The 141,218-nt window shown below is 54.6% G+C and overlaps 1 protein-coding gene across 1 annotated transcript; it reads left to right on the top strand.

Moving 5' to 3' along the window:
* The first annotated feature begins 57,725 nt into the window (after nucleotides 1–57,725).
* Nucleotides 57,726–136,291, top strand: GFRA2 (GDNF family receptor alpha 2). Its single transcript, XM_084883801.1, has 9 exons — nucleotides 57,726–58,455; nucleotides 63,321–63,635; nucleotides 71,083–71,166; nucleotides 89,674–90,028; nucleotides 125,155–125,264; nucleotides 125,989–126,129; nucleotides 128,540–128,712; nucleotides 134,341–134,394; nucleotides 135,197–136,291. The coding sequence occupies exons 1-9, from the start codon at nucleotides 58,416–58,418 to the stop codon at nucleotides 135,317–135,319; spliced, it is 1,395 nt and encodes a 464-aa protein (XP_084739927.1). The 5' UTR covers nucleotides 57,726–58,415; the 3' UTR covers nucleotides 135,320–136,291.
* Nucleotides 136,292–141,218: the final 4,927 nt, after the last annotated feature.

Genomic DNA, 141,218 nt, shown 5'->3' with positions numbered 1-141,218 from the left:
CCCAGCTGCCCACAGGGGTGAGGAGTTCTGAGGCTCTTTTATGCTTCCTAAGGCTTGTTGATTCTGGCGCCCAGGGAGGAGGGGGGACCACAGATGGGGTGACCTCTCCAGGCTCTATATCTTTCCCAGACCTGGGCTCCTAGAAATGCTGGTTTCCGTTTTCTCCTCTTTCCCCATGTGTCTGAACCTGGCCCACACTGGGTATTTAAGAATTATTTTTGAACGCATACACGAATGAATGGCACATTGTAGACACTCAATACCCAAGTAGTAAATGGAACAAGGTGTCTTGGGGGTCCTGTTTAAGCATGCTACCCGGGTTTTGTCAACTGCAATGGATAAGTATAAAACTAACATTTCTCCAGAAGTTATCTGCTGAGAATAATGCTAATTTACCCCATAGTTTGGGGAGCAGAGGCAGGGAAGGGAAGCACTCCACGGATGTGTGAGCGCCTAGTGGTGTCCCCAGTGTAGTCAGCTCTCTGCTACATGCTCCTTAATGGCTCCTGTTTATTGAGCAACTACTATGTACCGGGCACCATGCTGGGTGCTGGGGGTAAAAGCGTGACCCAAACAGACCATTAATTATCCCACAGGACGGCATTATTATCTCATTTCATCTTTGGAACAGCTTTGCTGGGACCAGATGAAGCATTGCCCGGGAAAAGAGTTTATAAACTGTGGAGTGCTATAAAACGTCAGGGGCCGTTATAAAGATGATTAGTGCCCCCTTCCCCCCCCCCCCGCCGCAGCATGCCCAGCAGCCTCCAGGTGCAGCGCTGGCACCTACCTTGCCTGTCTCCTTCCTGGCTAATTGGGGAGGCTCTCCAGGCCTGATTTATGCGGACGTTCATGCACTCTCCCACCGAACATTATTCTAATCAGACACCTCATTATTGGAAGCTTGCCTCCTCGGGCTGGCTGGCCAGGGTTATTACAGGATATTATACAGACCATTTGCATGGCCACCTTTAGGTCATTTCCATCACTTTAAGCTACTTACAGGCCCATTTTCTTCCCCATAATATTTGCCTAATTCGATTACTACGCAGCCTCAGCTGGTTCAAAACGGAATCGGAATTTACACCTGGGAGCAGAGTCAACTGGATCCCGACACACCCTCTGTCCTCTGGGGCCTGCCTGGTCCCAGGGGCCCACTGTCACAACTCACAACCTTGTTTCCAGATCCCAGGGGGGACTTCTGAGCCTGGTGGGTTGGGAGATGTAGCTTGTTGGATGGGCCGGTGTTTGGTGTTTTATAGTTCGAGATGACACAAAAGAGCTGTTTCTACTTCCCCTCCCCCCATTCATGTTTTGTAAATTCATGCAGAGCTCTCTGTACTTTTCCATCATCACCCTGGACACACTCTATTGTCATCAATTGCGTAATTGGTATCTGTTTTCCTGCTGGAGAGCAAGCTATGTGAGGACAAGGCCTCTGCTTATCTTCTTGTTCTTTGTGTTCCCAACATGTGGCACAGTGCCCAGTGGACAGATCAATCTACATATATAAAAGGTTAAGTGATCAGCTGACTATCCAACCAGTAGCTATGATGTGCAATGACCACCAGGGGGCAGACACTCAATGCAGGAGCTGCTGAGCTGCAGTGACTTGGCAGTGGCTGTCCTCGGGTGATGCACCCTGGAACCAGAGAGGAAGGAGCCTGGTTCTGGGGTGCGTCACCCAAGAACCACCCTCTTGCAATCTGGGTTACCTTTGGGGATGTTGGAGAGCCGATTTGGTCTGATCCCCACAGGCCAGGCTAAGGGACCCCATCTGCTGGAGGGACTCCCACTCACTCCACAGACACCTTTTGAGCCATGACGTCACCCCTGGTGCAGCTGGCTGGGGAGGGACAGTGGGAGGTTGGCTCCAGGGTGTGTCTGGTCCATCGTGCCTGGTCACCTTCTAATTAATTTCCTTTCAATGAGTATGAATCTGTCCACTAGGGCACTAGTAAATACATATTTGTTGATTGGGTGGTTGAACGACTAATTGCTTGTAACCTCCTCTGCTAAGACTGTGTATCTGCGACTGCTCAAAGGTTAGTCCTAACGTGGGGTCAAAGCCCCTATTCCTTCTTATGCCCCCATGGCAGGTTATAAAGGGCCCAGACCAACACTGAGAGAGGAGAAGTTGGGGAGTACCAAACTCCAGAGCAGGGCTCTCAGGAGGTGTTAGGCAGTTTCTGGGGACCCTTATGGTTGTCATGACTGGGGGGACACTAATGGCATCCAGTGGCAGGTCCGGGATGCTGCCTACCAGCCTCCAGTGCCCAGGATAGCCCCTCAGCAAAAATGATTCCTTCCAAAATCCCGGTAGTGCCAAGGCAGAGAAACCTTGCCGAGGGCCCGTCCAACACGGTTACCAGAGGAGGGACATCAGGTTTCAGGTCAGCTGGACTCTGGTGGCATCTGAGGGGATCTTTATATGATACCTTCTCTTCCCTGTACAAATTCCGAGTCATGAATCAGGCAGAGTGAGGTGAAAATGCCTCCTTATTACTGAGCAAGCAGCTGGCGAACAGGGCATTGGTCTGCATCTGAGGAGCTAGCTAATTTGACATGTCTGCATTGCATTTATTCATCTCCCTTGGACACACAGGGCTTTGTATGGAGCCTGGCACAGCAGAGGGAAGAGGTGCCTGGTCCCTGCTCTCTCTCTCTCCGTCCCTGTTCTCTGCCCTCCCAACCCCCCACGTCCTCAGTGAACTCTTCTTTGCCTAAAATGGCAGCCAGTGCAGCCCAGACCCAGTTGAGGTGGAAGTGGAGGTCAGAACCCAAGTGACATCTGCAGGAGGATCTTTGAATTTTACTTGCCTCGTCTATAAAATGAGGAAGGTGACCGATACTGTTCAGTTTTGTTGTAAAAATCAGAAGAGCCATGATTTACAAAGTGTTTGCTTGTAATACGGGCAGGGCACGCCAAGCTCTACAGTGACCACAGCGGTGGGCGGGTGCTGTCTGTGGGCCTAGGGCAGCGATGGCACGTGGTCTAACAGAATCGTGCACATAACTAACGACAGCCCAAACGGAGGGAGCGGGGGCAAAGTCCACTCCCACGGGCCTCGGAGTAGAAAAGGCTCAGACATCAGCGGTGGGGAGCAGCCCGTGGGGAAAGTGGCTTTGGATCTGGGCCCGGAAGCATGGTAGGGCTTTTAAACGTGATTAACTTATTCTTTTTATAATGCAAAAGCAGTACATGTTCATTTTAGAAAACTGAAGGAATGTACAAAGAAAGCACAAGCTCTTATAATCCTGAGATAATCACTGGTGACATTTTTCAGTTGGGGGTAAGAACGGGGTCCCGTCCACCTGCCCCTTGTGTGAACCCAGCGCCTCACCCTCCTGAGGCCCTCGGGGTTTACTCAGACTAAAGGAGTCATTCAACCTGACCCAAAAGCCGGGTGACCCAGCCCTGCAAGGCTGCAGCATGGCCCTGGCCTGGGCTCCAGGGCTGCAGCTCTGAGCTCAGGCATTCACTTCGCTGTGGGGTCAGCCTGCTCACGCTGCCATAACAACACACCACACGCTGGGCTTCAACATCTGACATTTATGGTCTCACAGTTCTGGAGGCCGGCAGTCCAAGGCCCAGGTGGTGGCAGCGTTGGTTTCTCCTGAGGCTGCAGATGACTGCCCTCTGCTGTGTCCTCTCTGTGCATGCACATCCCCAGCACTCCTTCCTCTTCCTGTCAGGACCCCACTCCTATTGGATCAAGGCCCATCCATATGACTAATTTAACCTAAATTACTTCTTTAAAAAAAAAAAGATGTTAAAATCCTCTCTTGAAGATATGTTTGTATTGATTTTAGAGAGAGAAAGGGAGAGGGAAAGAGAGAAACATCATCAGTCCTCCCCCTACTGGAGATAGTGCCCACAACCCAGTCATGTGCCCTGACAGGGAATTGAACAGTGAATTCCTGGTTCAAAGGTCAACCAACGCTCAACCACTGAGCACCACCGGCCCAGCATAATGACCTCTTTAAAAGCCCTCTCTCCAAATGTAGTTCCATCAGGAGTTAGGGCTTCAACATGTGTATTTTGGGGAAACACACAGTTCAGTCCATATTCGCTGTGCTCCCCCAAATTCAACAAAGCAACAGGGTTGGCATCCAAAGGACTTCTATCCCTGTCTCATACGGTTTTTGGAAGCTGATGATGGGGCAGGGGCTGGGTGGGGAGGACACTCAACCCTGAAGGTGGCTTCCTGCAGTGGGGCTGGGGTGGCAGGTCACTGTCGGTCCCGAGGCCTGCATGGACTCACACTGGGCCTTGGGAGGTGACTGAAGCTCTCATTGGGTGGCTTCTAGATTCCAGGAGACAGAGCTAAGCCACACAACCTTGGGAGCCCTTTCTAAGTCTGGCATGGAGGGCATGGAGCCCAAGTTCTTCCAACCTGACCCTGCACTGACTGTCCCCCAGGCTTCTCTGCTGCTTGGGTTGGGGGAGGGGTCCTCTTCCTTTGGAGGAGTAGGGTCTTTCTCCTCATGTCTGTCTGTAGCACATCCTGTCAATTGCATCCTTACCATGTCTCATCCCCACCTCCACTTTTGAGGCCTTCTGTCCCCTTTCTAAGCTGCGTTGAGGGGCAGTTTTCTGGAACCTGGCGCAGTAGATGGATCAGCAGTCAGCACATGGAAGTGTATCTCCAGGCTGGAAGATAAGCAAAGCGTCATAAATGCTGAGCAGAGCCGCTCATTTCGGGGATGCATACATTGTGGCATAATTAAGAGGGAAGGCTTGTCCTTGGAGAAGATTTGCAAAAAGGGTTTATAATTGCAAGGACATAGAATTAGTTTGAAGGCTCCTTGACTTTTGTGATAATCTCCAGGGCTTCTTTATCAATTTGTGCCCAGAGGATGTTGCTCTCAAGTCATAAGCAATTGGCTTATCAGTTTTCTCTGGCCCCTGGTGGCTTAGCACAGCCTGGGTGGGGTTAGGTGAAGCGGCAGAAATGGTGGTTATGCTTATTAAAACACCATGGTGCAGACTCAGAGGCCCATAGTTGCCTCCTGCACACACCCCAATGGGGGCCAAGGATGGAGCCTGCAACTGAGATTCATGCTTTTGACCCCTCAGACCCCAGGCCGATGTTCTATCCAGTGAGTCAAACAGTCTAGGGTAGGGGTGTCGAACTCAATCAGAGAAGGGGCTAAAATCTAAAATCCAGCCTAAATCGCGGGCCGAATGGTTTACTGAACAGTCATAAACTGACAATGTCATAAACTGACAGCGGAGTGCAGTGATGACAGCGCGGTGCGGGCCACATTGCAAGGCCTGGCGGGCTGGATTTGGCCCGCGGGCCTTGTGTTTGACACATGTGGTCTAGGGCATTAGTTAACAAACTCATTAGTCAACAGAGCCAAATGTCAACAGTATGACGATTGAAATTTCTTTTGAGAGCCAAATTTTTTAAACTTAAACTTCTTCTAATGCCATTTCTTCAAAATAGACTGGCCCAGGCTGTGGTATTTTGTGGAAGAGCCACACTCAAGGGGCCAAAGAGTCGCATGTGACTTGTGAGCTGCAATTTGCCAACCACAGGGCTAGGGCCTCCTGGTGTTCTTAATGCATGGGAAAGTTCTAGGACAGCACATATCCTACATTTTAAGGTGCTTCATCTATTCCTCAATGAGTGACAATTATTTATTTCCATAGATTCCCTCTTGGTGGGCTTGGGCAAGGTCCATCAAGAAGGAGGAGTTCGTCCCCTGCTGGGCTAGTGTGCACATGTCCTACTAGAGACAATACCTCTATAGAGTCTATACCTCGATTGCAGGGCTCTCCAGTCTCACCAACCAGTAGGCACTAGAGGCAACAACATTCACCGAGCCCATGAAATGATTCCAGATCACCTGATGTAACCATGTCCCAGGCTTTGTCTTTTCAAAGGCAGTTTAACATCCTGTATTCCATATTTATGTGTCCATCAGACATGGTGGTGGTGCTGGGGATACGGCAAATACAAGCCAGCCATGGTCCCCCTCTCCTAGAGTGTACAGCCAAGTGGTGGAGACAGACAGGCCACGATAAACATGATGAGGCTGTGAAAGGTTTAGCAATGGGTGCCTGTTGCAAACTAGCCTTGGCTTGATGTTCCTCACACAGGCCTCTCTGCGGTTCTTTGAGGAAATCTGTTAGCGCTGGCCTCTGGGTGGGCTGTTCTAATGCAAACCTAGACCTCCAACTCCTTTTCAGGAAGTTTGGCCGCTTGGCTTCTCCCAGAGGGGGTTACACGGTGGCCTTTGAAGTTCCTGCGCCAATGGATGCACCTTCGTCCCTGCAGTTTGCAGTGAGCACCCTGGCCCTTGTTGGCTGGGCCCAGGGCGGTGGGGAGAGCTGGGGAGGGTGTGCTCACTGATTCTTGAGGGGCCCTGAGTCCAGCTGATGGCCATCTGAGGGTGCACCTCTGAGAAGCACAACCGGAAATTCTGCATAAGCTTGGCACGTGCACAGCTCTTGGCTCCCTGACCTGTGGTGGAGGCCACACCTGGAATGTCTATGGGATGGGCTGTCTACGAGGGAAGTACTTGTAGAGAGCACCGCCCCACACACCCGTTGCTTCCAGTGGTGAGGAAGAGGCTTATCTTTGGTCCTGACTCCCTAGCTGACTACAGGGCCAGGAATTATGATGCTAGAGCCATTTGCATAGCACTTCATAAAGCCTCCTCACAGCCATTATCTCACGTGACCCTGGGTCACTCTGTGGAGTAGGCAGGGCTGGGAGCACTGGCTCCCACTTTACAGAAAATGAAACCAAAGTTCAACAGGTTAAGTGACTTACTCAAGGTCACACCTCCACTGAAGAAGGGGAGTTGGAAGCAAGCTTCGTGGGGACCCTTTCCTGCAAGTGAGCCAGTTGGCAGCTGTTTCTCTCCCCTCCTCTGCTCTGCTCTCCTGGGAACGCCAGGCAGACGTTGCTCTAGGCTCCTTCTTCTAATGCCTGCCTTCTTCCTCCTCCTCTTCCATATGCATGACGTTATCCCCTCCCCCAGCTTCTCCCTGGTTCCTCTTCCTAGTCCTTTATCTTTCAGGCCCCATCCTCCTGTGTCTGATGCAGGCCTGGCTCCTTAGATAGAGAGGTATTAGTCCAAGGGAGCAATAGATTGGAATTTTAACATAGATAGGGTTTCATGTGTGCTGGGTTGTTTGCACACATGAATCCATACACTGGGGCTTAAGCTGCAAGCAGATTCCTGGGGTTGTGGGCGGGGGAGGGCCCCTTGGATGGGGCTCTAGGTGCCCCCCCCCCCCCTGGATTTGGGCACTTAGTTGTTTCTCCACTGCCTGCTTGGACACTCTCCATGGATGGGTCTCATTTTTCTCCTTTGCAGAATGGAGAGGGCTGCTCTCTGCCCCCTTAGCTTGGGGACTAATTCTACCAAAAAGGGGTTAAAAACTGTAGCTGAGCTTAATCCAGATAGAGGCCTGGTCTGCTCATTTGCATATAAGCATCTCCTTCACCCCAGCCTGGCAATTTGCATCTTATTATTCAGGTGTATCCTTGGTGATTTCCCCCTAGACTGGTCCTGCCCTGGCTCAGCTCTACCTCCTCTTTTGTCCTAAACCTTACTCCTTCCTATCTGAACCCAGGGGTGTCTGAGCCTCGACCTGCCTCTGCAATCCCAGCTGCACGCTGTTTCCCAGGCACTGGCCTTCCCTCTGCAGACAGTCTTCAGGATGCAGCCAGAAAATGGGGAGTCTGAACTGGGGCGAGTGTGTGTGTGTGTGTGTGTGTGTGTGTGTGTGTTTAGGGGGAGGGTGCTGGGATGGGAGAGCAGGTGGCTCCACCTGCCCATGTGAACATAAAAGGTCCAGTATATTTATGTACACACTTATATACACACTCTTGCACACATATACACACTCATTCACACACACACACACGCACACACACGCGCACACACACACACTCATGCACATGTACATACTTGGCATGTGTTTTACACATTCCCCTTGACCCCTCTATTCCTTTGCTTCCATCCCATGTCATCCTTTTATGCAACTTCTTTTTTGCTTTAAAAGAGCTTGAGCGCTGGCCAGGTGGCTCTGTTGGTGAGAATGTCATCCTGTGTACTAAAAGGTTGCGGGTTCAAATCCCAGTTGGGGCATGTATGGGAGGCAACTGACCAATGTTTCTCTCTCACATCAGTGTTTCCCTCTCTCTCTCTCTCTTCCTTCCTCTCTTATTAAAATAAATTAAAAATAAAAAGCCCGGGTCAGGGTGGCTCAGTTGGTTGGGCATCATTTCATGCACTGAAAGGTTGCCAGTTCAATTCCTGTCAGGGCACATGCCTGGGATGTGGGCTCTATCCCCTGTAGGGAGCACACAGGAGGCAGCTGGTCAATGTTACACTCTCACACCAATGCTTCTCTTTCTTCTTCTCCCTTCCTCTCTCTAAAAATCAATAACAAATCTTTAAAAAAATTTGTTTTTAAAGAGCTAGCCGATTTAACTCCGTGGATAGAGTATCAGCCTGCGGATTGAAGGGTCCCAGGTTTGATTCAGGTCATGGCCACAAGCCCGGGTTGAGGGCTCAGTCTCCAGTAAGGGGCATGCAGGAGGCAGCCAATCAATGATTCTCTCTCATCATTGATGTTTCTCTCTTTCCCTCTTCCTTCCTCTCTGAAATCAATAAAAATATATGTTAAAAAAGGGGAAAAAAGCTTGATGTGCATTTTATGTGATGTCACCCAAGCAAAAGGTTGTGGGGAGGGTAGGAGGACAGGGACAAGTGTTGTGTTTATCCCTCAGCCCTGTTCCCCAGGATAGCCTGCTCGTCTGAGCACTGTTATCTCCCTGGGGAAGCCAATACTACAGCTTGTCCTTCAGTCCTAACCCTGAAAGCCTGGGCAGTCGTCCTGGGCCAACCACAAACAGAGATGAACAGAAGACCCCAGGGAATGAGCGACTGCCTGGAGTAGGGAGAAGACCCCATGCGGAAGATAATCAGGGATTTGCCTGGAGCCAAAGTGGTTGGGCCTGACTCCCTCTGCTCAATGGTATCCCCTGCCTAGCTGCATCAGAGAGGGCTCTGCCACTGTGCAGAGCTGAGGAGAGGACCATTGAGCAGATGGGAAAGAGCTCCTGCACACTGATTGCAAAACAGCAACAGCATTGGGTGGTGCTGGGCAGCGACATTCCGTTTCATTCATTCATCCTGTGACAGCGTGTAGAGCCCCACCAGAGGGCCTCATGCTATGTTCATCTGTGGATACAATGATGAATAAGACAGACACGTAATCTCAGCAGGGAGCATGCAGCCTGGTGGCCACGTAGACAAGTAAACATGGCAGGGTCATCTACAGAGGAGAGGGAGCAGTGCTAGCCTTGGGATGGTTAATTCTTTGTCAACATGACGAGGTTAGGTACCCAGATATTGATCTATCACCAGCCTAGGTTTTACTGTGAAGGTGGTTTTAGATGAGAGTAACATTTAAATCAATGAACTTTGAGTAAAGCAGATTACCCTTCATAGTACGGTGGGCCTCAGCAAATCAGTTGAAGGCCTTAAGGGAAAACAGACCGAGTCCCTTGGAGAAGAGGAAATTCTGCCAGTAAGTAGCCTCCATTTTCAAGCTACACTTTTAGCTCCTCCCTGGGTTTCCCTCTGGCTCACCATGCAGAATTTGACTTGCCAGCCCCCACAACCACATGATCCAACCCCTCTCTTTCCCTGTCTTCAGGGAAAGAGGAGGGAAGGATGTATGGGGCAAGTGCATCAGGAGGGAAGGGATGGTGACTTGAATCATGTCTGTGGGCCCCGCTGGCTGAATATAGTGTATGTGCTATTACCAACGAACTCAGTGGCCTTGGGAAAGGCCTTTACTTCTCTGAAGCCCCATGACCTCCGCTGTGCAATGGTAATGATAGCCCCAAGGACCCGGAACATGCTGACTGCCTGGCTGACTTGCTGCAGGGACCCTCCAGGCCTCAGTGTTTCCATCTGTCAAATGGGGATTAAGAACCCCATAGGGTTTGTCTTGTTAATCAAATAAGATAATATGCTGACTGTCTATAGGTTGAAAATGGATAAAGTGCTAGAATGCAACACATGATTATTGTCAGTGGTTAGGAGCAGAAGGGAAAGGAATAGGATGGGCCAGGGCTGGGCCAAGCAAGCAATGCCCCTAGGGTGCAACATTCTAGACAGCTTTGACCCTCTTGGGTGTCATTCTGGGGGGGCCTTGCTCACCTCTTCCTACGGCGGGCCCTGGAGGTGAGAGCTGGCACCCCTTCACACAGGAGAGGCGGGTACTTGGTGGCCGGTTGGATTTTAATGTTCTTTGAAAGGCTTACTGCAGGTGACAATGTCACACTGACGGGGTGGCGAGCTCTCTCCTGCAGTGGTTCTCAGAGTGGGATCCGGACCTGCAGCATCAGAATCACCTGGGAACTTGCTAGAAATGCAAATTCTTGGCCTCACCTGGACCCCCTGAACCAGAAATGGGGGGTGGGGCCCAAAAAGTTGCCTTTTAAACAGCCTTTCTTCCAGAGGGTTCCAAGGCCACCAGCGTGTGAGGACCACTGTGCTGGAGCCTGGGCAAGGCAGGAGGGGAGGAGCCTTTGTGAGTTGACTGAGACCATTCACCTGTACAGAAAACAACTTCCTCCCCCACCACATTCACCTCTTTCTCTGTCTCTCCCCTCCATCCTCCCTCCCCACCCCCACATGAAATCAGAGGTGGCACCAAAGAGTCTCAGGTTGCCCAGTGTACATGGCTCAATGGTTGAGTGTTGACCTATGAACCAGGAGTGAAATATAGTGGCAACCATACTTTGGTAAAAACTGCTGTTTGAATTTTAAACCTGCTAAGGCAATTTTCCTGTGCCTGGGACCATAACCTTTGAAGATTAACTACTGAGTTCTGCTTCTGTAAGACAGGACCACATTCCAATGTCCAGCAGGATGTGACTGGGAACGACCTTGCGGGTTGACCCCAATTTTTAGAATATAGTCTTTAGGATTTAGAATTTAGAACAAAGGAAAATTCCTGTGGTTTGAACTGTTGCAGAGTTCCCGAGCAGCCAGACGGTGCAGGGGGAGAGTTTGGAGAGACTTGCTTTGTTCATCGTGCAATGGGCTTAGAGAGGATGAATTCAAATTCTAAGCAAGGTTACAGGCAGAACTTCCTTTTTTTTTTTAAATTAAAGAGCCAGCCCTATGTGCACTTAGTGGTTATCTTGATGCTGGCCTTGAAAACAATACAGTTCTATCCAATTGAAAAAGTTCACCTGGCATGGTATTGAGATTGTGGGCACATCTGGTCTCTGGCCTACAAGGTCAGACAACAACATTTTGTCTAGGAAGAACAGCAGAAAATTCCAAACAACAGTTTGTTGCAAAATAGGGGTTTTCCTTCTCATAACCTTTAAAAAGAACTACCTACCCCTGAAGCAGTGCAGTCGTGTGGAGTCCATCTGCGTGCGGTGCTCTTGTGGCTGTCCTGGCCAGATATTTCAATAAATCTTTGCCTGCTTTTCTAAAAATAAATCATCAGCCTCCGGTGGTCTTATTTTGAACCCAGGGTTCGACCCCACAACAAGGAGGTCACAGTTAGATTCTGGTCAGGGTACATGCTTAGGTTTTAGTCTCAATCCCCAGTGTGGGGTATTTGGGAAGCAGCTGATCAATGATTCTCTCTCATCATTTATGTTTCTATCTCCCTCTGCCTTCCTATTAAAAAAAAAAAAAGGATTTTAAGGTTTTTTGGCTTACCTTGGGGAATGCCAGCACATTTCTAACACTAAAACACACACACACACACACACACACACACACACACACACACACCAAAAGAATAACAAGCATCTGAAGAGAGGTTCAAAGGCTATGAAAGAGAAATGTAAATTTAAACAATTTACTCTCCTCTGAATGTCAAAATCAGAAAGATGGATCAAATAGAATCGGTGAGGACGTGTGTGTGTGTGTGTGTGTGTGTGTAGGTGAGGCCTCCCTTGAATCTCAGGTAGGCACGGAAAAGGTGTGCTTATTTGGAAAGCAATCTGGAAAATTTAGTGCTATTTATTTTCTTTAATTATTTTTATTGAACACACCTCACATACTGCTTACTGTGTTTATTTAGGATACTAGAAGCCTGTTGCATGAAGATTCGTGCAATAGGCCTTTTCTCTCCTGGCTGCCAGCACCGGTTTTCCTCCGGCACCCGGGACCCAGATCTTTGCTCCAGCTGCAGTGGAGAAGCCAAGCCTCGAGGCTAGGCTCCTCTGCTCTGGCCGCTGGAAGCCAAACCTCTTCGGTTTTCAGTCTTCAGTCTTTGCTTGGGCTAGAGCCTTCAGTCTTCACACCTGTGTATGCAAAATAACCCGCCATCTTTGTTGGGTTAATTTTGTGTACTCACTCCTGATTGAATGGTGGGCGTCATGGAGATATGGTCAATTTGCATATTTCTCTTTTGTTAGTGTAGATTTTTCCATTGTTTTTTTGTTAATCCCCACCTGAGGATATATTTTTCCCCATTGGTTTTTAGAGAGAGTGAAAGGGAGGGAGGCAAGAAGAGAGAGAGAAAGAGAGAGAGAGAGAGATCATTGTGCAAGAAACACATTAATTGGTTGCCTCCTACATGCATTCCAACCAGGCTGGGGATGGGGATGAAACCTGCAATCCAAGGTACTTACCCTTGACCAGGAATCAAACCCGAGAACCTTCATTGTGCAGGCCAACGCTCTAATCCCTGAGCCACATCAGCCAGGGCCTTACTGTGTTTAGACACTGTTTGAGGCAATTTACAAATACCAACTCACATCATGACTAACTTATTTGACTGAGTATGTGTTTGTCTTACGACCTAGTGACCCCACTGGCAGGGAGGGACCCAGAGTTGATAAAAGGGACACAGACAGAGTGTATTGTTTGTGGCAGAGGGAAGGCGGGGGCCCCTTGGTGTCTGTCAGTGGGAGATGGACACGAGGACTGTGATGGGTGATTACTGTGGGTCCTACGAAGTGTTGCAATCATCCAACCAGATACTTACAGCAGCAGGATACAGCTCATAAAAGCAGTGTTAGCTGAAAAAAGTAAAATGCAGAGAGTAACATTCATAACACAATACCATTAATGAAAATTCAAAACACATGCTCACAACAATGCCCTATAATTTACAGGAACATATGCTATTTAAGGACGTGCAGCAAACACATGGAAGTGGGTACTGACATGAAGGAGGAGGGTTTGGTGTGGGCTCTGGGAGGAGGGAAAGGGAAAACTGGACACAGTCTTCATAACGAGCTATGCCCCTGAGGAGTGAGGGGCCCCAGTGGCGGAACCTGTGCTCACAACAGAGAAGGATAAAGCGGCCGTGAAGGCCAGAGGAGAGCAGGCCTCAGGGCAGTGGCTGAGCATGAAGCTCAGGGGATGGAGTTTGGCCAGAATTTGACTCTAAAATCAGTCACTTAATCTCTGTAAACTGGGAATACTAATAACAATCTCTCTATATATAAAAGGCTAATATGCAAAGTGTCCTCGCAGGAATTCAACTGGGAGACCAGGAGTTCACTGGCTCACTATGCTGTGCACTGACCACCAGGGGGTGGGTGGAATGAAGGAAGGCCAGGGCTGGCAGCTGAAAGTCCCTGAATGGCCCTGATTTCCGGCCAGGCCTAAGGACTCTACCCATGCATGGATTTCATACACTGGGCCGCTTGTTGATGCTAGTAATTATAAAGGTAGTTTTGACAGTCATATCACATGTTCTAAAGTGACTGGCCCATAAGAGTGACCTGCTTTCACACACATGCAGAAGGAGAGAGAGTGGCATAATGACCCCCCTCATCCAGGTTCAGCAATTGCCAACATGTGACCAATTGGGAAATTTACTGATAGAAGGGACCTTAGATAAGAATAATAATGATGTCCTACATTTGTAAAGAACATTAAATCCTAAAACACCAACATCTTTTACATACAGTATGTCGTACAGTTTTGACAACAACCCATGACGTAGATATTGTTATCCCCACTTTAGAGATGAAAAGTCTGAGGCTTAGTGCAGTGAAATGACTTGTCTGAGATTGTCTGCCAGCCATAGTCTCTGGATGCCTGGCTTCCAGTCCAGCCTCTCCTTCTGCCCCATGCACTGAAGCACTGTGACAGAGCAGCGATGGCCAGTCCCACCCCGCCTCTCATTTAGTGGGGTGGTCTTGGAGGAGTCCCCCCACTGCTGAGCCTTGCCCTTAGCGGGTCCTCCTTGGCCTGGGGAATTGCCGTGCATACGCCTGGCCCCTCTGGCCCCTCTCGGAGCTCAGTGCCATCCCTCCCTGGTGTGCCCTACTTAAGGGGAAGTGGAGCAGTTCAGAAACAACCCAGAAAGCAGACATGCAGCCCACACCACCCTGCAGTCCCCACTCCAGGGCCCAGGTCTGGCTTGGGGCCACTGGCTGGAGAAGGGAGCCCCAGGAGGTGGCAGTGGTGGTGCGTGGGCTGGGAGAGAGGCCCCCGGACCCTGAGGGTTCTGCCTAGATAGAGCCGGGGAGAAACCCAGGAGGTTTGTTTCTGCAGCTCCCTCAGGTTACCCTCAGCTCCCAGTCAGCGCGGAGACCAGCTTCCAGAAAGATTCGGGTCTTTTTTTAACCGCCTTTCCCCCCCATGGTGACCCACTTTTGTAGCGGAGGCTCCAGGGCACTCCGGCCACCTCTGAGCCCTTTTTCTGAAGGACGGGCTCCCTAGCTCGTCCTCGCTCCTACATGGTGGTGGGGAGGCCTGAGTTGGGGTCACCCCATGTCTTCCCTAGTGGCGAGGCCCTCCCAGGGGGTAGGGTCATGGAATAAGTGCCCCCAGCTCCTGGAGTCACCCTTCCCTTCTGCAGTCTGGAGGCCTGGCTCAGTTTCAGAGACACAATGGGAACTTCTGCTCCTGCGGCTCAGCCACCGGGCATGGGCCTTCCATAGATGCCCACAAGGGAGAGGGAGCAATGGACAAGGAGATGGTAGCGGCAGCCAGAGACACACCGTCCAAGGGACATTCAGCATCTAAGCATGGACCACTCCCTCCATGCCCAGCTTGGAGCATGTGGGGGTGCTCGGGGAGCTGCAGGGGGAGCAGAGGGCTCTTTGGAGGGAGGGGAGGGAGTTTGGAGCATGCCATTGGGAGCAGATGAATTGTGACGGACATGGAAAGGGAATACTGACACTCAGCGGGAGCAGGGCCATGGCACTGCCCTCGGGGACTTACACTTTAGTTGTATACACGCTAATGCGCTGCACATAGACACGCCCACACACCTACACAGATCACACACACACACACACACACACACACACACACACACACACCCCGAGGCCATGAAGGACCACGGAGCTCTGGGGGCTGTAGACGGCAGGGAACTGTTCTGAGGAGTGTGGTCCAGTCGGCACAGATGAAGCAGGTTCACGGCAGGAGCAGCATCTGTGTTTGTGCTCTGCGTAGGGACGTGCAGGGCCGCATCCGGGCAGGAGCAGCCCGATGAAGGGTGGGGGCTCCCAGGAGCCTTGTTTGCTCAGAGGACCCTGCAGGAGACCCACCCTCCTGGGTGGCAGCATCCAGCGAAGTCCTCTAGAGGTGGCTGCAGAGTGCCCGGCTGGGGAGTGGGGATGGAGGAGGGGAGCAGGCAGAACAGCTGTTCCAGACCCGGGGAGCCTGGGAGACCCTGGGAGACACTGGACTGTGGATGTGGGCACACTGGCTAGTCGGAGTACGGGGGACGGTTCTGAACGCACTAGTCCAGCCCACAGGTGGGAGGGAGATAGGGCACTCTGGAGGCTTCTGTGGGGCCAGCGGGGCCTCTGTCCCCTGGGTAGCGTGACCCCAAACGCCTCTCCCAGCTCCCGTGCTTTTGGCTTCGTGGCCTTTTGCTCTGAACGGGGACAGTGACGCTGCACCTCTCACGGTTGTTGTGGAGATTACAGGAGGAGGGCACCTCCCTTCCTAACACAGGCCAGGCTTTCCCGGGGCACCTAGTGGCGAGAGCTCTTCTGCTACAGCTCCCTCCCCCGTCATCAGGCTCAAGCCTTTGCTCCCCTTACCCTCAGACCAGGCCTCTGGGCTCCGACCTGCCCTGGGTACACCTGTGACATAGCCTCAAGGTGAGGTGACACCCCGAGCACGAGGTCTCCTCACAGGAGCAGCGCCTACGGCTTGTTCATTCTCTTATCCCCAGCACCTTGCAGGAGTTTCTGAATGAATGAACGGAAGTGGGGAAATGCTTTGTAAATTGGTCAGAACTTAACAAAAGTTATCTACATGCTTCTCTAGAGAGCAAGCCTCAGGCAAACACAGATGAAGTAACAGCCTGATTCAAGGCCGAGGCCAGAGGGGAGCCTGGCCTGCAGGATGATTTGGGGCGGGGTGGGTGGGGCCACCCCTGCCAGCACCTTCTCCTCTGCAGCCCTTCGGCCAGCCCATGGCCAGGCCCTAGCACCACAGGAGACAGCCCTGAGCAGCAGCACCACCATCCTCTTTTCCCGGAAAATTTCACTTTGCAGTTCCGATGATAAAACCAATCATTGTAACTTCAAACAGTTAGGAAATACTTAACAGATTTAACCCAAAAAGTAAAAAAACAAAACAAAACCCCAAAACACAAAGAACAACAACATTTCTATCCCTCCCCGAGACCTGTGAGATAGCTGGGTATGTCCTTACAGCTGTTTATCTGGTTCACCCACTTCCTTTGTTTATGCTAGAAAAGCAGGGTCCTACTAAGCATAGTCCTGCTACTTCCTCTACCGCTTAGCAACATGTTGCGGACATTGTGGGCTGTTCTTTCTTCTGTGCTGCCTTCTTTTTTAGTGGCCATGGAATACTCTGTGATATGCAGGAGGCACTACTCATTTAACCAAAACTCCACCGATGGGCCTCTGACCGCTCTGAATGGAAATTGCATTTTGGAGGCGGCCTGAGTGGTGAGGCCCATGGTCCACAGATGAAGGCATGATGCTTTTCCCCCTTCGTCCATCTCTTCCTCCTGATATTGCCTGAACGAGGTGGCAAAACCACCTCTTGCCCCCTCTCCATCCTGTCCCCTGCAGCTCTCCCAGAGGGGTGCCCCCGCATGCCCTCACATGCATGCTCACTCACCTCTCTTGCTTTCTCAGCTTGGGCCTGGCTGTCTTCCCTCACTGGGGTCTGGCAGCCCACCTGTTTGCTTAGCTTGGGGTTCAGCATGGAGGGTCTGGGTACTCCCCTGGGCCTGGGGGGGTGGGGCAGGTTGCTGGGTCGGGGCAAACAGGGAGCTCTCCAGGGTGAGAGGAAGTGAGGAGGTGGTCGGTTTGCAGGAGTGATAGTCACTAGATGGGCAGGTCATCTCCCCAGAGAGGGGCAGCCAGGGAGGATGGAGGCTGCTGCTGGTTGTGGCTTTTCGGCCACATTGGACGATGCAAATGAGTCCTTTGGTGATGATGAATATTCATCAGGAGCGCTCCCTCCTGAACCACGGAAATTCATCCAGGCTTGCTAATGAACCTGGCAGGCAAAGAGAGAGAGGTCCTTCTTCTTCCTGCCTTTCCTCTCCTCAGCCTCCTCTCGCCCCTCCTGACCCGGGGAGTATGGCCGAGGCAGAGCCAGGGAGCAAGGCCCCGGGCTCTATGTTCTGTCCCCAATTTTGGGGGTTTGGTCTGACCCAGTGGTTGGCAAACTCATTAGTCAACAGAGCCAAATATCAACAGTACAAGGATCAAAATTTCTTTTTCTTTTTTTAAAACTATATTTTATTGATTTTTTTACAGAGAGGAAGGGAGAGGGATAGAGAGTTAGAAACATTGATGAGAGAGAATCATCGACCAGCTGCCTCCTGCACCCCGCCCCCCCCCCCCCCCACACACACACTGGGGATGTGCCTGCAACCAATGTACATGACCCTGACCGGAATTGAACCTGAGACCTTTCAGTCTGCAGACCGACGTTCTTTCCACTGAGCCAAACCGGTTTCGGCACGATCGAAATTTCTTTTGAGAGCTGAAAACCGACTTCTGCGCATGGGCCACGAAGTTTCAATTGCGCTGTACGTGCACGCCCACACGTGGTATTTTGTGGAAAAGCCACACTCAAAGACCAAAGAGCCGCATGTGGCCCACAAGCTGCAGGTTGCCAACCATTGGTCTGACCTGTCTGGGCTTTGAATTTCTTCCTGTCTTCTTCTCCTACGAAAATTGTGACCGAGGCCACCTCTGAGCCTGAGGCAGAAGCACCAGAGACTCACAGGGAACTGATGGAATCCTAGGCACTGCTTAAACAGATGGGGAAACGGGGGCTAAAACTGTAAATGGCTTGCCCAGGTCATAATGGCACTTAAGTGACAGAATCAGAGTTAAACCCAGGCACTGGGACTTGGAGTCTTGACATCTCACCCCCTCACTCACCTTGAAGCCAGATGGTTCCATTTGCTGAGCCCCACAACCAGTGAATCCCATCTTGGAATCTTTATGTATCTGAGTCTCATCCACTTCTCTCAGGAAGGCTGTCTGGTGTCCTGCAGCCCAGGGCACTATGCTTCCTGAGCCTCTTGCCACTTTACATGGCTAAAACCCTCTCTCTGCACTTGGCACAGATGTTCTGGCTGGGCTGTGCACCTTTTCAGAGGCACCTGGTTCCTGAACTTTGGGTGGGGCCATGTATTATACACCCAGAGGTGCAGGGGGACCTATCTTCTCAATCAAACCAGGGCATGAGCCCTGGTTACTATGGTCACCTTGTAGGGACCATGAGAAAGAATGGGTGAAATCAGGACTGTCCCGGTGAGAGTAGCCAACAGAAAACACGTGGGCATGGATTCTGTTCCAGGATGAGACAGAGAGGAATTGCAGAGGTCATCTGTAGGCCAATGGATTTAAGCCCCGCCCTCCCTTTTTTTACAGCCACCAAGACTTTTTTTCAAGTGAAATATTACTGCAGCTTTTTAAATAAAAGAGACCAAAGCAAGGTTGCCCAGGCGCAGGATGAGAGGAGAGGCCCAAGTCCCATTGCTAACTCCTTCTCTGGTCTCCTGAGCTCTCTCATCCTATATAATAGAAGGATAATATGCAAATAGACTGAACAGCAGAATAACCGAACAACCAATCAAAGTGTAATATGCTAATGATGCTAAGGCTGTTCAAATGCTTGCTATGGTGTGCACTAATCACCAGGGTGCAGATGCTCTGACTGGTACATTAGCTTGCTGTTGGGGTCTGGCTGATTGGGACTGAGTGAAATGGGCTGGACATGTCCTGGAATCCTCCTGCAGTCCCTCCCTGGCCTGACTGTGCTCCAGTGGGGACCCTCAACCTGGCCTACACCCTCTTGCAATCTGGGACCCCTCAGGGAAGTCAGAGAGCCAGTTTCAGCCTGATTCCACAGGCTATTCCCCTTGGGAGGGTGCCAGAAACAGAGCTCATGGCTGGTGAGCCCTGATGGGGTAGTGTGAGTCTCTCCCCATCAGGACTGATTGGGTGTGAGCCAGTGGCAGGCACAGTGGGGCCAGGATGAGTGGGAACAGCAGGTAGGAGCTGCAGGCGGTGCTGGACTGTGGGTTTCAGCCTGATCCCTGCAGGCCACCTAGAGGGACACCACCCGTGCACATGTGCACTGGGCTTCTAGTTACACAAATAAAGAAACGGAGGTCCTGAGAGGGCAGGATTTGCTGGAAGTCACACAGCTCAGTAATAGCTGAAACAGAATTAGAAATCCTGTTTCAGGTGCCTCTGTGGGACCCTGCCTACCAGACCCTGAGCTTTTGAGGTGCCTCTGGGCCAGCCAGGCAAGTGGGTCTCCATTCCCCTCTACAAACCCCTGTCAGCCAGGGCCTTTTGGATATAGAGGGCTGCAGCCCCCTGTCTTCGTTGACATTTGTAAGGTGCTGAGTGGAGCAGGGGGAGAATTTGATCTGGGTGACAGTGCTGCCCTCTGGATCTTATTTGGCTCAGGCTTAGGAAGGGGGGGGAGGGATGGAAGGGGAGTGGGGGAGGAGGACAGTACTGGTCCCTCCTCTCATTGAGGGAGGGGAAGAGGTGAGGGTTTTCACAGAGCCTCTGCAGACTTGACCGAGAGCGTTAGTGCAGCAGGAGGAAGGCCGGCCTGTCTGTAGTTCCTCATCAGTTCCCAGCAGGCGCCTTGGAACTTCCACAGGCCTGGTGGGCTCGCCCTGCTGTCCACGCTGAGCGCCTCTTCTTCCCACTCTGAGCTTCCAAGGCTCCTTCCCAGTTCGGGGCCCTTCCCTGCTGTCCTCCTTTCTTCCAGGGATTCAGGGGGAATTCCATTTGAAGCTCCTTGAGCACTCGGGATGAAAACTAGTAGATAGGAGAACGTGCAACTGGCACAAAAGGAAGGAAGGATACACATCTCCCTGGGAGGACTTACAGCTCCGCGCTGCCTCTGGGCTTGGCTGAGCCGTGGAAGGCAGGTGGGACTGGTCAGCTAGGACTGAGGAGGGCAGATGGGATTGGTCAGCTGGGATGAGGGGCAGACGGGATTGGTCAGCTGGGACGAGGGGTCTGGCTGTGCCTCCGTCTCCTGGCTTACCTGAGCGAATGCACAGTGCCACTCATGCCTTGGCCTCCTCACCAGGAACACAGGTGGTATTCTCATCTTTCTTTCCTGCCTTGGAAGGTGTTGGGAGGTGAGTTGTCATTTGCAGTTGTATCATGGAGGCCCAAACAGAGCACAACAAGTGTGTTTGGACCTACTGCCTGCACCTCCTGAAAGAAAGGGCAGAGCACAACACAGCCTGAAAGGGACTGAACCCACCCCTGGAGGAGTTGCCGAGACTGGACTGAGGGCTGTTCAGAGAAGTGGACAGCCTGTGGTTGCAGCAGGCTGAAAATGAAGGCAGGTGGAGTAGATCAAAGGTCCTTCCCAAACTGACATCACATGGGGCTGGCCATTCATGTAGCCTAAGTGGGCAGTACTGCCAAGCTGCCCTCAGCAAAGGGGGTGCAGCCCCTTCCAGTGCCCTGGGGCTTGTGGTGAGTAGCCCAGTGACCTTGCCATCCACTTTCCCATGGCCCTCACAGAGGTCTCCAAGCAGAGGCTCCTGTGCAGCAAGACACAGTATTAAATATCATCGAATGCATTTAAAGGACCACACACCTACACAAAGTCATTTTGTTTCTCTAGAAACTGAGTGTCTGGAATCACCCAGCTGTGTGACATTGCCTGTCATTGTCTCTCCCTGAACCTCAGTTTATTCATCTGTAAATTGGGAGGGTAGGAGTGATGCAAGGTGGGACCTCATTATCTCTTAGGAAATCCCAGTTCAAAGCCAATGTTTCAAGGTGGATAATCCTTGCCACTTGCTCAAGTGCCCCTGCTGCTCTGGTGGTATAGCAGCTCTCCACACTCTAGATTCTAAGGCAGCTCCACCTTTACCTTTTCCCAAGACTCTGCTGAGATGTTGCTGGTGGCCAAACATTATCCCTGAAGTGGTGCTCAAATCCCACTCTACAGTTCTGTATGGCCTTTCTAAGTCACTTCTTCCCTCTCAGGTGAAGATGCCATACTCTCTCATTATCCATCCATCCATCCATCTACCCACCTACTCATCCATCCATCCATCCATCCACTTATCCATCTACTCATCCATCCATCCATCCATCCATCCATCATCCATCCATCCATCCACCCATCCATCCATTCATTCATCCACCCATCCATCCACTCATCCATCCATCCAACCAGCCACCAATTTATCCTCCATTTATCCATCCACTCATTTATCCTCCATTTATCCATCCATTCATCCAACCATCCATCCTACTTATCATCCATCCATCCATCCATTATCCATCCACCCACCTACCCATCCTAAAAGTGATGATTTGGAGTGCCCGTTATGCACCAAGTACTCTTTCAGGTGCTAAACATACAGGAATAAGCATGCATAGCTCCTGCATCCAGACATTTCTATGTATTACCTATTCAGATCCAGGTGGTGAATAGGTAATACATAGAAACTATAATACCAAAGGGCAGGCTTTTGGAGTTAGCCTTAGATTTGATTTCTGCCACCACCACTCACTTACTGGTTGGCTGTGTAATTTTGGGTGGTGACTTAATTTTTCTGAATCTATTTCATCATTTGTAAAGTAGAGATAATAAGAATGGAAATATTGAAGGTAGGGACTGATCTCAATAAATAATATTCTTCTCTCTCCGTAAAAGAGGTATAAAAAAATGTGGTCTACCAAATAGGACAGGGAGAGCTCCCTGAAGCCTGACAGCCTCAAGGAAGGCTTCTCAGAATAACTGACTTTTGAGCCTGGCCGACATGGCTCAGTGGTTGAGAGTTGGCCTATGAACTAGGAGGTCAGGGTTTGATTCCTGGTCAGGGCACATGCCCAGGTTGTGGGCTCGATTCCCAGTGTGGGGCCTGCAGGAGGTAGCCAATCAATGATTCTCTCTCGTCATTGATGTTTCTCTCTCTCTCTCTCTCTCTCTCTCTCTCTCTCTCTCCCCCTCTCCCTTCCTCTCTGAAATCAGGTCCTTGGTGACTAAGCCATGAGCTTCCTCTTGGACCCACAAATCAGGATCTGATGATGAGATTGCCCTGGGAGGCCCCCATCCAGTGCTGGGACTCGCTGAGTGACCTTGGGTGAGTCCCTTACGGGTAAAGGCAGCGGCTTGGATAAAGCCATTCCTCCAGCTTTGAGTTCCTTCATTAGCAGCTTTTCTTCAGTCTCTTTCCTGCCTCTGTCTTCGACCTTTGCTCCTGCCCTCTGCTTCCCTCCCTGCCTTCTCGGCCAGCTGACATGCTCCCTGCCCCGCTGCACCCGAGCAGAGGGGACGGAGGGGTCACACCTCCTTCCTGGCGCTGTCCATCCCAGCTTTGCGGTTTGGAAACTACTGACCGTGAAGGTGACCCAGCTTTGCGCTGTCTGTGAGCTGCAATGGCTCTGCCCTCTGGGGCTGGGAAGGCACTGGGTGGGACAGGGGCCCTCCCCACACCCCATAGCCATCTGGTTGGGTCAGAGAGTGCCCAGCAACGAGGAGCTGGGGGTTACCCTGGCCCAAAGGCCCTCTGGACCCTGACAGGGCAGCCAGGGAGGACAGAGAAGCCCCTTCCCCCAGTGGGAGCTGTTGGCTGGTGTCTCCCACCGGAAGCAAAGCCCTGCTCCCGGGGAGGGCTGGTTGGTCTGGCAGGCAGAGCCTTCCCAGCTGGAGCCTCTGACTGGAAATCTCCCACGGCTGGGGGTGGGGGTGGGAGACAAGGAATGTGTGTCCTGATATCTTTTCTCCTCATCTGGACCGAGCAGGTCAGACAGACTAGCTTGCTGTGTGGGAGGAGCCTGGCCACGATGGGTTATTTAAGGTTACACGGAGCACTTCCTGTCCCCAATGTCTCTCCTATTGCACCCCGAGCCCCCCACTCACATCAGCTACTCCTGGTGGGCCCAGACCATAACATGACATCGGTCCGCCCTTTTGTGGAGAGCCAGCTGAGAGCTGCGGAGGTCTCAGGAGAAGGGATCAGGGACCCGGAAGAGCGGAGAAGACGGCCTCCTGACCACACTCCATGCCCGCAGCCGCCAGGAGGTCCTCTGCATCTGGCCAGCCTGGGAGGCAACGGACTCAGAGCGGATTCACCCGGGGCTGAACCCAGGCGAGGCCCCAGGAGTGTGGGAGTGAGGGGCCACGGAGCCAGGCCGCACCTGGGGTCATAACAGCTCCCTTACTTTCCAGCCGGGTTTAGGCAGGTCACCGCCCCTCTCCAACCTGTTTCTTCATCTGTAAGAGGGAGGGTTGTGAGGAATGAAGGAGAAAGCCTGGAGCACTTAAGAGAGTGACCGCCACACCGTGAATACACAAAAGGAATGAGGTATCTTGTACCAGCCACGGACGAGGCCCCAGCCCCAGGTCACACGAAGCTCCTATCTTCCCGCCCGTCTGTTTATTCCTTCTGACTTCCCATCAGCCTATCCTTACTAAGCTCCTTTTTATCGGCCCCTGCTCTTCCCCTCCATCGCTCAGCTCATCTCTCTATCTCTGGCTGCTGTCATGTCAGCCTATCTTGTTCCAATCTCCTGATCTCTGCCAGTCTCCATCCCTTCCGGGGCCCTCCATCCCCATCCTCCCTCCTGGATCTGGCTACCTCCTTGCCATCTGTTTGGCAGTCCTGGCAAACACTCGGTGTCTCCCGCCTATGCCCTCACTCTCTCCCCCCCAAACCCCCTCCATAGCCCTCCTCTGGGACCTCCCTGGCTGAGCATCCCTGACCCCAGCTCCCTCCTTCCCTCCAGTAGACCTTGCAGCCTGTCTTCCCGGCATTGGGCTCCCCCCGCCCCGGGGTAGGGTAGGGGACAGAGTGGAGCAATGCAGGCAGATGAGGGCAGAACACCGTCTCCCAGGCGAGGGCCAGCCTGCTAATTCCTCCGCTCAGGGTGGAGGATATGGAGGCCTCATTCAATTATGTCACATCCACTCAGCCGCTCCACCCCGATGATGCAGAGCAGGCCCCCGGCCCCTCCCTGCCAGGACCTAATGGAGAGAGATCTCCTCGGGTCTGGCTAACCACAGAGTCCTCCTGAACCCGGGATGGGCCAGGCCTGTCTGGCCTGGGGGGCTCTCGGGCCTGCTGTGAGTTGCTGTTCAACCTAATTACACCCAACAGTTGGCCTCTGGAGTTTGTTTCTCTCACCTTAATGGCTGTGGAATTGGATCTCAGTGCCTCTCATTCCATTACTGTCCCTCCCTCGTCCCCCCCCCCCCCATCCCCCTGCACTTGGGCCGCTGCCTGCAGAAGCCAGGCCAGCCCTGCCTCTCCTGTGAGGTGTGAGGCCCCCCCCCGGGGGGGGGGGGAGGCCAGGGAGGTGACAGGGAGTCACAGGGTCTGGGATCCAGGCCAGGCTGCTTCTCTAGTCTGAAGTAGGACAGACGGGTGTTGCTGTGGGGTCTATTCCAGGCCTTTACTGGCTAGGGCTATACTAGGTGCCGTGAGCAATCCCCCCAAAAGCCCCAACCCTGTCCCTTTCTTCACGAAGCATAACCCGAGGACGCGAGGCAACAGAATGAAATGATTAAGGGCGGTGCCGGCCATAAATAGAATTGGATGCAGAGAAGGAAAGATCAAATAACCAGAGAACGAACATTTTTTGGGAATTTACTGGGTGGCAGATTCTTTCATGTGGGCTGTGCCATTTGCCTTTCACCGACCCTCATGGAAGCATCTGTCTCCGTTTTCAGGTGGGGAAACTGAGGCTCAGAGGCATCGCGAGGCTTGTCTGATCTCCCGCAGCTGGTAAGGGAGCCAGGGCTCAGGGCCTCGGGGCCAAATCCTTCCTTTCCCACTGGCTCTCGGGGTCTGGGGTGGTTAGGGAAGGCTCTGAGGCAGGATCCAGTGGGAAGGGGGGGTCACTTCGGTGGGGGGACAGCTTGGGCAGAGTTCAGTAACGTGATTGAGGACACGGAGAGGGGAAAGTGAGAGGACCGAGATGATGCATGCGGAGAGGAACATGGGAAATGGGGGCCCTTGAATAACTCACAGGAGAGCCTGGACTTCAAAGTTTGGTAGAAGGGGGTCACCTTTAAGAAAAGACCAGCCCCGGCCAGTGTGGCTCAGGTGATTGGGTGTCAGCCCATGCACCAGAGCTTGCTGGTTCGATTCCTAGGCAGGGCACATGCAGGGGTTGTGGGCTCAGTCCCTGGTAGGGGCATGCAGGAGCAGCCAACTGATGGTTAGCTCTGTTTCATCGATGTCCAAGTCCCACAGCCCCCCTCCCCACATCTGGGAATGTGACCGTATTTAGAAATAGGTCTTTGCAGATGCAATGAAGGATCTCAAAATGAGATCATCCTGGATAGAGGAGGGGCCCTGAACCCAATGACTGGTGTCCTTATAAGAGAAAGACACAGAGATGAGACACAAGGTAAGGCAGGAAGGTAGAGGTGGAGACTGGAGTGATGCTGCCACAAGCTAAGGAATGCCAGGGGCCCCAGAAGCTGGGCAGGGGGGTGGGGGGTGGGGGGGGGAGACAAGGAAGGATTCGCCACTTGAGCCTTTTGGGGGAGCGTGGCCTTGCTGACACCCGGATCTTGGACTTGTGGCTCCAGGACTCTGAGGAAATAAATTTCCTTTGTCTTCTTCCACCAGGTGTGATGTAATGGGCTACAGCAGCCACAGAAAACTAACGTGGTCAGGAATTCATCTGAGCAGCACAGTGACAGTGACAAGCCAGGAGGCTGCTGGGAGCTGCTTCCCCAAGGGCCGTTGGGGCCCACCACATGCCCCATGGGAGACCCCTGGATCCCACGGGGTTCCCCCCACCCCCACCTCCCACGGCTCAGGGCAGCAGGACTGACCAGAGATTTTGGTCTCTTGCTCCTCATCTTTGTCCGGAAGATGTGCTGAGGCCCCAGGGAGCCTTGGGGGGAGGGGCAAGGAGGGAGGACAGTTTTAGAGCAAACAGGGAGCAGTCACCACCCCTTGAGAGGGACTTGCTGGAAATGTAAGCAGGCCCCTGATATCTCACTCACTTGGGGGGTGATGGGTCCATGAGGTGATACTAGAGGATGTTCAGGATGATTGGGAAGGGAAATGATCACCCCCAGTACACTCCCTCCCCCCCACCAGAAGTCACCCCTCCAGGCATGCCTGAGCCGGACCAGCAGGCTTCACCTCAGACAGCAGATTCTCGTACCGGATACAGCAGTAAGTCCAAAGCAGTTGTTTTGTGAGAACGGTTTTTAAATTTTTATTTATTTTCCATCCCCACTTCCCCTGGGCCCAGACGGGTGCATGGACGGGACTCGTGTCTACAAAACTGGTCTCCCCTGTGGCTGCTGGATTCCACCGCACGGAGCTTAGATTCAACAAGACAGGCTTGGGTTTCGCTTCCAGAGAAGTTTGTGATGAGCTGAGACATCTCCATGGGGATCACTGTGGAGAGCGAGGCCTGGAGTGTGTCTGAGAGTTAAGCGAACATATCTTCAAATGCTGTTTTGTAATATAGGAATTGTATTAGATAAGAATGCAGAGATCTGGGGCCTGAGCTACCCCCGAGGGTGCCTCCTTTCGGAGGTTGGCAAATGGAAACACACACCAAGCCAGGCGAGGCGATGCGGCTGCTGGGCCATTTATTTGACCACAGGCCTCAGTGCCCAGCATGTTCCGCTCTCTGCTCTCCGCGGATGGCAGCGCTGTGTGGTTCTGGCTCTTTCCTCTGTGAGGGGTGAGGTCTTTTCCAGCCTGCCCTCCACCTGAATCACCCCCTCCCCCTCCCTCCCTGCCAATCAGTGAAACTGAGACCTAGACTTCCGTCAGCATCCGAGGCCTCCGACCTGCTTCTAGTTTATCTTTTAAGGGCTGCCTCCGTTTCTCTGTAAAACGGGGAAAGTGATAGAGCTTTGTGCGGGGCCCTCTCTGGAGCACCATCTTCTCGAGGCTCCCCTTCTTCCCTCCTCAGCCTGGAAGGCACATTCAAGGTGGCACACACCATCCACGCATGCATGTATGTGTGTGTGCATCTGTGCGATCATGCTAAGCACACCCTCTGTGGGTGCCCCGTTGGCAAGGCCCTGTCCTTTCTCCTTGCAGACACCCTTATCAAGCTTTCAGAGCAAACGAGCCACAGCCAGGGTTTCTGGGCTGCGTCCAGCCAGCATTCCTTGCTCCCAGCCCTCCCACCACATCTGTCAGTCCCAGTAAGGCCCACACGGGTTCCCTCCCAGAGCATTACTGCTTGGAGGGCCTGGCCCAGGCCGGGCGCTTCAGATGAGGAGAGCCGAGGCGGATAGGGACGCAGCTGTCCAAGGTCACACCTAGTGCTCGGCGGAGCGGGAGCCGGGGCCTGGACCTGTCAGAACCTGCACCCATCCTTGTATGGGGCCCTTCAGACAGGCTTTCTGAAACGTGCCCCACATGTTCAGGGGGCTTGGAATTGGTGCCCAAGAGGAACACCGTAGGGTCCCTGTGCAAGCCCTGTCCATTTTAGCAGAAGTGGGGGTCCAGTTCGTAACAAAGCCGTGTGCAGAGACCCAAGTTACTGGGCACCATTTTACTTCTCTGTCTCACTGGTGTTCTGTGTCCTTTACAGATTCCTGCCCAGCTGGCCTGCCCCGTGAGGCAGCCTGGTGGCAGGAGAGCCCAGGCCCCTGACCCTCCTCGCCAGTGCTCCTTCCATAAGCCCAGCATCTCACTTAGGGCCCCGGGACACTATGCCCAGGGATTCTGTCCCTGGGAGCTGTCACATGACCCCGTGCCCTCTCTAAGCTCCTCTCCTAGTCCCTATCACCCCCCTTTCCTCCTCTTCTTGCTGCTTCTCTTAGATTCTTCCTCTCTCCTCTGACACCTACCTCTTAGCGCTCTCTAGCCTAGAATCCTCCACTACTCCCACCCCCATTTGTACTCTCTAAGGCTCATTCCCCAGACCTTCTCGTTCCCCCAGTGAAGACAGCTACATCCATAGTCCCCGCTGCATTTCCTGATCCGTGTGAATGACGGTCTGAAAGTCTCTGATGAGAGACACATTTCTTTGGCTTCAGTGCAGATAATCTTGGGAGTGGCCGCACATGAAGCCATGGCTAGTGTCGGTGCCTTGAGGATACGAAGGGCTTTATCTGTGAAAGGAGAGGGCGTCTAAGTTTCACTCGGAACTCAGGTCCAGTAAAAAGAAAATGAGCACAGTGCTGGGAATCCGTAGCACGGTGTTGGGGGACCTGTAGCAGGGTGTTGGGGGATCTGTACACGGTGTTGGGGGACCTGTAGCAGGGTGTTGGGGGATCTGTAGCACAGTGTTGGGGGACCTGTAGCAGGGTGTTGGGGGACCTGTAGCACGGTGTTGGGGGACCTGCAGCAGGGTGTTGGGGGACCTGTAGCACGGTGTTGGGGGACCTGCAGCAGGGTGTTGGGGACCTATAGCACGGTGTTGGGGGACCTGCAGCAGGGTGTTGGGGGACCTGTAGCACGGTGTTGGGGATCTGTAGCACAGTGTTGGGGATCTGTAGCACGGTGTTGGGGACCTGTACACAGTGTTAGGGGACCTGTAGCAGGGTGTTGGGAATCTGTAGCACGGTGTTAGGGGACCTGTAGCAGGGTGTTGGGAATCTGTAGCACGGTGTTGGGGGATCTGTACACGGTGTTGGGGGATCTGTACACGGTGTTGGGGGATCTGTACACGGTGTTGGGGGATCTGTACACGGTGTTGGGGGACCTGTCGCATGGTGTTGGGGATCTGTAGCACGGTGTTGGGGGATCTGTAGCACGGTGTTGGGGGACCTGTAGCACGGTGTTGGGGATCTGTAGCATGGTGTTGGGGACCTGTACACAGTGTTAGGGGACCTGTAGCAGGGTGTTGGGAATCTGTAGCACGGTGTTGGGGGATCTGTAGCACGGTGTTGGGAATCTGTAGCACGGTGTTGGGGGATCTGTACACAGTGTTGGGGGATCTGTACACAGTGCTGGGGACCTGTAGCACGGTGTTGGGGGATCTGTACACAGTGTTGGGGGATCTGTACACAGTGTTGGGGGATCTGTACACGGTGTTGGGGGATCTGTACTCGGTGTTGGGAACCTGTAGCAGGGTGTTGGGGGATCTGTGACACGGTGTTGGGAATCTGTAGCACGGTGTTGGGGAATCTGTGATCGTCCAGCACAGGGTTGGCAGGCATTTTCTGAGAAGGGCTGGAGAGCAAATAGCCCGTAGTAGGTGAGAGTCTGTCTCTTATGGTGGTTGTGAACAGGAGGCTCTGTGGCAGCTGCAGCACAGGGAACATGGGCTGGATTGTGTCCCCGAATCCATATGTTGAAGTCCTAACCCTGGCACTCAGAATGGGACTGGGTTTGAAGATGGGATCATTAAAGAGGTGATTAAGGTGAAACGAGGCACTAGGTCGGGACCTCATCCAATATGACTTGTGGTCTCACAGGAAGAAGAGATTAGGATCCAGACACACATGTGAAGATAGAGGGAGACCTCCCTTTACAGCCAGGGGAGAGGCCTCAGGAGACACTGCCCTGCTGACACCTTAATGTTGGGCTCCCAGCCACAGACGGTGAGACGATAAACGACTGTGTGTAAGCCCCCGTCTGTGAGACCTGGTTCTGGCAGCCCTAGGAAACTGATCCAGGCAGCATGTAAACAAATGAATGTGTCTGGGTGCCAATAAAATGTTATTTATGAACATTGAAATTTTGTATGATTGTTCACATCATAAAATAGTATTCTTTTGATTTCTCTCCCCTCACCATTTAAAAAATATGAAAAACATTCCTAAGTTGTACAAAAACAGATGGTGAGCCCTGGCCAGTGCTGCTCCGTGGTTAGAGTGCCTGTCGATCCTTGCACCAAAGGGTCACAGGTTCAATTCCCAGTCAAGGGCATGTACCTGGGTTGCAGGTTCCATCCCCAGCCCAGTTGGGGTGTGTGAGGGAGGCAACCAATTGATGTGTCTCTCTCACATGGACGTTTCTCTCTCTGTCTCTGTCTCTCTACCCCCATCCCTTTCATTCTCTCTATAAAAACATCAATGGGGAAAATAGACTGTTGGGTGAGGGCTAAGAACAATAAAATACAGGTGGCGAGGTGTGTTGGCCTGCGGGGCCGCAGCTGGCTGACCGCTGGCTCGGCGCCTGATGTGGCAGGGGCAGAGAGGAGTGGGCTGAGGCTGGGGGCGTTAGCCAGGTCCACATTCGCAGGCTGGGCAGTGACAGAGGGCGCCAGGAACATGTGAAAGCTGGGTGGTGACGCGCCTCACACTGGCTCTTCAGAACAGAGCTTGTTGTCCTTGATGCAGAAGAAGGTAGGCGCGTACTGACTCCGCTTTCCTGCTGAAGCCGGAGCTGCTGGTGCAGCTGAGACAGTCACTGTGCTCTTTAGATTTCTCTCTCCTCTCCCCGCTGGAATAGTTAGCCATCACACGGGGGGAACCTTGTCTCCAGGAATTGCTGTCCATCCCTTTCAAGTGGTCTTCCCCTTAGGGTCTCTGGTTGCAGGACGGGAGGCCACCTTTTCTCTGACTGTGTGGATATTAGGCTTCCCACAGTCCCCACACAGCTCTCGGCACCACTGTTCGTTCTCCTTCTGGGCTGCTCTGAGCCCTGAGACGCCACGGCCACGGTCTTCTAAGCTCCTGTCCCTTCTGCGCCTGGTTTCTGTCATTGCCAGCGCTCAGTCATTTCCTCCTGGCGGGCCAGAAGTAAGTTGCTGCCTTTGTCGCCTTTGGAACCTTCGGGGCTGAAACTGTGAACAAGGTTATTCCAGAGGCTGTGCAGAGCTCTGCTTTGAGCAGAGGGAGATGATGCGTGTTTGAGTCGCTGCTAATGTGTCTTGATCCTGGGCTGCGCCTGTGATCTGTGTTTGGGAAGCACCATTTGTCCCGATATCTCCAAACCACAAAGAAGAGAGCATGATCCGGGGCCCAGGACGCTCCCTGTACCCAAACCTGGCCCGTGGTACCACTTGGTGTCGACCGGGTCCTGAAAGACAGGTTGGGGGAAGCGGGTATGTGCAGACCCTCCCCACGTCACAGAGGGAAGAGAATTTGGCTCAGAGAGGAGGCAGCTGCCCAGGCTGTGCAGCCAGTCCTGGCAGAGTCAGAAAGCAGCAGGATCTGTGTCTGCTGTGAGTGCCACACTCACCAGCCCCTAGGACCCCTGCAGCGTCTGCAGGATTCCAGATTCCGAGGAAGTCCAACTCCAGCTCTTATTAATGGGCATCGCCCACAGTTCGCGCCCACCGAGGGATGCCTTTGTTATTGCCCTATCAGTTTGGCTCAGTGGGTAGAGCGTCAGCCTGTGGACTCAAGAGTCCCAGGTTCGATTCCGGTCAAGGGCATGTACCATGGTTGCAGGCACATCCCCAGAAGGGGGTGTGCAGGAGGCAGCTGATGGATGTTTCTCTCTCATTGATGTTTCTAACTCTCTTTCCCTCTCCTTTCCTCTCTGTAAAAAAAAATCAATAAAATATATTGGGAAAAAAAAAAGGCATCACCCACCCAGCTCCCCACCCCCACATCCTGACCCTCCTCTCTAGGCAGAAAGGTGAGGTCACCTGCGCATGTGGTTGCCATGCTTTCCTTTTCCTCCAGCTTCTCGGGTCATATCAGCATGTGGGGGCCAGCCCCACCCTCTCCTCCATGGAGCTCTTCCCGCCCACCTGCCTCCCTCCCTCCAAGGCCTCTGTTGTCTGCAGCTCTCGCTGGCTCGAACTCCACATCATCTCCTTTCGTCTAGACACTCAGCAATTCATAGTTCCCTTGTTTCCACCGGAAGAGCAAGGGCAGGGATGGAGTCTTACAGGTTTTGGCATCCCAGACACATTCAGAGCAGCCTGGAATGTGGAGGCTGCTCAGTGGGTTCTGGGGGCAGCCAGGGAAGAAGGAAGGAGGGAGGGAGGGAGGCAGGAGAGAGGGAAGAAGGGAGGAAGAGAAGGACAGAGGGGGAGAAGGAAGAATGCTCAGCGCTAAAAACCCTCCTGCCTTTGGACAGGCCGAAGTGCTGTCCCGCCGAAACCGGTTTGGCTCAGTGGATAGAGCGTCTGCCTGTGGACTGAAGGGTCCCAGGTTTGATTCGGGTCAAGGGCATGTACCTTGGTTGCAGGCACATCCCCAGTAGGGGGTGTGCAAGAGGCAGCTAATGGATGATTCTCTGTCATCGATGTTTCTAACTCTCTATCCATCTCTCTTCCTCTCTGTAAAAAAAATCAATAAAATATATTAAAAAACAAAAACAGAACAAAACAAAACAACAACAACAACAACAAACAAAAAACAAAAGACAAAGTGCTGTCCCTTCCCTAGGAAAGGAAATGAGTAAGGGATTGGGGTGGGGGCTGAGGGTGGGTGGCAGCCAGGAGGGACATTGGCTCTAGATGGCGTGGAACCAGGCAAGACCAGCTCCGTTCTGGCAGTGTGTGGGGTGCAGGGAGGACAGGAGAGGAGGTCCCTTCCTCCACTCACTGCCTCTGTGGTATTTCTCCGGGTGGTGGTGGAGCTGGGCTGGGGTGCGGGGAGGGGGGGGGAGGGGGGGTGGGGTGGGGGTTGGGGGGTGGTGGTGGTGGAGGAGTGGGTGTTGACGCCTTTGGTGACAGGAGATAAATGAATCTATCCTAAAGGACGTCTCCTTTTCTAGAAATGCAGCAGCTCAGCTCTTGACTTCACTGCCTTGGGGTTTTAATTAAACGTCAAATATAATTTAGGGCTGGAGTGCTGATGGGTGTATGAACACGAGGTCCAAAGCCTCATCTTTATGGGTCTCCTTGGGACACACCTAATTTGGGGGGTTAATTGATCACTCTTTTTTTAATGCCACAGGAGAAAACACCTGATTTCCCTTCTCCCCTTGTTCTTGAAATAATCATTGGAAGAGTCAAACAAAACAAAAAACCCCTTGCGTCATGTTATCTAGAAAGAAAAAACCAGATTGGACCTGGTGATTTGAGACCTATAGATCAGCAGTTTTTCTTTCCTAAATGAGGCTTTGGGGGCGGGGCGGGGGGGGCGGGGGGGCGGGGTGGGGTGAACTCTAGAGCCATCTTCTCTGCTCAGCGCTTGGTGCCCGGGGCTTTGTGAAGCTGGTGCACCCACTTCCCTGCCTGTTTCATGGGAGGAAAGAGGAAGAAGCGCCAACACCCCTCCTGGTCGCTCCCTGCGGTCAGTCAGTCCCAGGATGAGTGTAGGAAGTGACCTGTGTACACACCGTCCTGTGCAGGTGAGTCCTGTGCAGGTGAGGATGCTGAAGCCCACAGAGCGAAGAGACGTGGCCACAAACCTGGGTGGCAGCGCCAGAAACACACCAAGACCTTCTGAAATCGCTTTAGGCATTGATCGAAGCTGTGTGAGTGTGTGTGTGAGATCTGAAAAAAGCTGGGGTAACTCCATTTCAATTCGATAAGTGTTAAATGGCAACTGTATTAGAGGCTACAGATTCTACAAAATCGTACTCGACACAACTTACAAATCATCTATGTTATAGGACATCTTTATATGATCCAGGCAATTATTTCCTCAAATAGGAATATGATCATCCCCCTCCCTCCTTTGACGTTCTGTGAGCTCTCTTTTGACCTTCTCTGCTTGGCAAAGAGGGCCTTTTATTATCTGTGCCTATCCATCCCTGCCAGCCTCTTCACCCCATTCTCCAGTGCACACTCCATCCTGCAGACACGGAGCCTCTCACAGCCCCGGCAGGACTCGCCCACTTGGCTGCTTGGGAGGGTGTTGGGCTGCAAGTAGCAGATATTGGAGTTGCCAGACACTGCTCAGCAATGCTGGCAGGCCCTTTTCTATTCCACTCTGCCATCTTTAGCTCACTGGCCTTTGTTTTTCTGCTCGACACTGGTGGTCGCAGGAAGGCCATAGTGGCTTCAGGCATCACGGTTGCAAGAAGAAAGGAGGGACAGCAACAAACCCACTTGCTCTCTTGCTCAGGAAAGTAAGTGCTGCTCCAGAGCCCTCCCCAGCAGAACTCCCTTCCCTCTCATGGGCCAGAGCCAAGCCACGTAACCACTGCTCCGAGCGAGAGAGGCTGGAGACCAACCATCTGGCCAGGGGGTGTGGATTCAGGACTGGCTTGTGGAATAGGTTGATAACTCTCTTGGTTCCTCAGCTCAGGGTCTGCTTCCAGGGTGAGCCACTGTCTTAGTTATCTCTGCATTTCCAGAGATCAGCACAGGGCTTGCTTTAGAGCAGAGTGGACCCCAGAGTTGTGTGGAATGAATGATTGGGCAGCCAGGGAGGAGAGGTATATATACAGAGTCAAGACAGTTAAGGAAAAAGTCCAAATGGCTCCTGAGTGCGGTGGTAGAGACAATCACTGCTCCCCAGTATTGTGTGCTTCTCTGTATCTCCCATCCTCTTGGCAGTTAGGTGGGGCCACATGAAAAGGTGTGGCTGACGACTGGGAGAGAGGTGACACATGTCACCATGGGCAGGCCTCTGACACTCTTTCTGGCTGTGATTACCTGGAATCCATGCATTGCTACAAGTAGGCAGAGTGACACGGTGAAAACAGCCTAAGTGTCTAAGCTCCTGCATGGAGCTGACCTAGAGTGGACCTTGCATGAGTGGGAAACAAGCACGTTAGGTGCCCTTTGTGTTACCCCAGGGTAATCTAACCTAGCCTGTGCCGTCCACTCACTAGCACTTTTGGATGCCTGCTGTCGGCTCTGCATGCTGGGGAGGAGGTAAGCGAAGAGCAGGGTTCCTGCTTGAGAACTCCCATCTCCTCACTCACACCAGGTGTGGGCAGGGCTGATTGTGCAGGCCAGGCCATGGAGTGGCTCCATCCTGGCCCCCACACCCTTTCTCCACGACTCACTCCTGGCCGAGTCTTCTGTTGGAGAAGTTGGGTAGATTATATATTTGTGGTCCTATTGAAGGTGGAAGGCACCGATATCCAGTGTTTAAAATAATTTTGTACTGAAACTCACAGTGAGACATATATTTTGCATGCATTAGCATGCAGCACACATATATGTGCACGTGCAGGGTATGTTGGGATCCACACTGACCACTGGCAATGAATTCTGGTACTTGTAGTCCATTCAGTTTTGTTAAAGACTACTCACTGTGAGCCACCGAATTGGTTTCCACGGCCTTCTAATGATACACAACCTGCAGTCTACACAATAGAGACTTTGGCGAACTAGAAAATGGTGGTAGACACAGTGGCTGCGGATGGCCCAGGAGGGCTTCCTGTAAGAATGGGCCTTTGACCAGGGTCCTGGAGGATTAGGAGTGGAAGTCATTCTGGGAGAGAAGACTGAGCAAGGCCCTAGATGTTTGGGGAATGGTGGCCCTACCTGAAGGGGAGTAGGCACAGGTGATGGGGATTGTGGGAACAGGGAGGGACGATGTTCTAAATAGCTAATACGTGGAACAGCTCTGACATCTGGGAAAACTTGGGTGTGACCAACCAGAACAGGAATGAGCTGTGAAACCTCCCTCCTCCCCTTTGTCTCCCTCGCAGACCACTTGTACCAGTGTAAGCCTGAGTGTCCTTCTGGGAACAGGACAATCAAGGAAAGGGGTTGTTGGGAATAGGAGTGCAGTGTGGGTGGAGCTGGGAAAGGCAGGATTGGATCCCAGAAGACCCAGCAAAATGGAAAACATCTCTGTACTGTGTCCTTTTAGCAGAGCAGGCTTATCAGCCTATCTAATAAAGAGGTAATATGCAAATTGACCCTCATGCCCTTGCACAAGATGGCCACCCCCACTTGATCAAAGATGGCCACCACAAGATGGCTGGCAGGGGAGTGTAGTTGCGGGGGGTCGGGGGGGACCAGGCTGGCAGGGAAGGGAAGTTAGGGTAAGGTGATCAGATCATAAAAGTGGGACGGTCCTGATTTTCAACAATTTTTCCCGTGTCCCGCAGCATTTAAAAAAAGTCCTAATTTTTGGAAAGAATCTTTCAAAAAATCAGGACTTTTTAAAAACACCGTGGGACTCGGGGAAAATTGTTGAAAATAGGGACTGTCCCACCAAAGCGGGACAATCTGGTCACCTTAAGTTAGGGGCAACTGGGCTGGCAAGGGAGAAGAGTTGGGGGGGGACTAGGCCTGCAGGGGAGGGCAGTTGGGGGTGACCAGGCCAGCAGGGGAAGGCAGTTGGGGGGGACTAGGCCTGCAAGGGAGGGCATTTGGGGGTTACTGGGGCAGCAGGGGAGGACAGTTGGGGGCAATTGGCTGACAGGGGAGCATTTAGGCATCGATCAGGCTGGCAGGGGAGTGGTTAGGGGATGATCAGGCTGGCAGGCAGGAGAGCCGTTGGGAGTCAGCAGTCCCGGATTGTGAGAGGAATGTCCTACTGATGGTTTAGGCCTGATCACATGGGGATTAGGCCTAATCTGGCAGTCAGACATCCCCTGAAGGATCCCAGATTGGAGAGGGTGTAGGCTGGGCTGAGGGACACCCCCCCCCCCCCCCGGCCTACTGCACGAATTTCATGCACTGGACCTCTAGTCTTTGCATAAGCTTCCAAACTTCTCAAAATTCTGAACATCTTGTTTCCAGGGGAGGATCCTATTGGCTGAAGCCTGGGAGAGATTCAGGACTCGGGGCAGGTCAGGGAAGGTCACAGTAGGGACCCCCGTGAGTGCTGGGCAGACAGGCAGGCAGCCTGCAGAGCTGCCTGGGCTCAGTGTTGCTGGACTGAGGGCTGGGAGAGGCATTGGGAACCTGGCTGTAGATCCAGACAGCTCACTGCCTTTACCTTGAGTTTCAGAACCTAATAAAAAGTATCACAACGTGTGCTGTGCTGACCTCGGAATTATTCTCTGAGCATATGACGAGGAGCAGCTAGAAATCACCTTGAAATGAAAAAGTGTTTTATGAGCTTAAGCACCACTTTGGGGTGGCAAAGAAAGCACTTTCCTCCCACCTTGCCCGAGAAGTAAAATTTTTTTGTTTAAATAACACAAATGTAATAGAACTGTCCAAAGTACATGATTTTGGCAATGAAATTTGTGAGACCCGACTCGTGGTTCCCACGGTTTTATAACACCGTAAAAATAATGCATTTTTCATCAAGATAGAAATAAAAACAAGAATAAAAACCTAAGTTATTGTGTGCTGATGAGGTGCCAGCAGGTACTTTGCATCTCATTTAATTCTCACAACCAACCCGTGCGGCGTATGCGATCGCCACCCTCATTTTGCGAGGAAAAACGATGAGAAGGTTGGTATAACTCCACTGACCGTGGCATGGCGGTTGTTCTGAGACTAAGAGAGTAGGGTCCTGCCTCCGCCAACATTTCAGCCGTGCTGTGCCCAAGTCCACCAAGGCCGGGGCCAAGTGGAGTAAACCAGGAGCTAGGAGATCCAAGCCATTATCTACGCTCTTGTGACTGGCTGAACTTCAACAAGTTACTTCTTCCTTCAGAGCTTCGGTTCCCTCGTCTGTGGAGTTAGCAGGTCTGGGTGGTCCTCGAGGTCTCTCCCAGTTCTGAGAGTGCCTCTGACAGGGTCCCCAGGCCTTCTAAGGCTTGGACAAAGCAGCCCACCGGGACTTGGCTGGCTACCAAGAGCTGCGTGGTCGGCCTCTCATTTGCGATGGAGGGAAGCTGGGCCTTGGCTGTCTGGGGCCTGGCTTGGAGAGGACAGAAGGGGCAGGAAGGAAAGAGGGAGGGCAGGTGGGAGGGGGGCAGAGTGGACTTGGAGTTGGAGCTCTGTTGCCAGCCCAGGTTAAGGGGGTGGGAGAGAGGGATGACTTCTGGCCTGCTGCTCTTTCTCGACTTTAATTTCTACAATCCTGAGAAGACTCAAGTCTAAGCCTTAGAATTCCTCCGCGGAAAACTGTCTTTGCAGCATCCGCAGACAAGGACGTTAGTGAACTGGCAGGCAGTGCTCCATCAGCTCCCCACGCAGGGAGGGCCACGCTGACAGATGGAGGTGTGTTTGCGGCAGGGGTCACAGCCTGCCAGGCACCTTTCGGCGTGCCTGTCTCCCCTTTCCCCGGGACCACATGGTGGGTGACTCAGCCATAGTCACAACTATAGAGCTAGGAAGACAGCTGCTGCCTCCGGTGCAGGGGAAAAAGGATAGAGTGATTCTGCATGAGGCAAAAGGAAGAAAAGATGGGGAAGAATCAGAGATGTTGGCTTTGGGTGTTTGGTGCTGGATGGTATGTCCATGTTGGAGGGGCTGCAGGGTCGTCTCAGTGTAGTCTGGGGGTGCCCTCTGTGTGTGCATGTATACATGTGTGTGCGTGTACATGGGTGCATGTGTGTGTGCGTGCATGTGATCATGATGGTGAGTGGTAGGACTCGGAGAAGCCTGGCTTCCACTTAAGGATCCTTCTCATTCATCAGCCCCAGGTAATCTACAACCTCCCCTTGTTCTGGAAATGATGATCTAGTCCTTTCACGGTTGACTCTTGGCAAAATTCCAGGACAGATGACTGAAACTGATGATTTTTGAGTTCTTAAAGAAGGTGATTGCTGGAAGCCAGCATGAGTTCGCTTTGAATAAAGCTGATCAGCCCGCCTTCTGTCCCCTTTGTGACAGCTGTGAGACTGACACCCAATGGGGCCTGGGGCTTCTGCTCGGCCGGGGAGGTGGGGCAAATGGACGAGAAGTTTCCCTCCTCCTGGCATTGCCCATGTGCAATGGGATTTGGGTGTTGTGGGGTGGCCTTGTGGCCTGTCCTTCTCTGTACAAAGGAACAGAAGGACCCCCACAGAGGCTGGGAACAGACCCCATGACCACACTGATGCATCGGTGGCTGCTGCCAAGGCGAGCAGCAGGAAGAACAGCATGGCTCCACAGATGGAAACTCACCAGCAGAGAAGGGGTGTCAGGCCTCCAGGACCCTCAGTGACAGCTCTCAAGAGGCCCAGGGCCAAATGAGGACTCTGGTTGGGCCTGGGAAAAGCGGCATACGTCCCATTGCAGGTGCACCACGAGGGTCCTGGGCAGGTGGTGTGTGCTCCCTCCCACCTTGGAGAGCCATGATGGCCTGCAGATCAGGCAGAGATCTCAGCCAGGTCAGCGAGCAGAGCTGGCTTTGGAGCCTGGGGGAGGGCTGACATTCAGAGAAGTGTACACAACCTGGGAAGATGTAGTTGGGGATCGGATCCTTGGTTCAGTGGCTGGGACTCAAAGCCATTTTAATTTGGGTAAGAAAGGAAACCCCTTTTATATGAAGAGGTTGGTGAGGCCTAGCTACGTGGGTTGGTCAGTTCTTGAGCTGGCAGTGAAACCCCTCATGGTAGCCTTTGAATTAATGAAAAAACAAAACAAAAAAACCCTGAAGAACAGTGGAAAGTGTATCTGGGTGGACGCCTAGCTGCTGGACAATTATCCCAAAGGGGGATTGTTGCTCAAATCTGAACTCTCAATCTAGAAGGGTGGGGGGTATCCTTGTATTGTGCCATAGGATTCGGTACTAAGTCATATTCTCAACAATTTCATCAATGACGTGGCTGAGGATACAGAGGCCAAGATTATTAAATTTTTGGATGACAGTTAGGAGGGATAATTGCGGTTTGAAGAGAGAGCTGAGGGTTTGAAAACATCCTGACAAGCTGAACTGATGCCCGAAACAAACCAGATGAAATTTAACAGGGACAGATAGCGAGCTCTATATTTAGGTAATAAAAATGAATTATGTAGGTACAGTACAGGAAGCATGACTTGGGAGAATTTCAAATCAAAATTCTGCGGTCCCCGGGAACTTTGAGCAGCAGACTGCCTGATGGGGGCAGCAGAGAGCAGCTGCTTCGTAGAGCTCACGTTGGGCGTGCACCACCTAGGTGAGGGACCCTGCCCAGCGCTGCTAGAGGAAAGGAGAGAGCATTGGACAGGAGTGATCAGGCAGGCCCAACACGGGCAGGTGGAGACTGGTTTGGGGCACAGAGGCTCCAGGTATGTGGGTTGTCTGAATCCAAGGAAGGCTGGGCTCCTGATGCCTTGGGCCACCTCTGTCCCAGGCCTACCTGCTCTTCTCAGTGGGGGTCTGCCCAATCTCTGGGGTGCTTTTGAATGACCACCAGCTCAGAGCGGGGAAAGACTGGAAAGGACACACTTATAGAGATGGAAACAGATTAATGATCGGCTGGGGATGGGGAGGGATGGAAGGGGAGAGGTGTTTGAGGCGGACCAGGGAGGTTTGTGGCAAAGGAGCAGGTCTGTTTCTTGATTGCAGAGGCAGTTACACCTGAGAGAAAACGGCATAGCACAGCACACTGTGCCTTGCCACTTTCCTGGCTTTGCTATTGTAGTCTAGTTATGTGAACTGTGACCGTGAGAAAATGGCACAGAACTATATACATGCTTTTGGACCTTGTCAGTTTCCTGGGGTTGGCTCTTGTAGTATGGTTATATCAATTGTAACCATTTGGGAAAACTGCATGAAGGGTCTATGAGACCAATCAGATTATTTTTTACAGCTTCCTGTGAATCTGTAATTATTATTTTTTTAAGTTTAAGAAAACAAAACAGAGCTAAGGCAGAGCCCTAGGATGGGGGGCGGTGGCATGCACATTCATTTCTGGAGGACAGTACTGTTAGGACAGCGGGTGGGGCCTGCCCTGCAGCCCATCCCTTTGGTGCTCTCTGCGTGCCAAGGTGCTGGCACCACGTGGCCTTAGATTTTGATCTATGTCTTCAGCAAACACCTGGGAAGAACTCGTCTGAAGGACTTGAGAAGATTGGAAACATCAGTATGAGACCAATAAGCAACTACACTAAGTGGCCAGATTATTATGATCTCTGAACGCATAATAATCTGGCCACTCAGTGTGTGTGTGTGTGTGTGTGTGTGTGTGTGTGTGTGTGTGTGTGTATTAGAGGTCCAGTGCATGAATTCCTGCATGGGTGGGGTCCAGCCAGCCTGAGCCAGGGGGAGGGAACATGGGTGGTTGTCCTGCCTGCCTGTTGGTTTAACTCCTGGTCGAGGGGACAATTTGCATATTATCCTTTTATTATATAGGATATACACTGAGTGGCCAGATTATTATGCCTTCAGAGATAATAATCTGGCTACTCAGTGTATAAGGCTCCAGACCACTTAGGGAAGGGGAGAGAGAGGGAGGCTCACCACACCCCAGCTAGAGACAGAAAAACCTGGGAAGGAGGGTGGGAAAGACTGTATGTCTTGGGCTGTTTCCACTCCCAGAATTCCGGGTTATGGACAACAGCAGGGGCCTGCTTGGGTACCTGTGTTCATTAGAGAAGAAAGCTGGCAGGGAGGGGTTGTGTCAGCTGCCATTTGGCCTGTATGGAACCAGTGGGGCTCACTAGCTCTCCTGGCTGAGCTGAGCTAAGGAGAGATCATGGCTTTTAATCCTCTGCCTATTTCACAGCAGGTGGGAAGGGAGGATAAATATGTGTCCACTTCCTTCCAGGATTGTCGGAGAAGCAGCATCTCGGGTTCAAGGCACCAGACCCCTACCTACTTCCACTGCAGGGTCTGTCTGACCTGGGCAGGGTCACATTGCTGGGTGAGGGGGGGTGGTGAGCTGGTTGCATTTGATGTCCCCTCACTCTCCTTCCTGAACCCCGTCTCCTACCTAAAGATCTCTCCCTGTAGGCAGCTGTTCACAGACCAAATGGGGTTGCAAGCTCAGAAGTTTTTAGCATCCATATGGCAACATAAACACGGCGGGATGATGGGTGACGGTTGGATGGACAACTGAGGCAGGCGTGTGTGGTAGGGCCTGTGGAGGACGCTACATGCAATTGAAATCACTCAGATACAAATTGTTCAAAAAGTGTGTGTTTGCCAGAGAAGGTAAATCTGCAGATAGAACCCGGCAACTGCTGATGCAGACCCTATTCTTTCCAACCTGCCCTCAGAAGGGCCCTCCCCTGGGGCCGTTCCTCAGGTTCCTCCCACACCAATCCAGTCACTCTCTCGGGAAGAGCATAGGTGTGAGTTAAGGCCAGGTCATTAACCTGCTCCTTGTATGACTTCGGGCAAATACTTGACCTCTCTCGGCCTTGCTTTACTCATCTGCCAAATGGGTATAATATCCTTACCCACCTTATCCAATGAGGCATTGTTCTGAGGGTGAAAATTTAAAAACCCATACCCTGCTCCAACCCATAATGGATTTGAGGCAGCTTCTAAAAATACCTGCGATACAAAGGGGTAAAAATAAACAATATGTGAAATCATCTTGCAATGTGTTGTAAACACATTTTCCTTGTTGTCATGAGGAGTAGTGAGAAAGTGATAATAGAAGTATTATTTCCCAGACTCATTTTCAACTTAACCTTGGCCTTCAGGGCTTTGACTGAAAAGCAGGAAAACCTCAGACACTGATGCCGGCCAGAGGCGGGCCCGGGGGCTGGTTTTGCCTCAGGGCACTTGGGCTTGGGGGCTGGGAGTGGTCCGTTCTGAGTCTCCAACCTCCTGCTGCTCTAGTCAAGGCTCCACTGCCAGCTCTATCACCATTAATTGCAAATCTCCCGGAGTATCCCTCCCATGCCTGGCCCGGGGCTGGGTGCTCAGACACAGAGAAGAAAATGGCCGGGTTCTGTCCTATAGGGGTGCCCCAGGAAGGGACCTGGGCATGAAAGTCACACACTCGGCTCAGCTTGATGTGGGAAAGTTGGTTCATTCCTTATTTCAATTCTTCATCCATAAGATGAACATCGACATCCTCCTCTTCCTCCCTCTCTGCAGCGCTGGGAGTTTAAACCGAGAATGTGCTCTGATAAGGAAAATTGCTATGCAAATGCAAAAGTCATCATCTCTATTCAGTGCTGCTCCACAGTGATTTCCAAAACAGCAGAGCTATTAGGATTTAGGAGCCTTAAACTATCTCCCTGCAAGGTTTCAGGGATCAGTGCAGGACTAACCCTAACCCTAACCCTAACCCAAACCCTAACCCTAACCCTAACCCTAACCCTAACCCTAACCCTAACCCTAACCCTAACACATGCCACACAGATGAGCCCTTACACAGGAGCACACACTGAATACTTAATGGGTGCCCAGCCCTGAGGTGTGCATGGTGAGGTGAGAGGCGGTCATGGGCTCAATTGTCCTCCCGGCTCTGATTCTTATGTTGAAGTTCTAACCCCAGTTCCTCAGAATGTGACTGCATTTGGAGACAAGGTCTTTAAAGGGGTGGTCCGGATCCAGCCTTGTGGGATGTCTTTATGAGAAAAGGGCATTTGGACACACAGAGTGACACCAGACATGCACACATGCAGGGAAGCCCATGCGAGGACACAGAGAGGACGCTGTCATCTGCCAGCCAGGGAGGGAGGCCTCCGGAGAAACCAACCTTGCTGGCACCTTGACCTTGAACCTCCAACCTCCAGCACCGTGAGAAAGTAAGTTTCTGTTGTGGAAGTCCCCCAATCTGTGGTCTTTGGTTCTGGCAGCCAAGCAGACACATGCAGATCTACACAGAAAACGTAAATCTTTAATACTTACTTCTCGAGCTGGGCACTCTGTGGTAGGGAGATACAGGGATGAGTAAGGAAGATGCGGCTTATGGTCTCAGGAAGCTTACAGTCCAGCTGGGAGACTGACGTGGCCTTCAGGACGGGGAGAGGAGCCCAGCACCTGGGGAAAATACGACAGCATACATGGATCTGTGTTTATGTGCTGTTGGAAGGGAGTTGTGTTGACCGAGTGGTGGAAGCTCAGTGAAAACAAAAGAAAAGACTGTGGGAAAAATAGTTATAAAGAACCATTGAACAGACTGTCAAACTATAGCAAGAAGGCAAGGGAGGTTGGGGAAGGGAGGGGCTGTAAGAGATCAACCGAAGGACTTGTATGCATGCATATAAACATAATCAATGGATACAAGACACGGGAGAGGGGCAGGTGAAGGCATATGGGGAGGGGTTAGGGGAGGCTGGAGGGAGGTCAACGGGGGGCGGGGGTAGGAAAGGAGACATATGTACTACTTTGTAATGCTTTAAACAATAAAAATAAATTTAAAAAATTTGTGGAGAGGGGGCTTGAAGGATTGGGGGGTGACAATCTGGCTGCTGTGGGCATCTCTGAAGAACTTAGAGGTCCAGCCCCAGGCGGCCCCTCCGTGCTGACATGCTGACATACCTGGGAGGTGTCACTCCCTGGCGACTCTTCAGGGACTGGCCGAGACAGGCCTCTCTCCTGAGAGCCATGCCACCTCCCTCTCAGCTGGAAGCGCCTGCTCCCCAGCAGCTGGGCCCTGGCTGGCCCTTCTGTGGTGATTTGCTGCCATTTCTCCAGGCAGATGGGGACTGCTGGCTGTTCATCAAGTTAGCAATTAACAAGAAATTCATTAGGTGCCTAATGAACAAGTTATTAACCTGGCCGGCCACGTCCAGCCTCTGACTCGGGGGAGAAATGGCTATTTATAAGGGCTTAGGGTGACCACTGCGGGTTAGTGGAGAAGGCGTGGCTGGGGGACAGAAGACGGGTTTTGGACAGTTAAGCCCAATCACTGTACCTCTCTCGGCCTTGGCATGGCTGCTTAGGGGGTAGGAGCGATAAAACCTGATTAGTGGGCAAATTAAATGTCAGAGGCAGTGTGGATAAGTGCAAAGCATTGGGTTATATGAACTCCAAGGCCCCTTCCTTCCACCTTCCCATGATTTCACCTCCCCAGGCCCATGGAGGGGATCCCAGGCTTGTCTCCGGAACCCTGGAACCGGTCAGCTCACTGACAACTTAATATGTGCCTGGAGCCCTAATATCACAGAGGGCGGGGCATGGCAGGGAGGCCATGTGATGTGTGTCTGCTCTCATGGCGCTTGCCGTGTGACTGAGGATATCAGACGTTCACACACAGCAAACTCACTGTGGAGAACAAAGCTCCAGCCTGCGACAGGCCGGGAGCTATATCGTGTCAGGGGAGAAAGACAGCTATAAGCTGGGGTGTGGGAGCCTTGCCCGAGGGCAGGGACGTGAAGCGTGACTTCATTGTGTTTTTCTGCTTATAAAAATGACACGTGCTTATCCCCCCCAAATCTCCAAATAGAGGAAATTGGAAAGGAGGCATTAATCTGTAATCTCATCGGCGGGCGATAACGGCTGTTGACATTTTTGTGTGTATCTGGGAGGATTTTGATGGGCAGAGGTGCTGGGAGGATATGCTAGGTGGGAGACGTGTGAGTGAAAGCTCTGGGTTTGGGGGAAGGTAGGAACCGTGGTGGGTTTCATGGGGGTGGACCAGGCCCTGGGTCCTGGAGCAGAATGGAATTGGAGGCTGGAGGACAGGAAAATGGCTGGAGAGGGCAGAGGGGAGCGTGAGAGAGAGAGAGAGAGAGAGAGAAAGAGAGAGAGCGCGAGCGCGCCTTGTGCATCCGACCAGAAGCCCCAGCCAGCATGCCCTGCTCTTCAATCACAAGCGTGACGCAACAAAACGTATTGATATAGCTGTCCCATGTAGAAGAAATACTGCAAAAACCTCTGCAGGAAAAATAAATGAATATAAAGCTATGGCATAGTTGCCAAAGGGAGTGTGGGACCAGAGGAAGCGGCCTGAAAGGCTCCATCTAGTCGGGCTGTTTCCCGTGTGTCAGCAAGACTCCTCGGGGGATAAGGGACCTGTCCCTGCTCTGCCCGCCAACAGCAGGCCCTCATTTCAGGCCCATGCCTCGTCCCTGGGGGACGTCGAATCCCTTTTTTTTTTTTTTTTGTCATGAGACAGCAGAAAAGTTTGTAGGTGATGAAACTCTTTTCTGTAAAATCATTACCAGATAATCATGAGATAATCATTTGATCCTTTCAACCATCCCATGGGATGGGTATTTCTGTTCCGTAGTGTGAGGAAGTGGAGGTTCAGAGAGGTGAAGTGACTTAGCCAAGGCCACATAGCTGGTGACAGAACCAGGCTGAGAATTGAGATCTTGGGACTGCAGGTGTGTGTGTGTGTGTGTGTGTGTGTGTGTGTGTGTGTTTAGTTCTAGTTTGGGAGATAGTATAGCTTGGTGGTAAAGTGAATGGTTTTTGGAGACACGATAGTTCTGCGTTCAATTTTCTGCTCCGTAATTTTTCTCACTGAAGAGTATGAAGAGTTTTGGACTTTTTATCTTCATAGATCAACTGGGGCTAGCAAAACAATTTATCTCCCTGGGTCATTGCAAGGCTTAAATGAAACAACACAGGCAATATAGACTTAGCATGTAGCAAGTGCTCAATACATGTTAACTCTGATTACTATGGTGTGAACTCTGGTTAATCCGAGTCACAGAAATAAGCTGGATCTTGTGGTTGTTCCTCAGCTCTCGCCACTGACAGTCACTTTGGAGTTAGGAAGGATGCGGGTTCAGTCCCATGCCTCACGGATTGCCAGGGCCTGAGGGGCCAGGCACAGAGTTGAACTCTCTGATTAGCCAAACACCAGGTTTTGCAGGATGTCCAATTTTTCTTTGGCCTCTGTGATAAAGACATGGATGTCCACCAGACAACCCATCTCTTGCCCCTCATCTACCAGCCCCAGTGCCGTTAGAAGACCATCTAATTGGTTCAGGCCAATGGGTGAAAGTGACACGTCTCCCGCTGGCCAGCTCCCTCTCCTCCAGCCTCAGATACGGAGGAGGTGGCTTTGTGAAGGAAGGTAATAGTGCACCAGTCGGCCTGGATCCTAAGTGACTGTGTGGAGCAGAGCCTCCTGCGAGCCTCCATGGAGCTTATTGCATGAAGATGAAATGAACCTCTGCCGTGTAACCCTGGGAGACTCTGCAGCTATGTTCCACGGTAGCTGAGCCTAGCTAACGAATAGGACGCATTTTGGTTGACGGAGAGCTGACATGTTACATTCATAGTAAATCTCATACCTTGCACTACATAGCTTTCCATAGTTTATTACAGAGCAGGTTCATACCTATCATCTTTCTTGATCCTCAGAACAATTACCTTTATGGGAATTCCTGCTGCTAAGAGCTCAATGTTATTTCTTTGTATAATGACTTCTCTAAAATCCCCATTTGTACACACACATGTCTTTCAATCAATCGCACCCCCTCCCCCAATACCCTAAGCCTTCCACTGTAGCATTGTCGTTGCACTCATTTGTTCACGCATCTGTCTCTCACTTCAGGCTGGAGCTCCTCGATACTATCTTATGCAAGACCGAGGCCCTATCTGTTGATTTTGTGTATTTATGTCTATTGCAGCAGGTGCTTTACTGATGGCTGAACAAAACACCACGTGTGTGAGGTGGGCAGGGCAGGCCTACGGTCCCCATGTTGAGGCAAATCACGAGGTTAGGACCAAGGTTGCACAGCTAGTAAGTGGCAGGGCCAGGAACGAGCCCCATCTTCATGGCCAACAATCCTAGCCTGTTGCTGCACAGGCAAGGTGGAGGATCAAGTGAGATTGTGTGGCCAGGGCACTGCGTGAGGCCTTCCTGCTACGTCTGCACCTCCTACTTCCAAAGGCCAGTAAGGGAGCCCCACGTGGCGGTGTCATAGTGGTTAGACTGAGGCGGCATATTGAGGGGAGGACTGTGAGGGACACTCCCTAGGGTAGGGCCTTGTCTGCCTTTCCCTCAGTAGCAGGAACGGGCCTGGAGCTTAGTAGGTCTCAATACAGTGCCCCCTGAACAAAAAGGAAGGAGGAAGCAGGCAAAGGAGGCAGGAAAGGTAGCTCTCATTTTAATTCTAAAGGCCTGGGTCTATGATGGGAGTGTGTAGGGTGGTGACCATACGCAGGCTCCCTCCCTGCCTGCCCTCTGGCTGCATCCCTGGGGCCACATGATGCCTGTCTCCTGCCCCTGTGGAAACGCAGGAGCTGGGTCGGCTCCACGGTGACACTGTGTGTGGCTGGCTCATTGTGGCACCTGTGTGCCCTGGTAAGCACTCACAGACGCTCATTAGCAAATGCCATATCAGCCCTGAGCCCTTCCCCACTCCTGACTCCTCATGGGGGAGGACCTGAGGGGAGGCCCCTTCTTGTCCTCTCATGGCCTGGGTCTGTCCAGGAGCAGAGGGTGGAGCATCCCGAGTGGTGGTCCAGCTGGGGCAGCGACACTCCTTCCGGAAGGCTGGCCCTTCTGTAGCAGAGACTTGTTCTCGTTGGCCATTAGGCTGCTCCTCTTCCCTGGCACAGTGGGTCTCCTTCTACAGACCTCTTTTGTTGTTGCTGCTAATCCTCAACCAAGAATATTTTCCCATTGATTTTTAGAGAGAGTGAAAGGGACGGGGAGAGGACAGAGAGACATGGATGTGAGAGAGACACATCGATTGGTGGCCTCCTAGACACACCCTGACCAGGATCAGAATGAAACTTGCAACCAAGGTACGTGCCCTTGACCAGAATTGAACCGGGGACTCTTCAGTCCACAGCACTGGCTAAGGCCAATAGACCGCTTTCTGTCCTCCTCCGGGGAGTGGGAAGGATTCTCTGTTTGGTAAAGCTTTTGGGCACCAACACTGGACACTCCTGGCCTGGCGGGGTAGCTCGAGGTCAGCACATAGTGCTATTTGAAGAGCAGCCTCTCTGTGGCCTCCCAGAACCCCAGACCTTAGAACTGGGGGGCACTCAGAAGTCATCTAGCCCGCACCTGCAAATGGGCTAGATGGATCTGCGTGCCCACCACAAGTGGCTGGCGGTGGCTGCCATCCGTTAACAGTACCTGCCAGGGTTGGGAGAGGGGAACGGAGTTTGAATGCCGCGGGTTCGCCATCTAAGATCTCATCAGAATCCCTTTCTCCTGGTGCCCAATTTCCACTATTAGAGAGTCATTACCTTGCATTAAGACCGTGCTTCTCTGTTCATATCTCTTTAAAATGCATGTGTATCAGAGAGGAGTACCAAGGAGATATCGAAGAATTCAATAATTGATTGTTTGGGATTGGCTGCAAGCAAAAAGACCATTATCAGAATTGCTAGTCCTGAAAATTGCAACACCTGGGCAATTCTTAAAATCCCAAGATGATCACTTGGCCTAGGACTGGTCTATCCGACTGCCTTTCCCAAGTGGTGGATGACTGAGAGGAAACGGAGAGCAGGCCAGTTTGGCGAAGGCAGGCTTGGAAACCAGAGGACACCCCTGAGGGCGCACCATGCAGTGGGGACACAGGGGGCTGAGCACCTGCCGGGGGCCTGAGGCCAGCTCTGCCCCTTTGTTCAGAAACGCTCTCTTGGGGAGCCTGTGTTCCGGGCATTGACACCCATTCTCTGAGGGCTGTGGCTCTGGCACCCGCTTCAGGGGGGTCCGTCTGGGGGAGAACCGAGGTTGCAGCTGCTTCGTTTCTTCAGACCAAAATTTTATTGGGGGTCACTGGGCCGGAGTACTGAGTGTGGGGGCTTATATGCTAACAAGTAGGACTGAAATAGTTCATCGTGCTGATCAAGAATTCTATCGAGTCCAACTGCTGTCAGTGTACTAAGTCTTTACAGAATTAGACTTTAAAGTGAAGGGCATAAGTCAATCTCCTTTGAATTAAAATAACTTAAATGGCAAATAGTAAAAAAAAACCCCAAAAAACCCAACCCTGGTCAGATTTATTAATTTTTCTTAAGGAGAACATAATGGTGGGAAAAAGAAGCTTCCAGTAACATGGGGTAGCTGCTTTGAACCAAGTCAGCAATCACAGCCAGATTCCCTGTGCTAACATATGTCAGGTAAGAGGCATCTTTCATTCATTCATTCATTCACTCAATAAACACTTATTGAGGCAGCCTCTAACGATATAGGAATGACGATGACATGGAACTGTCTACATGGAACGTTGAGTTGAATAAGGGTTACAGACCAGAAAGTGAGCATTTTCAGAGTTTGAAGCGTGTTGGGCTCTGGAGGCCTTGATTCTCTCATCCCTGGGAAGGGAACATCCCTCATCACCATGGAACTCAAGTCACTGGAGCAGCAAAAGCTATCCCAAGCCATGCGCTGGGTGGGTGCTGCGCGATCCTGAAGCAGAATCACCGTGGGGCATGGGAAGCCCCAAAAGGCATGGCTCCTTCTTTCCTTCCTTCCTTCCTTCCTTCCTTCCTTCCTTCCTTCCTTCCTTCCTTCCTTCCTTCCTTCCTCCTTTCAAGAAGGGAAAGCTATATGCACTATGTTATCCCAAGCAAGCCCAGGTCAAAGCTAGAACTTGAACCCTATCCAGGCCTCTTTCCACAATGCCACACTTGCAATTGGGGTGTTGCCTGAGAGCCAGGTGGCGTTTGATGGGGAGACGGGTCTACCCCAGGGCTGGTAAGACTGCAGAATCCTGAGGCTCCCATTGTTATCCACAGTGTAGACCCCCCAGCGCAGCCAGCCCCTCCCCTCCAGGGGGCAGACTTACCCATTTTGGTACCTGGACCTCTGAGAATGGTCTGCATTGTAGATGTGATGGTGTCTTCCTTGAGGTGCCTTGGGCTGGGGAGTCGGAGGTAGGCATGTGCCTGATGGCTTTGATGGGAGCAGTTCTGTCTGTTCTGCTAAAAGCCAACAGCATCCAGAACAGGCCTTTGGCCGGGGAGGTGCATGGCAGCTGGCTGTCCATGGGTGTGCAGTCTGAGGGACTCCTGGAGGGCTCCTCACCCTTCCCATCCCGTGGGCAGGGGAGTCCCAGGGAGGCTCAATCCCTCGTGGCACAAGGAAGAACTCCATTATCTCACCCGTCTGGGCCATGGGGGCCCGAGGGAGAAACAGGCAGTGTTTCTCTGACGTTGTCTTCATTTTTACTATTTACAACTAAAAAGTAATTTATTTTATTTTATTTTTCTGAAGTGGTTAAGCAAAGGCCGACTCACAAATAGAGATTTGAATCAGGACACCTGGGCTCAAGTCCCCAGTCAGCAACTCACTGACCATGTGATCACGGACAAGCCACTGGATGCCTTGATTTTAAGTTTTCTCATCTGAAATACGTCCACCTCAGAGGCTGTGTGGGAGGCCTAGGGAGACAGATTTATAGAAAAAAGCTTTGTCAGCTGTTGAGTGCTGTGTTCTCCCTGGCTGTTTATTATCCTTGTTCTGGAAGTTTTCTTCCAACCCCCCCCCCCCCCCCCCCCCCCCCCCGAGCCCGAGGGCCCAAAATGATTGAAATTCTACCATTAGGAATTCATTCCTTTGGGTTAAACATTGCCCCTCTCACTGGGAACAGCTTTGTTTCCTATTCTGGTAAAAAAAGACAAGGCAGCCGGAAAGCACCAGTGCCCGGGGACTGTGGGGGTAAGGACATTGTGGGTGATGGGAAAAGAAGTTCCCAGGACCTGGAGTCAGGGGGAGGGAGGTGGACACGCAGGTAAATTTGGCCAAACTTTGCATGGGCTCAGGGAAGGCAAGTCTGCTCAGAGAGGGACACTCCCGTCCCGATGTTTTGTCCAGAGCATCTTGTGAGCTGCCTTCTAGCCTCTGAAGACTAAGGAGACGGAGTTGGGCCCCTCAAATGATGGTCCATCTCAGACAAAGCTCCACCCACTTTGCTGGGCTGAGCTTCTGGGGCTGAGGGCTCTCTGGAGACTCCAGGCAGCGGGAGCTGGCTCCCCAGCGTTTGGCAGGACCAATCACAGCCCCTCTCCCCGGATTCTGCCTCTGACCTTTGGTAACCTGGCAGATGGCCAGTGCCTGGGAGCTGGGGGAGATGTGGGTGCTCAGGAGAGACGCTGTGGGTTGTTCTAGGCAGCTGGGTCTGCCAAGCACCATGCTGGCACCAAGACAACGCTGGGGCGTGGCCGGGACAGTGCCAACACAGGAGGAGCAGTGTAGTCAGGGCCAGGAGGGAGGAGGCTTGACAGGAAGCTGGGATTTCAGCTGGATAGTAGCTCCCCTAAAGGATGCTGACCAGCCCAGCTCCTGGGAGTTGTGAAGGGGCCAGGGGGCAGGGAGGGGAGGAGGGGACGGTGGGGCTCCACCATTTCCTTCGGGCATCTGTGACTTTTAGGACAAGGGGAGTTTAGAGAAACAGCCTTTCCTAGGCCCCTGCAGGCTGAAACAAAGTCAGTGCCCCCGAGTGCTGGGTGTGGTCTCCCTCTCCTCGTGAGCTCTTGGGAGAGAGAAAGCAGTGGTGACAGATGGATGCTGCGTTTCAGGTGGAGAGGAAAGGCCACTAGATCGAGGTGTGGGAGGACCTGCTCTGCCACTTGCTGGCTGTGTTGTGACTTTGATGGGTCTTCCGGCCTGAGTTGGTTCACTTGGAGAGGAAGGTCATTGTGCCCCGCCTGCCTCCCAGGGATGTGTGTGGACTCCAGACCTCCAGGAGGAGGTTGTGAAAACTGTGAGGCGCCCTAGCAGCTTCCATTTGCATTCCTGCCTCCTCCCCCTCTCATGGGCTACCCTGGGGCTGAGGGCTCCCTGGCACCTGTAAGGCTGCAGAGAGGTCTCTGAGGCCCCCCAGGGAGAGGCGAAGTAAAGCCAGAGTCCCACCTCCCGTGGTGCCTACCTCTACAGAGAATGACAAAGCAGGAGAACATCGACTGAAATCAATTAGAGGAATCAATGCCCTGAGTGCTAGGCATGCATTTCTTCCCTCCTCACCAGGCCAGTCCCACCCACCTTGCCCACAGCTCTGCTCACTCCTTGGGAATCAGATGGTTCAGTTAAATCACTGCAGGTGTCCACGCCAGCCAAGCTGGGCCTGGGGCATCTGGAGTGGCCACGGGAAGAGAGAATCAGCCCGCCATTGGGAGGGAGGCAGGGGCTGGCCCCGGACTGGGAAATGCCGTGGTGAGCTGGGTGCTGTGGACCTTGTGCCATGCCAGACAGGACCCTTTCTGGGCTCCAGACTTGACCTCCAGGGATTAGGCCCAATCAGGCCCACAGGACAGACAAAAAGAAATTTCAGTGCTCTTGATTTCTTTACAGGGCTGCTTTACAGGGGAGGGAGAGAGGATTTAAGGTATTCCGAACTGGGACATGAAAATTTATAGACCAGAGAGCCTTCGCGTTGCTTATTTATTCAGCCCAGGTGGGACCCTGGATCCCAACTGCCAGAGTTCGAATTCTGATTCAGCCACTTAAAATATGACCTCGGGCAACTTAAATCACTTTTCTTGCTTCAGCTTTCTCATTTGTAAGTAGGGCTATGAATAGTACCGACCCCATGGAGTTATTGTAAGAATTAAAGGAACATCAACATTTATCTTGCCATAAAGCTGGCCACTTTATTTTTTCCCATGACGAAGCCTGAGAGGTATGGGCTGGTTGCTGTGCCCTTGCCATCACCTCCCCCTCCCTGTCCTCAGTGTGGCATCTGTCACCAGCATCTTGCAGATCCATCGTTACAGTGCCCCTGACAACCACCTCTTTCGTCCGTGCCCAGCACGTCCTGTGTGGGGCCCTCATTGCCCTCGGCCAGGACCGGTACAATCGCCTCCTAACGGGTCCCTTGTCTCCATCCTTCACAGAGTTGTCAGATCGATCTTCCTGGAACACCATTCTTGTCATGTCACTTGCCCGCTCAAAAACCTTCAGTGGCTCCTAGGGGACCAAGCGCGAAGCCTGCAATGCTTGTCCTCCGCTGTACATCCCAGTTGGGCCTTCCAGACCCTCTCAGTCCAAGCCCCGCCCACCGGTGTGCTTGGCTCCTCCCAACTCAAACCTTTCTTACCCCTGTGCGCTTGTTTATGCTGCCTCCTTCCCAGACTGCACTCCTCGGTGCTCAGCTTGGTCCAGCTCGGATCTTGCCTCTCCCGCAAGCCCTCACGGAACCCAGTGGCACTAACTCTACCTTTCACTCAGCCCCAGTGTGCCCTGGGGTTGGTCACTCTTTTTTTCATGGGTACCTGACCCAGTTCTATCTGTTCATGCTTCCGTGGAGGGTGCATTCCCCACAGCCCTGGCACGGTGCTGGGGGCAGAGAAGGGGTCGATGAGTTCGTGTCTGTTAATTGACTTGGGAAGGGCCTGGGCCAGCTGCTGTCCTATGGCATCGCCGCTTGCCAGGTCCATGGTTCCCGACACGTCTTAGTTGGCACCTTCTTCTTTTTACTCCTGGTGGTTGTTGTTTTATTTTAGTCTCTAGATCCAAGGGAACCGTCAGCCCTCCCTCCACCAAAGAAAGGGAAGAGATGAGAAGTGCGGGAAGCAGCACAAGTCTGGTCAGTGAGCTCTGCAGCTAATGCATGCATGTGTGTGCAAACCGGGCCAGGCTCAGCCCTCTCTCCGATTAGTCCTTCTTCCATCTCTCCACTTCCCTACCGCTCTTGCTCTCCAGAGAGCCCAACCCACAAGATAAGATGGGTAGGCAGGCCTAGAGAGAGGAAGGAAAGGAAAGAAATGAAAGCCCCACCTGTCCTGTTCCTGCTCCTGCACATGACACTCCTGGAGCTGCAGTGGGGCAGGGCTGTCTTGGGTGGACTTGAGGCTCCCCTGCTGGCGAGCTCAGGAACAGCGGGGAAGGGCCTTGAACGGTGGTGTGAAGGACATAGTATCTGAGGGTCTGGAACGTGTGTCAGGGAGCCTAGCGCTTTTGTTCACACCTGCTGGCCCTCCTTTCTCCCATGACTCCCTCTTGCAAGGTCTCTTAGGCTTGATCCTCTACCAAGAAGTCTCCATTTCCCTCGAACTCCTATAGCTTTTTCCTCCCTGCCTCTTGGTGGTTGTCACTTAGGTTTTATGCCTTATCACGGGTTCCCAATTGTTTTGGATTCAGGGGAAAGAGGCGACGTTTCATGAGCAGCCACCTAGGAACCAGGTGTTTGATTAGTTGCTGTGTACCATATCTCATCTAATCTCTGCAAGGTTGGGTGTTTCTAAAATCCCCATTTTACAGCCTAGACAATGGAGTCAGCAAGATTAAGTTCCTTATGACTAGTAGGTGTTCATCTGTGATTCTTCTGCAGATCCTGGCACGGGGGTGGAGGTGGGGTAGGGGGTGGGATAGGAGCGGGATGGGGCTGGGGGAGGGGGCGCTTACACGTACCGGATGCTCAGAAAATATCTATGCGACATTTGGACTCTGCCATGTCTCAGGGCAGCTCAGGCTGAGGGGTGGGGTTGGTACAGGAGGGTAAAGTGGGAGGAGCTTGTGTGGACAGGAGGAAAGACAGGGCCCAAGGGCAGAGTGCCCCAGAGCCACAACAGGATGAATGTTGGTCTGCTTGGTGTTGCCCACAACAGGATGAATGTTGGTCTGCTTGGGATGCCTGGGTGACCCCGAGTCCCTGAAGGGCCTCAGCCAGTCACTGCCTGCTGCCAGCCTCTCTCCCACCAGGAGGAATTAGTGGGAGCCACCCCTGGGGTTTCCCTGTTGCTTCCTCAGCCTCTTCACCGGAAAGGGGTGGGAACAGGGCAAAGCTCCCGGGTGTCTCAGAGGGTTTTCCTTCTTATGCCCAGCGAGGGTTAAACGACATTTAAAAACGTTTTTGGAGGAGGGAGAGAGATATGCTGAGCAGTACCTTTGGACTAGGCCCCTAGAAGAGGGAAGAGCTGCCTGGGTTACAAAATGTGGGGGTGGTGGGGGACATCTGGGCCATCGGAAGGTCCCAGAAGCAGGGGAGGGGAGGGAGAAACTGCCTATAGGACAGGCTCCCAGCCTGGTCCACGACTATTCAGCAGTGTGATTCCTGCTGTGTGAATCCTTTAGCCCACACTTTCCTGAATTTTCTGAAGCCGGTTCCTTAGGTCACCTAATGTTTGGGAAGAAGCGGGGAGACCCTGGCAGATGTAAACTCATTTCCCAGAACCTGAGAGGAATAACAGGAGGGCAGCCCGAACGGGGCTCTCCCCAGCTCCACTCCCCAATCCTCTCTTGGCAGGTCCAACAGGAACAGGCTGGGACCGCGCCTCCAGGACACCTTTCAATGGCCCCGGACCAAGGAGAGCGAGGGCCGATGCCCCAGGGCGCGCCCAGCGGGAAGAGGCGCTCGGAGGGACCTGCGCCAGGAGCTCCCGGGGCCGGGGAAGCCGCGCTCCTGCCAATCCGCAAGATGGAAGTTGCTCCCTCTAGCTTTCCCACTAGCGGAGGCTGCTGGTTTTGTGAGCGACCCCTCCCTTCGCGGCCAGATCGATTTCTAGCACTTACTCTTGCTCATTTAAAAAATGCATCCTAAAAGGTACCGCCAAACTGCACCCTGGGTCGAGCTCAGATCCCATTTTGAGTAAGGCGGAAAGTTTACGAGGCACTGCGCGTACCCCACCGCCGCACACGGGGCGCGCGCGGGGCTGCACGGAGGCATGCGTGCGCCGGGGCCCAGGGGTGCAGGCGGCGCCCACCTCGCTGAGGATGTGTCCCGAGGGAGCGGGAAACGGGGTGCCCGGCGTGCGCCGCCGCGTGCCTCCGCCGCCTCGCCCTTCCTGCCGGAACGTGTCTGCAATCGCCCATCTCTCCTCCAGCCTTTTCCCAGCCCGACGCTTCCTTTTTGGTGTTTCTGCGCGTTTGTTGTAAATTCTGTGCCTAAAACACGCCGGTAAGCCCGGCCCATCCACAGATGGATCAATCGCACCCTTCCCGGCTCGGGGAAGGGAACCCCACCCGGAGCCTCGGAAGCGGGGAGCTGCCGGCTGCCTCGGGAGAGAGCTACCTACAACCTAGCCAGCCAGCCGCCGAGCGCGGGCAGCGAGCCTGGCGCCGAGTCCTGGCCGGGGCGGTCTCGGGGCGCTTCGGCCGGCAGGGGTGGGGTGCCAGTCCTCGCCTGACCTCCTCGGCGCGGTTCGGGCAGGTTCGTCGGCCTCGGAGGCCGGAGCGAGGGCGCCTGGGCGCAGCAGCCTTCCGCCCGCGCCGGGGAGGGGAGACACGGGGGAAGGGTCTCCAAGGGCTGCGGCGATGAGTGTGCGAGGGGCGAGCGCGCTGCGGGCAGGCGGGGAAAGTTCTCGAGCTCCGCGTGGGGATCACACGAGTGTGCGTGCGAGGGGCTAGATCGCGGTTGGCGCTCTGGGGGGGGGGGGGGAGGGGGGCTTCTTTTCCTCCCCGGCGCCTTCGGGGAGACGCCTGGTTTCGGTTCCCTGGCCAAGGACGCATCCGCCCGCCGAGGGCGCAGCCTCTTCCCCAGACCCAGGCCCCCAGGATGGGCTTTTCCTAGCGCCCCTCCCCCAGCCCCTGGGGGACTCGGGCGCCCTGGACTCAGCGCCCTCCTCCAGCCTACACTCTCCCTCCCCGCGCGTCCGGACCCGGTGGCCGAGTGGGCGGGGCAGGAGCCCCGGGGGTTGGAGGGCGAAGCCTGCCCCAGAGGAGTGGGGTGGGGCGCGCGGGGGGTCGGGCGCGGAGGTGGTGGTGGGGGTTTGCACCGCAGCCCGGACCGGCTCGGGTGGCACGTCAGTCCGAGGCAGGGCAGGGGGCCGAGCTCTCCTCTCGGCCCGCGTTCCCGGCGCCGCCGCCGCCGCCGCAGAGGGTGGCTGCTCCGCCGCGCGCCCGCGCCCCGCGCCGCCGGCCGCCCGGGAGCCCGAGCGCCGAGCCCGGGGCGGAGGAGAGGGGCGCGGGCGCGAGAGCCGCGGCGAGGGAGCCGCGAAGGGGGAAGGGGGCGGGCGGAGGGAGGAGCGGGAGAGAGGGGGAGGGGGGGAGGGAGGGAGAGGCGAGCGAGCGAGCGAGAGCCAGAGCCCGAGCGGAGCGGGAGGGAAAGGGAGGAAGGCGGGCGCACGCCGAGGCTCGGGCGCCGGCATTCCATTAGGAGAAAAGTGAGCCGGCCGAGGGCCAGCGGGAGAAGGTGGTTTTTTTGAACATTTCCCTCGTCTGGAGCTAAAGAAGCGACTCGGGTCTCTGCGTCCTCCAAGCTCCCGCTGGATCGCTCCCTGGCGCTTCCCCACGTCGGTGGATTGCTCTCCTGTTTGCGTTTTATTCTGACCCCCGCTCTCGTCGCTGCCTTCCCACCGCCCGCTCTCCCGCCGCTTCTCCCCCGCCTCCCCAAGCCCCTCCGGAGGAGCCCGGGCATCGGACCGCGGGGACCCGCGCCCCGGGCCGGCTGAGCGCAGGACCGCTGTCGGCTGGGGAGCGGCACCCACAGACACACCTGTGTGTCCATCCTAGCGGGCGAGGGGCGCCCGGAGGGCCCGCCGCCCCCCGTCTCCACCCCCTCCGGCCAGGGACAAGGATCGCAGGACTCCGGATCGCTCCACCGGGTGGACTCGCTGGGATCGCCGCCTTGGATTCGGGGCTGATGATCGCTGCTGGGCTATAGTATTGTCATTTTTATTTTATTATTTTTTTTACCCAAGGGAAAAAAGACAAAAACACAAAACTGTGGGATTTATCTAACATGATCTTGGCAAACGCCTTCTGCCTCCTCTTCTTTCTAGGTGAGTACCTGCGAGCGGCGAGGGCGGCGAGCGGGTCCGCGGAAGCCAGGGGGCCTCCCGGGTGGGCGGCGCGTTCGGGTGCCCGCGAGCAGCCGGGGACGCGGGGGACGTGCGGGGCGCCTGGCGGGGCGACCGGCGGGAGAGCGCGCCGCGGAGCGAGCTGGCCAGGCGCTGCCCGCCCAGCCGGGGCCCGGCGCGAGCCTTGGCTGTCTGGTTGGTTACGGCGGGGATTAAGAAGGAGACTTAGAACACCCAAGGCATCCCAGTGTGTTCTCTCTCTCTCTCTCTCTCTCTCTCTCTCTCTCTCTCTCTCTCTCTCTCTCTCTCTCTCTCTCTCTCTCTCCCTCCTCTCTCTCTCTCCCTTCACACAATGATGTACTCATTTCCCTCAAAATAATGGGTTCAAATTGCGGCAACTTCAGGAAAAAAAAAACCCAAACCCACACATTACCGGCCCCCCAACTCTTGATCTGGAAGAGAGGAAGGAGGAGAAAGGCTCACTATGGGGAGAGAAACCCAGGGTCCCCCCTTTCCAGGCTCCCAGAATGGATTGTGGGGGAGCCCATGGGTTTCTCCAGGAGCTCCTCATTGGACTTGTGTGGGTGGGGGGCCCTGCCAGTCAACCTCTGGAAAATGCACTCCATTTCCAGCACCCTGAACCCCTTTCCGCAGCTCTGATCCCTGGAAGACTTTTCAAGTTTCTGCCCACCCTTTGCCCTCCCTGTGGCCCAGGCCCGGCCCGATGGGTAGGCAAGAGTGGAGGGGCTGTGAGCCCTGCTCACTGCTTGCCTTCCTCACCCCTAGGGGCCAGGGACCCTGTAGCTAGCTGGTGGGAAGAAAGGGAAGGAGGCCAAAGTTTGCTTCCTTGGGCGATGGAGGAGAGAGGGGTGATGGCAAAACCAGATCTGAACTAAGACCACTACTCATCCTGTAAGCCCCTTTCCCCAGGGGCAGGGAGGGCGGGCTGCCTGGTAACTCTGACCCTAGGCAGCCTCATTCCCACCCAGAATTCCCAACTCTCACCCCCTTTCATGCTATGTGGCGCCTCGGCTGCCTGGGAGGTGAGGTGGGTGGAGAGAGAGCATTCTGGGAGTGGAGGTGAGGAAGAGAGGGTGTTTGCAAGTGCTGACTGGGAGTCCCAGGCAAGGCTGTCCAGAGCAGGTGCTCCAGGAGGGAGCTGGTGACGTGTGTGTGTGTGTGTGTGTGTGTGTGTGTGTGAGAGAGAGAGAGAGAGAGAGAGAGAGAGAGAGAGAGAGAGAGAGATCTGCTTCAGGGTGGTGTTATTCCTGCCATCCTGGCCTGCTGTGTGGCTGGTGGTGAGCCAGGCTGCCTGGCTGGGCCAGGAGTGCACCCTGTCCCTCCAGAAGGATGGCGAGGGGAGGCCTGGGATGTGGGTGCTGGTCTCGGAAAGATGTGGGTGGTCCAAGGGCCTCCTGACCAGGACAGGGGATTCCAGTCAAGACTGGCCCTGGGCCTTTTGTCCACCTGTCTTCTTCCCCTCCCCCAGTGTGGGTTTCCTAGGGGGCTTGGCCCTGCTCTAGGGTGTGGCCTTCCCCTTCCCATGGGCCCAAACCAGAGACAGCACTTCTCCAGGTAGGAGGGGCTGAGGGAGGAAGCTGGGTGGCTGCTCTGGGCTCACGGGAGGCCCTGCAGCCAGTCCTTGCTACCATCTGCAAGGGGATTCTCTTTCGGAAGAGGCTGTTCTAAGACCTGACCTTTCTCCCCACTGTTTTTGAAAAGCCAGCTTTCTGGGGCCAACAAGAAAAGAAAATTAGATTGCTCACACACCCCAGGCCCGCAGGACTCCCAGGCGTAGGCACTCTGAGGTCCGGAATGGAGCAGGGCAGATAGGACCCTCAGGCACCTCCAGGCCCAGACCCCATGTTGCAGGCAGGCCTTTCCCAGCGGAGAGGGCTGCGGAGGTGACTGTTCTCATGGTGTGTGTGTGTGTGGGGGTGTGGGTATGAGGGTGTGCTGGTCAGAGATGCCCACCCTAGTGCCTGCAACCCGGAGGCTCAGTGGTGAGAGGAGGGTGAGAGCCGTGAGAGCTGTATTTGGTCAGAGACAAAGTTCCTGTCCCCAGAGAAGCCCCTTTCCAGTGCTGGGCAAGGGGTTAACGGAGTGACCACAGAACATTGCAAAGGTCTGGGTGAGGCCAGTCAAGAAGGAAGGGACAGGTTGGTACTGGGAAAGGGGCCCTCAGCTAGGAGTTGGTTGGAAATTCCACCTGGGGGAGAGGTTTCCCTGGAGCTTTGGTTGGGAGCATGTTCCCAGGAGTGGGGCCTTCCGCGTGCCCTCCCAAGGTTCCGAGTGAGGTCTGGAGGTGGGGAGGCCTGGGGGTCCAGCCAACCTGCTCTCCTGTGCTGACACTCCCAGGGAGATGTGTGATGGGGAAAGCCACTTGGGGGACGGGGTCTGGTTGGAGGGCCAGCTTTACACTGACAGCTCCTGTCTGATGGGTACCAGATGCAGCAGAGTGCTGTAGCGCTGTCCCCTGTGCCTCTAGAAGCTCTTCCACACCTCTTCTCTTGACGGATCCGAGCTTCCTCCTGATCTAGAACTTGGGCACGACACCAGGATACCTTCTGACCGTTATTTTCCTAGAATTCTTGGCCCTGCGTTGCCATGATTTCCTTCTCTGGCTGGGCTTGATTGCTTCCGGGGGGTCATGACGTCAACGAGAGGAGTCAGGGACAGGTGACAGTCAGGCAGTTTGTGAAAGGGTCGCACCTGGCCCCTGCTGGGCATCTCCCACGCACCTGGGCACATGTGCTCGCTGGCGGGATTGGAAAGCCCTTGCTTTTGACACAGAGCCGGGATTCTGTAAGGATCATCCCTGGGGCTCAGGATCCCAATCGTAGGGCAGGCAGGGTCAGTGTCTTATTGCCCCGATCCCTTGGGCCTGTGTCCTGATCAGCACGCCTGTGGAGGTGCCCCTTTCTCCGTGCACTTCCGATACAGTCAAGGTGGGAGGGGAGGAACCTGCTGGGGCGCTGGGTTGACGATCAAAGTCAGTGGAAGGCCAAGGGCTGGGTTGGTCTTAAGGCTCCAGCTGGCTGGCTGGCTGGCTAGGTGGGGGCAGCAGGTGCAAGTGAGGCTGGGTCAGCTCAGCTGCTCCTGGGTGGCCCAGATGCACCGAGTCCTGCTCAGGGATCTAGGCATTTTGCTGAGGCCAGGAAATACAGCAGATGCCCCACTCTCTAGCCAGCACTCCATGCTGCTTTCTTCTCTCATCTGTCTCAGCCTTCAGCTCTTCCTGTCCTGAGGCACAAGTGTGGTCAGTGGGCGGAGGAAATGCCTATCATTCTTGCCCTAGAGGCCTTCTCCGCTGCAGGCCCACCCTCTGCTCTTCTTCCTGGGCTGGTGGGTAGGCCTGGTCCCTCCAGGAGTGGGTTCCTCTCCCTTCCGAGGCTCTGTCCGGAGGAACCGGCTCTCAGTGCAGCGCTCTGCCTCTAGGTGTCGCTGTCTCCCTGCGGTAGCTGCCCCCTGAGCCGGGCCTCCTGGGGGAGTGAGACCTGGCAGTTCTGGGTTAGAGATGGGGGATTCTTCCGGACATTGAGGAGGGGATTTCTGGCCAAGGATCATCTTATGTCTTGTGGCCGGATGGAATTGGAGGAAGCCTCCCAGATCACGGCTTGGAGCTTGGAAAAGGCAGTCTGGGCTCTGGGCCACGCTATGGGCTTTTTCTGGAGCAGGATCTGGAGTGCAGGGCTTAGGGAGGACAGGGAGACCAGCAGGATGTCTGTGGTAGATGGAGCCATGTTAGGCGCTGGATATTGAAGGTTCCTGCCCTTCACCTCCGAAATCTTCTTCCCTGACGCCCTCTCTCCCAAGGACTATGGGCGTGGACCCTCTGGGCTGTGGATAGAAGCGGGACCTCAGCTTCCTGCCTGTTCACTTTTGCAGAAGCTGGGCTCCACTTGTGAGGGACCTACCTCCCCTTTTGCATTTGGCTGATCATTTGGGTTTTTGAAAGAAAGGGGGAGAGGGTTTGAGAGGAAAGAGAAATAGAAGAAAGAGAGAGGAAATGATTTGCGTAGAGCATTTTTCGGAGGGGCTGGGGTGTAGATGGTCCTGGGAAGGCACCTTTTCGGGTCTTGGCAGCTGTGAAGTGGCCTGGGCGAGTGGAGGCTGGGCTGGAAAGGGAGGCACCTTAGAGCTCAGGATCAGTCCTGTTTCCCATTCTCTTTCTCTCTTCTTAAAATGCTTATTTATTTATTTATTTATTTTTGAAATTTTCAATTACAGAACTGAGAATGAATAGGCTGGGCGGGGTGGGGGTGGGGGGTGGGGAGTCCAAGAAGCCTTTTCAGCCTGTGTGTGACCCTCAGTTGTCATCTCCCTTTTCTGGGCCTCAGTTTCCCCAGGGTAACATCTGGGGGCTGGACTCCGTGGTGTCAGAGGTCCGAACAGGCTATGAACGTTAAATTGCTTTCTCTGCTTACACGGCGTAACCAGTGCTGTGGTGGGCCTCTGGCTGGAACTGAAGCTGGTAGGAGGCCTGGGGGTACAAATGGGATCCCCTCTGCACACCCCAGCAGGCCCTGCAGCCCCGGCTCTCTATCACGCTATTCGTTGGCCTTCTGGCTGGCCCAGTGCTGAGGGTGACCGGGTGGAGCCGGCAGAGGATCCTCCAGAGCCAGGGCAGAGGGCAGCTGAGTTCTCCATGGGGTTGGAGGAGGGATGTTGGTGACTTAGGACCAGCAGCCTCCGCTCTGTCGGGAGGTGGCGTTGAGCGGGCCTTGATGTGCTTCGGAGTCAGTGGGTGTGACTTCCAGAGGGGCCTGGCCGGCCCTCAGCCCTGCATCTTGTGTGGGAGACTGTGGTGGCCTCACTCATGCTTGTCTTCCCTCCCCACCACCCAGACGAGACCCTCCGCTCTTTGGCCAGCCCTTCCTCCCTGCAGGGCCCCGAGCTGCACGGCTGGCGCCCCCCGGTGGACTGTGTCCGGGCCAATGAGCTGTGTGCCGCCGAGTCCAACTGCAGCTCCCGCTACCGCACGCTTCGGCAGTGCCTGGCCGGCAGGGACCGCAACACCATGCTGGCCAACAAGGAGTGCCAGGCGGCCCTGGAGGTCCTGCAGGAGAGCCCGCTGTATGACTGCCGCTGCAAGCGGGGCATGAAGAAGGAGCTGCAGTGCCTGCAGATCTACTGGAGCATCCACCTGGGGCTGACCGAGGGTAAGCCTGGGAGTGGTGGGGGTGGTGAGGGGGCTGGGGGCCCAGGTCCAGGGGCAGGACCGGGTAATGGAGCCTGTAAGTGGCCAGCTCCTTAGCCCTCTTTGCTGGGGGAAACATGAACCCAGAAGTTGTAGCCTCCGGACCTGGGAGGGAGCTGGAGAGGAGAGAAGGCAGGGTGGTGGGCGGAGAACAAGGCTGGAGCAGGGGTAAAGGGATGGGGAACAAACCAGGGACAGAAGGACCTATGACAGTCTAAGGCACATGTGTCAAACACAAGGCCCGCGGATTTAGGCTGGATTTTAGATTTTGGCCCTTTCTCTGATTGAGTTCGACACCCCTAGTCTAAGGGGTCACTGGAGAAGGTGAGGTAAGAGTCTCAGGCAACGGAGGAGTGAGAACAGGACAGAGAGACGGACTGGCCGTGTGCTTACAGAGCTGAGCTGCGAGCACACCAGCTCCTGCCACTCCCGCTGCCCGGGCACCCAGTGAGGGCTGTCCGTTCCTGCTCTCCCTGCTCCTAGGAGTTCCATCTTCAGTGGCTCCTGACCCTGTGGCTGGCTTAGGCACCTTCTGCAGGGCTTGGAGCAGGTCCATATTTCTCAGTAGGCCTGCCCCCAAGTCCCCAGGTAGAACCTGTAACACCTCCCCTCCCCCAACAAGGTCTACCTCCCCCATGTCCTCCCCCTGCAGATGGAAGGGAGGCGGATTTGCATATATTGCAGGAGGGTGGGCACCTGGGTCAGTCGTTCATTTATTAATCTAACAACTGTTTTCTGAGAGCTTACCACCCGGTAGGCATTGTGGACGGGCAGGTGCAGAAAAGTGAGGGCTTTCTGTCATTTGGGGTGTGAGCGCTGTAGGAAGTCCCAGTCGCTGTGGGAGTACTGAGGAGGGGTAGCTAACCTTTTGCTACCAAACCTTGGAGAGCCTTCCTGGAGGAGGCAGCCTCGCAGCTGAGACTAAAGAGTGAGCTGCAGTTACAGAATGAAGATCTGTGGGAGAGCGTGGGAGGTGCCGCCGGGAGGGCTGGGCAAAGGTGGCATGGGAGGGAGCTGAAGGGCGTATGGACCCACAGGTGACAGTATGCGGAGGGGGCCGTGGGGAGTGGGTGGGGTGAGGAGAGGTGGAGGGTACCGTTCTGCTGGGCAGCAGGGCGCCTGGACTGTGCTGGCGAGACCACCCTTGCGCTCTGCGTCAGGACGACGCTCATGTGGTTTCATGAAGCGCAGACTGAGAGACTGCAAGGCGCTGTGTGACACAGGCCCGGGGTCATGGTGGCCGAGCGAGGACAGGGCAAGAAGGAGGAGCTAAGGGCTGTTCAGGAGGCCGAACCCACAAGGGTTCGGGGAGGGAGCGAAGAGTCAAGGAGGTCGCCCAGTTTCTGTCTTGGGAGACTAGTGGGTGGGGGGTCCGGTGGCAAGAAGAAGTGAAGGTGTTGAGTGGGGGGAGGGCAGGGAGATGATGGATATTTGGGGGCATGTGCCTCTCCGTGGCCATGCCCTGCGGACAGCTGGCTGTGCAGGGCCGGAGCTCAGGTGGCAGAGGTTTTGGAATCGCCATGAGCCTGTAGGTGGGAACCAGGCCAAGGGAGGGGGTGCCATCTCCATGGGAGGACCAGCAACATTTCAAGATGTGCGGGGAGGGAGGGGGGGCCGGCGAGGGTGATGGAGGAGGCGGGGGATGGGTGGTGGGAGGGGGATAGACAAGGGGCAGCAGAAGACCAGGGAGGAGCTCCCTCTCGGAAGGAGGACTGCACCAGCCTCCAGCACGTTAGGTCCAGCAGCCAGCAGGCGGGAAAGGGACCCCTGGGCCCTGGGGTGAGCTTCTTAGGTGGCTGCTGGGAGCACACGCCTGGTTAGGGAGTGAGTGGGAGCTGGGAGTTACGGGTGATGAATGTGGACCAGCACCTCCTAGACTTTTGGTGTGAAGAGGATAGAACAACAAAGGACGACTTATTTTTTTTTAAGATGCAAGAAGGTTGGGCAGTTTAAATTCTAAAGCAGGGCAGTATGAGGGAGACGCGAGGTGAAGGAGAGAGGGGAGCTCTGTGGACAGTGCCTGGGAAAGGGGAGGAGTGGGTCCAGGGCCTGGGAGGGGTTAGTGTTAGAGGAGCAATCCACGTCCAGGTGCTGGAAGGAAGAAGGAAACAGATCAGGCATGGAGGCCGGATATCGAGGGGTTCCTGACCAGTGGCCAAGGTAGTTCAACGCTGATAGCGGTAAGCTGTGCCTGTAATTATTAATAGCACCAGCACCACTCACCACAGAGCGATTCCTTGTGAATCAGGTGGCCATTCCTCCCTTTCTAGCAACCTTGAGTTCTAGAACTAGAAGTGGGGCCGACGCACTGTGCTCTCTGAGAGACAGGGGCTGTCTGTGCCCCAGGCGGACTCATGCCAGCACAGCCAAGGGTTCGGCAAGCCTGAGCAGGGGCGACGAAGGACGGAGAAATGATAGACAAAGAGAAAAAGCTGGGTCTGGGTGGGTCTTCTGTGCCAGACTGCCGGCTTCGGCTTCACTTATAATCAGGGACAAACAAGGTAATTTACAATGTTCTTATAAGTTTCACTTGTTTTGGCAGCACTTGCTGCCTCTCCCACAGCCCACTAGCTACCTAGGAGAGATCTAGGGAGCAGAACTGATCAAGCTTAATTATGCTTAGAGGTCTGTGCCCTCCAAGCTGGGACTTGTTTGTGACTTTGCCAGCAGGTCAGTCGAGGCTTAACCCCATAACCGCTTCCTACTCTAGCGCACAGAAGACCAAGGTCCCTGATTTGGTGAGCTGGGTCCTTTAGTTTCTTGTTTCATTTCCAGCGGCCTTCCAGTTCAACCCCAGGGAGACTGGCAGTGGGTCGGGCGGGTGCTGCAGGACGCACGGGGAAGGGGACAGAACTGCCCGCAGAAGAGCCAGGTGGGCTGCCCAAGGCCTTCCCAGCGAGGGGCTCCCTCTGGGAGGGCGCTGGGCCCTGAGGTGTCTGAGGTAACAGTAAGCATATTTGGGAGCGTGTGCCTCTCCGTGGCCATGCCCTGTGGACAGCTGGCTGTGCAGGGCCGGAGCTCAGGTGGCAGAGGTTTTGGAATCGCCAGTTCAACCCCAGGGAGACTGGCAGTGGGTCGGGCGGGTGCTGCAGGACCCATCTTTATATTGCAGACGGCCCTGTGGTCTTCCAGGTTCTTTTGACCCAGGAATGTCTGGCTGGAGACAGCTCGCTTCCAAATCTTGAGCTGCTGATGGTTTATTTATTCAGTGAACATCTGTTAAGCGCCTACTGTGTGCTTCAGAGGGTGACAGAAGCCACAGTCAGTCCCTGTGCCTGATCCCTATGCCAGCCAGCCAGCCTGCCAGCCGGCATAGGGGCTGAGAGACCCTTCCCCTGGGCCCACTCTAGAAAAGCAGACCCCATGCTTGTCTCATTCCTCAGAACCCAGCCCCCTCCAGCGCCTCCCTCCTCCCTCAGGATTCTATAATCTATCCCCTCTCCCCCGGGTCTTGGGGCCCAGAGGTAGTTTCTGCTGAGAGCTGACCATGGGAAGCCTGGAGGGCTTTCAAGGGCTGGTAATGTTCCTGTGAGTAAGAGGAATGAGAGGATCTAGCTGACAGTTAATTATTCATGGTGTGGGGGAAGTAGTCCCCTGAGTACCTCCTCCCTGTTGCTGATAACATTGACTAACCTGGCTGGGTTCCTGGGGTGGGTGGGCGGATTGGGAGGGAAGAGGCCTGTGCAGGTCTGGGTTCTTGTCTTCTCCTTGGCCCCTGCTGGGGGTGAGAGTTCCCTGGAGACTTGGTCCCTCCTTCTCCCTCTGCCGAGGCCCAGGTCCTCGGCCAGTGGTGGTGGCAGGAATGTGGCCTCTGCTGAGCTCCTAGAGCGGGGGTGGGGACCTTTTTCCTGCCAAGGGCCGGTGGGATATTTATAACATCATTCGCAGGCCATGCACATTATCAGCTCGTACATCAGCCTGCTATATTTGGTCAAACATTTAATCAACTCCCCCCTAAGGCCTTGGTGAGTTGATTGAATGTTTAAAACCAGGGCCAGCCCAAAGGGTTTCTCGGGTCTTCCACGGCCCATGGGCCAGACGTTCCCCACCCCTGTCTAGAGAGTTCCATCCCCAAGGGAGATTCAGCCCCACAACCGTTTTGGTGGGGAAGCTGATGTGCAGGGAGGAGAGGTGTACCCAGGGCACACAGCCAGCTAGAGGAGGGGCAGGCCTGACTCCTTATGCAGCCCCTTTGCAGTGCCCAGGAAGTCCTGTGGCCTTAGGTCTGTCCTCCTTCCCACCACCATCACCACCACCACCATCACCACCACCACCGCCATCAACACCAACACCATCACCACCACCACTACCACCACCACCACCATCACCACCACGATCACCACCACCACCACCACCACCACTGCCATCACCTCCACCACCACCATCACCACCACCACCACTGCCATCACCTCCACCACCACCACCACCACCACCACCACCACCACTACCACTGCCATTACCACCACCACCGCCATCACCACCACCATCACCACCACCACCATGACAACCACCGCCACCACTATTGTCACGACTGCCATCATCACCATCACCGCCATCACCACCAACACCCCTGCCATCACCTCCACCATCACCACCACCCCTGCCATCACCACCACCACCATGACCACCACCGCCACCACTACCATCACCACTGCCATCACCACCGCCATTACCATCACTACCACCACCACCACTGCCATCACCACTACCACCACCCCCCCTGCCATCACCTCCACCATCACCACCACCACTGCCATCACCACCACCACCATGACCACCACCGCCACCACTACCATCACCACTGCCATCACCACCGCCATTACCATCACTACCACCACCACCACTGCCATCACCACTACCACCACCACCACTGCCATCACCTCCACCATCACCACCACCACTGCCATCACCACCACCACCATGACCACCACCGCCACCACTACCATCACCACTGCCATCACCACCGCCATTACCATCACTACCACCACCACCACTGCCATCACCACTACCACCACCACCACTGCCATCACCTCCACCATCACCACCACCATCACTACCACTACCATCACCACCACCACCACGACCACCACCGCCACCACTACCATCACCACTGCCATCACCTCCACCATCACCACCACCACCACTGCCATTACCACCACCACCACTGCCATCACCACCACCATCACCATCATCACCACCACCACCACCACCACCGCCACCACCACAAACACCACCACCACCACCACCACCGCTGGTATTTACAGGGTAGAGCTGTTGCTGTTGGACTTCTTGCCCGTTTCAAAGGTGACAGTGAAGTTCAGGGCCACCCTGGTCCTTCAGATGTGAGCAGCAGAGGCCTCTTCCACGGTCCTCCCAGGCCACGCCCAGCAACCTAATGCCCTGATTCTGCTTCAGTCTGACTGCCAGGACTCGGGTTTTCACCAGTGAATTCTGTTGCCCTAGAACCATGGTTGGCAAACTGCAGCTCACCAGCCACCTGCGGCTCTTTGGTCCCTTGAGTGTGGCTCTTCCACAAAATACCACAGCCTAGGAGATTCTATTTTGAAGAAGTGGCGTTAGAAGATAAACGTTTAAGTTTAAAAAATTTGGCTCTCAAAAGAAATTTCAATCATTGTACTGTTGGTATTTGGCTCTGTTGACTAATGAGTTTGCCGACCCCTGGTCTGGAAGAATGGACTCCTCCGGCCAGTCCTGGGAATAGGCCGTTTCCTCCCCTCTTCCCCCCGGAGTCCCTCCCAGCCAATCCTCCTGGCCGAGCTGTGCCCAGGCATGGTGCTGCACCCCATGCAGCCATGAAGGACAGGCCCTGCTCCAGGCGAGCCGGCCAGCTGGCGGGAGATGGATCTCCTTTAAGAACAGCTTGGTTTCAATAACACTTCGTTTTTGGAGACAGCGTTCATAATGACTCAATACGTGGACCCTGTCACCAACTGCTTGGGTTTGAAGTTTGACTCTGCCACCTTGCAGCTGTGTGGTCTTGGGCAAGTTACTTACCATCTCTGTGCCCCAGTCCCTATCCTTTTACAACAGGGAGACTGACGATGCCTGCCCCACAGGTAAACTTAAGAGGATTGAATGAGTTAGCACAGCAACTTTCAGTAGGACTGGCAGATGGGAAGCACAGGGTAACACTAACGTCATTTTCCTTACAAAGCCCTTCCTACGCTCTTACTCTTACGTTATTTGGCCTCAGCAGCGAGCACTGGCTGGCAGCCCCCCCACAGGGAGCTTCTCCAGGGCTGGTGGGTAGAGGGGAGGGCACAGACCACGCAGGCCCAGGGGGAAGGTGCGGCTGGAGACAGGCCTGAGGGGACAAGTAACGGTTGTGTGCTGTAGGGCCTGAGGGGTGGGTGTCCCACGAGGTGAAGTGAAGGGTGGGGCCGTCCCTCCAGGGGGAACACACTTCCGGTGTTGTCCATGGTGGGCCCCCTTTTCTGGAGTCTGCAGTATAGCACACAGGAGGCTTTGTTCCTAGTCCTGACTACGCCCCTAGTCCTGACCTCAGGGTGACCTCATGGGCTGGATTCCCACGTTTGGATGGCAGGCACCTTCCTGCAGGAGGTCCCCATGGATGCCGCCCACACGGAGGTGCCTGTCCATAGCCCAGGGCTCTGGGTAGGTGGGAGCTCACTGTGCGAGGCTGTGGGTCATCACTGTCTCTCTGCCCCTCCACTCACAAGAACAGCCCCTGCCCTAGTGATTATTCATGGCTTTCTTCTCACCATAACGTCTCCAGAGGCTGTGTCCTTCCCGTCGGGGCAGTGGCAGAGGGGGTGGGGTCTGATGACGTGGTAGGGGGTCTTTAGGGGAGCCCTGTGCCCCTTATCTCCTGTCACTCCCTTGCCTTGCCTTTCGCTGAGCTTCTGATGCACCCGAAGGTCCGAGAAGCCAGCAGGTGGAGGGGGCGGGGGCGCAGATATGTAGGGAGCCTAGGAGGGGGTCAAGCCAACAGGAGCTGGGGCCAGGCCTCCCTGCAGCAGACCTTGGGCCCTCTAGCCAGGTTCTCGGGCGTCACGGTGGGAAGTAGAGGTGCGATGGGAGAGGACGCTGGTGGGGGGGCTGGGAGACGGCAGTGCAGCTGCTGCCAGGAGGAGCTGTGTGATGGCAGGCAGGTTGCCTCACCTCTCTGGGCCACCGCCACCTGGCCTTCCCCAGGCGGTCACGGTCCCAACTTCCCAGGCCTTCTTTCCAGAGCATTCAGAAGTCCTTAGAGGTGGGCAGGTCATGCCGGGGCACGAGGGAGAGTTAGGCAGCCTGACCTGCTCTGGGGGTGTCCCCTCTGGCTGGAGGAAATCCCTGGTCCCTGTGACATTCCAGCTTTCCACTCACGACCTCCCCTTCCCTGTCAGCGGGGCCCCTGTGCCTGACTGTGATGCTCTCTCTTCCAGGGGAGGAGTTCTACGAAGCCTCGCCCTACGAGCCGGTGACCTCCCGCCTCTCCGACATCTTCAGGCTCGCCTCCATCTTCTCAGGTGAGCAGCCGGCTAGTGCCGGGGCCTCCCGGCTCTCGTCTGGTCCAGGGGCGGCAGGTAGCGGCCTGGGCTGGCTCGGAGCCTTGGCCTGTAGCACCGGCGAGCCCCCGACGGGCTCTGAGCATCAGACAGATAGATCCTCCTCTGGGAACAGGAGGCAGCACGCCTGCCCCGGGCTGTGCGGCAGTAAAGCGCTTATGGGAACTGCCTTGCTCGAGCCGGCCAGGCAGCAGGCCTCAGATAGGAAACCTGCTGTCACTCTCCTCTTCCTCACCTGGGGTCCCTCTTTCCAGTTTCCCAGCTCCTTTGTTCTCACTGTTCAAGCTCTTTGTGCCTCTGCTTCCTCAGCTGGGCAATGGGGAGCTACTACTAACCTTGAAGACGGGTGCGAGGTCCGAAACAGCCAGTGGTAATTAAGGGCTCAGTGTGCCGCTGGGTGAGCCTTCAGGAAGCGTTGGCCGTGGTGGTTGGCATTGGTGTCACTGCTGTCCGTTCTGCTGTGGGTTTCCCTCCCCCATGAGGGCTCTGCTCCTTGCACCTCACTGAGCGGCCTCTGAGGAACTGCTCTGAGCCCCACGAGGGGGAAGGACCAGGTGAAACTCCAGCTTTGCTCCCACATAGTGAGCTCCCCCCGTCCCCCCAAGGACATGTGTAGGAACCTGATGAGCTCTTTGGTCCTTTCTTCTTCTTTTTAAAATACATTTTATTGATTTTTTACAGAGAGGAAGAGAGAGGGATAGAGAGTTAGAAACATCCATGAGAGAGAATCATCTATTAGCTGCCTCCTGCACACCCCAACTGGGGATGTGCCCGCAACCAAGGTATATGCCCTTGACCGGAATCGAACCTGGGACCTTTCAGTCCGTAGGCTGATGCTCTATCCACTGAGCCAAACCGGTCTCGGCTGGTCCTTTCTTCTTCTTGTTCCTTCTGCCATCTGGGGGCCCAGTGGGCCCGGACAGTCTGCCCCTGCTTGGGCACTGGAGGACGGGGGGGGGGGGGGTGTGTGTGGCTTCCCATCTTGGAACTGCTCTGTGGGGCTGGGGTGAGCTCTCCTGGAGTCTCCTGGTGCTAGAAGGTGGCTGGGTGGCTGGGCTCCCTGGGATCCTGTGCCCGAACCCCTGTTTCCCAGGTTCCAGGGCTGGTTTTGTGGCAGGATTTGAAGCCTTCCTGGGACACATGTGCTGCCAGTTGAAAGAAGCAGTGCTCTAAATGGTGACACCAAAGACTAGTGAGCCCCCAAGCCCTTCCTTTCACATTTAAAAGAAAATATTTTATTGATTTTACACAGAGAGGAATTGAGAGGGATAGAGAGTTAGAAATGTTGATGAGAGAGAAACACCAACCAGCTGCCTCCTGCACAACCCCCACTGGGGATGTGCCCGCAACCAAGGTACATGCCCTTGACCAGAATTGAACCCGGGACCTTTCAGTCCGCAGGCCGATGCTCTATCCACTGAGCCAAACCGGTCCCGGCCCAAGCCCTTCCTTTCAAATGGAGGACTCTCTAGGACAATGTTGCTCAAATGTTTTCTCCATTATTAACCCCCTACGGAGAAAAATTCATTCTCTCTAACTGGGGACATACTTAGTCTGCTTGGGCTGCCATCACAAAATAGTGTGGACTGAGCAGCTTTGACAATATGAATGTGTTATCTTAACAGCACTGGGGGCTGGAAGTTCAAGACCAAGGTTGGGCAGGGCTTGGTTTCTGGTGAGCGCTCTCTCTTTGACTTGTGATGGCCACCTTCTTACTGTGTCTCACAGGGTGGGGTGGGACAGGAGAGTTGTTGGGGTGAGAGGGAAAAAGGGGGGGGGGGAGAGGGGTAGATCTTGTTATAATCCTCTCAGATTATAACCCCACCTTGATAATCTCATTCAACCTTTACTGCCCAAAAGCCTTCTCTCCAACATAGTCACATTGGGGGTTACTGCTCTTTAAGGGGCACAATTTAGTCCATAGCAAGTGCCAACTCAGGCAGGGCTGAGTTTTGGAGGACCACAAACCACAGCAATGTCTGTTTTGTTTTTGCCAAACCAAGAACCAATTTTTTTGTTTCCGTGAGGGTGACCCCATCCTCTCCTGTTGGGAATGCATATGTCCGGGATGGAGACAGGACATTATGCATGTGCCTGGTGAGAGAAGCCATGACACCCGTGAGAAGGCAGGCACTGGCTAAAGAGTGACTGTTTGGACATGCCCCAGGGCCTGGCGTTGGTGAATGGCACGGAGGCTGCAAAGGTGGCTGTGCGTTGAGCTCCCTGGCTGGGCTGTCACCATCAAAGCCCGCGGTGGGGGAAGGGCAGAGGTGTGGGACTCAGCAGGTTGTCTGGCTGCCTGTGGCTGTGGGCACTGTGGTCAGCTACAGGCCTTGCCAGTCCACATGGCTGCCCTGGGTGAGGGCTTGACCTAGGTCTCTCCCAGCACACATTTTGATTCTTACGTTTTCTGGTTCATTTTGGGTAGAAATCCACCTTGGACCACTCCTCTGAGACAGTGCTCAGGGGCACAGTTGTAGACGGAAGATGTCGTTAGCTTGTGGATGCCCTGGTGGGGATGCTCTGTGGGAATGCCCTGGCATACCCACTCCCCTCCCTACAGTAGCTCAGGCACCAGCTGAGGACTGCACGTGGGTGGGAGCCATTGGGTCTCACTCCAGGAAAGAAGTAGCTTCGGCTTACTCCCTGGGGGTTGAAGGTCAGACGTCCTCCTTTCGGTCCAGCCCCTGCTGCGCCCCGGGCTCACATTAAGTATCTCCTTAGCAGAAAATCTTTACGTAATGGACTTGACACTCTGTGGGACAAGGATGGTGACAAGATAAATGAGGAAATGACTAGGTCTGCAGCTCCATGAATCAGCTGCCTTCGCCCGCTGCCCTGGATACCTGGGCTCTGGGGACTGCTCCCGGGAGCGGGGCAGGGCTCCAGGGTCTGGAACGGCTCCCTCCTCACCACCCCCGGGGTGACGCTGCTCTACCCACTGCAGCCCCAGGGCTGGTGCATGGGCAGCTCTGTGTGGGGAGTCTTGGATGCATCGCTGGGTGAGGTGGCCCTGGCCTGGCCAGCCAGAAACCAAGCGGGCCAGGGTGGGCTCCGCAGAGAGGAGGCTGCTGGGTGGCCCAGGGCATTCTCTGCCACAAATCAATGGAAGGGCTCAGGCAGGTCACTTCTGCTCCTGACCTTGCATTTTCTTTCTGGAGGAAGAAGGCGTGAACTTAAAGCAGTGCTCCCAGCCTTTCCCCACCGGGGCACTCAGATGATGGCAGTGTTGTTGGCATACTGGGATGAGCAGAGCAGCTTGGAACTCAGCGATGGCGAGCCCCCGACAGGCTGCCCTGCCAGCAGAGGGGTCTGCGTCTGGGCCCACCTGCCACCTGCCTGTAGCTCGCTGGTGGGGAGGCCTGTCCTGGCGATCCAAGATGCTGCACGCATGCTCTGGGATGATAAGGCGGCTGCGTTAGGGCTGGGTGGAGCCCCTCCCACTTCCACATGCGCATATTTGGCCGTATGCTGCCCCCCGTTGGGTGGCTCTCCTCTGCCTCTCCCCCCCCCCCCACTGCCCCCAGTGGGGGGGCCTCGGACTATGAGAAGGAGGCCGCTATATCCTCCTCACTGCCTGAGAATTCAGGGCCCTGATGCAGGGTGTCCTGGGATGTGTGTTCTCCTTCTCTCTCACCTTCTCTCTCTGTCGGGGTTCTTGGAAAGTCCTCTCTGGGATTCTGTTGGCAGAGAAAGCTGCCAGGATTACCCAACCCTCTCTGATGCCAGAGGCCCTGGGGGCAGGGCTAGCCCTTCCCTCCTCCCCGCCCAGGGCAGACACAGGCCTTGGGCTCAGTGACTGGATCCGGGATTCCCGGTGTCCAGTGAGTCCCAAGTCCAAGGCCAGGGGAAGGGCAGGCTGGCTCCATCCCGAACCAGGGTGACGGTGATGTTGAGGGCATCCAGTGTCCTGCCCCAGCTTTGTAGATGATCAAGGAGAGCCCACAGAGGAGGACTGAGGTTTGTCCTCTTTCTAGCAATTCCAACTGCCCTTGGAAACGTGAACTGGCGTGTTTACTGTGCCTGGTGCGTGGGAAGAGTGTGTGGGCCTCGAGCCACGCGGCGCTGGGTCTGAATCCTGATGCCTCCGCTGAGGGCTGTGAGGTCGTGGCCTCATGGTGGCCGTTCAGAGCTGGATTGCCTATGTTTGTCCAGTGGGAGGGTGGCACCTGCTCACAGGGTTGGTAAGGAGGATTCTGTTGAGAATGGATGCAGGGAGAGGGACGGTGAGTCATACTCTCTCTGCCGAGGATGTTCAGTCCAGGCCGGGTGCCTTCTGGAGAGGACTCAGGGGTGAAGGAGCTGAAGTTGGGAGTCCCTCTGTCCCTGAGTCCCTCTGTCTGTGACCTTGGGAGTACTGGATCACAGCTGGTTTCTTTCATCTGGGAGGCAGGAGAGGCTGGAATAAGGTGGGGAGGAGAAAAAGGCTTCTCAGGGAAAGAAGAGGTTGTCCAGGCAAAGAGAAGTCATGGAGGGGCCATGTGGGGAGTGAGGAGAGCAGAGATGCCCTGTCCACCCGGAGGCCTTCCCGGTGAGGATGAAGGGCTCGGGCAGGCCAGGCAGTGGTTTTCCTCCCAACCATGGCCATGCCTAAGGGACGGGAGGAGTGACAGGCAGGTGGCCGGCTGGGCTGTCAGCAGGCGCTGCCTCTGCATTCTTGGTGAGGGGCGGGCCTCTGCGTTGCATGTGAGCATTTCCAGATGCGTGGGCACGGAGCATGTTTATGCAAACATGTCCTTTCCTTTCTGTAGCTGGGAGGGAGCTCAGAGATCACGTAGGCTTACCCCTGCCCCTGACAGAAAAGGAAACTGAGGCCCCGAGAGAAGGTACAGAGATGGAGGTTCAAATCCTGGCTCTGCCCTGCCCGGCATGTACCTGCACAGGTGCCTCACCTCGAAGCCCCGTTTCCTCTTGCAGGACACGGGCAGGGAGGACAGCTTGCCCTCCAGGGTTTGTGAGACTAAGTGAGTACTCGGGGTGCTGGCCGGTGCCTGGAAACTGCACTGAGCTGCCCCGTGAAGACCCCCTGCAGAGGGATCTCCCAAGCCAGTGGTTGGCAAACTGCAGCTTGAGAGCCACATGCGGTTCTTTGGCTCCTTGAGTGTGGCTCTTCGGCAAAATACTACAGCCTGGGCGAGTGAAGAAGTGGTGTTAGAAGAAGTTTGAGTTTAAAAAATTTGGCTCTCAAAAGAAATTTCAATCGTTGTACTGTTGGTATTGGGCTCTGTTGACTAATGAGTTTGCCGACCACTGTCCCAGGCGGAAGGCAGGCAGGGCCGGGCCGGCCTGGAACGCAGTGTTAGGGAAACAAATGCTTGGTGATGGGTGGCTGCCTCCCACCTGTGAGAGCGCTGGCTGGGGCTGCAGTGGGAGGCCCTTGGGTGATTTTTGGAGACAGTGGGTCCCCAGGGCTCCCGCTGAGCTGCTGTGGCCTGTGTTGGCCACTGTGACCGGGTGAGGGCACATGAGGCTGGCGGGAGGCTGGGCTCAGGCACTCCTCTGGGCTGGAAGAGGAAGAGATGGGCGGTGTCTGCCTCAGTTGGCCAGCGAGCCTCCGGAGCGGCCCAGCTTGCTTGGCTGAGCCAGGAGGGGCCCAGAGCTGTTCTTGTTGTAGGCTCTGGTGGCCCTTTTCCGGGGCTCAGGACAGGAGGGAGCCCTACCCTGTCACAAAGTCCTGCAGATGGCCCCTGAGAGGCAAGCACCACCTGCCCCGTGGTGCCTCAGCCTTACCCCGCATCTCAGAGGTCGCTCTCGCTGTGGGGACGTGGGACTGCGGTGTGGGTCTCTCTGTCATTTCTGTGCCGGACTGCAGCTCGATGGGGCATCCTGGAACAGTGGTGGGCGTGGACCCCGAGGCCTGCTGTCCTAGCTGTGAATCCTGGGCTGGCCCTCCAAGCTGGGAGACCCCGGAGGGGGGGTGTCATGACCCCCTGCATTTCACTTGCTTACCTGCAAGAGTCTGCGCTGGGGCACAGGACCATCTAGTCGGTGGCCATGGTGGCATCGGGGGTTGCTGGGGGCCAGTGGTTCAGTGTGAGGGGTCACAGCTGCACAGGAGGAGTGACGAGGAGGCCCAGGCAAGTCTGAGGTGTCCTGCGAGCTGCGAGGGCTGCTTCACTGGAGCAGCTGAGGTTTAGAGCGGGGTCCCTGGCCAGGTGCTCCCACGGGAGAGGCTGTGTCTGGAGGTCCCTGTTTTGTGCAGTAAATGGCGAGTGCTCAGGGAGGTCCCCATAGGACACAGCTTTACAATGAGCCAGGCCCTGTCCTCACTCCTCATTGTCCACGGAGCTGGCAAACACCCACCTAGACACCCAATAGATGGTTTATTGGTGGTGGCATAGACAAAAGACTGCCCCCGGAGTCCAGGGGGCGCTGCAGTGGGCAGTGGCTGGGAAAGTCCTGGGAGAGGAAAGAGTGGGATCTGGTGGGACCAGGGCTAGGAGGCCTGGGCAAGCTCCTCCCAGGGGCAGGTGGGGAAGGCCTGGGTCCAGCCCAGCTCTGCTGGCTGCCTCAGGCCTTCCCTTCCCTGGCTTCCCTGAGGGGTGTCTGAGTCTTGGAGCCCCAGCCCTCCTGCCTTGGTGGCTGAGCAGATGGTGAGTGAAGGCTTCCTGGTTCAGTAGGCTCAGTAGGTGGGCTGGGGCCTCTGGGAGAGCCTGCTGAGGCAGCCCGGAGGAGGCGGGGGCTGGAGGTGGAGGGCAGGGAGGAAGTGAAGGAACGGCAGACAGCCTCCCTCCCTGCCCCCTGCACCGTGGCTCCCTCTGCGATAAACTGCTTATCCTCAGGTTGTCTCCCTGAGCCGAATGCAGAAGCGTGTTATTTAAATTTCAAAATCTCATTCTTCTCCTTACAGCTGTCAGAGGCTCTGAGCATCAACAAAAATTGGGCTTTCGCTGCAGCTCCGTCACCTCTTACCCCCCCCCCCCTTTCTGGGAAGACATCTGATGGCCAAGGGGAGGGCGTGGGGCGGGGGAGGACTCTGGGGACAAGGAGAAGTGAGGTGTCTGGTGGATGGGCCAGGGGACCGGGACTCTCGCCCTGCTGATCAGCAGTCAGGAACGAGTGGGAGGAGGCCAGCTTCCCCATCGTGGGGTGCCATGGTGTCTGGGGAACTGGGGGAGTCTGCAGTCCCCCCTCATCCCCTGCTCCCCCTCCCATCAATGGTGGGACCCCAGGCTCCTGTCAGTGCCTAGAGGAATTCGCTCCTGCTGAGGTGTGGGTGGGTGTTGGTGAGTCCATGTCTGGTTGCCTTTGTGTGTAAGGAAGAAATTGTGTGTAAGGAGGAAATTGTGTATAAGGAAGAAATTGCTGTGAAAAGAAAAGGGGGAGAACAAAACTTAACCCCAAACAAGGCTTTTTAACGGCAGAACCTCAGGTGTCATAGCTGGTATGAGGTTTTGCGGGGGAGGTATTTTTTGGTACCTTCCGACTGCATCTTCCAGGCAGCTGCTTGCTGGCTCCCCTGCAGGATACAGAACAGGCTGGGCCGGCAGGCGTGGGTGCTCGGAGCTGGCCTTCCTGCGCCGAGAGCCAGGAGCGCCTGGCCCAGCTCCGCAGGTCCTTTCCCAGAGTGTTTGCCCCTGACATAGCCTCGAGCTGCATTCACCTTGTTTGTCCGATAGGAGCAGGGCTTAGATAACAGACCCAGGAATGCCCCTCTTCCCAACCCCTCCTCCCAACTCCTCCCAATTGTCCTCTCAGACACAGTCTGGGCAGCACAGACTGTGTCTGAGAGGGCAGTGTGTGTATGTGTGTGCAGGGTGTAGGTGGAGAGTATAAGTGGGTTTGGTACATGCTCTGGTAGTGTGTGTGGTCGTGTGTGTGTGGTGGTGTGTGTGTGGTTTTGTGTGTGTCTATGGGATGGTATGTGTGTGTGGTGTGTGTGGGGTTGGGTGTGCTTATGTTTTTTTTCTTGTATTGGGGTGCTGGTGTGTGTGAGAGTTGGTGTGTGTGTGTGGTGGTATCTGTGGTTTTGTGTATGTGGGATGATGTGTGTATGTGTGTGATATGGGTGTGGTATGTGTATTGGGTATGTGTGTGGGGTTAGGGTCAGGGGTGTGTGTGTGTGTGTGTGTGTGTGTGAGAGAGAGAGAGAGAGAGAGAGAGAGAGAGAGAGAGAGAGAGAGACTGTCCCTTGTGTGCCATGTGCTGGCCTAGGTGAGGATACGTCCATGAACAAGACAGAGGAGTCTTGTTCTCTTAGAGCACATGTGTCAAACACAAGGCCCGCAGGCCAAATCCAGCCTGCCAGGCCTTGCAATGTGGCCCGCACCGCGCTGTCATCACTGCACTCCGCTGTCAGTTTATGACATTGTCAGTTTATGACTGTTCAGTAAACCATTCGGCCCGCGATTTAGGCTGGATTTTAGATTTTGGCCCCTTCTCTGATTGAGTTCGACACCCCTATCTTAGAGCTTAGGTTTGATTCGCCTGAGACAGATAAAAGCAGAAAACAACACAGGTGTAACCTAGTGATGAAAGCTAAACAGGGAAATAACATCAGGTGACAAAACAGGTGGTGGGTGCTCTGATTGGGAATGTCAGAATGTGCCTCCCAGCCGTGGGGAGGTGCGGGGACTGCAGAGGGAGCAGCTTGGCATGGAGGCGGGACTTCAGGCAGAGGGCGTGGCTGGGGACCAGGGAATGGGGTGGAGGCCTTGGTTTGGGAGGTGGGCAGGGAGGCGGACAGGGGCCGGCCTGTGGATCCTGGGCCAGATGCTGCAGGCGAGTGGCAGAGTTTGGATTTCACTCTAAGAGTGATGAGAGCCCCGTGGAGGGTGTAGACACTTGAGTAGCACAGTGCGAATTACGAATTTGCAGTTTGGTGGTGGGCTAGAGGCAGGAACCCCAGGGAGGAAAAAACGACACAGAGATGGCGGCGGGGAGAAAGCTCGCCATGAGGTGCCCCGTGGCCACTGCTTTTAAACTCAGTATGCTAAATGGCCAGCCACCAAGGTTACCAAGTTTATTGATTTACCAAAATTGGTTATTTTAGAAGCTTCTAGAAATTTACGTTGAATGGTGTTCATGGGCTTCTGCAGATTTTTCCAAGTGGTTTTCATCGCTAAATTTTAAGGTATAATTGAGGTTTTGGAGTCATAATTGATGTAGACATCTAGAGGCAAGAAAATATATATTCATTATCAGTAAACAAAATTAGTTTATGATTGGTGCCTCCAGTGCTAACGTCCATTCATGCAAATAAAAAAGGGGGATGAGCCCTAGCGGGTTGGGCCTGTGGATTGAAGGGTCCTGGGTTCCATTCTTGGTTGCAGGCTTGACCCCTGGCCCTGGTCAGGTGCCTGAGGGAGACAACCCATCGATGTGTCTCTCTTGTATCGATGTTTCTCTCTCTCTGTCTTTCCCCTTCCCTTCCACTCTCTATAAAAGTCAGTGGAAAAATATCCCTGGGTGAGGATTAACAACAACAGCAAAAAAATGTGGATGAAGGATTTAGCATCACATCAATAGGAAATGCCTCAATTTTGGTTTTAAATACAACAAAATTAAAGATGATATACCATTGTGGGGATTGCTGTGCAAATGCTTAAAATCCTAAATATTAAAAAAGCTAATCACCCAAACTATATTTAAAAAGACAGAGAGCCCTCCAAAGTGGGTGAAGGAGTCCATTCAAATGTTAAAGGATGACATTTTAATCGGTAAAAACCCAAAATAAGACGAATATGCTTTTTGAAGAGTTAGAGAAAGAATGCTGACAAGTGGTTAACACTTGACAAAATGTAAAATGGTATTAAAAGGTAATTGATTCCCCCCCCCCCCCCCCCCGAATTGATTTTCAATGAATTTGCCATTCATCAGATTGACCTTTGCTGGCTTGGCCTGCTTCCAAGATGCCCTGGAGGGTGGGGGTGGCTGGGGCTGTATGGGGCTGGAGGGGAGGGGAACGTTCGGGGAGAAGTACAGGATATCAGGGAGCCTGGACTACACCCTGGTCCAGGGGATCCCTGGGCCTGGAGTGAGGACAGAGGCCGGGCAGGCCAGGCGTGCTGGGGCTGGCTGGCTGCCTCCTGGGGAAGCTGCAGCAGTGCTTTGTGCCCCGGCTCCTGGCCATCCAACGTGAGAAAGACCCCCGTCCCCGCTCCCTTAGGCTTCCTGGATGAGCAGAGGGAGCTCGGAAGGCCGCCTCTTGCTCACCTTGCTCACCTGTGGGAGGACTGGGACTTCTACCTTTCGAGGTGTGGTATGGGGGCGCTGGAGCAACAGGCACACGGGGCTGCCTCTGCTAGCAGGGCCACGAGAAAACCAAGAGATGGAGCAGAGGGTCTCCCTGCCGGGACACTCTCTCTCAAAGAGCATCTGAGGCCCGCGTGAGGCTGGACACCGCGTGGGCATTTTCACCTACGTTTCTCAGTGTCGTCGTCAGCGTGGTCCTGAGGGTCGGCCGGGCAGGTGTTGTATCCCTGTGATGCAGACGAGGAACGCAAGCTCAGAGGTTGCACACCTGTGCATGTGCGCTTTGCTGGTGGTGGCTCGCCTGCCAGGCCACTGCTGGGCCAGAGTCCCTGCTCCTGACCACAGGCCCGGCCTGGAGCAGGCAGAGGGGTGCCTGTGAGGCAGGGAGGGGCCTCGGACCAGGGGAGCGTGTCCAGCGTCACTTGATTGTACTGTCACCAGCACTAGAATGGGAGCGGAGGCAGTTCTCTTTGCTTCTCCAGCGGGCTTCACTCAGTGGGTGCTGAGGAGGTATATGCATCCTGAGGGAGGGCTGGGCATGGGTGGGCGCTGGGCCCTCGCTCTTCCTCCCGCCTTCTGCCTTCCTTGCGCCCTATTAGTGTCTGCTCACTCTGTACCTCGTTGTTGAATGCTCACCCTTATGACCCTCATGATCTAGACAGAATTGACGGTCCTCCCCCCTTTTTGAAGCTCTTGTCTTGGCTTTCATGACCCTGGGGTCTCCCGATTTCCAGCAGCTCATGCTCCACGCCTTCTCCTTCCCACCAAGTGGTGGCCCCTGGAGCTCTGTCCTGCCTCTCCCTCCCCTCATTTAGTTCTGTAGCTTTAAATGGCTTCTAGTCAGTGAGGCTCGGCTGATGTCTGTAGCTCAGACACCTACTGAACGCCAGACTCTGTCCCTCTGCCTTTTCAGCATCTTCACTGGGACAACGAACGGGTGTCTCAAACTTAAGTCGACACAGGAATATCCATTTAGTCTGCCCTCCTTCTCCCCAAACCTTCCTGTTTCACAAGACGATTCCATCATCCTGGTGCCCAGGCCACACCCTTGAGTTCTCTCTCTTTTCTCATTCAGCAGCTAACCTACCCATTTGGCTTTATCTCTAAATACAGGGTAGGGAAAAAGTAGGTTTGAAGCTGTTCGTATGGAAAATAATACAGTAATCCCACATAGTAAAAGGTTAATATGCAAATAGACCAAATGGCGGAATGACTGGTCGCTATGATGTGCACTGACCACCAGGGGAAGTTCAACGCAGGAGCTGCCCCCTGGTAGTCAGTGCACTCCCACAGGGGAATCACTGCTCAGCCAGAAGCCCTGAGCAGGGCTTACCGCTTGCGAGTGCAGTGGCTGTGGTGGGAGCCTCTCCCGGATCCACGGCAGCACTAAGGATGTCTGGCCTAAGCTGTCAGTCAGACATCCCCTGAGGACTCCCAGACTGCGAGAAGGCTCAGGCCAGGCTGAGGGACGCCCTCCCACCCCCTCGCCTGCACAAATTTCGTGTACCAGGCCTCTAGTTAATAAATAAGGACAAGACAAGAATAAACTCTGTGTCTTGCATACTCACAACTGTAAACATACGTTTGCCTCGTCCTGTGCATGCAGAATGGGCTATTTTTGCCCTCTCTGCAGCCACCTCTCCTCCAAGTACCACCATCTTCCTCCAGCTATTGCAGCAGTCCTTAGCTGGCTTCCTCTTTATTCCGGACCCCTCGTGTATCCTCAGTCTTCCATGTGTTTGCAAGCAGACACCCCTCCTTGAAACCCTCCAGGAACTCTGCATCTCAGAGTAACATCTGACGTTCCTACCCCACCCTGCAGTTCCCACGTGATCTACCCTGACCCTCCTCTTCCCTTCGCTTCATTCAGGAAGCTCCAGCCGCCTTTCCCTTCTGCCTGTGAACATGCCGAGTCCTGGCTGTCTCAGAACCTTTGCACATGCTCTTCCTGTTGTTTGGGATTTTCCTTCCTAGGACAGGCCCTCCCTCATCCTGCCAGTCACTGTTTTCTGAATTCCCTTACTGTATTTTCTTCACCGTATGTATCACACTTTAGATTGCCTTATTAATTTGTTGTTTTGCTACCAGTTTCTTCTCATGGGAATGAAAGTTCCTGGTTCCGTCGTTGTAGCTTGCAGCTGGATTTCTAGGGCATGTAGTTAGTACGTGAAATCTGCTGACTGACAGCTGTTTGACTGGCTGCTAACTGACAGCAATTTGGGTGCCGTGTACGGAGGCAGGTATGGTATGAGCTCTGCCTGTATGTGTATGCTGCTGTGTGGATATTGGCTGTTTTGGCAATTCTCTGCTAGCAAGGTCCTGAGAAAACCAAGTCACTTCCGTGTGTGTGTGTGTGTGTGTGTGTGTGTGTGTAGGGAAGGTGGGTAGGCAGGTAGGCAGGGGAGTCACAAATTGTAGGAGACCAGGTAGTTTGAGGAGGGGACCTGAGACCCAGGGAGAATCAGGCCTGTCAGGGTTTCACAAGCTGCGAGAGGCAGAGACGGGAGGTGGGCCCAGGTCTCTGGCTCCCACTTCCGTGGAAGAGCTGCCGAGCATGGCCCTGGACCCAGGGTTGCAGCTGGACACGGGGTGAGGGGCAAGGGACCAGGCTGGCAGGTGTCGGGAAGGGGAGTTGACACACCCGCCCCACTGGCTCGGGAGTGTCTCTGATACCGTTCCTGCTCCTGTTGTGGCTGGAAAGTCTACCTTGATCCCCCTCTAGGTCACCCCCAGGGGCAGGCTCTGGTGACCACACAGACCGCCTTCTTCAGAGGGTGACTTGGTAAGCTGTGTGCGGGGCGGGGTGTGCATGTTTGGGGAGCTCGGCCTCTCCTCTAAGTCATTACTTCTCCAGCATTGGAGGGGCACCCCAGAACTGGGGGGAGCCTGGGAAATCCAGGGTCCTGGGCTCCAGCCATGGAGCTCCCGACACAGTGAGCTAGTTGGGGGGGTGGTTTGGGGGGAGGGGGGTTCTGTGCATCCGTGTGTAAGAGGCAGGTCTAGCACATCACAATGCACCACCATTTAAGAGCCTTTACTGTATATCAGTCAGTTCCCTTCGAGTGCATGTGCATGGCTGGCCATTCTCATGAGAATACATATGTGTGTTTTAAAAAATATATATATTTTATTGATATTTTACAGAGAGGAAGGGAGAGGGATAGAGAGCTAGAAACATCGATGAGAGAGAAACATCGATCAGCTGCCTCCTGCCCACCCCTTTACTGGGGATGTGCCTGCAACCAAGATATATGCCCTTAATCGGAATCGAACCTGGGACCCTTGAGTCCGCAGGCCGATGCTCTATCCACTGAGCCAAACCAGTTTCGGCCATATGTGTGTTTGAGTACATTGGGACACATATTAGAAAATTCAGAACTAATGTAGATCTTATCACTTAGGACAAATCTAGGTGGGTGTAGAAACATTTAAAAACATTTGAAAAATGAATAGGCGATGCCGGGAGGACCAGAGCTCGCTGTGTATCCAAGGAAAACCTTGGATATTCAGTTTGAAGTTCTAGGGCAGCACTCAGGATGGAAGCAGGGGGGTGGGTGAGGCTGGCTGGGGGGAGGCAGCCCCTCTGTTGGTGGTTGTCTGTCTCCTCCCCTCCCTGCCCCCCACCCTACACTCACCCAGGGAGAGAAATGGAGGGGATGAAGAAGCCAGAATGAGTCCCCAGGGGGCTGGAGCTGGTGAGTTTTGGAAAGTGCCAGGTGTGGTTAAGCCCCGCCTCACTCTCCTGGGGCAGCTGTCACCATTCACTCCCGGGCTGAGCCTGCCCATCTGGCCGCTGTCAGCTGGCCTGGAAAACCCTGGAAAACCCGTGTGGGGAGCAGTGGGAAGGAGCCCCGAGGGTGGGTCTGTCTAGGCCTGGGAAGAGTTTAGCTCCGAGTCCCGGCAACTCCCTGTGTGGTCTCACCTCTCTGTGCAGGGACAGGGTGGGGTATGGAGGAGTGTGTGTGTGTGTGTGTGTGTGTGTGTGTGTGTGTGTGGTGGGGGGCTGGCAGGGCCTCCATCCTGCTTTTTGGACATTCTAGTTTAGGGGCTGGGCGAGGCTGGTGTCTGGAGTCCAGCCCCTTTGGCTTGCTCCCCCGTGGCACCTCTCAGAGAGGAAAACAAGCCTTCTGAACCCGAGGGGCACCTCCATGCGGATGGAGGCAGTGGTGGGCTGGGAGGCTGTCGGTTGCCCTGGCACGTGCCTCCTCACAAGGACGGCGGAGCCAAGGCCAGCCCCCGGACTCTCCACGTGAGCGGTGGGCCCGTCCTCAGGCCCACTCACCCCCTGGACCTACTCTGGGAGGATCAGAAGCCACATCTTCCTGGTAACTAGGCAATTACGGTTACTATTGCCACATTTTTTTGTTTCTTGTATTCTATTTTTTTTTTCTAGGAAATTTACCAAGTTTTGGCCCAGGGGGTTACATCTGCCAGCCCGTAGCAAAAGCTGACACTATTCAAGCTCCAAATGGAAGCCACGAGGCTATAATTACCCCGGCATTAGCTCAGCAGCACGCTGAGAGGAGCGGAACGGAGCACCTGGGGGACCTGCAAGTGGCAGAGGCCCTAAATTAGCGGTTGTGCTGTTTGTGGTTGTCGCCCTGCCCCTCTCTGGGGCCTCCTCCTGCCCTCGCCCTCCTCCGCCTTGGCCCAGGCTGCTTCCCTCTTCCCTCTGCCGGCGTCCGACAGGTGCCCTGAACAGGAAAGAACCACCTGGCAGGTCAGGGGGACCCTTCCTGAGAGGCCAGGCCTCCAGAATGGCCTTTGTGTAGACAGGTGCCCTTGGTCCTTGCCTGGCAGGGAAGGGGGAGGGAAGCAAAATGGTTTGGCAGCAGCTCAGGGAACTGCTGGCGGAGCCCCTTGCCCCACTGTGACTGGAAAGCCATTGCTCAGCCTCCAGAGTCCTCTCCGCTGGGTCCCTCCTTCAGTCTCCGCCTCCAGGCACTGAGTGCTGTCAGCTCTCTCTGCCTGGGTCCCTTTCCTCTCTCTTTTCTTCCTCTTACTTATCCTGAAGGTTTCAGCAGGGATGCCGCTGCTTCTCTGACCCCGGTCTGGGCAGGACGCTTTTCTCTCTGACGTCCTCATGTACGGCCTGTTCCTCTGTCTCCATCAGTGTCTCTGGAGAAATGCCAGCACATAGTAGGCCCTCAATAAGGACTTGTTCATCGAATGAGTAGGAAAACATACCTCGATTCCCTTCCTGCCTTCATTCTCCTTTTGTTTTTGCAAGAAGAGAGGGAGTTTGCTCTGTCTGCTTTTGTAGGGCTGCTGGTGGTGAGGCAGGGGGTGGGGGCGACGGCTCATCTTCAATGATTGACCCTGACTTTCTCTTCTGGGCCGGGCTCCACATGGATACTTGATCACACGTGGTCATGTATGGGCCACTGTTCCCCGCCCTCTGCCCACTGGTCTTCCTTAACAGCGTTAACCAACACTCTTCGAACACTCATTATGAACTAGATACTCTTCTAAGTACATTGAGTTTTTCACTCACCAAATGCTTATTTAGCACCCATCATGCACTGGGAGACAAGGATACGGCACAGAGAGCACAACTGACAAAGCCCCTGCCTTCATGGAGCTTATATTTGATACAAACAAACAAATGAGTAAGTCCGCCCACATTAAGGCGGGTGGTGAAGAGAGCTGTGGGGGGGGAACAGATCGGCGTTGATAAAGGGAGTGACTTGTTATTACCATCAGGAACCACTCACAGATAAAGTGACATTTGAGCTGAGACCTTCTGGAAGTGAGAAATGGTCATGGGGTGGGGGAGAGCTTTCCAGGTAGAGGAAGAAGCGCGTGCAAAGGCCCTGAGGTCAAGGAAAACCAAGGAGACCAGTGGGCTGGAATGGGTGGAGGAACTGAGCAGGGGAAAGAGTAGGAGATAAGATCATAGAGCACTGCTGGCTAATAGAAATAAAGGGTGGGGCAAAAGTAGGTTTACAGTTGTGAGCACACAAAATACAGAGCTTATTCTTATACTAGAGGCTATGGGACCCCACCCATTCATGAATTCATGCATTGGGCCTCTAGTATAAGAATAAGCTTATACTAGCCTCTCAGGCAATCAGTGCTCATTGGGCCATCTTGCCCAGTCCCGATCAGGGCTGGCCAGGTGGGGGAAGGAACCTCGGGAGGTTGGCTGGCTGTGGAAGGTTAGCTGTGGAAGTGCACTGAGCACCCACCTGGCTGGCCAGCGGGAGAGACCACGGGAGGTTGGCTGGCCATGGGAGGTTGGCTGTGGGAGTGCACTGACCACCAAGAGGTTGCTCCTGCATTGAGCATCTGCCTCCTGGTGGTCACTGCCCATCAGAGGGACCTGTTGACCAGTTGTTAGGTCCTTTGGTTGCTTAGGCCGGAGGGTCCCTGACCATGGACACGGGTGGGAGTGAGGCAAACACCAGCCTGCAGCAGGTTTATGACAGAATGGGAAGGGAGAAGGAGATCGCTGGTGTAGACGACTTGTTTGAGGGTTTTCTTTAAAGGGGAGCAGAAAATATAGGATGGCAGCTTAGCCGTGTTTCCTTAAAGATGGATGCCATAGCTGATGGGATGTTCTAGCAGACGGTGCAAAATTACCGTGCAGGAGATAGACAAGAGACCTCATTCACGCCTACAGAACACTGTGCGGCAGGCATGTCTATAGACAGGGACACTGAGCAAAGGGGGGTGCAGGCCACAGCTGATGAGCAGCAGGGCCAGGAGCGGACAGAGGCGCAGCTCTGACTCCTAGGCCTTCACCCCTGCGCCCGCCTCTTCGTTTCCGGCTGGACTGGTGAGCTCTCCAGAATGGTTGCCCCTCTTACACTTCTGACCCAGCACAGCACCGGGAAGGAGCGGGCGCGCAGAGGTGGGACGTGCTATCTCTACTGAGAGAGGGATGGGAACCCTAGGACCCCTGCTGGCAGTTCTCAGGATCCTGGGCGGGCCATGGGTGGGGGGCCGTGCTGTCCAGTGCCTCACTCACATCCTTCCCACCGCCTTGCAGGGCCTCGAACGAGGGGTGGTGCTCAGTAATTATGAGGAAGCGTTTGTTGGGTGAAGAATGAATGAAAAGATGTATCCCAACCTAAAACTTAAGCCGCTGCTTCTCTCTGCATTCCATGGTGGGATCTGGGCTCCTCTGGTTTGCTGCCGGCATGCTGGGTGACCTTGGCAAGCCCTCTCTCCACGCAGGGCCTCCGTTTCCTTACCTGTGAATGGAGAAGTAGGGTTAGATGGTCGCCCATCTGCGCTCACCAGAGCATCTGAGGGGCATGTGCGGGCCAGATCCCTGCCTCCCGCACCGTCTGTCGTCCGGACAGACAGGCACTCTGCAGTTGGGAGCAGCTGGCAGCGGAGGGCCACATGGTTCCTGTGCTGTGTTCCCCGTGGAACAGCTGAGACTTGTGGGGTGGGACCTGGAAACTCCTGGGAATCCTGCTTTGTGCCCACGGGCAGCGGCACGAAACTCAAAGCATCATGACACTGATGCTCATGTGCTCAGCCCCGCAGAGTCGGGGGCTCACATTCAGCCTGCACCTCGCACCGCAGGCTCCCCTCAGAGCTTTCTTGTTAGTGGGTCTCAGCACTAACCATCTGGGGTGGCACCCCCACCTCCATCTGCCCTGCCCTGCCCAGCCCCTCCCCACTGTGGGGCACTGGAATTATGAGGCCAGCTCCAGAGGGCATGGTGGTGGGTGAGGGGTGGCCGTGGGGCTGTTTGGGCCTTGGCTGCTGTGAGAATGTGCTCCCTAAATGCCAGCAGGGTCCCTGCCAGAAGCCTGCTCACATGTGCTGCCACTGGCCTCAGGGCCCGGCCTGTCTGGGCTTAGCTACCGCCCAGCCGTGTGGTCCTGAGCCAGCCACTCCCCCATTTCCCACACGTGGGAACAGAGCGGCGCATGAACACCGGGTGCTCGCCTTTTCTGCTTGTGAGGAGTCTTAAATATGATATGAAGTAACAGGCCTCATCATAGTACGTGTGTGCTCACCACATGTGTGTGCTCACCGTATGTGTGTACTCACCGTACACACCATACGTGTGTACTCACCATACGTGTGTACTCACCATACGTGTGTACTCTGTGCCTGGCGCTGCCTGAGCACTGCATGGACTGCCCATCCTTGTTTAACCCTCACCACAACCGAAGGGAGGCCATTTCAAGACGAGGAAGCTGAGGCAGAGTGTAAAGGATGCTGAGAGGCATCCTCAGAGAGCAGGCGGAGGGTGGGGAGAGGGGGATGCCCCAGGCCTGTGCAGGCCTCTGACCTCTCTCCTCTCCTGTCCAGGGACCGGGGCGGACCCGGCCGTCAGCGTCAAGAGCAACCACTGCCTGGATGCCGCCAAGGCCTGCAACCTGAATGAGAACTGCAAGAAGCTGCGCTCCTCCTACATCTCCATCTGCAACCGCGAGATCTCGCCCACCGAGCGCTGCAACCGCCGCAAGTGCCACAAGGCCCTGCGCCAATTCTTCGACCGCGTGCCCAGCGAGTACACCTACCGCATGCTCTTCTGCTCCTGCCAGGACCAGGCGTGTGCCGAGCGCCGCCGGCAGACCATCCTGCCCAGCTGCTCCTACGAGGACAAGGAGAAGCCCAACTGCCTGGACCTGCGCAGCGTGTGCCGGACCGACCACCTGTGCCGGTAAGAATGCCGGCCGCCCTGCAGGGCGTCAGGGGCCGGAGCCCCCCTTCCCGGCATTCCCTGGGTCTGCTGGGTTATGATCTTGGGCCCAGTGTGCAGGATCTGCCACCCTCCCTCTCTCCCTCCCTTTTCCTTCCACTCCCGCCCCCCCCCCCCAATATCATCCCTTCCCCTCCCCCCCGCTCCCCTCCCTTCCATCTCTCCCTCCCTCCTTCCCTCAGCACAGGTCTTTTGTTTGCCTCCTCTGTGCCCAGCCTCATGTTAAGCCCCATGAGGAAACCAAGGAGCTGTTAGTTCCAGTGTTTCCCAAAGTGTGGTACGCGTACCCCCAGGGCTACGGGAAGAGTTTGGTGGGGGTACGCGTTGCACCGGAGTTTGGTGGGGATATGCACTGCACCGTGCTTAGCTGCGCCTAATTCTACGTTCTCATGAGTACGAGGGGTACTCAGCGATACGAAAATTATAGAAGGGATACACATATGTCAAAAGTTTGGGAAACACTGGTTTAAATCATAGACCTCTGGCCCCAGAAACGCCCCAACATCCCCACGAGGTCGTGTGGCCGTCAGGGAGGGGCTCTCGGGGGCACATAGCCAGGTTCTTCCCCGTCAAGAGCCGAGCCCATGTGGGGTCCCAGAGTTCCGGGTCTGAATCCAGGCTTTTCAACTTCCTGTCTGCCGCCGGAGCGAGGTTTTTACACGTCCCGCGTCTCCATCCCGTTACCTGTAAAACGGGAATAAAAGTACCCGTGTCCCAGGGCTACTGTGATTACATAATGGGTGTCCAAAGCTGAGCACAGAGCCTGGCCACTCGCATGTTTAAAAAGCGCAGCCTAATTATGAGGAGGCTGTTGCTGCTGCTACGGTGGGTTGGAGGTTGCCTCTTTATGCTTCTCTTGCTTTTCTTCTTTGTTGCTAAGCCTGTATCGGGCCCCTCTCGCATCCCGTGCAGGCTCTAAGGCCTGGGCGTGCACAGGTGAGCACGATGCTCTCTTATCGGAGCATCCGGTCCAGAAAGGCAGCCAGACAGGAGAGCGGTGGTCCCAGTCGCTGGGACAAGGGCTAAGGGCGCCCCGAGGAGGGAGCACAGGGGAGGGAGGGGCATCCCCCTCAGCCTGGGGGTCCAGAGAGGGGCAGGGCTTGAGCTGAACCTTGGAAAATGGGAGGGAGAAGGCCAGGGAGTAAGTCGGCTAGAAAAGCATATACAAAGGCTGAGGGCAGGAGGGACCTGGGCAGGTGGTGGGCACGTATGGAGTGTGAGGAGGCCAGAGGCGGGCAGGCCGAGCAAGGCTGCTGGAGAAGCAGGGCTCACAACGGTGCAGAAAGCGAGCGCCTGCCATCTACCAGACACCGTCCGTCCTGATCTCTCTTAATCCCTGCAACAAGGGTGTACCTGAGGTGGCTCTGTTACCGTCTCTGTGCGCCCAACGAGGGCCCAGAGAGAGAAAGCGACCTGCCCGAGGTCACACAGCACAGGGATGTCAGGGCCGGGATCTGGTCGAGCTGCTTGCGCCGGCCTGGGCTAAGGTAGCGGCTGTGGCGATGGAGGGGGCGTATCTTGTCAGAGCTGATTGGCGAGTAGACTTGATGGGACTGGGTGACTGGCCCAAGTTCCCTGCAGGCAAAGCCATTTCTGTTTGGTGACCCCTTGGAGCCTGGCGTGTGGTGAGCAGGCCACAGACGTCACTGGGATGGGTATACGGCTGGTGCCCGCAGTGTTTCCTGGGTGAATAACTAACGGGCAATGGGGCCATTCGGCACATGTGGTGTTGGTTGTGCAGTGTTGGAGGTGCCTGGACCCATGGGCTTGGCGCTCAGTGCGGGGGCCGGAGGGGAGAGGGGGGTTGGGACGTGCTGGGTGCCTCACTGGTGATGAAAGCCCCGGCAGTGAGTGAGATGGGGTGGGAAGGCTGGTAGAGTCCACGAGGGAGTGTAGGCAGGAGGTGCCTGCGGCGTACGCATCCTCAGTGCTTAGATGGTAAGAGAAGCACCAAGTCATAACGGAGGGACGCAGGAAGAGGAACCTGTGATGGAGGCTCGGGGGTCCAGGACAGCCAGAGGACGGTGGGCCAGGATCCAGAAGAGGAAGGGCTCCTGAGGGAGGGAGGGCATGGCGTGGTGCCTCACGGAGTGTATGTGGGAGGGAGAGGGCGGGAGAGCGTATATGTGTATGAGTGTGAGAGTATGTGAGGGTGTGCGTGTATGAAAGTTTGCAGGCGTGTGAGTGTATATGCATGTGTGAGTGAGAGGGTGTGAGAGTCTGTATGTGTGTGAATGTGTGTGAGTGTGTGCGTGTGTATATGAGCGTGTGCATGTGTGTGTGTGGAGGGTGGAAGCCCATTACAGTGGGAGGCCTGGCAGGGAGGCAGAAGCCAGGCAGTGGGTGCAGACCGCCTTGTGAGAAGGGCTAGGCAGGCAGGGGGGGTAGGGGGGTATGGGAGGCGTGGTGGGGGCAGGGCCTGCAGAGGACAGGGAACCTTTCTTTGTCTGAGGGGAGCGCTGGGCTGTGTGCACACGGCAGGGATGGTCTCCTTGTTCTGGAGCAGCTGCTGCTGGAGTTGAGCGGAGAGCTGCTCCCCATTGCTGGCTGCAGGCCTTGGGAAAGCCCTGCTTTTTAAAACATATTCACCTTGTCACACACAAAAAGTACACACAACAAATTGGGGCGATTTAAAATCAAACTGTGCATAAACGAGAGAGCGCTTAGAGGGAGAAGCCCAGAGCCTGGAGAGGCGGGGAGCAGTGCCGGGGGAGCGCTGGCTTCCTGGTGGCCAGGAAAGAGCAGAGAATGCACGGATTGCTCGATCCCTCACTTGGTGGAAGGAGCACTAATTCCTGCTCGGAGACGCGTCCCCTCCTTGTTCCGATGCTGACGCGGTGCTGTCGGGCCTCCTCACACACAGCGTACGGGAACGACAGGATGGGTGAGGAACTGAGGCCCAGCCCAGCGGTCCAGGTGGTGCCTCTGGGCCCAGGGACCCACCGGGTGGGCCAGGTGCTCCCGGGCACCAGGGGGCTGCGGCCAGGCTCACCCCGATGTCACCGTGGAGTCCTGAGCGGAGGGACAACAGGAACACCAGCACCCCCTTTATTCCCGGTGCTTCAGGGAGGGACAGTATGTGTGTCTCTGAGGTGTCGGTGGCCCTGAGGGGGTGAGTGGGCTGGGAGCAGGCCGGCTTTGGTGGCCTGTGGAACATCTGTGTCGGTTGGAAGAGCCAGGGGCGTTCTTTGTTTGTTCTTCTGGAGGTGGGGGAGCCAGAAACCGGAGAATTAGGGGATACACTTCACCGTGTAGAAGGAAAAGGTGTTCAGGTGGGACTCAGTAGTGGGCGGGTTGGTGTGGGAGGGTGGTTTGAAGGAGGGGAGCTGGCTTCCTTCCATGTGCTAGCAGGCCAGCCGGGCTTGCTGCCCCGTGGACCCTGGGTGTCCATGGAGGAGTCGGGGGTGATGGTGGCTGGAGAGGGGCACCGGAAAAATGCCCGGGAAGGAGGGCGCCTTCTTCCCTCTGGCTTTGGCTTCCACCTGGTGTCTCCCCCCAGGGTGGGCACCACAGGGAGACCTTTGCTGTGAACTGGGGACCCCCAAGCCTTCATGTCCTGGATGCTTTAAGGACACAGCTGGTCGGTCGGGGCGGCAGGACTCTGGGCTGACTCTGGGAATGAGGCCCCATGCTCCAGGGCTGCAGCGCCCAGTCCTACTTGGCCCCCCACCCCTCTGCTCGGGAAGTGGCCTGGCTTCTTTCTGAGGGAATTCCGGCCTGGGGTTCCTGGGGTCAGTGGCTGGAGCCCACCGCAGCTGCACTGTCCGAGAGCAAGTGTGTGATGTCAGTGGTATAGACGCCCTTGCTGACATAGGAGGTTCCCTCACCGCGGAGCATTCGGGTTTGAAGGGGTCTTTGGTTGCACAGGGAGGTCTCCTTGCTCAGGCCCTGGCGTTGCTGGAAGCACCTCTAACCCCCCCTTGGACCAGCATAGACGGGTGAGAGTGGAAGCTTCCTGCTCTAGCCAGGGTCCCGGCTGGTCCTGGAGGGGCAGCCTGGGCCTCTCACTCACCCTTGTCTGGTTTCCACCCACGAGCCTTCGGTTTGTGGGCTTCCGTCCAGTAGAGGCTTGTCCTTTAACAAGTCCTGATAGGGAGTCTGGAGAGCCCAAGGGTCTCTGGGATGAACCCATGGGACTTGGCTGAATTCTCTTGCCCAGCCCCGCAGTGGGCTAGGGCCTCCTTTTTTTGTTTCTACCCTCAGCTGACACACTCACCACAAGGATGGGCATAGAGGTCCAGATTGTGTGTGTGAGAGTGTATATATATGTGTGTGTGCATGTGCGTGAATGTGTGCACACATACGTATATGCCTGTGAGTGTGTACGTGTGCATATATCTGTGTGTATATATGCACGTGTGAGTGTGCGTGTATGAGTGTGCATGTGTGTATATGTGTATACATGTGTGAGCATATATGTGTGTATGTGTGTATAAATATGTGTTTATATGTGTACATGTGTGTATTCGTAGGAATGTGTATATACGTGTGTGAGTGCACACGTGCATATGTGTGTAAATATGTGAGTATATGTGTATGCGCGAGTGTATGCATGTGAGCATATGAGTGTGTATATGTGTGCGTGTATATATGCATGTGTGAGTGTGCATGTGTATATATGTGTGTGTGTGAGTGCATGTGTGTGTTTGGCTGGGGGCTGTGGGAAAGAGGGTTCTGTTTCTCCCCGGTCTGTGTGGAAGAGGCCTCTGAAATGCCCTGCTCCTCTGAGTCTGCCAAGAGGCTATAAATAGCAGGCTCTGGCCCTGCGCCATGTCCTGGCTGCAGTGTAACCTTGGGGTGCTGAGAGTGTATAAATAGACCCAGCCTGGGCTGCCCTGCTGCCTGCACCCCTTCGAGCAGCAGACACAGTCCTTGTCCGAGAGGACTGCTGAGAAGGCAGAGGGCTTGGGGTCCCCTCCCTCAGGGCAATCCGCAGGGAGTGGGGGAGAACCCCTTCAGCAAGCCCCCTCTTGCTGAGCTTGGGGCGTGCCTGGTGTCTGTTGGCAGTGTTTGATCCTGGCTCCTTGGGGCTGTCCCTCAGCTGCTTCTGGACTCTGTGGAACCTGTTGGCTGATGTGTTCAGCAGGTTATCTCTGAATAGCAGCAAACGGTTATTTGCATAGTGGCAGGTGAGCTGTGGGGGTCCCGTCCTCCTTTGGAAAGAGAGGGTGTTGCCTGCTGGGATCCAGCCAGTCTTTCCTGGGCCAGTGGGTCACCTGTTGCAGGAGGAATGAAGGTCTTGGGGCCATGCGTTTGTTCATTTATCGACAGTTTATTGATCACCGCTCTGGGCCATGTCTTCTGTTGGGATTGGAGAGTGAATGAAGGAGGCGAGGTCCTGGCCCACGGGGCACTCACAGTCCAGCGCCAGGACGCGGTGGTGCTTGCCTCTGCAGTGGGAACAGAGCCACACAGTAACCTGGATGGGAGTGATTCCACTCAGGTTCTCTTGAAATCCTGGTTCTACTCTGCTCCCTACCAGGTCGTCCCTGGGTCACTCTGGTGGCACGGGAGAGCAGCCCCTTCTTAGGAGCCACAGACAAGTGGACCTTGCCCAAGGGTCCTCGCCTTGAGCAGTGTTCGGAGCCCACATCCCCATGTGCCCTCAGACCAGAGTTGTGTCTAGGAGTGCCACAGGATGAGGAAGCCACCGCGTCCGCAGAAAATCCCAACCATCCAGGCTGCGGTGGAGCGATGCTCTGCGTGCGGGAGGGGCTGTGGCTCCCCAGCCCTGCCCGAGACCCGAGACCGCCATCTCCTCGGGGATCTGTGCTGTCCCTGCTGCTGCCTCCCTCCCCAGGGGCCCTGCACCCCCCACACCCCCACTCCCGAACTCTGGGCCAAGGGTACTCAAGGGCTCCTCTTAGAACTTCCTGTGGCGAGCTGAGATAAGGCTGGAATGTTGACTATTTCTTTACTGAAGGCCCTGGGAAAATAAACACAGAGAAGCTGCCGCCTAGATATTTAGTTTATCAGCTCTGGCTACGGCGTCTTCCCGCTCTGGCCACGACACGGATGCCAGCCTGGCCAGGCAGAGTGCCCTTAACCTGGGCCATTAGGCTGCTCCCTGACACCTGGGCTCCACAGAGCCACACCCCACAGAGACGAGGCGCACCGCCTTGTGGAGTTCTGTGCGAGAACCCACTCCACTGGGTGAGTGCAGGAGGACTGGCCTGTGTGGAGAGATGCCACTCACCAGAATCCACCTCAGGGAGGTTTGCTCAGGCCTGAGGCAGACTGCACCCCCCTGTGGTTGTCCTGGGTGGTGTTCGCTTGCACAGGGGCGGGCACGCGTGCAGCTCCCCTGATCTGGCTCTGCTCACCGGCTCCTTGATTATTTCTGCTTCCACTCATGGCCACGGGCTCTCTGCTTGCTGGTGTCTCAGTTTGCTCGGCTGTGATAACACAATACCGTAGACTGGGGGTCCTCAACAACGAACATTTCCTTTTCACAGCTCTGGAGGCTGGAAGCCCCAGGTCGGGGTGCCGGCACGGTGGGGCCTTGGTGCCTCATCACTTGGCCTTTCCTGGTGGGTGCGTGCAGAGAGAGAGGGTTGGAGCCTCTTCCTCTGTAAGGCCACCAGTTCCATCATGGGGGCAGCACTCACCTGTCAAAGGCTCCACCTCCCAGTGCCATCACATGGAGGATTAGGGTTTCAACGTGTCAAAATGGGGGACACAACCATTTTCTCTATAGAACCTAGACTTACGCTTCCTTCAAAGCCTGTTTTGTCCTGAGCCCTCTCTTAGCCGCACCTCCCACTGATGCGTCCTCAAGCTTGTCTGTGTCCTTTACGTGGCACCAATTGTGTGTGGCTTTCCTTTAATACTTTTCTTCCCAATTAGGTCTCTGATTTTTAATATTCTTTTATGATACTAGAGGCCCCGTGCATGGTGGGGGGAGGGGTCCCTCAGCCTGGCCTATACCCTCTCACAGTCCAGGAGCCCTCGGAATGTCAGATTGACACGGGGGAGTGGGCCAAAGCTGTCATTTGGAGATACTTAGCATTGCCGTGGAGGCAGGAAAGGCTCCATTACTGCTATTGGGCTCGCCAGCTGTGAGCCCAGCTGTTGGCTGAACTGACCACCAGGGGACAGCTCCTGCATTGAGCATCTGCCCCCTGGTGGCCAGTGCATGTCATAGTGATCGGTCATTCCACTGTTGGGCTGAAACCGACTCTCTGACATCCCCCTAGGGGGTCCCAGATTATGAGAGGGCGCAGGCCATGCCGAGAGACCCCACCAGTGCACAGTTGGGACTGGGGAGGGACACAGGAAATTGGCCAGCTGGGGAGGGAATGTGGGAGGACTCAGGGTGTGTCTGACCCATCTTGTTCAGTCTTCAACAGCTGGACCCCAGCAATAAGCTAACCTACTGGTTGGAGCATCTGCCCCGTGGTGGTCAGTGCATGTTATAGGGAGCAGTTGAGTGGCCTTAGCATATCATTAGCACATTGTGCTTGGTTGGTTGAATGGCTGACCAGATGATTGGACACTTAGCATATTAGGCTTTTATGATATAGTATTACTACCATGTCAACTGGTTTAACCAATATTTATTATGTGTCAGTCACTGTGCTAGATACCAGCTCTTTCCTGGAGAACACAGAGATCTAGACCCCCTTGGAGCTGCTAGTCTTATGGAGGAGACAGACAATGATCAGTGGAGAGACAAGTAGATCATGGACATTTTCAAAATGAGCAGGATCTAGAAATAGACGCAAATGGGGGAAGAAGGGGAGGCCTCCTTAGAAAAGGGGGGGTTTCAGGGAAATTTTATCTGAAGAGATGACATTTAAACTGAGATCCGAAGGATGAGGAGCCAGAAATGAGATAGATGGGGAAGAAGGAGCATTTTTCCGAGGGGGAAGAACATGCACAGAAGTTTGCAGGAGGGAGTTTTTGGGGAAAGGACATGAGGCCGTTGTGACTAGAGCAGAGGGGACTTGGGAGAGGGGTGCAGAAGGTCGGGGCCAGGCAGGGCTGGGTTACACAGGGCCTTGCAGGCCACAGCAAGGAGTTTGGATTTACTCTAAGTATAGTTAGAAGGAAGCTTCTGAAGCCAACTAGTGACATTACTAAAATTGTGGTATAAAAAAGATGACTCTGGCTACAGTGCGGAGAATTAAGGGAGGAGGCAAGAATGGCCTCAAAGAGATGGGGGGGAGGTTATTTTTGTATCACTAGATCAGAGATGATGGCGGCTCAGGCCGGGGGGTAGCCATGTGCAGAGAGATAAGTGGGTAAATTTGAGATACTTTGGAGATGGAAATGATATAGCCTGATGTGGAAGCGAGGGAGATGGAGGAACTCAAGGATAACTCACAGCCTCTGGCTTGAGCAACCCAGGGGTGATGCTGCCATTTGCTGAGACGGGGAAGGCTTGGTGGGGAAGGTGAATTAGGAGTCCATGTTAGGCTGTTCCTTTTGAGATCTTTTGGAGACCTTCCTATCTGGAGCTGGATTGGAGTTATGCATTCTGGGGGTCATTGGCATGTTCATGGTGTTGAAGCCTCTGGGAATGGTAGGGTCTCCTAGGGAGAGGCTGGCGTGAGAGGGTGCCCTGAGAATGTGCTGCCCCTCCCCCCCAATCCCTGCACCAAGTGTCTGTAAGTGTTTGGTGGTGTCATTATGGTGCCTTGGGGATCAAAAAGAGATTTTTGCAAAGAGGGAATGGAAGCTGTGTTGCTCCTGAGAGATCCAGAAAGAGGAGGGTAACCATTGGATCCGGGTGTAGGGTGAGCCTTGGTGGCCTCCTCCACAGCAGTCTCGATGAAGTCGTGATTACAGAGACCTGCTCAGACCTGCTCAGAAATGTCTGTGAGTGGGTCAGAGCTTTCTAGAAAGATCCTCTGGGAAGGTGGTCTGGAGCCGGGGCTGTGGAGGGGGATCTGGAGCCGGGGCTGGGGATGGGGGTTTGGATCTGGGGCTGTGGAGCAGGATCTGGAGCCAGGACTGTGGAGGGGGATCTGTAGCAGGGACTGTGGAGGGGGGTCTGGAGCAGGGACTGTGGAGGGGAGTCTGAAGCCGGGGCTGGGGAGAGGGATCTAGAGCCGGGACTGTGGACTGTGGAGAGGGATCTGGAGCTGGGGCTGGGGAGAGGGATCTGGAGCCAGGACGTATTTTAAGCGAGAGTCTGACTCGATCCAGTGGGTGTTTTAGAAAGATCCCTTTGGCTACTGTGTGCACAGAGGAGAGCTAGGGTGGAATTGGGGAGTCCTGCTGGGGACCCAGTGTGATTGGGCCCAGGCAGGGCTGAGTGGGGAGAGTCCTGATCCCAGGCACCTCGCAGAGGTCTGATCCTGGGGACTCACTGGGTGTGTGTATGAAGGAGGGGAGGAGTCCCAGTGATGCCAGGTCTCTGGCCTGGCAGCTGTGGGGCTGGTGAAGTCTTATGTGAGAGAAGGGCGCAGGGGGAGGAGGTCTGACATAGAGGGAAGAAGTTGGGGTTTCAAACCTGTTGTTTGAACAGCTCTGGAAACGTGCGAGCGGAAATGTCAGCGAAGTATTTGTATATGCGGGGTTTCAGGGGAGAGGCCAAGGCTCGAGACAGAGATTATAGGATTAGGTGAAGTAATGCAGGAAAAGCAGCGAGCATCGGGCCGGCACACAGCACATGGTAAACATCGCTTCCTTCAAAGCACTTATCAGCTCATTTGGGGAGACAAGGTCTCACCAGTGTGGAAACATTATATACGAAGAGGAGGTGCTCCGTAATGAAGTATTGTAAGGATTAAAGCACTTGCTGTGGGCATTCAGGGGAGGGAGTGATATCAGGCTGCAAGAGTCACGGAGGGAGCCAGAGAGCCAGGGGCGGAAGGAGGGTAGGGCACTTTAGGGCAGAGCCTTCCAGGAAAAAGGACAGGATGGGGAGCAGGACTGGCATGGCCTGTCCCAGTAGGGAGGGATGTCCTGCTTACAGCAGAAGGTACCAGGGAGGGAGAGAGAAGGAAGAGGGTGCAGGGAGGAAAAGAGGGGCTGGAATTTTCAGATGTCCTGGGGAGACACTGAGCAGATAGGGTCTCCCCCTGCTCCCGGCCTCCCAGCAGGCTCCGGGTATTCCCAACTTGTTTAATAAGAGGGAGAAGTAGAGTCAGGTGGAAAGGAGTTATACTAAACCCTCACAGTGCTCCCACCCTAATGCTGCCTCTGCCAGTCACTGACTCTGATCCTCCTGAGACTGGAATGAGTTGCGTGGTTAGGGAGTGAGTCCCCAGCCTCAGAACCGGCGGTAGAGGCTGGAGTCCTTGGCAGCCTCCGGGGAGTGCCAGGCGAGTGACCTTCTCAGGCCCCTGTGAGCAGGTGTATTGTGGGTCTCCTGTCACAGGGCTGTGTGAAGGGGATGGATTAACGATCTAGGAGGTGTCCTCCTTCCCCCTCCTTTCCCCTCCTCTTCCCTCCCCGACATCCACTCTCCAATGCCTTCTTTTTCTCTTTTCCCTCTTTTCCTAGTTGTCAAAATGAAATTCATGTAATCGGTTATAAAAACTGTATGTCACTGTAAAACAAAACTAACTCAGGCCAGGCCAGACGGTGGACTCAGAACATAGAAATCACCCGCAGTCCTAACTCCTGAAATAAGGCAGGTTCATGTTTTTTGGAGAATACGTGCATGCTTCCAGACTTTCTCAATATGTATGCACAGATTTTAACATGCTTGTTGTAAGTGATTTTTCTCTCTAAGTATATTGTTGGCATTTTAGTCGTTGTTAGCATCTCCATATGTACAGGTTTATTGTGTGTGTTTTTTATCCTATTCCTTGGATATGTGCTTTATTAAAAAATTGGGGGAGAGAGAGAAAGAGAGAGAGAGAGAGAGAGCGAGAGAGAGAGAGAGAGAGAGAGAGACAGACACATTGATGTGGAAGAGAAACATTGATCAGTTGCCTCCAGTGCACGCCCTGACCAGGGATCGAGCTTGCAACCGGGCATGTGCCCTGACTGGGAATCAAACTGGGACCTTTTGGTGCACGGGATGAAGCTCAACCAACTGAGCCACACTGGCCAGGGCCGGTTTACTGGTTTTTAACAGTGTCCCTGTAGGTAACACGCACAGCTTGTCTTCATACATGTTCATTCACTCTTACCATGTGCGAAACTCCTGTCTAGACCGGAGCCTGGCCACTGGTGGGGATAACACCTCCCCATGTGTCAAACACAAGGCCCGCGGGCCAAATCCAGCCCGCCAGGCCTTGCAATGTGGCCCGTACCGCGCTGTCATCACTGCACTCCGCTGTCAGTTTATGACATTGTCAGTTTATGACTGTTCAGTAAACCATTCGGCCCGCGATTTAGGCTGGATTTTAGATTTTGGCCCCTTCTCTGATTGAGTTTGACACCCCTATCGGCCCTCGAGGGAAGGGGACACTCAGGCAACAAGACCCTCAGGGAGCTTTTGGCTCCGGCCTCTGGGCTTCCGTGAGGTGAAGAGGGGGCTGGGCCGAGCTGGGTCACGTCTTCCACGTGGGTGGAGTGTTTTTGGGTAGTTTCCGCTTGGGGGCGTGGACTGCTCTTTGCTGGTCATTAGAGGTTGTGGTGTGTTTCCTCTGGTGGCTTAGAGCAATGGGGCCAGCGAATTTTAGAATGGGATATAGGAGGTCTCCTTAGCAGCCACCCAAAGTCAAGGAAGATGATGCCCAGGTGGAACATGTCAGGAATTGGTGTGTGTTGGCATCATTCAAATCTAAGCTGGCCAGTGACACCGAGAGAGTGGTCCACGGCACATTGGAGAGAGTTGGGAGTGGCACACACTCTCTCTGTGTGGTTTTTCTTAGTTGTTTTGTTTCTCTGGGGGAGTTTTAAGTAAGCCAAGCAAGGATCACTGCCTGCTGCTTGCTGATCCTCCTCTAGTTCCGGCAGGGACCAGTAGAAATCCCTACAAAATCAACTCATAGCTCCCAAGTGGTAACCAAGAGCTCGGAAAGCTTGGGGGCTGCGGCCTAGGGTTAATGAGCTGCTCGCGGAGGGGGTGAGAGCTGTGCTTGGAGGACAGGTGGGCTCTTATCACTGAACGTAGGTTGGGCAAGAGAAAGCCGGACAGGTCCGGGGGCCTCCGAGAATCCAGCAGGGCGCCTGCGTGAGGCCTGAAGCTGGGGAAGGGGCAGCCTTTGGGGTCCATGCCCCTTTGCCTGCACCCCCCATCTTCCCTGCACTGCCTGCAGGGGAGCCCCTGGTGTGACGGGGCCTCGGATTCTGTGTCTCTGGTGGCTCAGCCTTGGGATGGGAGAGAGATGTGCTGTCTAGGGCGGTGGCTGTGGGCGGAGAAAGACATTCTTGTGCCTTAAACATGTGTCAGGGAGAGCCCCAAGGATTTCACGTTGAAATGGAGCTGGAGGAGATCTCAAAGCTCTTCCCAACAGCATTTTATTTTATAGATGAAGACACGGAGGCCAGAGACCTAAGCTGTCTGCCCAGAGTCACACAGCTAGAGCGTGGCAGGCCCCGGGCAGAAGGCCAGGCCGTGGCACACCTGGCCACGTCCTGTTTGGAGAGGCAGCCTGGCATGGCAGAGGTCGAACTGGTCAGGGAGTTGAAACTGGGGTCCCAGCCCTGGCCAGTGTGGCTCGGTTGGCTGGGTGTCATCCCATGCACCAGGTGGTTGCCAGTTTGATTCCCGGTCAAAGGCACCTTCCCTGGTTGCAGGCTCAATCCCTGTAAGAGGTGTGCAGAAGGCAGCATATCGATGTTTCTCTCTCTCTTCCTCTCTCTTAAAAAAAAAAAAAAAAATCAACCAACTATTAAAAAAAAAACTGGGACCCCAGACTTGGGACATGGAATATCTCTGAGCCTCAGCTCTTTTTAAATTAAAAAAAAAAAGAAAAAAAAAGGCAGAATTAGATGTGTCAAGGGGCTGTTGTAGAAAATGAGAGATCTGCAAATGCTGCAGAGACTTTGTGGCCCTGCACCCCTCCTTCCTGTGTTTAAAAGGAGGATGTCCCCAGGAGAGTGCTGGCCTGGGGACCTGGGGAGAAGGGTGGGGCAGTGGTGGGGACAGGCAGAAGGTCCGGGAGGGTCTGGCATTTGAGTACCTGCAGAGCCCGGGCAGTGGCTTTTGGCTTCTGGACTAAGGTCTAAGGTCTAAGCCCAGGTGGGTCACAGGCTAGACCAGACCTCTGCTTTCTTCTCTTTCCTTCCGTTTCCTTCTCTGGAACCTGCCAGGCAGGCCCAAGCCCCCACAGTCCTGCCGGGAGCCAGCGGGTCCATGGACGGGGCGGGGTGGGGGACGGGGGATGTTCACAGGGACCTCAGGCCAGAGCCCCCTCTCTCACCCCCTTTCTCCAGAAGGGCTCACGCCTGCATGGCTGTGGTCCCCTCTCCCGACCCCCCCTCCCCTTTGGAGCAGCCTCCCGAAGGTCAGTGGCAGAAAGGAGGGGGGAGAGACAGAAATGATGATGACTTTGATTTTTCCTTCTGCCGGAGCCTGGGGAGGGTGGTTGTTTTGCTTCCTGGACCTCAGTGGAGGATTCTCTGCCAGACAATCATCTTGGCACTTTCACTGCTTTCTGATGCTCTGCTAACTGCACAGGGTCGGCTATTAAATGGTCATCAAACCTCAGCCTCTATCCCATCAATAGTCATAAAGTTGGGGAGATAAAAGCCATCAGTTTTCCATTATAGCTGAAAGCAATACTGTAGATAGCTATTTTCTGAATGCTGCAGATAGATGTATTTTAACTAGATCAGGGTTTCCAGTGGCCCCGGCTCACCTGCCAGGTGGTTAACATGGGGGAGGGCCAGGCTTTCTCTTCCTGCGCCTCCTTTCTCCGAAAAGCATTGCAGGGGCCCACCCTCAAGAAGGGGTGCTGGTGGAGGCTGGTCGGGGGACTGCGGGCTTTGACCCTTTACTCTAGCCAGATGCTGTGGATAAATTCCAGGATTGTAATCTGCTCATTCGAATAAGAAATGACTCTCCTCTCTGACCTGGGGCCGCGGCAGGCCAAGGGGCCCGGGGTAGGTGCCTGGTGATTCTAGGGTGTCAGGGCCTGCTGGCTGCATCCTGAGAAATCTGGGAGATGGATGTGGAACATGGGGGAGGGGGAAAAGGGGTGGCCGCTCCCGATATATGGTCCCCGTGGCTTCTCCCAGGTGAGCAGGCCATTTGGGAATGGATTTTGCAGTCAAACGGCTGGCAGCGAGCAGCCATCAGATACGTCCTCAGAATGAACTTTTCAGAGTGCTCAGACCCAGGACCTCCTGTGCTGCTTGCAAAAGAATCCAGGGTCTGAGCCCCTGTCCTGGCACTCCTTCTGGTGCCTGAGCTCAAGCCTCCTGAGCATGTCACTCGCCTCTGCTTTTGCCCCCAGGCATGGCTTTGTCCCAACCCCCTCAGAGCTGTTTTTTTTTTTTTTTTTTTTTTTTTTTAAATATGTTTTATTGATTTTTAAAGAGAGGAAGGGAGAGGGATAGGGAGCTAGAAACGTCGATGAGAGAGAAACATCGGTCAGCTGCCTCCTGCACACCTCCTACTGGGGATGTGCCTGCAACCAAGGTACATGCCCTTGACCGGAATTGAACCTGGGACCTTTTAGTCTGCAGGCCAACGCTCTATCCATTGAGCCTATTCTTAGAGTGACTGCACTCTGGGTCAGATCACATTTCCTGTTTGTTTTTTTTAAACCAGTTAGGGATCGCTCTTCCTCCCTGGCCAGCAGGAAATGTTACCTCAGGGCATTGAGCTTCCCTAGCGTGGGGCCTGCAGGGTCCAGGCGGTCAGCAGGGAAACCTGCTGGATGGTCCGGGTTAGCTGAGCCAGCCTGCTCCTCCCACAGCCCCACACTGGGCGGGGTGGGGAGGGTGGGATAGGTGAGGGGGGGGCTTCAGCATCTTCCCAGCACTCCTGTGCTCCCACAGGTGTAAATCCACTGACCCCAGATTTGCCCAGAGGGACCATCAGGCCATGAGGCTCCCTGTTTGGCAGCTCCCGTGGGTCCAGGTTTCCTCTGGCCTGGGGAGGTGGCTTTCTGTCTTCCCGGTGGTCTTCTCGGCCCTCTCCTTCTCCAGCCCTGGGCATCTGCAGCTCCTGGCCGACCTTCATGAAGCTCTGAAAATAAATATGGCCTCCTGTTGGTGGCAGGGACACCGAGGCGCCTGGCCCCCCAATCCTGCTGGCCTTCTAGAAAGGACACGGGTGGGAAGGGGAGAGGGAGGACAAAGACCTCTCGCCATTTCAGTCCTTTCTCGTTTGGGGCCTCGAGGAAGGCGAGGTGCAGCTGCCTTCTCCACCAGGTCACCCCGTACACAGCACGCCCGGGCGACCTCTGGGCCACGGCCACGCTGCGCTTGTCACTCACCCTCCTCGAGCCCCGCCCTGCGCAGTGCTGCGGGCAGGAAATACCCGTGCAGTTCTTCAGTGCTCCCTGTCTCCTTCAGTGGAGGTTGTGGGAGGTAACTAAACCTCTCCTCGTGGCACAGTGCCATCCTCGACTGCCAGGTAGGTTGCACAGGTGGCGTTGGCGATGCCTTCCGGTGAACTGTTTGCCCCAAACTAACTAGCCCCAGTGGCTGTGGGTTTGGAGTCCATGTGTTTTGCTCTTTTAGTATTTCTGGCTCTTTTACTGTGTTTGCTGTTGAAAGGTGAGACAGAGGGCCAAAAACCAGGACCACAGGCTTTATTAAAGGAGAAGGACCTGCCAGGCTGTCTCTCAATGGGAGAACAGCAACATGTGCAGAGGTGAACACACCTTCTGAGGAGAGGAATGGGAAGGGATGGGGCTTAGGGTACTCGGCATGCACTGGTTGGTGGCTTAATGTATGGTTCATATGAGGTACATAGTCACTGAAGTACTTGGGGACAAGGGCTTATGGTATTTGGCAGGTGCTGATTGGTGGTTCAATGTACAGTCCATATAAGGTGCATGGTTAAAGGTGCCTGGTTAGGTACTCAGGAATGTCCAGTCCGCAGGTGCAGGTTACATCATACTCTGCCCACTAATTGGGGGAAGGGAGAATCTATCAGCTGTCACTTATTTTTAAAATAAATACGGTTTTATTGAAAAAAATTTTTAGAGAGAAAAAGGGAGAGAGAGAGAGAGAGAGAGGAACATCGATGTGAGGGAGAAACATTGATCTGTTGTCTCTTGCACGTGCCTTGACCTGGGATCAAACCCACAACCTGAGTATGTGCTCTGACCAGGAATTGAACTGGTGACCTTTTGGTGCATGAGGTGATGCTGACCCACTGAGCCACCCCAGCCAGGGCTGCTGTCACCTCTTGCGGGAGGTCCTGTCTCCTGGGAGTGCCCTTGTCTCCCTTTCTCTTTTGCTGGTTTCCATGGAAGGGAGAAGGCACCTGTGTGAGAACGAGACATGCAATAGGACAGTGGTCGGCAAACTGCGGCTTGTGGGCCACATGCGGCTCTTTGGCCCCTTGAGTTTTTAGCAAAAGCCAGCTTAGGAGGACCCTAATTAAGTTAATAATGTACCTACCTATATATTTAGTTTAAATTAAAAAAATTTGGCTCTTAAAAGAGATCTCAATCGTTGTACTGTTGATATTTGGCTCTGTTGACTAATGAGTTTGCTGACCACTGGGCTAGGAGCCACCGGACTCAGGGGAGCAGGTTCAGGACTTTCTCAGGAGCAGACCATGTTGTGTGCGAGCTTTGCGCTCTGGGCAGGCGCTTCCTCGCCGGTGGCAGCGCCGTTCTGCCGGGGCCCTTTGGATGACAGATTCGTGTCCTAAAATGACGTTGGAAAGGGGACAGAGCACATGAAGGCCTTTGGAGGAGTGCTGGCTGTGAGATGGGTAAGGATAGGCGAGCTTTGTTTTCTCTGCAACAAATATGACCTCATGCTCTTGTTCCCCTGTGCCTTCGGGTCACAGCACGATTTTACCCTCTTGTTTTTGTTTGTTTTGTTACTGATCTCGGGCCCAGGAATTCAGATGAGGGTGGTTGTGGTCTCAGGGGTGGGTGGTCTCATCCTGGAGCTGCTACTTCATCACCGTGGGACCCTGAGTACTGGGTGGGTGATGGGGCAGTGATGCCAGTCCTTGGCTGGGTTGCCGTGAGGACCAGGTAGAAGTAACGCACAGTGAGGGCTCCTCTTCAAATATAGCAGAGTGAGCTGGGACAGCGTCAGCAACTCAGAGGAAGAGGGGAGCCCTGGGCCAGAATTCCTGGGTCCTACCCCCAAATCGGTCCTCGTCTCCCTGGAAAACCTCAGGAGGACGCTGGGGTTTGCCCCTTATCTGAAAACAAAGGGGCCGAATGAAGTGATCCTTATCCCAGCTCTGTGTTCCAAGAGCCGTGACTTGCCTTACTTATTTCTGGGATTTGGGGCAGGCGAGCGGTGAGGATATGGTCTGAGGAGAATGGGGGGGCTCAGGGCATTAATGAAGCTCCTGCCACCCAGCCGGGTCGCAGAGCGGAGGTCTCTGTGCTTTGTCTTATGATTCAGTAAGTTTGCCTGAGAAGATGTGGGTGTGTGTTGGTGGTGTTGCACGCATGGGTGCCGCTGAGTGGGGTGTGAGGGGCAGAGAGAGACCGAGGAGCCCTGGCATTCAGATGGTGCCGAGTGGCTGAGCGGTTAGGAGGGGCTTCACATGGTGTGGGTATGCCAGTCTCCCCTCCCCCTCTCCACTCAAGCACACTGACAGGAGCTGGGCCGGCTTCGGTGACCCACTCCCTCTGGGCAGCAGCTTGGCCACATTAAGGATGCTTCTCTTTGTGGTTAATCCTCTCCCGAGAATATTTTTTTCCATTGATTTTTTAAAATATATTTTATTGATTTTACACAGAGAGGAATTGTGAGGGACAGAGAGTTAGAAACGTTGATGAGAGAGAAACATCGACCAGCTGCCTCTTGCACACTCCCCACTGGGGATGTGCCCACAACCAAGGTACATGCTCTTGACCAGAATCGAACCCGGGACCTTTCGGTCCGCAGGCCGACGCTCTATCCACTGAGCCAAACCAGTCCTGGCCTCCATTGATTTTTTAGAGAGAGTGAAGATGGGGGGAGGAAGAGAGAGAGAAACATTGATGTGAGAGACACATCGATTGGTGCCTCCTGCATGCTGGGATCGGGGATTGAACCTGCAACCCAGGCATATGCCCTTGACTGGAAATTGAACCCATGACTCTTGGTGCCTGGGCCAACACTAACCACTGAGCCACGCCAGCCAGGGCATCACTGAGAACTCTTGAGACACCTTTACAGTGCCCCTCTGCCCCCCGCCCCTCCAGAGAGGACAGGATGTGCCTGGCTTATGGCCCCTTGGATTCTCTGTTGGAGGGTTGGTATATGACAGTTCATCTAGCACATCCTGCACACTGTACCTCTGTCTCTTGGTCTCTGAGGTCTGACCGCAGGTCCGTGGGCCCCTGGACTCTTCTGTGTGGTATCTGGCTTCCTGGGCCCAGAAACACGGGCCGGGCAGGGCAGGGCGAGGCGTGGCCCCCTAGTTTCTGTGGTTGGGAGAGCAGAAGTGAGAGTCACTCCGTGGTGACTGCACCCAGGTCACCGAGCCCTTTGGGGGGGCAGTGAGGGTAGGGGAATCTCAGTGTGTGTGCTTCGGGGGATGAGTGTGCACTCACCCGGGACTGCAGGAGCGAGGACACGTGTGTAGCCGTGCAAGAGGGAGTCTCTGTGAGGGGGTCTGCGTGTTGTCGTGGTTTTGTCAGCATGCCCGCCTCAGCATTTTTGAACTGCACGAGCTACTTCTATAAAGAAAGTTCCTTCTTCTTTAATAATAATGACCCCAGGTCCTGTGCAATTATAAAAGGGGAAGCCTGAAAATGGAAGGCAGGGCAGGTGGGCATCCTGGGCCTCATCTTTTGGGACCTCCCTGTGGGGATATGACTCCCCCGACCCTCATGTGGACCTGGAGGGTGACACAGCCCTGTCCCTGTGAGACTCAGGCTCCAGCAGGAATGCCTCTCCCCAGCAGCACCGCCAGGATCACACCCAGGACTTCGTTGGCGCTCAGTAAAGGCTCAGGGGAGATACAGAGAGAGAAGTATTCCCGGCTCGTGAGCTCTCTGGGGCTAGCCGGCCTCCGTCCTGTGCTGGTCTTGGTTTGCCCCTCGAGGTGAATGCCACTGGGATCTACTGGGCGAGGACTGGGTGCTGTCTGTCTGTCCAGACCCCACAGAGCAAGGCTGCCAGGGTGCTGGCCCCTCCCCCTCCCCCTGTCGCTGACACTGGGAATTCGACCCCATCAGGAAGAGGCTTGCCCCCAAGGATCTAGTCTTCCCGGGGAGGTGACCTTGATTGCAGTCTCCTGAGCTAGGCACCATCACTGTTAGCGGTTTTCACGCCTGACCTCACATGCTCTTCACAGCCCTTTGGGCAGGTACTGTTTTTACTTCTCTGTGTTCAGGTCAGAGACGGTCAGGGACTTGCCCAAGACCACACGGCGTCTGAGGGGGAGCAGAAGCCTGAGCGGGGCTGGCTCCACAGGCTGCCTTCCTGCTGTTCCTCTGCGTTCTCTCTCCCAGATGGCTCCGTCAGCTGCGGGGCTTACTACACTCTGACCCGGGTCCCTCCTAAAACCGATCGAAACAGAGCCCCTGGGTTTGGGGCTCAGGAACCCAGTTTTCCCGGGCTCCAGGGGGTGATCCCAGGGAGGGCTGAAAACAGGCGTGCGGCACACCCCGCCTGGTGCCGGTGCATTGAATCAGCGTGGACAAGGCCCTGCAACATGCAGCCTGACATTAGTCTGCTTCTTAGATCCACCTGCGAGGGGCCTGCATCCCCTTCTCTGCGTTCTCTCAGATCTTTCCGGTGGAGACGGAGTGTGCCAGCGCTGGAGCCTGGCCCGGATTTATCTGCCGGTTACTTGTGTGGAACATCCAGACACTTGTGTGTTACTATCCAGCTGGCATTGGTGCTGTTAAAATGACCCCTGCTTGTTTATCCTCTGGAAACAACCACCGTATTTGCTGTGAGCCCAGACAGCCTTGGAAATTGGGCGTGTGCGCTGAGAGACGGCCGTGGCATGTTACGGAGCGGACCGGTGGGCCTGACCCCACATATGAGTGAAAACCGGCTGTGGGTAGGCAGGGAGTGGCCGCCGCGCTCCTGTGGGTGTGGTGAAGGCAGCATCCTACGAGACCTCTTCCCCCTGCAGGGGACCTAGGAGTGGTCCGGAACTCTAAGGAAGTTGAGGCAAAGGCTCCCAGCTGTCCTGGCCTGACCAGTCCCAGGGACGGGGAGAGCACAGTAGGACTTGCTCCCCTAGCGCTGTCACTATGGCATGTGGGAGGGGTCCTTAGCCTCTCCCCCAGGGCAGCCCGGAGGACTTTCCCAGAGGAGGCCCAGGCAGAGGAGGCCTGGGTGGGCAGCAGAGACGGAGAACCTGGAGAGTGAAGGCCTGTCTTTGGCAGAGTGGCCACCCCTGGTGGACACACACAGGGTCTCAGCCTGCATCTGAGCCCAGCTGGGGTGGGGGTGGGGTGAGGTCAAGTGCCTGTTGCGGGGGGAAGGCTATAAATGAATGTGAGGTAGAACAGTGTTCCTCCAAAAATTCACGTCCACCTGGAACCTCAGAACGTGGCCTTGTTTGAATAGGGTCTCTGCAGATACAGTTTGTTGAGACGGGGTCATACTGCAGCAGGATGGGTCCTGAATCCAGCGACCAGTGTCCTTATAACAAGAGGAGAGCAAACACAGAGACACGGGGAAGAGGCTGTGTGAAGACAGAGGCAGGACTGGAGTGATGCAGCTGCAAGCCCAGGAATGCCAAAGACCGCCGAGGCCCAGGCGCTGGGGAGAGCACGGCCCAGCGGACACCCGCATCTCAGACTCCCAGCCTTCAGGACGTGAGAGAATTAATTTCTGGCGTTTTTTTTGTTGTGGCGGCCTTAGGGACGGAGGAGGGTCCCCTGGCTGGGGACTTGCTGGCCGGAGGAGGGTGGTCTTGCTGCTGTCACTGTTGTCCCGAGGCTGGTGGGGTCTCCAAAGTTGGTGACAGGTAATAACCTGCGAGAGATGGGTAGGAGGGGGCTCAAGGGAGCAGGTGCTTCCCAGGAAAGTCTGGGAGATGCTGGGGGCTTTCTGAGATGCAGGAGAGAGGCGGGGGGGACAGTGGGTGGCCGGCTTTTGGCAGGGAAAGGCTGGCCTGGGCTCTGTTCTGGGTGAAGGCGTCCTGTGTGGTTTCCTAGGCTGAGAGAAGAGCTGCAGAAAGAATGCGGTTTTGAGGGCAGAGACGAAGACCTGAGAGGGCCAGCTTTCCTCATGGGATGGTGGAGCCGGGGTGTCCCTCTCACGGGGAAAGGCGCAGGCAGCGTGGCTCTGCCTTCGTGGCCACCACCCACCTGGAGGCCTGTCTTGGGTTCTGCTGCCACCATTAATCCCAGAGGGCGATGTCCATCTCCATGGGAACAGTGGTCTAGATCCATCCACACCTCTGAGGGCTGGTGGCCTTGGACCTGCACCACAGACAGGCCTGGCTCAAGTCCCAGCCCAGCGTGTCCCAGCCAGGCTATAGTCCAATCTCCTCTCCAAGCCTCGGTTTCCTTCTCTACTGAGCGCGGGGTCTTTGTGGTACCCATCTCGGGGTGTTTGTGAGGATTCCATGTGTTCATGCTTTTTGAGGTGCTTGGCACTCACACAGTAAACGCTCTACATCGTTAGCTCTGATTATTTAGCATCGGTTTGGCAGGTCTCAGTAAACGCAAAGGCAGGGCTGAAAGGCAATCATTATAGAAACAGGAACAGCATACAGTACAGGTTTCCATGGTCCCGAGTGTCTGGGCTGACTCAGCACCCAGCAGAGCACCTGCCCTGGGCGGCGCCCTGGGCTCCTGTGGAAGGGCCTCCTGCCGGTCCCTGCCCTGGAGTCTCCTCCGCCTTCCCAGTCCCCAGGCTGGCAGCGGGAGCTCGTTTCCTTGTAATGGAAGCATGACTGTGGCGCTGGAGTGGAACGGCCCAGCTCTGAGGCTTCAGTTTGGGGAGAAGCTCAGAAGTCTCCTGAGTTCTCAACCTCTCTAAGCTGGCTGGCTCTGCTATGAAGATGGAGGCTTGGGTGGCATTCTGTTCTCTCTGGTGCTGGTGGCTGTCCCCTCAGCTCCCTTTCAGGTCAAAAAGGCTGGGTTTAGGGAAGGTCTGCTGGACGAGGGTGAGTGGGGAGTCCTGGCCTGGAAGGTGTTCGGAGGGTGTGCACGGGCCATGGCTGTGGCCTTTGCAGCCCTGTGCAGACGTTGCACATGCCTCACCCCATGTGGTGCCATTCCATGTGCTACCTGTTTGAGCCAAGGGTGGGCTGGGGGCCAAGGAGACTACTGCATTGTATGCCAACTGCTGAGTGCTCCCTTGGATATAATTATGTTTTATTTCCTTGATGTCCAGTTCTGTGCACACAGACTTCCATTGTCTTGGGGTCCTGGACACCTTCATTAAAATGTCAGCCTTCGCCCCTTGCAGACCCTTTGCCCACAGGCCAGCAGCTGCCAGCTCTCAACTTGCCACCCCGTTTGCGTCCTGGTTTAGGAGGGCTCTGTCCTAAGGCCTTCCAACAGCACGCTGACCTCTCCACGATTTGCAGACCCACTGCTCAGAGGAGTGCATCTGCTGGGTATTCAAAGGCTGACTGGTCTACCTGCCTCATTGCCACAGGTTCTCACACATCAAAGCACAGTCAGTATACCCCATTCCAACATTGCCACCAGCAAAATCCACATTCAGGGTGTCAGTAAGAACACCCAGTGCACTCCAGTAGGCCAAGGGCAGCAAGGAGGAAACCCTGAAACCCTAGCCCCCCTGGATTACCTCCCTGTGCAGGTAGGGCTGCTCTGTGAGCTCTGGGGTCAGCTGGCATCAGCTTGATTGGATTTTCTTCCTCCGGCTCTGTGCCTCGTGGGTTATAGTGCTCCTGTGGTTCTCTTCAAGTGACTTTGGCTGCCCACGGCCCCTCTTGTTTCCTGGTGGGTCTGGGCCATGGCTGGTGGCTTTCCACCGCTGTACCCCGCCAGCCTTCATTTCTCCTGCCCTGTGTGACTCCCTGCCCTGGAGCCTATTGAGCCAGCTCTGCCCTCTGCCAGCTACTGTGTGGTCCACCTTAGCTGACACACTGAGATGCTGCCTCCTACCTTGTACCCCCGAGGTACCACAGGAGTGGGATTGGGGAATTAGGGCATCCAGTGGTGTATGGCCGACTCACTTTCTAGCCTACAGGGAAGAGGGCTGATGTGTGAGCCATCTTGGGGACCTACCTTCCCCTTCACACTTCTGCCGGGAGCTTTAAGCTTTCCCGGGGACCTGAAGCGTCCGTACACACAGGAGAGAATAGAGCTGATGGCGGACTGTGTCTTAGTCCATCCGGCTGCCATAACAGAAATACCACAGGCTGGATGGCTTACAAACAGCTGGAATTCACTTCTTACAGTTTGGAGCCTGGGAAGTCCAAGATCAAGGCGCCAGCACACTCAGTGTCTGGTGGGAGCCTGCTTCCTGGTTCACAGACACCGTCTTCCCTCCGAGTCCTCACAGGGAAGGAAGGGGGAGGGAGCTCTGTGGGGCCTCTTTTATCAGGGCCCTAATCCCATCATGTGAACGCCACCCTCATGACCTAATCACCCCCCCCCCCCCGAAGGCCCCACCTCCTAGCACCTCACGTTGGGGATCAAGTTTAAACATGAATTTTTTTGGGGGGGCACAAATGTTCAGTCTACAGCAGACCCCAGGAGCCTCCTTTTGCTTCCGCTGGCACACAGGTGCTCTGGAAAGGCATCCAGACTCTGGGCACCGCTCTGGATTCTGCCTCAAGAACCCACTCATCATGCTTTCCCGTGGCTGATCCCCTTCCTGCTCTCCATAGACCCATTGGCCATGATGGCCGTCCCTCTCTCCCTGGGTCAGCCCCTACTGTGTCTCCATCTCCACTCAGGCTTCCCTTCCCTCTGTGCCCCGCACTGCTTGGCAGAGCCCTGAGGGGAATGTGTGAGAGATTCCGTGGAAACAGTGAGGAACTTTACCGGGCCCCGGATCTGCTTGTTCTAAGGTAAATGCATTCAAACGCCTGATGAGCTAAGAGTCTTCTCCCTCTGTGCCTGGTCGTATGTCAGATGGGAGTCACCATCTTTGTCCTGCCCTGTGGGAACGGCCTACCTGCATACTTGATCTTCTCCTGAGTTGAAGCTGGAGGCTCCAGTTCAGATCCTCAGCAGCTCCAGGCCCACGTGTCATTGGTTTATAGCAGAGGTTTGAGAGGGCTACTGACTGCTCTCCCTGAGTGATTTGTGTGTCCCCTCTGAGTTCCACCCAGTCCACTCCCCATGGGAGGCACTGGTAGAAGCTGACCCTTCGCAGGATTGTGGCTTTGTGTACTCCATGCTGGCCCAGCACCAGGCCTGGCCCTTTGATTTTGAAGGGTTACTTGAAGGGTTTCTCGCTTTGGAGTTGGAGAGTAGAAACAGGGAGAAGCCACACAAGAGTTAGGACCTAGGGCAATGGTTGGCAAACAGAGGCTCGTGAGCCACATGCGGCTCTTTGGCCCCTTGAGTGTGGCTCTTCCACAAAATACCATGGCCTGGGCGAGTCTATTTTGAAGAAGTGGCGTTAGAAAAAGTTTGTTTAAAAAATTTGGCTCTCAAAAGAAATTTTAATCATTGTACTGTTGATATTTGGCTCGGTGAGTTTGCCGACCACTGACCTAGGGGAAGGGCCTGTGACTGGGGAAAATGAAGATTCTTTTCCTGAGGGGCTGTGAGGCTTGGCCCCTGTCAGGTGCAGGGCCCTCATACCAGCTTGTGTGTGGGAACCTGTGTGAGCGAGCATCCTGCTTGCAGGTGAGACAAACAGCCCATCTTCTCTCCTCCCGGGATGCTGCTCTGTGTGCTTGACCTCAGCTAACAGGTTGGAACCCCCCAGTTTATAGCTTTCACTTTTTTTTAAAGCCCTTTTTGCGAAACACTAACCTCAGCGAAGGAGAAAGAAGGAAGAAAAAACAAAAGAGCTGAGTTCAGCAGCTGCAGTTTGCTATATTTTTCATCTTGCCTCAGCAAGTTGGGCTCACAAATAATCTGGTCTTATATGCTTCAGTGATGCTGCCGTGGACGACTTCCCTCTCCTCCGAGGGCAGCACAACCCTGGGAGCAAGCCCCGCCCCCTCCCCCAACCTGCCACTCGGGGGTCCAAGTGGGAGGCGGAAGCTCAGAGCAAGCACTGGCCAGCAAGGGGGCGGGTCATTAATTTTGGAATGGTTTCTGGAATCAGCTAAATATTTCCCTTTAACCAGTGTCCCCAGCCTCACATCCTTTGTTAGTTCAGGAAAAATGTCATTTATAATGGATGTTGCCTTGATGAATTTCTCCGGAGAAGCACAGTGTTCTCATTAGTCTATATAATGAGAAAGACTCCTATGGTGGCATAGCTGCCTGGATGTGGATTCTGTATTTGATGGGTGGAATATCCATCTGTGTGGTCTGTGCCTTCTAGAAGGCCTGGAATAGAGGCCGAGGGGCCCGAGGGGGTGTTTGCCCAGTGCTCTCTGAGAGCAGGTCCCCCACCACACTTGGTGCTCTCTGAGAGCAGGTCCCCCACCACACTTGGTCCCCCACCACACTTCCTGCTTCCCAGCGGGTCTGAGTGGTGGTGTGCAGGCTCCTCACCTGCTCTGCCACCCCCACCCTCTGCCCCTGCTCTGCCCCCCCCCTCCCTCCTGCGCTGGAAGCTGGTCTGGCTACTCAGCTGAGGAACATAATTTGTGTGTAATAGTGCTGCTCATTCTCTCTCTCTTTTTATTCCCAAAGAGAAAAAAGAATAAACAGGTAGATGGTGCATTCTATTTTCCAAACACTTTTGCATTTGTGGGTCATTCCGGACCCTCTTCGGTGGGGGTATCAGACAGATACTGAGCAGCGCAGTGACATTTCCAGGGTTCACGGCTTGTGAGCAGCGGGTATCTGACCCAGATGCCCTGGCTTGTCACTGGGCCTTCACTCTCTGCCTGTCTGAGAATGGACAGCTTACCCAGCCTTTCTCCTCAGAGGCCCATTGGATTTCCTCTGTAAGTCCTCAAGGCACTTCTTTGCCTTAAGAGTGGTGCTTAAGGAATGTGTGTTAATTTTTGCAGGTCCCTGGGGCCTCCTTTCATGAATGGCTATTACCAGACAAAGATACTTTTCCAAGTTTCCCAACAGCCACCAGGCAGGATGTGAGGAGGGGAGGAAGACAGTCCCAGTGGGGGCTGAGCTATCTCGGTGACCAGAGTAATGCAACGGTGATGCTTTTGGCTGTGCTGCCAGCTGGAAATCTGCCTGTAATTTTTATTTATTTAGAATAGTTCTTGACTCTCCTCCTGCTTAGAGGAAAGTCTTCTGTGCCTTCAGATATAGCCCCCACCCACCCATCCATCCATCCATCCATCCATCCATCCAGTCACCCACCCACCCATTCTTTCTTCCATCTCTCCCTTTCTCCTTCCATCCAACGGATACTGAGTTCCTATTTGGTGTCAATCACTACTATGGGCTCTGAAGACTCCAACGCTAATTAAATGATTTCTGTTCTGAACCTGGTTTTCTCAGTTGGGAGAAACAGATAAGAAAAACATAACTTATGATATGGTTGGCAGTGCAAGTGCAATAACTGGAATTTGTGAAACATGTTCAGAGTTGGGGCAAGGCATTCAGAGAAGGTTTTCTGGAAAAGCTGGCCCGGAAGTGGCTTGGAAGGGTGACCTGGAAGGGGTTTCAAAGAGGACATGGTTGGGAGCAGGCATTCCTGGCAGCAGTGGCACCGAGGGACAAGGATCTGTGAAACAACACAACTGGGAATGTGTGTGGCTTGACATTGCTACAGGGATTGGGGTGGGAGAGAGGAAGAGGAGGAGGAGTGTGAGAACAGATGATATGATGTAGATAAGCAGGGAGCCAGTGGTAGATGGGGATCAGGGTGGCAAATGATGGGCTGTCAAAGGCCCGGGAGTCTTCCTTTGGGGGTGTTCATGGGCTGTAGTCACCGGAGTAACTCGTGGGCATAGTCTTAGGTGCTGTCCAGGAATCTCGGGTCCTCTTGCCAGAGATGACTAGACCCCTTCTGTGGATGAGGACGCTCCCAGAGGGTAAGTAACTGGCCCAGGGTTGTAGCCGTGCGATTACAGAGCTGGGGTTTGAATGAGGTGGCGTGGCGGCGGGGATTTTGTCCATAATCGCTACTCCTCTCTTGTGGGTCTGCAGTTTCGGCTAATCATCTACCTTTGGGGTTCTTTTCCTCAAATGGTACGTTCCACGAAATGAGATTTGATGTGAGAACCCATCTGAACTTCTGCAAGAATATGCCGTGGAATAATAGGGTTGGGATGGATCGCGAAGGCTGACACACACATTCCCTGGAGGCTGAAGGGCGGGGAAGTGCTGGGACTGACAAAGGTGGGAGGGAATTGGGTCCTTGAGGAGGAGGTCCTGGGCATCTGGGACAGGAATGAGGAGGTCAGTACAGCTTGACCTGAGCAGAAACACTAAGCTAATGAGAGCCCAGGTGTCAGAGTTTCAGGACTAATTACCGGGGTTAAGAAGACCACGTGAGAGGTGGACCACTGGCGACTGGGACCTTGCCCGCTCCCTGGCCACCACGGATGGCCTGCTACCCCTGACTCTGGGACAGCAGACCTGGAGGTGTTTGTTCTGCAGCAGGAGGGGAGCGGACATGGGGGAGGGAGAGAGGGAAGAAACCTAACCTTATACTGCTAGCAAGAGCCATATCAGCATTCAGAGAAAGTTGAAAGAATTCTTTCAGCTGGCTGGCTACCTAGCTCAAGGCTAACCACACTCTTAACACAATAATAAGTCAATCCTTACTGAATAATTAAATAGAGAGCCTTCATAAGTATTGACTTAATGTGACAGCAAGTCTATAGTGACTTGGGGTTTGCTTATGTAAACACAATCTCTTGTTCAGCTTACTTAGCAGTTCAATGAAATAGAACAGTCCTTCAATTAAAATCAAATGCTGCATACATTTAATTCTTTTCTCTTTTTATGGAGTAATAATAGGTTTGGAACGTAGGTGAAGGGATGGGAAGGAGAGAAGGGTACCTGCCCACATGCCTGTATTGTAAGAGGACTCAGAGGAGTGTATCCGCTGGCGGTCTCCGGAAGAAGGAAGTGGTCTGGGGTCCCATCTTGGGCCCCAGGTGGGAGATCCATGTGGGTGTGGGCTGAATTCTGTCCCATCGGACCACTGATCCTCTCTCAGAGCAGGTGTGGGCTGCCCACTGTGGTTGGTGTGTCAGACCGTTGAGGGTGGCCTGGGTCTAACTGATTGCTTCTGGTCAGCTGGGGTCCAGTGGCAAAAACCACAGCCTCTTCAGGTCATTTTCTGTGGACAGTTTTCATGGCTGTCCTGGAGGAGAGAGAGGGTGCTGGGTGAGCTCCAGGCTGCATTGGAAAGAGGGACGGGGGTGGGAGGGGGGAATGTCAGAACAGAAATAAACCTCCCTGGCTCTGTGGCTGCAGTACCAGGGCCGGGGGAGAGTAGTGGGCTGGTAGGGGCAGGGGCAGCACGGTGATAGGGAAAGCCACGGGCTCAGGAGTAAGATCTGGAGCTGAGCCTCTGGCCCCGCTGCTGGGATGTGGGTTAATGAATTAACCTCCCCAGGCTTCTGTTTCCTTATCTGTAAAGCAGGGCAGGCCTGCCAACCTCAGAGACTCACTGTCAGAATAACACGTGGTGACGTCGGTGGAAGGACTTCGCGTGACGCCGTGTGAAGGCAGGAGGTGCTTGTCAGTAGGTCAGAGGTGTGACGTCCCTTCGTTCCGAAGAGGAAGAGCTTGTGTCTCTCCACAGTGTTCGTGCTCAGGAGTGGTCAGCGGTGACCCCCACCACAGTAACAGGGGCAGCAGGCATTGATGGGCATTGCTAGGCATTGCCGGGCACTGCCAGGCACTGCCAGGCACCCGCTGCACGCCAGGTGTTGTCTGGACACTTTCGTACATTTGCTCGTTGGACATCTCATTCATCCTCCCCACAGCCTCGTGAGGGAAGAACTGCTACCACCTCCATTTTACAGATGAGGCCACAGAGGCCTGGAGAGGTTTAAGGACCTACTCGTGGCCACACAGCTAGTGAGTAGCTGGGCCAAGGCTCACACCCCGTCAGCACGACGTGATGTCAGAAGCCGGACTTCACGACGGGGAGTGCTTCTGTGGAGGGGCTGGGGTGGGGCTGTGGGGCGGAGAAGGATGCTCCAAGAATCCAGGGTCTCCTGTGAGCGGAGATCCAGCATTTCTACCTGCCGCAGCTGGCCCCGAGGTCTTGGTCGTGTCCAGAGGGTTCCATGTGCATTTCCCAGCGGGGCGTCAGGCGCTGTCTCCAGCCTGCCGGCTCCTGGGCGTGGCAATCAGAGCTGCCCCAGGCGGGGGGCCCGTCCTCTGAGCTGGTAGCTCTTCTCTCTCAGCCTCGTTGTCTCGGACAGAGGGTCCACCGGATGTGTGGATGCTTCTGGAACCGATAACATTTTGTCTAACTGAAGGCTAGAAACAGCATTGCTTATAATAGGCCCCATACAATTAAACGTAAAGAAATAATTACAGTCTTAAAATGACTTTATTAAAAGAGAACCTAATGAACAGTTGGTTGTGTCAGCATCTTCTGGAACTTACTTCTGGATCTTGTCGCTTCCGAAGCTCACGATTTCCCCTGATTGTGACCAGGGAGCATAAACTTTTTATCCCTTCACATGATTTCGGGTTTGAATTTTCGTATATTGGTGCAATCCTCGTCCTTGTCATTTTTAATAGTGAGGTGGCTTCCTGTGGCTTATCTGTCTGCGCCATTCCCCTCTCGCTGGCTGGGTAAGGATGCAAGGCCCGGAGCGGAGTGTCTTCCTCCCTGAATTTCATCGCCGTTCATTTTCCGAGTGGCTCTCGCTGCAGTGTGCCTGCCCTGGCTCTCCTGTGTGGGTTAGTCATAGCCTCTGTGGGTTTGGGTTCTGGTCTGTGTCCTTCCCAGTGTGTGCTTTCTGGTCGCTTTGAACTTGGCATAGAACATCATATCATATCAGAGAGCAAAGCTAAATAGTAGTCATGTTTTCTGTTATAAGTGAGAGAGACCCGATTAGCTTAAGAAAAATTAGAAAGGAATTTGTTAGCTTCCAATAAAAGAGAGGAAGGGGCAGGAGAGTAACCCAGGACTCTAATACAAATGGGTCTCTCTCTCTCTCTCTCTCTCTCGCTCGCTCGCTCGCTCTCGTCTCGCTCTCTCTCTCATTCTGCTTCTCTCTTCAGTGTAGCTACTTATTTGTATTGTGCCATGAGGCTGGAACGTGGTTCCTGTTGCTCTGGGCTCACACCTATGCAGTCTCATAGCCAGAAAGAAGGATGCTCTCCCATGCCTGTTCCACCAGCAAGACTTCGGGGAAGGGCCCTGTCCGGCCCAGCCTGTATCATCCTCCCTGGGCCAGTCAGTGTGGCTGGGAAAAAAATGTGTGGTTTGTGCTGCCTGGGTCATGTGTCCACCTGCAGCCCAGGAGGGTGGGACGCTATGGTTGACAGCCTGGCTGGAGGAGGAAATCCCCAGCCCACCCACCCCGAGGAGAGCAGCTCTTCTGGGAAGAAAGAATAAGTTCCCAGTGTGCACTTCCGGGTTGCACAGGAGGGAAGGAAGCCGGTTGGTCCCTCATGCCATGAAGCGGGTGGTGGCAGTGTCCTAGAGGAGGCAGGAGAGGATGGAGGACAGGCTGTCCACGGTGAGCCCCGGAGATATCAGAAAACAGCTGCGTGGGTGGAATCCGCCTTCCCCTTTCTCAGTGTCACGGACACTGAACCCATTTAACGAGGCCCTGCACCGCTGACGGGGCCTCAGGCAGCGGCTCCAGAGGCACGTGGGCCTCGTAAAGCCCTTTGCTCTGCATTCCCATAAATTGTCTGGAAAGCCGTGGTGAGTGATTGGCTCTTCTTGGGAGCCCTTTCTTGCCTCCACGAAATATTGTGGTGCCCTGTTGGTTTGCGTGAGGCCGTGCTGGCGGCTACCCTGGAAGCATTGTGAGCAGCGGGGGCTCCTGGCAGCAGAGCCGGAGAAAGGACCTGCCCTCACGGGGAGGTGCCTGGGTCGGGTGTGGTGCTGCTGCAGGATATGCATGTGTGTCCTGCCTCTTGGAGCGACCCTATCTGCACAGTGACATCATCCACTCTGTCTACTTTATGGGGTTGTTCAGAATTAAATGAGAGAGTGTGTCCAGCACATAGTAGGTTCTCAGGGAACATTAGCCCCCTCTCCTCTTTCTCCATTTCTCCAACCAGTAGAACACGGGTTTCCTGAAAAGTTGGAACTTTGGGAAATTGACAACAACTTCAGGCCAAACAGCCACGTGTTGGCCAGCATTGGGATGTTTGGGGCTTCTGTGGGAGCAGTTCACCCCAATTGTATATGAGGCCAGACAGATTTGAGAAAGTGTGTTTGGGTACAATCTGGGTTAAGGGGTGTCTCATTGATAACTGGTACCTGTACGTTCTCTTTACTAAGACCAAAGCATGGAACTGAGAGGTGTGTCCAAGTGTAGCTGTGTGTGTGTGTGTGTAAGTGTGTGTGTGTGTGTGTGTGTATAGGGGTGTGTGTGAGAGAGAGAGACTGTGTAGGTGTGTATATATAGGTGTGTGTGTGTGTGTGTGTGTGTGAGAGAGAGAGAGAGAGAGACTGTGTAGGTGTGTGTGTGTATGTGTAGGTGTGTGTGTATAGGTGTGTGTGTATAGGTGTGTGTGTGTGCATGTGTGTGAATGTGTGTAGGTGTGTGTGTGTGTGTGTGTGTGTATGAACATGTGTACTCTTTGCCATGTAACCATGAGCTTTGGCCTGAAGCTTCATTTTCTTCATTGGCTGGGCCTGGAGCGGGGGCAGTGAAAGCTGAGACCAGCTCTGAGCCTGTACAGCGGCCATGTCCCTGGCGGCACTTGCCTCCAGGCCACCTGGAGGGCTGGGGGGCTGGGCAAAGCACAGGTGGCTGGGCCCTGCTCTGGTTGTCAGATCTGCTAGGTCTGGGGCGGGGCCTGGGAATGTGCATTTCTACCAGATTCCCAGCTGACGCCTTGGTCTTCGGACTGCACTTTGAGAATCGCTGACCTGTAGGAAGTCCACGCACCCCTGCACCCCATCTGCGTGATTTCTGCTGTGAGGGTCGGTCTGCACACATCTTGATTTTGCAGGAGCAAATCTGCCCGTCAAACAGGAATGCAGGGTCTAACAAATAAGATACAGGATACCTCGTTACATTTGAATTCCAGATAGACAATGGAATACCGGTTAATGTAAGCATGCTCCAAATATGGCCTGGGACACACTTACCCTAAGAAGGTGTATTATCGCTTATCTGGAATTCAAATTAGATGGGTGTCCTGTATTCAATCTGACAATTGTTTAATCAAATTGGGGGTCAAGTGCCCCTCTCCATCTCTCCGCTGATTTCCTGTGATTGAATAGGCTACAGTTGTTGAGGAAACAAGCCCACAGAGGGTTTGTGTTTTGGAAAGACACACCTGCTGCCCCGAGCTCACTTGGCAGCCTTCGCTTGATCTCGGCGAGTGGACTTGGCTTGGGTTCATATTGATTCTCTTGCTGGCACTCTGCTTTTCTCGCTTCGTGGTCTGCTTGTCTTTCTCTCTCTCCCGCTTTCTTTGATGCCACCTCTCTCATGGGGGCTCTGAAAGAAAGACATCTGAGAAGCGGTGTGGCTGATCCAGGAAGGCCTGTCCTGGCAGGGAGGGCAGAGTCCACGAGACAGGTGACGGAGGGCGCCTGCAGGGAGAGTGGCACCTGGCCCAGCGATGGTGCAGAGATCCCAGCTGGCTCGCCGTGCACTGTTCAAAGATCCCATTGCCTTGTGTCTGCACCTACCAGGGCTGCTATGTGTTGTGGTTGGAGTCAGGCGTGTCATGGCTTGAGGGAAATTGACACCATGTGCTCTCAGAGTGCTCCAGCTGCCGGGGACTTCAGTGTATCTTGCGGGGAGGAGAAGAACTGAGCAATCAAAGGCCTCCTGGAGACTTGGATGGGACATCCTCCTAAATGGCCCCATTTGCCACTCTCGCCTGCCAGAGCTGCCTGCCCCTCCACCCCCTTCCTCTCGCAGTCTGCTGGTCTTGAGCCTCCCCCCCCCCCCCCTCCGTGCTCTGGATAGAGCTGTGGCCTGCGGGGAAGGAAGTAGGCCATGGCCTCAGGGGAGCAAGGCAGCCCTTTCGTATTGGTCACCCCGGGGCCCAGTGCACGGTGCCTGGCTTTGGGGGCCTGCCTCCTCCTCCTGCGTCCTCTGCCTGGCGGGGAAAGTGATGTGGGGGTGAGAGGGCATCGCTCACCTGTTGTCCAGCGGGGCGCCTGGCGCCTGGAGGCAAGGGAGGGCTGAGGGAGCCATCTCCTTGTTCACACTGTTTGCATGAGACCCACATCCACCGTGGCAGGTAACAGGTGTCTTTTCCTTTTATCAGACACAGGGGAAGCTGCTCCCGCTGGGTCCTTGCCCATGGCAGGCACCGTGCTGGGACCAGGCGCCCGGGTGGAGGGGAGATAAGGGTGATTGATGCCTCTCCTCTGTGCCCACGTCTCTCAGGCCCCGTGAGGGAGGGGGCCTGGCGTGGCTCACCCATTGGGTAACGGGACGCTGAGCACCGGCCGTGTCATCGGCAAGGGATGGGCAGAGCGTGGCCTGGTGACAGGCCCTCTCCTCTGCAGCAGTGAGATTGCCTATCCCTCCTCACTGAGAAGCCGTCTGGGAGGCTCACCTGCTTAGTTAGCGGGCAGTTGCTCCCACAGGACCCTGTCCCCATTCGCTGGGAATTCCTTTCTGACATTGCAGGGACAGGCGTGCTACTCCCACCCTCAGTCCCTTGGTCATGTGGCAGGGGCTCAGCACGTGTTCGGAGAAAGGATGGGTAGATATCTACCACCGCACCCAACCCAAGGGGTTTGGATGAAGAAATCAGTAGGGTCTGTCCCTTGGGAATGTGGGTTCCAGTTGGAGAGTCCAACAGGGCAACAACAGTAGATGCCTATTCAATTAAATATTTGCTTGCTTAGTCCAGATGTTGTCTGCAGCTGTAATTCAGAGGTGGAGGTGGTCAGAAAGGACTTCATAGGGCAGGGTGGCAGGGGGGCACTGGGGAAGCAGCAGTAGGGAACCAGGCCCTACCTGTGATCCAGTGGCATTGGACAGACTCCTGTGTTTTGGCTAAGAGATGGCATTTGGGTGCCTTCTGGGTGGGAAGGAGATGGGGGCCTCTGGCTCTGCTTGTGATCCCTGCAGAGCTGGGGTCCGCCCGATGCTGCTCGCCTGCGGGCCTCCTCAGTGCTGGGGCCTCACCATGTCCCCCCACTGGAGGAGACACCTGGACAAAGCTAACAACGTGGCGTTGGAAGGTGCTGTATGAGTTTCCTGTGGCTGCTGTAACGAAGTGCGTGTTCTGCCAGGCTGATGTGTCAGGGTACTGAGCTAGAAGGAACGAGCAGGAATCTCTGGTGCCCTGGGTTCTGTGGGACCCTCCACACTGGGGGATAGACCCGGCCAGACAGCGCCTGCCTCCTGGAGGCTCAGGGCCGAGGGAGCACAGGGCCGTGTGCACAGTTCAGAAGCGGAGTCACCGGTGCCGACAGAGAGGAATGGGTGATGGCAGGGGAAGAGGCTGATTCTACTGGGTGGGATCTGGAAGCTGGTGGCTTGGGGCCAGGAGGCCATGCTCTGGTTTGGTGAAGAAGAGATGGGTGAGCAATGCCCTTCAGGTATCTCACCCTGGGGGCACTCTTGTTGCACCCTGGGGCAACTCCTTGGACCTCGCCGCCTCCTGCAAGGTAGCTAGGGCAGGGTTCACGTGTCCGTTTTGTAGGTGGAAGAGGGATGTGTAGAGGGACTTGGCGGGTCACCAGGAGTGCGGTCAAGCAGGAGATGGCACCTGCTTTTCTGCCTTGTCCCAGGCATTTTTGGTTCCCTGTTGCTCTGACTGAAGCATCCGTCTGGAGTCGATGAACCTCAACTGTGTGGCTTCCAGGAGCCCCCTCTGGGAGCTCTCAGCTGAGAGCCCTTGGTGGCCCCATGTTCCTCCTCTCCCTCTCCCTGGCTCCCTCCAGTCCAGGAAGCTGGGAGGAAACCCCTGTGCCACAGAGGAGGCGGGAGGGAAGGCAGCCACGCTAATTTGTTCTCTCCATGCATCTTCTCCCAACACCAGGTCCCGGCTGGCGGACTTCCACGCCAATTGTCACGCCTCCTACCAGACGCTCACCAGCTGTCCAGCTGACAATTACCAGGCGTGTCTGGGCTCCTATGCGGGCATGATTGGTAAGCCACCCCTTGCCCGGGCTCACGGTGATGCCCAGGGGCCAGGGGCCAGGCCCAGCTCCAGCCATTGGGTGGACACCTGAGCTTGCCTTTCTTGATGGTGGTTTCGGATAGAGCTGCGGTGGGAGACCAGAGACCAGAGGCCAGGATGGCTGTTTCATGGGGGAGGAGGGCCCGAGGAACCTACAAGGATTTTGAAATAAGAGGAAAAAGGAACATTGATTGCAGGGTCTGATATCCCAGGTGCCGTGCTGAGCAGTTGATTGTCTAATTCTCCTAACAGCACTTTCTAGGGAGGTGCTGGGAAGTGGAGATGCTGCAGATGGGGAAACCAAGGCTTAGGGAAATGGAATAACGTGCACAGGTTCATCTGCTAGTAAATGTTGGCACTGGAACCTAAGCCCAGGATATGAGAGCCCAGTCACATGAATTCCAGAATATACTCTTCTTGAGGCCAGGAGAAAACACGGGCCACACTCTGGAGATGGGAGTGGGGGCAGGGCGGGGGGGAGCATTCCCACGCCCTGTGCCCCCTGATGACCTCATGGTTCCCTGGAATAGTAACACTCAGAGTTTGAACTGTGAGTTGGGACGTATGTGTGTTTGGGGGCAGGTGGGAAGGAGGACGGCTTCCAAGCCTCTTATCTTGGGGTCTGAGGTTTGGGGGTCCAGAAAGGGGGTCTCACCGCTCCCCTCTCCTTTGCTTCCCTTTCTTCCTGTCCAGGGTTTGACATGACGCCCAACTATGTGGACTCCAGCCCCACTGGCATCGTGGTATCCCCCTGGTGCAGCTGTCGGGGGAGTGGGAACCTGGAGGAGGAGTGTGAGAAGTTCCTCAGAGACTTCACCGAGAACCCCTGCCTTCGTAAGTCCTGAAGCTCCCCCCCAAACTGCCCCCTCCCTAGCAACCCCTCCCACCCTCATCCCAAAGGGGCTCTGAGGCTGTCTGAGCCATCTCCTTCCTCCTCCATCGGGACAGCCAGTGACCTGTGGGGCTGCTCTACCAGGGTGTCACCTGCAGAGGCCCTTGGCTGTCTTGTCGCTTCTCCCTTTGGGATCAATTTTTAAGAATCCGTGACTTTTTTTTTTTTCTTCAAGTTATCAAACTCCTAATCCAAAGGCTGGAGAGCAAGGTGAGCCACAAGCTCTGTCTGCCCCATCTATTCAGACTGACACCTCTGCTACCCACACCCCCTGGAGGGTCCCTCCCCCTCCCTTCCCTCACTCTTCCTTCTGTCCATCTGTCCATGCTGCCTTTCTGTATGGCCCTGGGAACTCAGAGAAACAAGTTGTAGTGCCTGTCATGGGCAGCTTGTAGCTTGACTGAGGTCCGTGTGGTCACAGTCCAGGTGAACATGCTGGGGAAAGGCCTGCACAGAGCTCTCCTGGAGCCCAGGGTGGGATGCCCAGCCCAGTCTGCAGTAGGGAGCCCCTGGAGGTTCCTCAGAGGTGACCCCCTGAGGGACAGGGCCATTGGTCAGCTGAAGCAGCAGGGAGGGCATGTCTGTCCACCTGGGCAGAGTGAGTTGTGAGAACCACAGACCACGGAGCCTTGCTACAGAGCATGGATGGGGTCACCTGGAGTTGTCTGGGCAGGAGGGGAGTCCCCCTCCCAAAGGGGATCCCCACTGGTGGTGTGCCTCATCCATTTGCAGCAAGGGTTCAGGATCTGAAGAAGGGGCCGCGCATAAATGAAAACACTAGACAGGAAATATGAATTTAGAAGGCGCAGGGGCCAGGTGGAAACTTCCCTCTAGTAAAGAAGCTCTCTGAAGCCCTGGGCCTGTTAGCTTTTATTCAGTTCTAGATACACATCTTCGCCCTTAGTTGAGCACAGAAAACTGGTAGCAGACAGATTGTCTCAAAGGTCAGTAAAAAGATCAGTAAAGATTTACTTTGAGACTCTTAGGTCAGGAAATTGCTTTGAGCCACCACTATCTCAACAGAACAATTGATGCATAGCTTTAGCCCTTGCTAAAGCTCAAGGTTCATCAGCCTTCCGAGTTCCTTGTTGCACTTTCATGATAGTGTTTGACAATGGACGGCTTCCCGCAGTTGGGGTGGTGGTGTGGATCACTGCAGGGGCAGCACCTGGTTCCAGGTCAGATGTGCATTTCAGAGGTTCACTCTCTGGTCCAGTGTGGAGGGGTGAGGTAGGGATGTGGTTCTGACCAGTGACCCACAGAGGGTCCACTCAGAGGGAGAGAACAGTGATGGCTGAGGTCCTGAAACAGGGTCATAGAGGATGGAGGGAAGAGATGGAGGGGAGAGAGCTTTAGGAGATGGGCTCAAATGGCAGCAAGTGGGTGGTTAGGGAGGCAAACGGGGGGGTTTGGGTAGGGAGAGATGAAACCTTCCAGATTGGAAACACGGGAAAACAGTGTGGACAGGGAAGGGAGTGGTGCCTAGTTCAGATGTACACATGATGAGCTTGAGGACGTGGAGGTGGGAATTTCTTTAGGGTTAAGTCTTGGGGACAGTTTTGTCCAAGAGGTTCCATTAATTTAGTCCTCAGTGAGTTAGTGCTAACTAATGGTGTGGGAGTCCGTGAGGCTACTCAGGGATGAAGGCGAGTCTGGGGCCCTTGGAATGCCAGCGGTGGGGACCTAGGAGCACCTGAGATGGCAAAGGAGCCTGGAGAACCAGTGCTTGGGGGGCTGGGATGGTGGCGCTCTGAAGTGGGTGTGTCTGCAGCACTGAATGCCACTGGGAAGAGGGTGCTGGCTGCCCTGGGCGTGGCCCGCTCCTCCCTCTAGGCTTTCCACGCTTCCAGCACCTTCCTCCCTTCCTCTGCACTTCTCATCACCTATGTTTCTTTCTATTCTGGTTTCTTGTCTTTTTAATCTCCCTCTTGCTATTTTTGAAAAATATATTTTTACTGATTTTTTACAGAGAGGAAGAGAGAGGGATAGAGAGTTAGAAACATTGATGAGAGAGAAGCATCAATCAGCTGCCTCTTGAACACTCCCTACTGGGGATGTGCCCACAACCAAGGTATATGCCCTTGAGCAGAATCGAACCTGGGACCTTTTAGTCCACAGACCGACGCTCTATCCACTGAGCCAAACCGGTTTCGGCTTCCCTCTTGCTATTTTCTTCTCCACATGGGGACCTCGCATCTGAAGGGGAGCTTCAGCGCAGTTGAGTCTGGATGAACTGCACCATGTCCTCAGCCCTGGGCTGTGACAGGGAACATAGTGGCTGAGATGGCGAGGGGCAGACGTTGACGGAGGTGCCCTTGATTCTCTGCATCTACCTGCTCTCTCCCTCCACAGGAAACGCCATCCAGGCCTTTGGCAACGGCACAGATGTGAATCTGTCCCCCAAAAATCCCTCATTTCCAGCCACCCAGGCCCCTAGGGTGGAGAAAACACCTTCTTTGCCAGATGATCTCGGTGACAGCACCAACCTGGGGACCAGCGTCATCACCACCTGCACATCTGTCGAGGTGAGAGGACGTGATTTTGCCACTGGGGAACGGAGCCAGGGCGGCCGAGGGCCTGGGAAGCACCATGCTGTCAGAGGCGGGTGTGGGAGGTTAGCCAGCAGGGTGGACAGGTTCCTCCCTTTGGATCAGGGACCCAGGATAGGGAGGAATCGGTGGGGGCTAATTGCCCATGTATTCATTCATGAGGCATTCACCTTGCAAGTAGCCAGCTCCTGCTCTGTCACAGGATTGTACCAGGTAGCAGGGGATGCAGGAGAAATGGGATGGGTACCTTGTATCAGCCATCTGCTCCTTCCAAGCATGAGCCAGTAGCTCTTCCTACTTCATTGAATTTTCACACAGAGAGGTGGCTCTTATTTTACAGGACCTGACCCAGAAGGCCCAGGCAACCTGCCCAGCTATCACAGCTAGTTAGAGGTGGCATAATATTTCACCTACGTCTGAGTCCAAGGCCCATGATGATCATTTCTTTGCCTGTCTGTTGTCTGTTCATCCATCCAACATGGATTATGTACTCACTGTGTGCACTTATGTGAGATGCTAGAGAGATGCTGGTGAATGAGTTTGACAAGAACCTGGGATTTGTGGTCTTTATTGCATTGTCCAAGGTCAAGCAGTCTAACAGCCATTAGATATGGTCTGTGGTCAGGGTCACGACAGGACACAGTTGGCACTGTAGAGGTACATCATAGGGCGCCCCACTTAACTTCTCTCTCTGCTGACCTAGTATCATATACTTGTGCTACAGGAGATTCTTTGCATATTAGGTTGGTTCTAGTAAAAACACACACACACACACACACACACATACACACACACACAACCACACACACTCAATGACATGTATTCACATACACTCATGCCTTCTCTCTCTCTTTCTCTCTCTCTCTGACACACACACACACCCATGTACACTCACTGACACACTCTCCCATATACTCATGCCTACTCACACACACACTTTCATTCTCTCTCTCACTTTCTCTCACACTCAGACATTGACACACATACCTGGAACAAAGAGTCTAAAGTAGGACCGAATGCAGGATTCCAGGGGGGGGGGGGGGCAGAGGAGGGAGGGAGCAGTGAGGTGGTGAGAGGGTGGCACAGGGGATGTTTCAGGCAGGAGTTGGGATTGGAATTGCCCAGAAGGTGGGTGAGTGTGAAGTGTAGCCATGGTGGGGGGCATTGGGAGCACAGCTTGAGCACAGGTGTGGGAGGCAAGGGAAACAGACATGGCTGTGCGCCAGTGGAGACACCCGTCTGAATGGGCTGGGCTGGTGGGATGAGCAGCAGGTGGGCTTTCACTACAGAGTTCCGTTCATGAAGAGTGAGTTCTGGAGAGCTGGTGCACTGACTGTCACTGACGGTGTTATGTAGAGCGCTTGAAGTTTGCTTAGAGAATCGACCTTAGACCATATTTGTTCTCACACAAGAAAAACCAGGAAAATAGTAATGGTGTGATATGATGGATTGGCTTGTGGTGAATATTTCACAGCCTGTATCAGGTCATCACGTGTACAACTTACATTTACAGGGTGGGGGAAAAGTTGGTTTACAGTTGTGAGTACATAAGACAGTTTACTCTTGTATTATCTATTAATTATTTATTATTTTTCATACGAACAACTGTAAACCTACTTTTGTCCCACCCTGTATGCACTTTTTGATGGTCATGTATAATCTTAATCAAGCTGGGGGAAAAACACGGTGCCAGGAGGAGGCTGTGAGCAGGGACTGGGCCAAGTGGAGGCATTCAGTTCCCAGTGCCCACGGCACCCCAGAGGCCGGTGCTGGGGCCATCCTGGGTGGGAAGCCCACACCCTTCCCTGTCCAGCGGGCTGTCCTGTGTGGTGACAGCTGACCTCCACGTGCCAGGCTCAGTGCCCCGCTCCCCTCCATTAGGCCCCGCTCCTGATTTGGGCCAAGCTGCCGTGCCACCCTTGGACGGTTCCTGATTACTCTGAGCGGACTTAAGCGGTGGCCGGCGGGGGCTCGGGGCCAGCTGCACAGGCAGTCGCCAGCTCAATTTCATGCTAGAGTGGCGGGCAGCTCACCATGGGGCTGTGCCACCTGTCAGGTGGCCATGCTTGGAGGTGGCCCACGTGTCCCTCCAGGCACCATCCGCCTCCATGTGCCACGCTCCCACCCTTAGTCCATGGGGGTGGGCTCGCCCATGGGGATGCTGTCTCAACAAGCGGCTCTTGCTGTGGTTGACCATGGATGTGGGAAGTTCAAAGCCATGGCTCCTGCCCCACCACAGCCTACTCAGTGCCTTAGGTCTATGACTCCCCTCCCCCCATTTCACCTTAGAGGTTTGCTGGATCATGGCCTGGTTTCCTTTCACCTGAGCCTGATTTTCTGCAGCCTCCCCATCTGGGGGCTTGTCTTTCCCTTGGTTTGACCCAAATGAGAGGTGAGGTCTTAGAGCAGGGAATCTGTAGGAGGTAGCCCATCTTGTACCCTCATGCAAGGGCCTTGGTTTCTGAAGCCCAGCGAGGTCGTCCCATGGGTTAGGCCTGAAGGCTGAGCAAGCAAGATGCTGGCTGTGCCTAGTCAGTCCCTCTGAGCAAAGTGCTTCTCCTTCCCTCTCCCCCACCCTCTCTGCCTGCATGTTGCCTCTCGAGTGGTCCCCTGATGCTGCTCAGGCAAAGCTGCCTTCCATTTACGTAGGGCTCCTGCATTGCCTCATATTGTCCCCTTCCGCATGCCTCTGCTCGCCGCTCCCAGGCCAGCATCCCTGGAAGACTGGCCACATCTCGCCCTCGGTGTAGCCTGGATAACTGAGCACACGGTGGTTGGCATGGACTGGCGCTCTGTAGAGGGAGGGGAAGAATGCGAGTCCCCAATTCATTGCTCTATTGGAACTGCCTGCTTTCCAGTGTAGAAACAGACTGTTTTATTGGTCACAGGCGGCTATTTATTATGTTTCCCGCTCTCTCTGATGCCCTTTGTGTGTCATGAATGTGCAAGGCGACATCTTTCTGTTGAGAATGCAGGAAGACGGTTAGAAGGCCCTTTGGTCATACGATGGGCCTGGACCAGTGTGGATGGGGAAGGCTGGCAGTGGGTTGGCACCTTTCCTGGCCCTGGTTTCTTCCCAGGGTCCTGGGCACTTCCAGGTTGCTCTGGGCCAATTTGCAGGGCCCATCAGATCAACTGGAGGCTCACCCTTCCTGTGCTAAGGGGCCCAGCAACTCAGTCCCCTTTGCTTTTTGTGTCTCCACCGGCCAGTTCCTGCTCTTACCCTTGATAACGGCCCATCGCATCTGGGGAAATTAGAAATGAGTTTGGAGGGGTTGCCACAGCCTCTCACCACTCACCTGCATGGGCTCAGCAGCCAGCAGCCACCTGCCTCGGGCTCCTCCTCTCCTGCCTGTTCCCTGGTGGGTCTCTCACTTTGTGCATACACCCTCGGCCATCAGAATGGGGCCGAGAGGCCTGCCACGTGTCTATCAGGCACAATTCCTGATTTATAAATATGGCTTGTTTCAAAGCTTTGGGAGACTTGCATGCATTCCCTCTTCCCTCCCCCAACTCTCCCTCACAGTCATTCATTTATTCATCCACCTCTGCATTCATGCATTTATTCAACATAAATTCTTCTGCATGTCACTGTATTCCAGGCACTGAGGCTGACAAGCTTCCTGGGCCAGTACCCAGGTCCCCATAGGGGTGGGATGGGCATGTTCCGAAGCTCAGGGGGAGGAAGTGATTGCTGCACCAAGAGGACTGATCTCGTGTGGTGGGATCCAGCCTAGTAGCGCCTTGTGGTCAAGGTACTGCTAAGCCTGGAAGAAAGGGAGAGACAAGCAGAGGGGCAAGCAGAGCAAGCCTGGAAGAAAGGGAGAGACAAGCAGAGGGGCAAGCAGAGCAAGCCAGGGAGTTAGGGCAGCACGGAGAGGTTGAGTTAGGGGGTGCTGCTTTTGTGGATAATTTTTTTTATTGGATCAACACCGCACCCTTGTTTACCTGTGCCCATGTGCACAGGCAGAGTGGAGTGCACAGTGCTTGGCCGGCAGAGCCTGAAATCGCTACTGTCTGGCCTTCCGTGGAGAAATGCTGGCCTGCTCTGGATCTGGAGGGACAGCAGGCGGTGGACATGTGCGAGAACGCAGAGTGGGGGTGGGTGGGAATGAAGACCAGTGAGCAGGTTGAATGGTCAGTGTGGAGAGGCCATGAAGGCTTTTGAATAGTGAGTGTCGTGATGAGAAGATGAGAACTGTGGTTTGGGAGGATAGTTGACAGCTGGGGAGATTGGTTGGCAAAGGAGAGACTGAGGGATCTGCTGGAGATCTTGGCCAAAGTCAGGTAAGAAAGGAGGGGTTGAACTGTGGGGAGGAGCTGTGAGTTATTGGGGGGTTGGGTATGCTGGAGGGAGGTGACCAAGGGCATTGAGATTTGTGGGTGGTGCCAGAAACAGAAGCAGGTTCACGGGAGAGTTGGCTGGCTCCAGCCAGTACTTTTCCCTGGCCGGAGCTGCCCTGGGTCCAGGCAGTAGAATCCAGACCTTGGGGCAAAGGGCCCTAGAGTACTCGCCCTTTCCCAGGGATGCAGGTTGGTGGCTTGGCGGGGCTGGATCTTGGCACCTGGGTCACTGGTTCTGTGGTCCTAAGCAGGATCCTCCTGGGTCTGGTTTCCGCCCACTACCCTCATCATCACCCCCATCACATCTCCACCACTGGCAGTGCCTCTGCTCTTGGCCGGACCTCTGTGTGAGAGCTGGGCTTTGTGGAGCTGACCAGATGCCCTGGGTGGCAGATGGCCTGTGATGTTCAAGGGATTTTGATACTTCTGGCCGAGAGCAGTGATTTAGGCATAATTTCTTGGGCTTCCCAGTTGCTTCTGGTGGCCAGAGAGTCCCTGCAGGTGCCTTGAGAACCAAGCCATTTGAAGTTAGGATAGAAACACCGCATCCCCCAGCTGGTTCTCTGGGATCACTGTTAGGATGATGATCACAAAGGACTGTTCGTCAGCACACCCTCTGGTCCTGCATCCAGGCAGTCATGCCGGGGGCACAGAACCCGGAACCATCACCAAACCAGCTTTCTTTCCCATTCCTCACATTGACCACAGAGCTCCCAGGAGCCATACATCGATTTAGGTGGAAAAGCTAACCCTTGGCACTGTTGCCATATGTCCTCCTGACATGCACCAGTGGCAGACATAACTAATCAATCACTGTCTCTTCCCCATGAACCCAAATGAGGACTCTCAGATGCTGATTCTGCTCAGTGGCATGCATGCATTCATCTATCCACTCATGCATGCACCTGGTAAGACGTTTACTGAGCTGCTGTCATAGGCCAGACACCGTGCAATGTGAGGGGAGGAAGGCATGGTCCCTGCCTCAGGAGGAGCTGAGTGTGGTGGAGAGACCTGTGAGTGGCTTTTGGACGTTTGAGAGCGCAGTTAGAACTCTCTATTCAGGAGCCGGCAGGAGCTGGGATCTAGTCGCTGAGATGTCAGAAGGGGACAGGGTCTTGTGCTGCATGGGAGCCAAAGCTTTGCCCTGTGCCCTGTGCCCTGTGCTTCATGATGTCCACAGCGGATGGCTGGGCCTTGTCTGAGTAACAGGACAAGCTCAGCTGCGGTGACCCGTCCTCACTGGTGCCTTCTCTCCCGCAGGAGCAGGGGCTGAAGGCCAATAGCTCCAAAGAGCTGAGCACGTGCTTCACAGAGGTGAGTGGGGCAGAGTGCGGTGGTGTAGGGGCCTGGCCACTGGAGGCTGCTTCTAGGTGAGCCTCAGACTCAGGGCCCTCAGATCCATGGCGGGCTGGGCCAGCTGAGCACCAGACGGGGCGGGTGCAGAGCTTGGCTGTCTTGGGAGAGACACTGGCTGCTCTGAGCAGGGCCCTGCCACGCCTTCCTGACTCTTAAGGCAGGTGTGCCGAGCACCTGCGCGTGCTGGTTCTGTGAACTTGAGGAGACAGAGAGGACACAGCCCCTTCCTCACAGGAGCCCCAGTGCATGAGGGGATCTGACTGTATGATAGTCTGTCTATAACTTACCCAGAAGGGGCCATGCAAGCTTCCACAGCGGGAGGAGAGTGCATTAGAGATACGAAAAGGGTGCTCTATGGAGGGGGGAGGGGGGGTTCGGCCACATTTAGGAACAGAAAGAACAGTGCATCTCTCTCCTCTCCTCATGAAGGTCCTGGGGACCCGGGAGCTCCTTCCCCTTGAGATCTTTGTCTCACCCCTTCTCCCTGGCCTTCCTCTCTGGGCAGTGTCAGCCAGGCTGCCCTGGGCATCATGGCACTGCCTTCCCCAGCTGGGGCTCAGCCCAGCTCTCTGGAAGCCTGGCTCTGCCTCCAAGAGAGTGGACAAGTGGACAAAGGGGAGCCCCCTGGATGTGGGGGGGGGGAGGGTAGTGGTCTGGGAAGCTGGTCCTTTTCTTTGCCGGTTCCCAGCCCTGCTGACTCTTGTGGTTTGTTTGTCTTCCCTGTTCTCTTTGCTTCTGTCCCCTTCTGCTGTGGCCTCAGCTCACCACCAACATCATCCCAGGGAGTAACAAGGTGATCAGACCCAACTCAGGCCTCTGCCGAGCCAGCCCGTCGGCCGCCTTGACCGCTCTCTCCTTCCTGATGTGGAAGCTGGCCTTGTAGGCTCTGGGAGCGGCATCTGGAGGTTTCCGAAAGCTACGTGGACGAGAGCACCCGCCTGCTGAAAGGACACACACACACACACACACACACACACACACACACACAGCAAAACATTTTCCCCCACCTTGTCTCTGAACCTGTCTGTTCCCAGGTTTCTTCTCTGGAGAAGTTTTTCTAAACCAAACAGACAGTAGGCGGGCAGCCTGAGAGCCTCCTGGAGAGCCCCTGGCAAGGGCACCCCAGCGCCAAGGAGGGCACGAGGGTCTAGACATGCCCCACACCTTCTGCTGGCGTTTTTCTCTCTGGACCCTGACGAGACCCCTGCGGCTAAGGGACTGTGGCCGTGCCTGATGCAGTCTGAGGCAGGACAGTGGCCACTGCTCTTCTCAAGTGGCCCACTCTGGGGACTTGCTAGGGCTGGTGAGGGGCGTCAGGTGGCAGAGCAGTGAGGCTGGCCCCTGGGTCCAACTGGGCACCAGTAGCACCTTCACGGGGCTTTGAGCGTGGAGTTTATTTTGCCCTCCCTCTGGGCTGGGCGGGTCTGCCTCTGGCCTGGGGAGGGGTGTGCACGGAGGTCCCCACTGTGGCACGGGCTGGGCAGCTCCAGGGCCTTGGGGGCTCAGCCCCCCTGGGACACCCATTCAGGAGGAGGGAGCAACACTTGCCAGCAGCTCGGGGCTGCCACTTCCTCTTGGTGGCGGGAATTTTGAAATAAAAAAAGAAATGATTCTTTGGGTGGCTCTCGTTGGAGAGGGGGCTGCGGAGAGGGGCAGAGAAGACCGTAGCGGACGCCCACTGCCCCACGCTCTGGTCTCTGCAGCTCTCTCCCCGCTTCCAGCTTATCTTTCCTCATTTCTGAGACATACGCCAACTGTATGTACCCAACACGTTTCCCTTCTTTACATATATGTATATACACATCCATATACATATATCGTGTGGTTTCCCTCTTTCTTTCCTTTTTTTTTTTTTTTTTTAAAGAAACAAAGCTATTGAAATAATACCCCAACAGATGAGCGAGATGTATTATTGTAAAGTTTATTTTTTTTATAACATTGTCTATAAAGGGATCGGAGGAGGTGGCCTCCCTTGTCCCGGCCCGCCAGGCTGCCGGGCCATGGGAGGGGGCTCCTGATCGCATTCACGCTGGCCAGGCTCCAATAAAAGTCCTCGGAAGCAGCTTGGTTTCTGCCTCACTCCCGTGTGCCTTCTCCCCTGCTTGGTTCCTGGCCCAGCCACACCCTGGTTGCTTACTTGGGGTTCCTGGGGGGTGGGGGGGCATCTGTCATGTGTGATCGGTGTGGGTGATGAAGCTCCGTTAGGAGATGCTTATACACGTGGTGGGTCTGAGGTCCCACTGTGCTGAGTCTGTCGCGCCACTCACCTGTTTGTCCCACCTGCCCTTCCCAATGAGTTCCAGCGCCTTTAGTTGGTTGGTCCCTACCCAGAAGAGAACAAGTGGCTGTGAGGATGGAGGTAAGGGGACAACTCGTCATACTTAGGGTATGTTTTTGTTTTATGGCTGCCTGGGGGACCCTGTGGTTGGCCCTGTCTGTCTGCCCGCTGGGACTCCTGGTTTATTTAAGATTGTGAGGCAGGGACCTGGCTTCTTGGGTCCCACCAGGGAAGGAAGACACCATGGCCCAGCCCTGCTTCTGTTTTCTCCACTTACCACCCAGCCTCCACAGACACGGGCCTGCATGTTCTCCGGGAGAGTCTCTCGGAGAGACCGGAAGGATGCCTGCTAGCTGAGTGTGTACACGTTTGTGGGCCTGCAGGTGCTCACGTGTGTGCCAGTGCACATGGCAGGAAAGAGGAGGCAAGATTGCCAGTGAGGGATTTTCCTGCTGTCAGCCTGGCCTTCAGGGATTCACACGATCCCATCCTGTCACCTTTGGGAGATGGGAAGCTGCTTTCCATTCTCTCAGCCCTGGGTCCCTGCAAGTGGCTCTTGTTTCTGGCCACTCATGCACCATGTCCACGGTGGTGGTCATTGTGATGTACTGTGTCCCTGCCCCTGCACGGAGGGGCGCTGAGCCAGCCAGCCCTCTTCCCCGTCATCACTGGCCTGACACTGCGTGTGGAGGCAGTTGTGGGGGCCACTTGAGATCCATGTTTTTGCAAACAGCAAAGTCTGGTTGACTTAAAGGCTGGGTGGGGGGGAATGGCTCACAGCATCAGAGTTCCTAGGACAGTCACCAAAGAACATCTGCAGGGCTGGATGACAGGATCCTAGGGTCATCATGCTGCCTGCTCTGTGATGAAGGACCACCAACCGCCATCCGTCTGCTCTGGGACCGTGTATCTACGTCCCACCATTGTTGGGTGCAAGGATACGTCACGTCTGGCATCCCTCATGGGAAATAAGCCCTTGGATTGCATGACGGGGAAGAGGAAATTTTCCAAGAAGAAATGGAGGTGCCATGATGAAGGGAGGAACGGATTCTGGGCAGCTTTCCTCTGCCTTAAAACGTCTCCCAGGCATCGCGTAGCTAAACCTTCACCATTAAATATTCATCCCTTTGGTTGAGATGACTTATGTTCTCTGTGATCCTCTCCAAATGTGTTAATAAAACTGGGAAGAATAAAATGTTACTATTTAATGTTAATTAGCTTACTAGTGAGCCAAGACATGGGGCTTGGATTTGGGGAAGAGAAACAGGAAAGAAATCAGGAGATTGGTTGGGGCTACAGAGATTGATAGGAACCTATTCTGGAGTTCTTTTGGGAGAGTCACCACATGCAGTGTAGGCCAGGCGAGCCTTTACCCCAGAGTCAGCAAAGTCTATGACATGAACTTGTTTTGCCACCAGCTCCCTGGGGACTCCTGATCTGGGGCATGCATTGTCTGCAAGGCTGTGCGATCTTCCCTGCATTTCCCAGGCTCTAGTGCCTTGGCAGGTTGGGACCACATAGGGATGCTTCTCCCCTTGCTGGGAAGGCTTCCAGCCTGGGATGATTTTGCTCAGCCAACATCATCAGCTTCCCAGCTGGCCCTTGTCCCCGCTGCCCTCCTTTCAATGCATCTGGGCCCCACTGGGACCTGCCTTTGTGCTCAGCTAAGCCCCCACCCACACTCGCCAGCTGTAGCTGGGGAGCCAAGGAGGTAGACCAGGAGCTCAGGGGACTTGGCATCAAGCCAGCATGCCCAGGTCCTGCACTACCCTGGGGTGGGCTGCACAGTTTGCCTCTTTCCAAGACCAGATATGGGTCATTTTCTCAGTTCCTTGTACCCCCACACTTGCCTTTGTAACCTTGGCAACATGGGTTTCCCAAGACAGCCCAACCCTGCTCTTGGGAGTCCTAAGACATAAGCCCCTGACTTGATCCTCAGGCCCTATAGCTGGACCCTGGTATCTCCTCCAGGCTGTGGTGATATCAGGCAGCTCCAGGCCTGCCATGGTGGCTGCCTCTGGCCTGCTACCTGGCTCCTGCTCAGGGCTCATGGCTCACTGAGACGCCCACCTAGAGACCAGTGCTGGTTAACTCCCAGGGCCTGCTGGTCAACCTGCAATGGCTTAACTTCATGCAATGGGCTGTGTGTGTGTGTGTGTGTGTGTGTGTGTGTGTGCGCGCACGCTCATGCACCTGCGCCTGCCTGCCCCTAATTCCCAGCACTGTCCCACTGACTTCAGGTGCCTGCATAAGACTGACTTTCCTTTACCCATGTAAGGACAAAGCAGCTAGAGAAATTCCTTGACAGCCTCTCCTAATCTCTGGTGTGAATTTGAACTGGGTCTTCCCTCCAAGTGGGCCAGGATGCCAAGGGGGTGAACTGGTCTGACTCGGTGACAGCACAAGTAAATGTGTCCATAGCTGGTTGCCCATTCTTCTGTCTCCGTGGGGGTAGATATTTGTCTTTAACAAACAGACTAAAGTTTTCTTAGGGTAAACCAGTCATTTGGAGTAAAAAATGGTAAATAAATTTGGTAACATTCTTGGTGGTCGGTTTAAGTGGTGGAGAGACTGGTTTCTAGTCATTTGTTCAACCTTGTTTAGCCCACATACAACTTTTTTTTTTTTTTTCCCTAATCCTCACCTGAGGATATTTTTCCATTGATTTTAGAGAGTGGAAGAGAGAGGGAAAGACAGAGAAACATCCATGTGAGAGAGAGAGACACATCGATTAGTTGCCTCATCCACACGCTCTAACCAGGGCCGCTGGGGCCGGGGCCAGGGAGGAGCCTGCAATTGAGGTACATACCCTTGACCTGAATTGAACCTGGGACTCTTCAGTCTGCAGGTTGATGCTCTAAACCAGTGTTTCCCAACCTTCTCTCATGATGAGAATCACCTGGTGGAGTTGTTAAAACACAGATTCCTGAATCCCAACTAAGAAGTGCTAAACTAGAATTTTTGAGAACATATAGGTAAAATTGCATACCTAACTTAGTGCTCTGTATATAAAATCTGTCTTAGAGCACTAGTTAAGTATACAATTTTACCTATATGTTCCCCAAAATTCTAGTTTAGCACTTCTTAGTTGGGATTCAGGAATCTGTGTTTTAACAACTCCACCAGGTGATTCTCATCATGAGAGAAGGTTGGGAAACACTGCTCTACACACTTAGCCAAACTGTCTAGAGTAGGGGTGTCGAACTCAATCAGAGAAGGGGCCAAAATCTAAAATCCAGCCTAAATCGCGGGCCGAATGGTTTACTGAACAGTCATAAACTGACAATGTCATAAACTGACAGCGGAGTGCAGTGATGACAGCGCGGTGCCGGCCACATTGCAAGGCCTGGCGGGCTGGATTTGGCCCGCGGGCCTTGTGTTTGACACATGTGGTCTAGAGCTACAAAGTTTTATTAGATGATAATTAAGATCCTTCTAAGCTCCAAACATGCTTCAGAGGGGAGAGAAGAAAGACAGATGGACAGACGATGCTGAGGTGGTTTCCTGCCCAGTGCCTCCTGTCTGAGTCATGGGACCCCGGGCTGCCTAAGTGACCACTTGGATTTCTAGGTTCTGATGTGTTTCCTAAAAACCCAGCCACGTCACTCCATTGTACGCCTTCTACCTCAAAACGAGGGCATTGAAATCATCACAAATGCTCTTTACAAAATCAGCGCTGTGCAGACTCTCAATTAACCAGAACATTACTTGCCACATTCTGCTTCCGGAGTGAGTAATTTCGGTATTTTTTTGTGCTGTACTTTTCAGAGCAGAATAAGGGAGTAAACATTTTATTTATTTAAAAAATATTTTAAAATATATTTTATTGATTTTAGAGAGGAGGGAGAGGGAGAGAAAGATAGAAACATCAATGATGAGAGAGAATCATTGATTGGCTGCCTCCTGCACGCTCCCTACTGGGGATCAAGCCCACAACCCAGGCATGTACCCTTGGCAGGAATCGAACTTGGGACCCTTCAGTTCCCAGGCTGACGTACTATCCATTGAGCCAAACCAGCTGGGGCCAGGAGTAAACATTTTAGAAGGGTTTTCATAGCATTACTGAAAACCCAAACCGATGTACTATTTTAAACTATGTGCATTGAAGACTTAACTAATGCCTCCAAAGCCCGCACCCTGTATCAGGCACTCCTCTGAGTTGCAAGAATATTAACTCCTTTCCCCCAACTTGGGTGCAACCAGTTTGGCTCCGTATCCCCATTCTACAGAAGAGCAGACTGCGGCCCAGAGAAGTTACCATCTTGCCCAAGATGGTACAGAGAAGAGGGTTCAGCACTCAGACGCAAATCCAGGCAGGCTGGCTTGCAGGTCTGTGTTTTATTCACTGTGCCAGGCTGCCAACCCTCACTTAGCTGCCACTATGTGCCCTGCCCCTTGCTGGCCGGTGGCTGCTACCTGGGAGGCTCCAGTGCTTCGCTCCCCTCTCCCTCCCCGGTTTTCAGGGCAAATGTGAAGACATTCTGTAAACTAGTTCATTGACTCC

This window comes from Pipistrellus hanaki, assembly GCF_964339955.1.
Source record: "Pipistrellus hanaki genome assembly, chromosome: 5".
Classification (NCBI taxonomy): Eukaryota; Metazoa; Chordata; class Mammalia; order Chiroptera; family Vespertilionidae; genus Pipistrellus; species Pipistrellus hanaki.
The sequence above is the reverse complement of the archived record's forward strand: the minus strand, read 5'-3'. Positions and strand labels throughout refer to the sequence as shown.

Bases quoted from the DNA above. Each gene is read 5' to 3' on its own strand.
- GFRA2 (XM_084883801.1), top strand. From the start codon at position 58,416: ATGATCTTGGCAAACGCCTTCTGCCTCCTCTTCTTTCTAG. The intron at 58,456-63,320 runs GTGAGTACCTGC...CCCACCACCCAG, and splicing joins CTGCCTCCTCTTCTTTCTAG to ACGAGACCCTCCGCTCTTTG. The intron at 134,395-135,196 runs GTGAGTGGGGCA...CTGTGGCCTCAG, and splicing joins TGAGCACGTGCTTCACAGAG to CTCACCACCAACATCATCCC.